The sequence below is a fragment of the Ornithorhynchus anatinus genome, chromosome 10 (assembly GCF_004115215.2).
Source record: "Ornithorhynchus anatinus isolate Pmale09 chromosome 10, mOrnAna1.pri.v4, whole genome shotgun sequence".
In the NCBI taxonomy this organism is placed as follows: Eukaryota; Metazoa; Chordata; class Mammalia; order Monotremata; family Ornithorhynchidae; genus Ornithorhynchus; species Ornithorhynchus anatinus.
In genome coordinates, this window is record NC_041737.1 from 55,092,371 (window position 1) to 55,226,076 (window position 133,706).

The 133,706-nt window shown below is 56.8% G+C and overlaps 4 protein-coding genes across 9 annotated transcripts; 1 reads left to right on the plus strand and 3 right to left on the minus strand.

The window, feature by feature from the left end:
• Window positions 1-2,049: 2,049 nt before the first annotated feature.
• ENDOU (endonuclease, poly(U) specific) lies at window positions 2,050-20,021 on the minus strand. The gene is made up of 10 exons (XM_039913397.1): window positions 19,987-20,021; window positions 11,594-11,722; window positions 10,808-10,924; window positions 9,845-9,976; window positions 9,112-9,292; window positions 8,056-8,255; window positions 7,315-7,428; window positions 4,875-4,981; window positions 3,772-3,914; window positions 2,050-3,218 (listed from the first exon to the last, which is right to left on the minus strand). The coding sequence occupies exons 1-10, from the start codon at window positions 20,006-20,008 to the stop codon at window positions 3,095-3,097; spliced, it is 1,269 nt and encodes a 422-aa protein (XP_039769331.1). The 5' UTR covers window positions 20,009-20,021; the 3' UTR covers window positions 2,050-3,094.
• Window positions 20,022-20,353: 332 nt separating this feature from the next.
• Window positions 20,354-41,826, minus strand: RAPGEF3 (Rap guanine nucleotide exchange factor 3). 2 transcript variants are annotated; one of them, XM_029074241.1, is made up of 28 exons: window positions 41,724-41,826; window positions 41,238-41,453; window positions 37,638-37,691; window positions 37,418-37,515; window positions 36,976-37,097; window positions 36,419-36,614; window positions 35,726-35,810; window positions 35,527-35,587; window positions 34,486-34,562; window positions 33,953-34,099; window positions 33,705-33,817; window positions 31,669-31,757; window positions 31,375-31,453; window positions 31,055-31,205; window positions 30,888-30,970; window positions 30,152-30,191; window positions 29,822-29,903; window positions 29,426-29,572; window positions 28,052-28,149; window positions 27,231-27,356; window positions 26,888-27,069; window positions 26,058-26,148; window positions 24,830-24,880; window positions 23,056-23,143; window positions 22,083-22,147; window positions 21,453-21,507; window positions 20,914-20,985; window positions 20,354-20,776 (listed from the first exon to the last, which is right to left on the minus strand). In XM_029074241.1, exons 1-28 carry the CDS (start codon window positions 41,727-41,729, stop codon window positions 20,658-20,660), a joined length of 2,793 nt encoding a protein of 930 aa, XP_028930074.1. In that variant the 5' UTR covers window positions 41,730-41,826; the 3' UTR covers window positions 20,354-20,657. The 2 variants fall into 2 exon arrangements, with proteins under 2 accessions (XP_028930074.1, XP_039769281.1); XM_039913347.1 differs by lacking the exon at window positions 31,375-31,453 and having other exon boundaries at window positions 31,055-31,212.
• A 13,113-nt stretch (window positions 41,827-54,939) lies between these two features.
• SLC48A1 (solute carrier family 48 member 1) lies at window positions 54,940-63,937 on the plus strand. Its single transcript, XM_029072702.2, has 3 exons — window positions 54,940-55,171; window positions 61,699-61,866; window positions 62,941-63,937. Exons 1-3 carry the CDS (start codon window positions 55,036-55,038, stop codon window positions 63,075-63,077), a joined length of 441 nt encoding a protein of 146 aa, XP_028928535.1. The 5' UTR covers window positions 54,940-55,035; the 3' UTR covers window positions 63,078-63,937.
• A 593-nt stretch (window positions 63,938-64,530) lies between these two features.
• HDAC7 (histone deacetylase 7) lies at window positions 64,531-105,437 on the minus strand. Of its 5 annotated transcripts, none has more exons than XM_039913236.1 (25): window positions 105,349-105,436; window positions 85,692-85,742; window positions 84,308-84,516; window positions 84,010-84,097; window positions 83,546-83,672; window positions 82,331-82,446; window positions 77,312-77,437; window positions 77,103-77,194; window positions 76,422-76,602; window positions 75,982-76,205; window positions 75,334-75,528; window positions 73,928-74,147; window positions 73,283-73,416; window positions 71,857-71,977; window positions 70,746-70,795; window positions 69,078-69,185; window positions 68,903-68,958; window positions 67,920-68,007; window positions 67,301-67,420; window positions 66,848-66,945; window positions 66,402-66,520; window positions 65,860-65,993; window positions 65,657-65,741; window positions 65,419-65,557; window positions 64,531-64,851 (listed from the first exon to the last, which is right to left on the minus strand). In XM_039913236.1, exons 1-25 carry the CDS (start codon window positions 105,365-105,367, stop codon window positions 64,800-64,802), a joined length of 2,952 nt encoding a protein of 983 aa, XP_039769170.1. In that variant the 5' UTR covers window positions 105,368-105,436; the 3' UTR covers window positions 64,531-64,799. The 5 variants fall into 5 exon arrangements, with proteins under 5 accessions (XP_039769170.1, XP_028928527.1, XP_028928529.1 ...); XM_029072694.1 differs by having other exon boundaries at window positions 84,007-84,097; XM_029072696.2 differs by lacking the exon at window positions 105,349-105,436 and adding an exon at window positions 99,242-99,259 and having other exon boundaries at window positions 84,007-84,097.
• Window positions 105,438-133,706: the final 28,269 nt, after the last annotated feature.

Sequence of the window (133,706 nt, forward strand, 5' to 3'; positions counted from 1 at the left end):
CCGGCTGGATTATTGTGTCAGCCTTCTCTCTGATCTCCCTTCCTCCTGTCTCTCCCCACTCCAGTCTATTCTTCATTCCGCTGCCCGGATCATCTTCCTGCAGAAACGCTCTGGGCCTGTCACTCCCCTCCTTAAAAAACCTCCAGTGGTTGCCTATCAACCTCCGCACGAAACTCCTCACTCTGGGCTTCAAGGCTGTCCATCACCTTGCCCCCTCCTGCCTCACCTCCCTTCTCTCTTTCTACTGCCCACCCCTCATCCTCCGCTCCTCTGCCGCTCACCTCCTCACCGTCCCCCGTTCACGCCTATCGCACCGTCGACCTCTGGCCCACCTCCTACCGCTGTTCTGGAATGCCCTCCCTCCTCACCTCAGCCAAACTAACTCTCTTCCCTTCTTCAAAGACCTACTGAAAGCTCACCTCCTCCAAGAGGCCTTCCCAGACTGAGCTACCCCTTTTCTCTCTGCTCCCTCTGCTCCCTCTCTGCTCCCCCTCCACCTTCTGCTCCCTCCCCCCTCTCCCTTCACCTCCCCTCAGCTAAGCCCCCTTTCCCTCTGCTCCTTCCCTCTCCCTTCCCCTCCCCTCAGCACTGTGCTCATTTGTCTGTATTTTTATTATCCTATTAATTTTGTTAATGAGGTGTACATCCCCTTGATTCTGTTTATCGTGATTATGTTGTCTTGTTTTTGTCCGTCTGTCTCCCCCGATTAGACTGTGAGCCCGTCACTGGGCAGGGATTGTCCCTATCTGTTGCCGAATTGTCCATTCCAAGCGCTTAGTACAGTGCTCTGCACATAGTCAGCGCTCAATAAATACTATTGAATGAATGAATGAGTCCTTTCCTCCACAAAGAGGAGCTTGGTGGCTAAATCGCGCCCTCTAGTGGCCAAGGAGGATGGGTGGTGACAGCGGTGTTTGGAGGCATCTAATACATAGGTAGGTGTCGGGCATGGGAGAGGTGGAGGCCGTAGGAGTAGATTTTTCAAAGGAAACCTCATTGTGTAGAAGTAACCATTGTCTGGAATAAGAAGGAGGGTGGCTTATAAGAAGCAGTGTGGCTTAATGGGTAGAGCATGGGTTTAGGAGTCGGGTTCTAATCCCACCACCACTGCTTTTCTACTATCCCTCGAGGCGATTGCCGCTTTGCTCTCGGATGGATAGATGAATTTGCTCGAAGCAATAGCGACCCTCCAGTGGCACCAGTGTCTTGCGGCCAAAAGGATTGATGGACACGTAGATAATAATATTGATTGTGGCATTTGTTAAGTGCTTTCTACCTGCCGGGTACTGTACTAAGCACTGGGATAGATACAAGATAGATAGAGGGACACAGTCCGTGTCCCACATGAGACTCACAGTCTTGATCCCCAATTCAAACATGAAGTAACCGAGGCCCAGAAAAGTGAAGTCCTTGCCCAAGGTCACACAACAGGCAAGCGGCAGATCTGGCATTAGAACCCAGGTCCTTCTGACTCCCAGATCCGTTCTCTATTCACTAGACCATGCTACTTCTCCAGGATAAGGGGGAAGACCTAAGTAGCCAGCCCAGGTGGTCTTTTCTGCAGCTTCCCCTCTCAGGGATGTGACCGTTACCCACTCGGCCCCTTATTTCTACCATATCTTGGAAATAAATCACTGCAGCAGCCAGCAAGCCCCTTCTCTTCCCTCCTTTAAATCCCATCCAGGGCCACCTCCTCCAGGAAGCCTTCCCATATGAACCACCCCAAGTTTCCAGCCCACCAGCACAATCCCCACCCTTGTCCCTCCACATCCGCCTGGCACGACCCAACTTGAAGTTACTTTGTTGCGGCTAGGAGACTCAGGAGGAGTTTGGGAGGAGACATGGTCATAACGAAAATGACCTCAAATACATTCGAATCAGGAAGCTGACTTGGACTCGACCCCAGGGTGCAAGGGGGGTGGTTGTGCCAGCCGGACTTATGTGCCATGTAACTGTGCCCCGGAATCCCAGGGACGTGGACACCCAGACGAGGCATCGGGGAGGGGAGGAGCAGTGGGAGAGTGAACGGAAGAAAGGAGGGCCCAAAGATACACTTTCCCCAAATTATATTTATTGGAGAGTGAAACCCACCTCAGGGTGGGGGAGTTTCAGCCTGGTGAGGGCAGGATCCCGAAAGGCCTCACCCAACTGTTACGTGCTTACTATGTGCCAAGCACTGTTCTAAACTTTGGGGTAGATAAGAGTTAATCAGGTTGGACACAGTCCCTGTCACACATGGGGCTCACAGTCTAAGTGCTTTTCCAGGTCTTAATGCAGTGCTCCTCACACAGTAAGTGCTCAATAAATATGATCGATTGATTAATTGGTTGATTGACCCTCAGCTAGAGAGGCAGCAAGGCCCTTTTCCACAGAGGCACGACCAGGCCCCTTGACCCCTCTGCAGACCAGAGACTGGGGCAGATCTGATCATTTGGTAACTAACCCAGTGCAGGTCACATAGTAGGAGCTTAATAAATACGATACAGAGTGTGAGTTGACTGTGAACAGGGCATGTTCCTATGAACTCTGTTGGATTGTACTTTCCCAAGTGCTAAGTACAGAGCTCTGCACACAGTAAGCCATCAATAAATACGACCGCTTGACTGACAAGATGCCCACCCAGCCCCCGAGTCCCCTCCATGTGCTGGCTCCACCCTCATTTCCCAAAGTCCCGCCCTTTACCCTCCCACCCAATTCCCCCTACCAGTCACTCACTCCAGACCCTCCCTCAGAGTCCCGGCTCAGAAGGGAGAGGCAGAGCCTTTCTGTCTGATTTCCTTTGATCCCAAAGCCTGATTTCTTTTCAGCTCCAGGCTCCTGGGGACAAAGTCTCATTTCTGTGCCAGCAAGGGACAGGCACAGTTCACAATATTAACAATAATTAATAACCCTAATTACAGTTACAGCCACACCTCCTCGTTCCCTCAATCTCCCTCAGGAGATTCCGGGGGAAACTGAAGCCTGGATAGCCACCTCTCCCGAAGAGAGTAGGTTTCCTAGATGGCAGGGGAGAGAGGGGCGAAGGCCCCGTGGGTGAGATCAGAAGTCCAGGGGAGGGAGGAGGAGTCGGAGAGAGGGAGGTGGCGTTTCTTTTCTAATTCCTGTTGGATGATGCCACGTAGGCTGTAGCAATGAACTTCTTGCCATCTCCGTAGGTGGACTTGGTCCAGGAGTAGGTCTGAATGCCCAGGGGATACCCACCCAGGCTCAGCCGGCACCTGCAGGAAGAGGCTCCATTAGAAGGGACCCCTCCATCCCTTCCAACCTCCTGCCTCCGGGAGGCCTGACCTCTCCCTTGGCCTGACCTCCCCCTCAGCCCTCCCAGATGGGCGTCCCTCCTGGGATTGACAGACCAAGCGAGGAGGGACTTGTTAAGGTCACATCTCCTCCGAGAGGCCTTCCCCGTTTGAACCCACTTTTCCCCATCTCGCTCTCCCTTCAGCATATGGATCTGTGACACTTGGACGGTTGATATTCGCCCCACCCCAACCCCACAGCACTTATGTACATCTCTTCAAATTATTATAAATTAATTATGATATTGATATTATTGTCTGTCTCCCCGTCTAGACTGTAATCTCATTATGAGCAGGGAACGTGTCGCTAATTCTGATGTGCTCTCCCCAGCACTTAGTACAGTGCTCTGCTCATAGTAAGTGCTCAGTGCCATTGATGGATTGATACACCAGTACTTAGTACAGGGCTTAGCACACAGTAAGTGCTTGAACAACAGCGTTATTATGATTGTCGATCCCCTGGATGGTCACTTACACTTTCCCGGGTCGGGAGATGAAGCACAGAGAGTAGAGGGCAAATTCAAACTCGGGACTGCTGCCGATGAAAGCTGAACCGACCTCCTTGTAGTAGCCATCCCAGTTGAACTGGAGCCCAAGCACGTCAGGGTAAGACTCCCACTTCAGAGGGAGGGCAGAGGGTTAGGAAAGGATCCAGATCCATCTCGCAGTAATTGGGATTCAGTTTCTTCTAGACCGAAAGCTTCTTTGGGGCAGGGAACAAAGCTACCAATACAACTCATATACTGTTCTCTCCTAAGTGCTTCGTTCAGTGCTCTGAACACAGTAAGCGCTCAATAAATCCATTGATTTGCCAACCTAGTTTACCACTACAAGCCAAGTGCTACGAGGAAGTGCCGATTCTACTCCTATCCCACCTCCCCTCCCCTGCTTTTCCTCCTCCCCACCCCCACCACCAAAACTGCCTGACTGCAGGGGTTTTTCAGCAGCTTTGAAAACTCCTCGGCCAGTTGGAACAGTCACCGTGTTTCTCCACTTATTCCCAGTAGTAGACAACTTCTTCACCCCTCCACTGAGTGTGGAAACCGGTCTGTACACATTCAGCTGTCTCCACAGCCCCAAATGAAAATGTTTTCCAGTGGGAAAATGAAAATACTTGGCTACGTGAAACACTTCTCCCCATCCTCTCCCCTGTCAAAAAGCATATAATTTAGAAGGCACTTCCTTGGCTAAGCCCAGGCAGGTTGGTTGGGTTTGGAAGAATTTTGCCTCTGCAAGTATTGACCTGAGAACAGTATGGCTAGTGAAAGAATTATGGTATTTTTAAAGCACATAGAGTATGGGGCTGGGAGTCAGAAGGACCTGGGCTCTAATCCCGGCTCTGTCACTTGCCTGTTGGTGATCTTGGACAAGTCACTTCACTTCTCTGTGCCTCAGTTACCTCATTTGGAAAATGGGGATTAAGACTGGGAGCCCCATGAGGAACGGGGACTGTGTTCAACCTGATTAGTTTATATCTACCCCATCAGTAAGTAAATGCTTAAATACCATTTAAAAAAAAAACGAAGGGAAGAGTGAGGGAAGGAGGCTGGGGAGGGGACTGGATCAGTGGAGACTCACCGGGCCATCATAATTGTAGCTGTAGTAATTCACCAGCCCCGCCTTCTCCTGCAGGTAGAAGCGGATCCAGTTGTGGAATCCGGACACTTGGCCCTTTTTGACTTCGCCTGTGGGAGTTGAAGAAAGCGGGAGGAGGGTGGGGGGGGCATTAATTAATTCATTCATTCATTTGTATTTATTGAGAATTTACTGCGTGCAGAACACTGGACTAAGCGCTTGGGAAAGTACAGGTGAACTACTTGGTCTCAGCCTGCTTAGGCTTAGACACCTCAGGGCCGGGGAGATGGTGGCTGGTGACCTCCGGAGGTCAACCTATCCAGTCCTCTGTTTCACTCCCCACAGAGGGTCTCCCTAGCCTTCCAGGTCAGAGATCAGGGTCCAACTCTGATTTGGGTTCCCCGACCTCCTGCTCCAAAGAGTTAGATAGTGTAAGAGAAGAGAAGCAGCATGGCCTAGTGGATAGAGCACAGGCCTAAGAGTCAGAAGGACCTGGGTTCTCAACTCGGCTCTGCCACTTGTTCGCTGTGTAACCTTGGGCAAGATATTTCACTGGGCCTCATTTCCCTCATCTATAAAATGGGGAGATTGTGAGACCCCATGTGGGACGGAGACTGTGTCCCACCTGATTTGCTCATTTCTACCCCAGCACTTAGTACAGTACCCCACACATCCTATCCGTTACCAAGACCTGCCGGTTCCACCTCTACAATATCGCCAAGATCCGCCCTTTCCTCTCCACCCAAACGGCTACCTTACTATTACGGGCTCTCGTTATATCCCGGCTAGACTACTGTGTCAGCCTTCTCTCTGACCTCCCTTCCTCCTCTCTCGCCCCGCTCCGGTCTATTCTTCACTCCGCTGCCCGGCTCATCTTCCTGCAGAAACGATCTGGGCATGTCACTCCCCTTCTTAAACAACTCCAGTGGTTGCCTATCGACCTCCGCTCCAAACAAAAACTCCTCACTCTAGGCTTCGAGGCTCTCCATCACCTTGCCCCTTCCTACCTCTCCTCCCTTCTCTCTTTCTACCGCCCACCCCGCACGCTCCGCTCCTCTGCCGCCCACCTCCTCGCCGTCCCTCGGTCTCGCCTATCCCGCCGTCGACCCCTGGGTCACGTCCTCCCGCGGTCCTGGAACACCCTCCCTCCTCACCTCCGCCAAACTGATTCTCTTTCCCTCTTCAAAACCTTACTTAAAAATCACCTCCTCCAAGAGGCCTTCCCAGACTGAGCTCCTCTTCCCCCTCTACTCCCTCTGCCATCCCCCCTTTACCTCTCCGCAGCTAAAGCCTCATTTTCCCCTTTTCCCTCTGCTCCTCCACCTCTCCCTTCCCATCCCCACAGCACTGTACCCGTCCGCTCAACTGTATATATTTTCGTTACCCTATTTATTTTGTTAATGAATTGTACATCGCCTCGATTCTATTTAGTTGCCATTGTTTTTACGAGATGTTCTTCCCCTTGACGCTGTTTAGTGCCATTGTTCTTGTCTGTCCGTCTCCCCCGATTAGACTGTAAGCCCGTCAAACGGCAGGGACTGTCTCTATCTGTTGCCGACTTGTTCATCCCAAGCGCTTAGTACAGTGCTCTGCACATAGTAAGCGCTCAATAAATACTATTGAATGAATGAATGAATGAATACCTGGCACAAAGTAAGCGCCTAACAAATACCACAATTAAATTCTATTAATTAAGTAATGTAGACAACTCAATTCTCTCTGGAAAAGAAGGCAGGGGTGTAGACAGAGCCTGGAGGGGAAAATCAGGGGGAGGGGGTGGGAGAGTTGGCAAGGTGGGGATGATCCTGGAGTCAGATGTGGGGGTGACCCTCCCTGCCCCACATGGTATCGAGGTTCCACAGCACCCCCACGGAGAGGTGGGGCCTGTAGTGGAGGGAGGGGCCAATGGCAGGGAGCGGGGCTACACCCCCCCCCCCCAATGCTCCTCTAATGCCAACCTTCTCACTCTTCCTAGATCTCATCTATCTCACCACCGACCTCTCTCCCACATCCTGCCTCTGGCCTGGAATGCCTTCCCTCCTCATATCCAACAGACAATGACTCTCCCCACCTTCAAAAACCTTATTGAAGGCCATCTTCTCCAAGAGGCCTTCTCGAAGTCCTCCTTTCCTCTTCTCCCAAGCCCTTCTGCGTTGCCTCGACTTGCTCCCTTTATTCATCCTCCCTACCAGCTCCACAGCACTTACGTTCATATCTGTCATTTATTTATTTCTTTTAATGTCTGTCTCCTTCTCTAGATTGTAAGCTCACTGTGGGCAGGGCATGTGTCTGCGATATTGTTCTATTGTCCTCTCACAAGCTCTTAGTCCAGTGCTCTGCATACAGTAAGTGCTCAATAAATATGAATGAATGAATGAATCTGCCCAGGCTGATTCCTGACTGCCATGGCCCACTCCCCCCACCACCAACTCTTCCTCCATACCCGAAAAGACATGCTCAAAGCCACTGGAGTCTCCCTCGGCACTGCTCCGGGAATACAGACCGAACCACATGTTCTTCAGGTCGGCCACAAACTCCTCCTCAGAGCCATAGCGATCTGGGGAAGAGGGGACAGAACACAGACTCGGGGTCAGGGAAGGGGACGAGCACAGTCTGGGTGTTCAGGGGGAAGAGAGGAGCAGTGCCTGGATAGGGTTTGGTAGCAGGATGGGTGTGGGGAAGGGTCAGGATATCTATTCCAGGAGGATCTGGGGTCTCCTCTAAACAGTAAGCTTATTGCAGGGCAGGGATCGTGTCTACCAATTCTGTTATATTTGTATACTGTATTACCAAGTGTTTAGTAAAGTGCTCTGCACACAGTAAGGTTTCAATAAATACCACTGATTGGATCGATCGATCCACATCAGGGCCGCTAGACTGTAAGCTTGTTGTGGGCAGGGAATGTGTCTATTTATTGTCGTGTTGTACTCTCTCAAGTGCTTAGTGCAGTGCTCTGCACAAAGTAAGTAGTCAATAAATACGACTTAATGGATGGGGGGCTCAGGATATCTGTTCCAGCAGGGGCTAGGGTCTCCATGTCAGGGGTCGGGGGGAGGAGGGGCTAGAGTTTCCATCCCAGGCAAAGGATGGGATGGGGCCAGGATCTCCACTCTGGGTAGGGGGCTGCTTCAGAAGTGGGATGAGAGAGAAGTGGCTGGGAGGAGAGGGTGAGGCAGAGTCTGACTCTTGCTGTGCAGGAAGGCGTAGAGCGTCTTCAGGACGGGGGTGTCCATGATGGTCCTGAGGAAGTCGTCCTGCTCAGCCCGCTCCCGGTCAGTGACCTCCTCGCAGTGGCCCGTGGCCCGCTCGTAGTTGTCCAGGAGGCGGATGAAGGCGGCGTAGGTGGGCTTGGAGAACAGCTGCTCGTTCACGTGGCTGTAGAGCCTGGGGGCGGCCAGAAGACCTGGGCTTTGGTCCCGAGATAGGTCAGGGGGTGCCGAGACCCTCGGCTAGGATGGGGCAGAGAAAAGCACGGGGTGGGAGGGATAGGGGCTGATGGGATTCCTGGGGGGAGGGGCACCCCTGGGAATCATGGTTAGGAGAAGCAGCAAGACTTAGTGGACAGAGCAAGGGCCTGGTTGTCAGAAGGACCTGGGTTCTAATCCCGTGTCCACCATTGTCTGCTGTGTGACTTTGGGCAAGTCACTTCCCTTTTCTGGACCTCAATTCTCTCCTCTGTAAAATGAGGACTGAGAGTGTGAACCCCATGTAGGACAGGGACTGTGTCCAACCCGACTGAGTTGTATCTACCCCAGCACTTAGAATAGTGCTTAGCACATATTAAGCGCTTGACAAATATCATAATTTATAACCCTGGCCCCTTCCAAGCTTCCCTGTTTCCCCACACACAACCCCTCCCTATAACCCCAACACATCCCAAGGGTCCCCTTGTGCCCCTTCCAAAGCCCCAGAGTCAGAGTCCCAGTCCCACATGGAATTCATAGTTTAAGTATGGGGGAGAACAGGAAGTGAATCCTCATTTTACAGTTGAGAAAACTGAGGAACAGAGAAGTCAAGTGACTTGCCCAAGATTATACAGCAAGCATCAGGGACAGGATTAGAACCTAGGTCCTCTGACTTCCAGGCCTAGGCTTTTTCCACTGGGCCACGCAGCCAAGGAAAGGGTGAAGGGGCCATGGGAACCCTTGGAATGGATCAGGGTGGCAGGGAGGAAGGGGTGAGTTGGAGTCCCGGGGCCCCTTGGAATGGGTCGGGGGGTGGGTGAAGGGGCAGGGCTCACGGCTCAGGGCAGCGGTCCACTTGGTCATCAGTCTCAGAAGAGGAAACGTGGCTCTGGCTGTTGAGGATGATGTCCTCTTTCTGGGCCCGGTTGATGTCGGCCGCGTAGATCTGCTCCGAGACTGTCAGCAGCTCCGCATCCGTGATGGCATCCCCACGGCCGGAGAAGCCCTCTGGGTGGTCTGGGGACCGAGAGAGACCCTCAGAGGTGCCCGGGGGGCCCTGCCCTCTGCTGGAGGACCGAATGTGTGTGTGTGTATGTGGGTCTGTGTTATGTCTGTGCATGTATGTATCTATGTGTGTGTGTGCGCATGGAGGGGGATATCCATGTAAGTGTTACAGTAATAATAATAATAACTGTGGCATTTGTTAAGCACTTACTATATGCCAGGCACTGTACTAAGTGCTGGAGTGGATACAACTAAATCAGGTTGGACACAGTCCCTGACCCACATGGGGCTCACATTCTTAATCCCCATTTTACAGATGAGGGAACTGAGGTACAGAGAAGTGACTTACCCAAGGCCACACAGCAGGAAAGTAGCAAAGTCGGGATTAGAACCCAGGTCCTTGTGACTCCCAGGTCCATGCTCTACTAGGCTGCACTGCTTCTCAGTGAGTGCTCAGTAAATACTACTGTTGATCTACTGGGGCCCTACGGGGCTGATGAGGGCTTGGTAGGGAGTGGGGTTGAGGGGGGGCAGCTGGCTGCAGGGTGGGGGGGGTGGTCTCACCGTGACACAGGCTCTCATGGTCAGCACAGCAGTTCCCAAAATCAGCGCAGCGATCATTGCAGTGACACGAGTGGTGAGCGTCGAAGGCCTCGTGGCAGCGGCCGCGGCAGGAGTCCGGAGCCGAATACAGACCTGGCCGGGCGGAGGGAGGGAGGGAGGGAGGGAGGGAGGGAGGGAGGGGGTGGTGTCCCCCCCGCCCCAGTTTGTCAAGAGGGGCCCGGTCCTAGTTCAGCCCTCCCCCTGACTCAGTGCCGGCCACTTCAGGGGTCGGATCTCTTCCCCAGTGAACAATGAAAAAGGCTCCCTTTCATCCCTTGCTCCTTCATTCCCAAGGGGGTCAGAGCCCTTCCAGATGGGAAGTCCTTCCTTCTATCTAACCCCTGTCCCACGTACTGCATTGCCCTCCCAAATCCTCTTACTCCAGGGAAGCGAGAGGATTTGTCTCCTATGTTCTCCATCCAGTCAGGCCCCGCCTTTGACTCTGCCCAGGTCCTGCAGGCCAAGGCAGCTTCTCCCTTTTTTTTTTTAAATGGTATCTGTTAAGCACTTACTATGAGCCAGGCACTGTTCTAAGCGGTGGGATAGATACAAGCTAATCAGATTGGGCAGAGTCTATGTCCCACAAGGAGCTCACACTCTTAATCCCCATTTTACAGATGAGGGAACTGAGGCCCAGGGAAATTAAATGACTTGACTGTCATGCAACAGACAAGTGCTGGAGCTGGGACTAGAACCCAGGCCCTTCTGACTTCCAGGCCCCTGCTCTATCCATTAGGCCCCACTGCCTCCCTCCATCCTGTCAGTCCTCTCCCCATCCCCAAGACCCACCAGACCCCCAACCGGGCCCAGCCCAGGGACACAGCAGACGCAGGTACTGCCTCCAAGATGGGTCACCTCCTCTTCCTCCTCCCCCTCCGGCACTGACTCTGGAGCTGCAGGATCCAAATCAAGAGAGTCCCAGACTGGCCTGGCCCAAGGCCCGGGCACGGAGGGGAGGGAGAGGGGCAGACGAGCCAGAAAACTCACCAGCTGATCGTCGGGACCGCGAAGAGGGCTCGTCTGACTCGGGAGTTGCCTGAGCTGGAGGAGGAGAGAGATAAAATAATTATGGCATTTGTTAAGTGCTTACTATGTGCCAGGCACTGTTCTGAGCGCTGGAAGAGAAAGAGAAGAGAGAAGGGGAGAAATGGGCACACGACCTGGGACAGCTCCTGCCGCCCCCCTTCCCAAGCAAGACCCCCCTCCCGTTCCCCTCGATTCCCTCTCCCCCGTGGCCCAACCCGGACTCCCCCTCCTCGCCCTCTGCTCTCTGGTCTGAGTTTTGGGGGCGCAGGGAGACCAAGGGAGGCGAGAGAGGGGTTCACCTTGGAGGGGGCTGGTTGCGGGGGGCGGGCGGCCCGGGGCCGGGGTGAGGGAGGCCGGGTCGGACGGGGACGGACCCCGCTCCCCAAATTTGTTGGGGAGCTGCAGGCCTCCGGCTGGTCCGCCCCGCACCTGCACTGACTCACAGCCACGCCCGGACGCCAATCGCACCCCCTTAAGTCTCAGCCAGATGGGGTGAGGAGGGGGAGATGGGCACCCTGGTTATTGGGAGACCCCCTCCTTCCTCGGTGCAGCACCCCCAAATCCTCCCTCTCCGCCCCCCGTCCGCTCCAGCCTCTTGCCTGGATGCCACCTCGGGGACCCCCAACACCCCATCGCCCAAGCCCCCCGAGCCCAGGGCCCTGGCGGGCAGCAGCCGTGACTCACGGGCACGGGCACAGAGGCGGGCATAGTCCTCGCAGCAGTCTTTGTGCCGGGCACACTGGCGGTTACACTGGCAGGCAGCTTCGGGGTTCAAGGGCTCCCCACAGCGCGACTCACATGACTTCAGGGACCCTGGGGACAGGAACACCGGCTCAGCTCAACAGCCTCGAGACTTGTCTCCAGTCAGGCCCCCTCCCCATAATAACAATAATAATTATGGTTCTTGTTAAGCGCTTACTATATGCCAAGCAACGTTCTAAGTGCTGGGATAGACACAAGTTCATCAGGTTGGACACGGTCCCTGTCCCACACGGGGCTCACACTCTTAATCCCCATTTTACAGATGAAGGAACTGAGGCCCAAAGAAGTCAAGTGACTTGCCCAAGATCACACAGCAGACAACTGGCCCCATTTGTCCAAAAGCCTCCCCCACAGCTTGGGTCCGTGGGACTAGCTCTGCCTAGGCAAGAGGCTGACTGACATACGTGGCAGCCAATCATCCCTTCTAGGGGTGCCCACGAAAGTCCCCCACCTCCCCTGCCACCCGACCCTAATCCGGGCAAACCGAAGGGCCCTAACCGGAGCCATTAACCAATCAGAAGAAAGGGATTCACAGCCTACCAAAGTCAATCAATCAATCGTATTTAATGAGCACTTACTGGATGCAGAGCACTGTACTAAGCACTTGGGAGAGTACAATAACAACAGAGTTGGTAGACACATTCCCTGCCCACAACAGGCTTTCAGTTTAGAAGCTTCCAAAACACTTGTCTGATTTATTTTAATGTCGGTTTCCCCATCAAAACTGAAAACTCCTTGAAAGAAGGAATCGTGTCTACCCACAGTTTTGGCTCATATCCGCCCAAGTGCTTAGTAACGTGCACTTAAATTCTCAATAAATAGCATTGATTAGTTAGATAAACTATTATTGAAGCCCTAATTTATAGTCCATATCCCCGTTTTCCTCTCTCTGCCTATCCGGGAATTATTCAAGTGATTGTCTTCTCCGCTGTAAGCTCTTTGAGGGCAGGGACCATGTTTACTAATCCTGTTGTAATGACAATAATTGTGGTACTGGTAAAGGGCTTACTATGTGTCAAGCACTGTACTAAGCACTGGAGTAAAGGCAAGTTATTAATCAGGTTAGAAATAGTCCCTTTCCCACATAGGGCCCACAGTCTAAGTAGGAGGGAGAAGAAGCACTGGAGTCCCCTTTTACAGATGAGGAAACTGAGGCACAGAGAAGCACGGTGACTTGCCCAGGTTCACACAGCAGGCGAGTGGCGCGGCAGAGATTAGAACCCTCGTCTTCTGCCTCCCACATTAAATTCTTGTCACTAGGCTAAACATCCAGGAGAGGCTTAATAAATATCACTGATTGACTGCCAGGGAAGGGGTGGCACCTGAACTGTCGCCATCAGCCAATCAGAAGACAGAGACAGGGAGGGGTGGCATAATAATAATAATAATGTTGGTATTTGTTAAGCGCTTACTATGTGCCGAGCACTGTTCTAAGCGCTGGGGTAGACACAGGGGAATCAGGTTGTCCCACGTGGGGCTCACAGTCTTAATCCCCATTTTACAGATGAGGTAACTGAGGCACCGAGAAGTTAAGTGACTTGCCCATAGTCACACAGCTGACAAATGGCCGAGCTGGGATTTGAACCCATGACCTCTGACTCCAAAGCCCGTGCTCTTTCCACTGAGCCACACTGCTTCTTGGCATCTTGACATCAGCCTCCACTTGTGTCCTCTCTCGCCCTCCCCTAGCCGCGGGAGGCCTCAGGTAGGGAGATCGAGATGGAGATGTGGGATGGAGCATCTCTTAGCCGAGGACCTAAAAGAAGGTGGTTGGACACGCAAAGTAGCTCCCAGACCTTGGAGTCAGAGGACATGGGTTCTAATTCCGACGCTTGCCCCGTGTCTGTGCGTGACCTTGGGCTCTGGGCCTCAATTACCTCCTCTGTAACATGGGGACTAAGACTCTGAACCCCATGTGGGACAGGAACTGTGTCCAACCTGATTACCTTGTATCAACCCCAGTACTTAGAACCTTGCTTGACACATAGTAAGTGCTTAATAAGTACTACAAATACTATTATTATTACCTCTCCCACCCCTGGGGTGGTGCGGGAAGCTGAGGGGTGAGAACCAAGGGGAGATGGAGGGGCTCCCCCTTTCCTGGGCCTCCCTGGCCCATCCTGGATATTCAAGGAACTTGATCTGACCCTGGGGCATGGGTGACCCTGGCAGGTGGACTGATTCACCCCACAGAAGATAGAGCTGCCAAAGAATGTGACTCTTCACGCCAACTCACCACGCCGGACACCTGAGTCAATTATACATCACCTTGGCACACACAGCCCCGTCGACACACACAGAGATGCTCTCACACACACAATCCTATCATACTCAGCCCCACTAACCCCTTAGAGATGTACACATTCACGCACACAATAATAATAATGATGATGATGGTATTTGTTAAGCACTTACTATGTGTCAAGCACTATTCTAAGCACTGAGGTAGATACAAAATCAGATTGGACACAGTCCCTGTCCCATATGGGACTTACAGTCTTCATCCCCATTTTACAGTTGAGGTAACTGAGGCACAGAGACGTGAAGTGGCTTGTCCAAAGTCCCAAAGCAGACAAGTGGTGGAGTTGGGATTAGAACCCAGGTCCTTTTTACTCCCAGGCCCAAACTCTATCCACAAGGCCATGCTACCTACCATAGTATTATACTCAGCTCATCGAACTCCTCAGAGATGTACATACTCAGAAGGAGCATGGCTTAGTGGAAAGAGCAGTGGCTCGGAAGTCAGAGTCTGTGAGTTCTAATCCCAGCCCCGCCCCTTGTCTTCTGGGTGACCTTGGGCAAGCCACTTCACTTCTCTGGGCCTCAGTTATTGCATCTGTAAAATGGGGGTTAAGACTGTGAGCCCCATGTAGGACAACCTGATTACCTTATATCTACCCCTGCGCTTAGAACAGAGCTTGGCACATAGTAAGCGCTTAACAAATATCATAATAATAATAAATACACATACACACACTCGCACAATCCTATCATACTCAGCACCTCTAACCCCTCAGAGATGTACACTCACACACATACATACACATAAACATAATTCTATCATATTCAGCCCCATTAACTGCTCAGAGATGTACACACTCACATACACACAACCCAATCATACTCATCCCCACTAACCCCTTAGAAATGTACAAACTCCCCCACACGATACAACCCTATCATACTCCGCCCCACTGACATTCACAGAGATGCAACCCCCACACCCCTCCACCTCACCCCCCGACACACACATAGCCTCTCCACAACCTACAGTGGAGGGTGGTACCGCCTCCCCTCTCACCCACCAACCCCTCTACCCCAGATAATTTCTGTCCTAGCAACCGGCCCCATTTCCCACGGCGCTTAATCCACTTGATTTCTTTCGACCCTCGACCGGTCCTACAGATTAGACGGGGAGACACTCAAGGCCCGATGTGGCTCTCCTCCATATCCAGCCTGGGGACCCCAGGGTCAGGGGGAGGGAGGGTCACCAGAATGGCTTCCCCATCACCATCTCTCCACTCTCCCATCTCCCCAGAGACCTCCACACCCATGTGGAACCAGAGTGAGGGGAGGATCTGAGTTTCTGGATGGAAGAAAAGTGAGAAGACACTGCCTCTCCCCCCAGACTCCAGACTCCCTGTTCTCCTCTGTCCCCCACTCCACTCCGTCACCAGAGGGGCAATCCCCCTGCCTTCCCCTCCTCTCTCTTCGCCCCTCACTCACTCACCCGCCCAAGCCAACCCGCAGAACAGACTGGAGAGCAGCAACAGGCCCAGGCTCCTCATGGCACCGGCGTGGACGGTCCCAGAGATGGGGCCGGAGATGACGAAGGCGGAGATGGAGCCAGAGACAGGGACCGGATCAGGGATGAGGACAGAAGTGATGGGACAGGAGGGCAGGGGAGGGACCTGTCGTGCACCCCAAATGAGCCTCGTCCGGCGGCCCGAGCCTCTTTAAAGGAATCGGCGCTGGAGGAGCCGGTGTCTCCGGCTTCTTTCCAGGAAGGATTGGGGCAGGGAGAGCCCCGGTTGAGCCGGCCCGTCGGGGGTGGGGGGGCGGGGTGATGGGGTAATGAATGGGGTGTAGAGGCGGGGGCGGGGTCTGCGGAAGCTTGGACGGCAGGTAAATCCAGAGCCCTTTAGGACCCCACCCTGTCCATTTGCCACTCAGCAGACAGGCAGGAGTTGGGGTGGTGGGGAAGGAAGGGGGCCTGGGGATCTCCGTTTTGGGGGTGATCACCCCACCACCAACTCCACCATCCATCCAACCATGTCCAGGGGTGGTGGGAAGACAAGGATCAATATCAAGGCAGTATGGCCCAATGGAAAGAGCACCACACTGGGAGTCACTCATTCATTCTTTCAGTCGTATTTACTGAGCGTTTACTGTGTGCAGAGCACTGTACTAAACGCTTGGGAGAGTACAGTAGAACAATAAAAGACACAATCCCTGCCCACAGTGAGTTTACTGTCTAGAGGGGGAGACAGATAGTAATATAAATAAATGACGGTTATGGACATAAGTGCTGTGGGGCTGGGAGGGGGGCGATGAGTGAAGGGAGTGAGTCAGGGAGAAGACCTGGGCTCTAATCCGGGCTCCACCACTTGCCTGCTGGTTGACCTTGGGCAAGTCACTTCACTGGGCCTCAGTTTCCTCACTTGTAAAATGTGGATTCAGTGGCTGTTCTCCCTCCCCCTTAGTAAGTGAGCCCCAGGTGGGACAGGGATGTTGTCTTATCTGAGTGTCCTGCATCCAACCCAGTGCTTACTATAGTGCTGGGCACATAGTAAGTGCTTAACAAATACCACCATTAGAGAAGCAGCGTGGCTTAGTGGAAAGAGCACGGGCTTGGGAGTCGGGGAATGTGAGTTCTAATCCAGGCTCCACCAGTTGTCTGCTATGTGACCTCAGACAAGTCACTTAACTTCTCTGTGCCCAAGTTACCTCATCTGTAAAATGGTGATGAAAAGTGTGAGCCCCACGTGGGACAACCTGATTACCCTGAATCCACCCCAGCACTTACAACAGTGCTTGGCATATAGTAAGTGCTTAACAGATACCACAATTATTATTATTATTACCAACACTCAGAGGAAACATGCCACAGAAAAAAAAAAATATATCATAAATTATTTATAGAGCACGGGCCTGGGAGTCAGAAGGTCACACAGCATTCAAGTTGTGGAGTCAGGATTAGAACCCAGATCCTTCTGACTCCGAGGCCCGTGCTCTATTACCGTGGTATTTGTGCTACCTCATCTGTAAAATGGGGATTTAGACTATGAGCCTTATGTGGGACAGGGACTGTGTCCAACCTGATGAACCTGTATCTACCCCACTACTTAGAACAGTGCTTGACACATAGTAAACGCTTAACAAATACCATTAATTATTATTATATTAATGTCTGCTTCCCTCTTTTAACTATAAACTCATCATAGCAGGGAATGTGTCTACCAACTCTGTGGTATTGTACTCTCCCAAGTGCTTAACAAACAGAACACAGTAAGCTCTCAGTAAATATCATTGATGATGATAATGAGAAAAGACCCCCCCGCCCCAGCTCTATGGACCATCCTTCATTTGCCTCACGACTGCACTTGTACTTTCCGAGCGCTTAGTACAGTGCTCTGTGCACAGTAAGCGTTCAATAAATACGATTGAATAAATGCAACGTCCCCTTTTGGGTTGGTCATGGTTCACAATGCCACTCCTTCACACGTGCACACCTACACAGACATGTGGTAGGAGTAATGATTGAGGGAATTCTAATGAAGATGTCCTTTGGTTTGAAGATGACGGTGGTAGGATCCATGCACGTGTGTACACACACACACAACCTTATGGCAGTCTCTGTCCCTCAGCTAGCCTACACTGGGGAAATCCCTCACTGAGACACTTGGAGTCTTGAGGGTAGGGAGTTTGGGGGTGAATGATCTCATCTTTTCTCTTTTTCTGGAAACGATGGTTTACTCCCCTCGGGACCCTTGGGGGTGCTGAGCCAAGGATGATGGGGGGAAGAGGAACAGCCCCAGGAGGTGGAGGAAGAGCCAGTAAGAGAGACTGTAGCGTTGGGGTCGGGGGGGTCTGTGGGATTGGAGGAGGGACTACTCATCTTTTCACCCATGGTGGTCCCTGGGTGAGGGGAGCCCACCCCCAGATCTAGCATAGGGGAAGAAGGAGGGGGTCATAGGTAGACTGGAGGGGCAAAGGGAGATGTTAGGTGGCTAAAGGGGCTGTGTGTTGGGGAAACCCACAGAATCAGGATCCTGAAATGAGTTGGGGGCTTGGGGGCTCTTCCCCAGCCCTGAACCCTCACTTTCCCCTCTAGCAGTGACCTCCCCACCGTGAAGGGCCCCTCACCCAAAATGAGACCCTGCCCACTCGGCCCCACCCAGACACTCCCTCGTGATTCAGGCTGTGTCACATCCCCAGACGCAGCTGAGCAAGGAGTCTCGATGCCCGTGGCTTCCATCTGTCCGTCCGGGCAACTGGAGTTTCTCCCAACTGGCCCGCCCCGCCCCGACCCCTCAGGGGAGGTGGGGAGGGGGCTGGGCTGGGAAGAGAGGTTTCTCCTATACCCTGTACACGTAAGCACACAACTTTTCTTTCTTGAGATAATAATAATGTTGACTGGGGCACAGAGAAGTGAAGTGACTTCACTTCACACAGCTGACAAGTGGCAGAGCTGAGATGAGGAGAGGTTAGAAGTAAAAGTGGTAGAGGCGGGACAGGGAGGCCAGGGAGTTAGGAGGACAGGGAAAGGGAGATGTGGGTGGGTGGGTGGGAGGGATCCTGGGGCACGGTAGGGGTCGGGAGCAGCTGTTCGCTGCGATTCCTCAAGCCAGGGGGATGAAGAGAAGCAACAGGGTTAGAGTCGGGGCCTGGGAGTCAAAAGACCTGTGTTCTGATCCCAGTTCAGCCCCTTGTCTTCTGGTTGACCTTAGGCAAGTCGCTTAACTTCTCTAAGCCTCAGTTACCCCCTCTGTAATATGGGGAATTAAGGTTGAGTCCCATGTGAGACAAGGACTTTGTCCAACCTGATCAGCTTGCATTCATTCATTCATTCAATGGTATTGCATCTACCCCAGCGCTCAGTACAGGCTCTGGCACCTACTAAAACCTAACAAAATACCATTATAAAAAGGGCTACAATAACAACTTTCATGCTACAACTCGGCCACCCGGGGGTGGGAACTGAGGGGGGCCAGTGTGTCTGGGATTGATCTGGTCCAGGGAGACCGCGCCCCTTCGCTTTCTATATGGGCTGGGGAGGGGCTGGCAGTGAACGGCGGCAGGGGGATGGACGAGATTGATATTCTCCCCAACTCCACATCACTTATGTACCTATCTTTAAATTCTATCCATTATTTATTCACATTAATGTCTGTTTCCTCTTCTAGACTGTAAACTCGTTATGGGCCGGGAACGTGTCTGCAGTTTCTGTTGTACTGTACTCTCCCAAGCGTTCAGTATAGTACTGTGTACATACTAAGCGCTTAATAAATACCACTGATTGATCGAGTGGCCTCCGCCTCAACTCTAATTCAGAAGGCGGAATTGGTGTAATGAGAAGAGTGGGCCACAAGAGGGCGGCCGCGCTCCAACCCTTGAGGAGGGAGATTCCCGGAACCTGCGCGTCACCCTCGTGTTTTCGGTATTTGTTAAGCGCTTACTATGTGTCACACACTGTTCTAAGCGCTGGGATAGGTTACAAATAAATAGGTGGACACAGTCCCTGTCCCGCATGGGGCTCACGGTCTAAGTAGGAAGGAGAACAAAAGAAACGAGGCGCAGAAAAGCTAGGTAACTTCCCCAGGTCACACTAGAACCCAGATCCTGTGACTCCCAGGCCATTGCTCTGCCTTCTAGGCCACGCTGCTTCTGCCTGCCAGGATGCCCATGTCGCTCATGACTGGGGCACTGACAGAATTGCCCATGGTGAGCAACGAGAAGAAGAGATGGCTACTGCCAGGGGGTAGGGCCAAGAGGCAGGAATAGGGTGAGTGCCCAATAGCACCAAGTGTGTGGGCAAGGTTGTTCCGGCTTATGCCAGCCAAGAGGGCACCCCAGGGTAGGGTTGCTTTCAGAAAATTATTGACCCAGGAGGTCTGGGCCCTCCCGGTGGGGGTGGGCGGCGGGCAGACACTGGTTGGCACCTACCCACTTGGTCCCCTCTCAGGGCTGTGCCTGGAGAGTTTCTAGTATTCTACCAGTCTCGACTATGCAAGGGAGAGTCAAGCAGAGGCCTACCCGTTCCATTCCTAGCTCGGCCAGTGGCTAGCCAGTGCAATCTACCAGTCCGAACTCACCTGAGCTGGGCAGCAGCGGCATGGGAGGGAGTCGAAGGCGGAGACTCGAGTTTACTGTGTGAAGGCAGCAGTGGTAAATGACTTCCATATTTTTACCAAGAAAACTCTAGGAATACACTATTAAGTGAAGGTGGGGCGTTCTGGGAGAGATGTGTCCATGGCGTCATTATGGGTCGGAGATGACTCGACAGCATGAGACAAGACCCACTTGGTGCTTGCGTCTCTCACATCCCCCTTCAAGGACAGAGCCCAGGTCACTGAACGTCACCTACTTGATGTCACTCGTCCACTTGGTACCCGGACCTTCCGCCCCAAGGAAAGAACCTAGGTCACTGTGCTTGGAAAGAGGAGACCGAAGCCAGAGGTGTCTAGAGAATCCAGTGCCAATCTTTGTACACAAGAAGCCCAGCCCCCCTCCCCGCCCCCCGGCGCCCCTGGACCTCAGTGCCCAGCTGCTTGGTCCCAGGGTCCCGCCAGGCACCGTCATGGCAGTGCGGTCAGTTCCGGCCAGCCGCCCGCTCCGGCCACCCCGAGTCCGCCCCTCCTCTGTCTGGCTCTTCACTCGGGGCCGACGTCCGTGGCCTCCTCCGGGCTGCCCCCGGCTGGGCCCGCTGACCCTCCACACTCGCCCTCCCCTCCCCCAGCTGTACCGCCGTTCCCGGCTGGACGGGTCAGGGCTCCAGCTTCCGAGAGAGGCGGGACAGCTCTCGCTGGTTGTCGATGACCCGCAGGTTCTGCAAGTACGCGGAGGCAGTGGCTGGGCTGTGGGCCCTCGGGGCCAGGTCCGAGCCTAGGGGAGGAAGGAGAAGCGGCTCGGAGGGGTGAAAGAGCAGGATTGATTGATTGATTGACTCAGCCTCTGCCCTCCCGCTCCCTCCAAACCCCGGCCCTTCCCTGCCCCTTGCAGATGGCCCCCAACCCTCTTACACGTGGAGATCCTCATGGCCTTGGCCTCCTCGCGGCAGGGAGAGGGTCGATTCCGAAGGGGCGAGAGGGGCGCTGGGGAAGGGGGGAAGGGAATGATAATAATTATAATAATTGTGGTATTTGTTAGGTGCTTAATTTGTGCCAGGCACTGTACTAAGTGCTGGGGGGGATACAAGTAAACTAGGTTGGACAAAGTCCCTGTCCCACATAGGGCTCACAGCTTTTATTCCCATTTTATAGATGAGGCAACTGAGGCCCAGAGAAGTGAAATGACTTGCCCAAGACCGCACAGCAGACAAGGGCAGAATCAAGATTAGAACCCATGATCTTCTGACTCCTAGGCTCATGCTTTATCCTCTAGGCCACGCTGCTTCTCATAAGGAAGGTCGGTGGTGAGGGGGTCAAGGGAAGCAAGGGGAGAGGGGAACATGGGAAGATCAAGGGAGGCAAATGGGAATCTCGGGACGAGACTGAGGCCTGGTTGGCAGAGGGGGGATCCCTCCCTACCAACCCACGGACCCCCGGAGGACCCGGCTCACCCTGGCTGTGGTTCCGGCAGTGATGCACCATTCGCACGGCTCTAGCCATCATGCGCTGTGGTGGTGGGGAGATGGGGAAAGCCTTGAGGCTCCCTTGGACCTCCCTCCCCCCAGTCCCCAGCACCAGCCCCCATCTCAGCAGCCCCCAGAATCCCCCTTCTCCCCCCAACACCCCCACTGTATCCTCAGCCTAGCACCTGCCTCCCCACCACCATCCAACGCTTAGTATGGTGCCCAGTGCTTAGTACAGTGCCTGGCACACAGTAAGCACCTAACAAATAACCGTAATTATTATGATTATTATCCCTCCAACTCAGCCCTTGCCAGGACCACTGTCCCCAGAATCTCTTTGGCTCCCAGCATCCCGTTCAGACTGGGAGTCAGGGCTTCTCAGCCCCCTCAAAACCCACACCAGTCTCGGCTTCCTTCCCCAAAGTGTTAGCTAAAACCGCTCCCCCCAAGAAGGGGATTGACTAGTGATTATTAGTATCCATCTTCCATTTAGTAAGGATTTGGGGGTCCTGCCACTGTCTCCGGGGTCCAGGCTCTGAGTTCCCCCACTTCCTGAGAGCAGCTAGTCTCCCCCTCCCACGATGAGAGCCCCCGCCATTTCCTCCCCTACACACTCACCATCTTCTCGAAGTTGATGAGATTTTCCACCATGGTGCAGTTCCCGTCATGGATGAAGGTCATGTCTGAGGGAACGGGGGAATCAACTCCGCGAAAAACCCTCAGGGCCCACCCCTCACCTTCCCTCTATACCTTATCAACCCTCAACCCCCAGGCCCCTGCAACCTCCCCAAGTCCCAAGCCCCCAACCCACCCTCCTCGAGGACCGCCCCCCAACCCCGCTCCCTGCCTTCAGGAGGCTGACTGCCCTCCTTCCTCTGCCCAGAGGCAGTGCCAGGGGTTAAAACAGGGGCTAGGCTGGTGGGTTCTGCTGTCCCTCTGGCTTTCCACAACTCTCCCGCTCCATGTTTCGGCCAAGAAGGATGAGCCACTGCTGGCTGGAAGTGAGCTCGGGATTCACCGTAAACAGCTTGACTTCACTATCCTGAGGCATTACTATCCCTGCAGCCACCTGGGCTATGACTCCCCGCAGCCTCTGGGGCAACTGTGACCCTCTCCGAGGTGACGCCAGGGACCTCTCCATTGGTCCCAAGCTCAGGAGTCACCATCTGCCCTTAAACCCGGCAGTTAGGGGTCAGAAATGGAGTGGGCTGGTCACATTTGGCTTAGGATTTCCAGGCCTCGAAAAGCTCTATGCTTGGATCTGTAATTTATCTATTCTATTCAATAGTATTTATTGAGCGCTTACTATGTGCAGAGCACTATACTAAGCACTTGGAACGTACAATTCGGCAACAGATAGAGACAATCCCCGCCCAATAACGGGCTTACAGTCTATTTAACTATTTATTTATATTAATGTCTGTCTCCCCCTCCAGACCGTGAGCTCGTGGTGGGCAGGGAATGCGTCTGTTTGTTGATCTTCTGGACCCTCCCAAGCGCTCGGTACAGTGCTTCGCACACAGTAAGGGCTCAATAAATACGAACGAATGAATGGATGGGGTGTGGTGGCCGTCCAGGGGAGCTACATTACCTTTAAGGAGGAGAGGCATGAAAGGGATGATGGGCGGGGACAGCTTAGCAAGGGCCAATCGGTACACGCGGTGATTCCAGGAGGGATCCTGGAGGTAAGAGTCGCATTAGTCACCCCACCAAAACCCCAAAGGGTGTCACACAATCTCACACAGGTTAACAAAATCACCCACAATATAACACCCCACAGGGTGCAACACAACCGCGTACAAAGCAGTGCGACAGCAAGCCACTGACCAGGCCCCACAAAACCCAACAAATCCAGTGTAACACAGTCTCACACAGCATAACACAGTCTCACACAGGTCTAACACGATCGCCCACGATTTAGCACACAGGGTAACACAACCGCATACACAGCAACGGGACAGCACAGCATACACGAGGCCCCCACAGAATGTAATACAACACAATAGTCAGTGTAACAGCTCATTGCGGGCACGGAGTGTGTCTACCAACTCTGTTGTACGGCCCTCTCCTAGGCGCTTAGTACAGTGCCCTTGGACATAGTAAGCACCTTTGATGATGATGTAACATGCCTCACAAGGGGTAACACCACGTCATGTCACTCAATGGAAATGAAACAAAAAAAGCCACGTATGAACTAAGGGAACCTTGGGAATATACACCAAACAAGGGGGAAGGATGGGAAGGAGACAGGTCAGAGTGGGGAGGTCAGGGTCAGGGCAGGGGTGGACTAGGAAAGAACACAGAGCTTTTGGGTGAGGGATAAATAATAACAATAATAATAATTTGTTAAGTGCTTACTATGTGCCAGGCACGGTAACAAGTCCTGGGGTTGATACAAGCAAATCGGGTTGGACACAGTCCCTGTCCCACATGGTGCTCACAGTCTTAATCCCCATTTTACAGATGAGGAAACTGAGGCCCAGAGAAGTGAAGCGACTGGCCGAAGGTCACCCAGCAGACAAGTGGCAGAACTGGAATTAGAACCCAGGTCCTTCTGACTCCCAGGCCCGGGCTCTATCCACTAAGCCACTTTGTTTCTCATCTATGGAAGGGGCTGGGGGTATAAGCATACAAAAGTTGTGCCTCAGTAATTTATTTACTTCTACTACGATCTGGGTCCCCCTCGAGACTGTAAACTCACTGTGGGCAGGGAATGTGTCTATTGTGGTACTGTACTCTCCCAAGCAATTAGCAAGTGCTCTGCACACAATAAGCACTCAATAAATACAACAGTGAATGAATTTGGTTTAAGCGAGATCTGGGCAGATTCACGGATTACCTGAGGAGAAATTGGGGACATCGAGGGCCAGGGCCAGGCTGTGGAGGGTCTGCCCCTCACCCCTGAGACGGGAAGCAACATGGCATAGTGGATAGAGCCCAGGTCTGGAAGTCAGAAGGTCATGGGTTCTAATCCCTGCTCTTCCCCTTGTCTGGTGTGTGACCTTGGGGAAGTCTCTTTTCTTCTCTGGGCCTCATTTACCTCATCTGTAAAATGGGGGTCAAAACTGTGAGCCCCATGTGGGACAGGGACTGTGTCTAACCCGATTTGCTTATATCCACTCCAGTTCCTAGTACAGTGCCTGGTACATAGTAAGCACTTAAAAATCATAGCTATTATTATTATTATTACGTCTGGAAGGGCAATAAGCATATGGTTCCTTCCAAGCGGAGGCAGGGTCCCGGATGGGATAGCCCGGGGCGGGGAGTGGTCTAAGAGGGAGCTTGTGCCTGTAGGAGAGGGAACAGGGAGGCTGGGGGTGGGGGCTCTGAGGCCGGGGGACCCCGGAGAGGCCGGTATCACTCACCAGTAATTGTTCGAGGCTAGAGTGTAGCTTCCGGATCTTGTGGGGCAACCGCTGGGAGAGAAAAAGATGGAACTGAGGCTTTGAGTCACCATTCTACCCGCCTCTCTGCCCTGTGCTCGCCTCCCTCCTTTGTAACTCTCCCCCTCACCCCTGACCCCTGACCCACCACTATTTGGGACTCCCCCAGCCCCCAATCCACCTGACCTCAGCCCTCCCCACCTTCAAGGCCCTTCTAAAATCCCCTCCTTTTCTCCTCCCCGCCTACCCTGGTTAACTCCCAACACCCCGAGTCAACCCAACAGCTACCTCTAGCAACTACAAATTTATACCCCTCCTCGGCCCTTGTCTGCGTACGTAGAGTACATTCAGTTGTGCATTCACTTCTTCGTTGTGAGTCCACCGTTTGTAAATGTTTTTAGGTCTGCCCCCAGTTAGAGTGTGAGCTCCTTGTGGGCTGGGAACACAACTCATCCTTCTATTGTTCTTGCGCAAGTGCTTAGCGCAGACCAGACCGCTAAACTCTAAGCTCCTTCAGAGCAAGGATCATGCTAGTATCTCTCCCAAGCACTTAGTCCAGTGTTTTGCACAGAGGAGCGGAAATCAATCGTATTTACTGAGCGCTTACTGTGTGCAGAGCACTGGACTGAGTGCTTTGGAGAGTACACTATAACAGAGTTGGTAGACATGTTCCCTGCTCACATCTAGAGGGAGAGAGCACAGGTTTGGGAGTCAGAGGACCTGGGTCCTAATCCCAGCTCTGCCACTTGCCTGCTGTGTGCCCCTGGGCCAGTCACTTCATTTCCCTGTGCCTCAGTTTGCTCACTTGTAAAATGAGGATTCAACACCTCTTCTCCTTTTTCCTTAGACGGTGAGCCCCTTTCATTTAATCATTCAATTGTATTTTATTGAGTGCAAGTTTTCCAATCATAGGACAGGACCGTATCAGACCTGATGATCTTGTTTCTACCCCAGCGCTTAGTCCAGTGCTTGGCACAAAGTAAGCATTTAACAAATGCCACAACTATTATTATTATTAGAGCAAGGGCTCAACCGGGGCTATCGATTCACAACTATTCCTATTATTAGAGCAAGGACTCAACGAATACTACTGATTGACTAGAGTGCACGGCACTCACCATCACCACTAACTGGGCACAGTGGGATCGGGTGAGTAGGGAGACTCTATGTCCATTTTAGGTTGTGCCCCACGGAATCCTGGCGTACCTACCTCCCAGGTGTGGGCGAGACGGCTGACGGCCGAGTTGCTGAGTCCAAACATGACTGCAAAGAAGGAATTCAGATTCCTCTGCTCCTTCAGGCTGGAAGCCAAGGGGTCAGGGAGTCAGTGGGGTGGAGGGGGGATGGGGTGGGCACATGGCATGACCGTGGGCACACAGTGTGTCAGAGGCAGATAAGTGGGCAGAAGCTGGCCTGGTAGGGACTAGTCAGGTAAAAGGATCAAATCCAGAAAAGCGACATGGCCTGGGGGAAAGAGCCCGGGCCTGGGAGTCAGAAGACCTGGGTTCCAATCCTGCCTCTGCCACTTTCCTGATGTGTGACCTTGGTCAAGTCACTTCACTTCGCTATACCTCCATTTCCTCATCAGTCAAATGGGGATTCACTACCTGTCCTCCCTCCTCCTTAGATTGTGTGTCCCATGTGGGATGGAGACTGTATCCAACCTGATTATCTTGACTCTACCCCGGTGTTTAGTAGAGTGCTTGCCGCATAGTGCTTAACAGATAATAATAATAATAGTGGTATTTGCTAAGCACTTACTATGTGCCAGGCACTGTACTAAGCGCTGGGGTGTATATAAACAAATCAGGTTGGTTACCGTGCCTATCCCATATGGGGCTCAGCGTCTCAAGCCCCATTTTACGGATGAGATAACTGAGACCTAGAGAAGTGAAGTGCCTTGCCCAAGGTCACACAGCAGGCAACAATTATTATGACGTGGCAGGAATGGCCAGCATCTGGCCCTGTTCCTTTGTGCCCACGTGCCTTGTGTGTTCTGGGCTCCTTCCCCCGGCCCGGGCACGCTTCACAACCACTCACTGCGCTGCCAGTTTGATGAACCTGCTGAGCAGGCGGGCCCGGGCGGCGGGCGCCGGGCACAGACACAGCTCAGTGACCACCCAGTACTGCAGCTCATTGAAGCGGCGCATGAGCCGCTCTAGATTGGCGGTGGTGATGTCTCGGAGCCGCTGGGGCCCCAGCACGTACAGGATCGGTTCCACCTGGAGAACAGGTGGAAGGAGGACAGGGACGGAGTCTGGTCAGGTCTCACCCACACCTCACCCTCCCTGCCCGCTTGCTTCTCCCGCCCGCCCCCTCCCCAGGCCGCTCTCCTCCCTCCCACCATCCCCTGGCTGCCCCCTCACCTCGGCCCCTTCCCCACCTGGTGGACACAGTGAAAGAGGCCCCAGTCGTATTCGCTGAGCAGGCTGGCCAGGTCCCGGGAGCTCACCGCGTCCAGCAGCTCGGCTGACCCCACGTTAGGGCCCAGCTGGTCTGGGTGGGGGGTCTGCGTCCAGACATGGAATTGGGCTTGGATAGGGACACAGACCCCGACGTGAACAGGGGCCCACACAGACATCGACAGGAGCCCGGGACCTGAACACGGGCCCACACAGACACGGACAGGAACACGGGATCTGCACGTGGACCCACACAGACATGGACAAGAACACAGGACCTGAACACAGGACTACACAGACACCGACAGAAATATGGGACCCGCGCATGGGCCCACACAGACACTGATAAGAACACAGGACCCGAACATGGGCCCACACGGCTTCGGGACCAATCGGCACTTCAATCTGTGACCTTTGGACATTTGGTCTTCATCCCACCCCCCGCCCCACAGCACTTTTATGTACATATCTTTAAATTGTATGTTATAAATTACCTCACATTAATGTCTGTCTCCCTCCCCGCCGACTGTAAACTCATTATAGGCAGGGAACATGTCTGCTAATTCCATTGTATTGTACTCTCCCAAGTGCTCAATACAGTGATATGCACATAGTAAGCGCTCAATAAATACGATCGATTGATTGAGAGACTTAGTCTCTGACTCACAGGCAGACATGGAGAGGCATCCCCATCCCAACAGAGATCCCTGGTGAGACCCTGTTTGGGACTGACCAGCTGAGGCTCAGGTAAGCCCCAGGGTCATCCCCATCCTGCTCTCCAAACCCCCCTGCACCTCCTCACCAGCACAGCAGGCTCCTGAGCGCTGACCAGGAAGAGCCGTTCATTGAGGCCCAGGGAGGAGGCCACTCCCCGGGCATCCGGTGGGAGTTTCACCGCCTCTGTGGACAACAGGAAGATTAAGCCAGAAGATGGGGGCTCGAGGGAAGGGAAATAAGAGGGGCAGGGCTGCTGGGCCTTGGGTTCAGTCCCCACATCCCACCCTGGGGGTAGATTTGGTGCCCTCTCCTACCTCGCCTCTCAACTCTCCTACTCCAACCCAACCCCCACACTTTGCTCTTCTAATGCCGACCTTCTCGATGTACCTCACTCTCATCTGTCTTGCCGCCGATCACTCACACACGTCCTGCCTTTGGCCTGGAACACCCTCCCTCCTCATATTTGACAGACATTCTCCCCCAACTCCTGCCTCTGGACTGGAATGCCCTCCCTCCTCATATCCGACAGACAATTACTCTTCCCCATTTCAATAAGGGACATCAATTCCAAGAATTGAATCGTACTTTCCAAGCGCTTAGTACGGTGCTCTGCACACAGTAAGCGCTCAATAAATACGATTGAGTGGATGAATAAATGAAGAGGCCTTCCCTGACTAAGGCCTCTTTTTCTTTTCTCCCACTCCATTCTGTGTCACCCTGACTTGCTCCCTTTATTCATCCCCCCTCCCAGCCCCACACCACTTCAATCTGTATCTGTCATTTTCTAATCCCAGTTCTGGCACCTTTCTACTATGTGGCCTTGGGCAAGCCACTTTAGTTCTCTCCACCTCAGTTACCGCATCTGAAAATGGGGATGAAGACTGTGAGCCCTGTGCTGGACAGGGACTGTGTTGAACTCAATTTGTTTGTATCTAACCCAGTGATTAATTAGTACAGTGCCTGGCACATAATAAGTGCTTAACAAATACCATAATTATTATTATTTATATTACTAGGTGTCTCCCCATCTAGACTGTAATAATAATAATGACGGCATTTGTTAAGCACTCACTATGTGCCAAGCATTGTTCTAAGCGCTGGAGCACTGTTCTAAGCCGTTGTGGGCAGAGACTGTATGTGTTGTGTTGTACTCTCCCAAGTGATTAGGCCAGTGCTCTGCACACAGTAAGCGCTCCATAAATACTATTGATTGACTGACTGGGTTGTTAGCCTTGGCCACGGCCCCTGACGCAGCCAGAGCAGCGCCGCGGTCCACCACCAGTCCTCTCTGGCCTCCGGGTCCTGGGGTCAGGCCAGGGTTTTGGGGGGTTCAATGGGTGGGAACCTGGGTGGAAGGCAAGGAGGATTGCCTGGAGATGAGGGGGCCTGGCCAGGGTTGGAGAGTCACCCCGGGTTCCCTTTCTTCCCCCGTGCTGACCCAGCACCCGCCCCAGCTCACCCCCAGAGGAGTTGACTTTGACCAGCACCGGGTCCCCGGTCCGACTGTCCACCTGGGCCAGGGCGGCCGTGACTTCCCTCACCGAGGCCGTGACAGGCAGCAGCACCGTCAGCACCTCGTGGTCCGGCCGGCAGACCGCATAGGGCACTGGGGAAGGGAGGAAGGCAGGAGGGAGGTGGGTCTGTGAGGAGGGGGTCTCCAGGAGGAGAGCACTGGGGGCTGGGGATGACCCCTGGGATGAGGGGTGAAGTGGGGGGCAAAGAGCGCTTCCATCCCTTCTCCCCATCAAGACCTGCCACTAAGGCCCTGACCTGGAGACACGGAGATGGAAGCGGAGGGGCAGTTGGAGGTCAAGCCGGGGACGGGGAGAGGGGAAGGGGAAGGGAAGTCACCCACCTCTATCCTGGGCTCGGATGGCTAGGCAGCCGCTGGGGGAAGTTTCGTCCAGGCCTGGGAACCAGATTGACCCAGTCCCAGCCTGCAGGGGAGGTGGACAGGGAGGCTGGGGTCAGGTGGAGGGGTACCTCAACTGGAAATTGGGGGAATCTGGGGGAGGGAGGGGCAGAACCATGGTGGGGAGGGACCTGAGAGCTTGTGGCAGGGGGGCCTGGTTGTAGGGAGGCTGGAGAGGGGGCCCAGCCAAGGGGGTCGAGTACAGTTGGGGAGGGGCCCAACGAAAGATGGCGGCCAAAGTTGGTGATGGACATGGGGGGGCACAGCCGGCACCTTCATCTGTGAGGAGCCATTTCCACCGCCATTCTCCAACCTGCAGAGGAAGTGACCGTAAGCTCACTGTGGGCAGGGGATGAGCCTATCGACTGGGGAAGGGAGGAAGGCGGAAGGGAGGAGGGTCGGGGTCGGAGGGGAATGGGCGTCTCCTGGGGGAGAGCACTGGGGGCTGAGGGCGATACCTGCGATGTGAGGTTGGGGGGAGGGGGAAGTGAAGAGTGCGTCCATCCCCTCTCCCCATCAAGGTCCACCCCCAAGACCCTGGACCGGAGACACAGAGGGGGAGGCAGGGGGGACGGTGAGGGAAGCAGTGTGGCTTAGTGGGTAGAGCCTGGGCCTGGGTTCTAATCCCAGGCCCGCCACTTGTCCGCTGAGTGACCTTGGGCAAGTCACTTCACTTCTCTGAGCCTCAGTTCCCTCATCTGTAAAATGGGAATTAAGACTGTGAGCCCCATGTGTGACAGGGACTGTGTCCAGCCTCCTTAACTTGCACCTACTAGTGCTTAGAATAGTGCTTGGCACATAGCAAGTGCTTAACAAGTACCATACTTATAATAATTATTATTATTATTTTACTCTCTCAAGCACTTAGTATAGTGCTCTGCATACAGTAAGCACTCGATAAATACTACAGATTGATTGGTAGAGAGAGGACACGGCGGGTAAACTTAGAGAGGAAATGGGAGGCACGTGGGGAGGGTACAGGGACGTCTGGGAAGGCAGGTCCACTCACCCCCAGGGCCACCGCTTCTCAGGCCCCTGCTCCCTCAGCAGCTGGCAGAGTCGGGCGTCCCGGCTGACCAGTTCTGACAGTTTCTACAGATGGAGATTCGGTTGTCTAGCTGCCGCCCAGCTCCTAGCCCTCACTGCCCCAACCCCTTAGGCCCCGGTGGCGGTCACCTGCAGGAAGGCCGGGGCGGCGGGGTCAGCGTCCAGCATGGGGCCGTACAAGGCTACCCACTGGCTGACCAGGTGCAGGATCTGCTGCCGCCTGTGGCCCACGTAGAGGCTCCGGTCCGTCTCGCTGCCCGTGGCCGGCTCCGCGTGGAAGGTGGAGGCTGGTCAAGGAGGGCCCGGGTACAAACCGCCCCTTCCTCCCTGACCCCGCTTCCTCCCGATCCCCCCACTCGTCCCCTCTGACACTCCCTCCTCCCCTCCTCCCACCTCGGGCCCCCATCCCGTCCCCCCCCACCCTCCATCAGCCACAGGGCAGAGGATATTGGTGTAGCAGAGCGGCACAGAGCTGGGTGCTGGGCATGAAGATGCCGTGCGTGAGGAGGAAGTCTCCAAGGAAGGTGTCTGCCAGAAGGAGGGGGTGTCCGTTTATGAGTCGGGAAGGGGTCCCCACAGTGGAGGTGGGGGGACACCAGTCCCAGGGCCCCAGACCGACAGTTCCAGCAGTCCCTGGGGCAGGGCTTTGGAGTGGGGACAAAGAGGGGGAGAAGATGGAGAGAAAAGCAGGGAGGATCTCCTGTCTCCCTCTCTGCCTCCCTCCTCACCCTCTCCCTACGCACCTGTGGGGTCATGGACACAGGAGTCCGGACGCACGGCTTCCAGCAGCAGCTCCAGGATTTTCTCTGGGGTCCCGGACATCACTGTATACCTGGGGAGGGTGCACAGGGCGGGCCCTGACTCTTCCTCCTCCTCTTCCTCCGCCTCCTCCCACCTCCCCAGGCCTCCAGCAGGTAGGGGGAAGAGAATGTGAATAAAGAGACAGAGCGGAGGGGTATGGGGAGTGGGCAGACTGGAAGGGAGGGGTGTGGAGAGAGGGGAGTCCTCTCCTCTTTCTCACCCTCATTCTCTGCGGATTCCCCTGGTCTCAGCTCCCACCTCCTCTTTCTCTTCTCCCTCTCCCTTCTGCATCGCCCAGTCTGGCTCCCTTTATTCATCCCTCCCACCCAGCCCCAACAACACCTATGTCCATATCTGTCATTCATTTATCTCTATTAATGTCCGTCTTCCCCTCTAGACTGTAAGCTCATTGTGGGCAGGGAATGTGTTTTTGTTTATTATTGTATTGTACTCTCCCAAGTGCTTAGTACAAGTGCTCCGCACACATCACATTTAATCGCTCATTAAATACGACTGATTGATTGACCTCTGTAAAGACAACTCCCAAATCTTTATCTCCGGTCCCGACCTCCCACCTGCATTACAATCTCAAATCACCTCTTGCCTCTGGGACACCTGAGCCCGGCGGACTCACGGGCACCTCAAACTCATGTCATCCAAAACTGAACCCATCTTCCCTCCTTGACCAACCCCATCCATGGCATTACCGGCCCTGTCCCCCAGACTCTCAATCTTTGATGTCATCTCTGACTCTTCTTTATTTTTTATCTCCCACATTCAATCTGTTTATAAAACCCCCCAGTTTCCCCTCCACAGTTTTTCTCAGTGGGGCCCTGTCCTCTCATCATCTCCCGGCTGAACTTCTGTGGTTTCAGCCTCCTGACTGGGAGGGCGGTGTGGCCTAGTGGAAAGAGCACAGGACTGGGGGTCAGGAAACCAGGGTTCCAGGCTTGGCTCTGCCACATGCCTGCTGTGTGACCTTAGGTAAGTCACCTCACTTCTATGGGCCTCTGTTTCTTCAGCTGCAAAATGGGGATTCAAAACCAATGGATGGTATTTATTGAGCTCTCATAGTGTGCAGAGCACTGTACTAAGCGCTTGGGAGAGTACAGTCCAACAGAGTTGGTAGGTACATTCCCTGTCCACAACAAGCTTACAATCTAAGGGGGAGACAGGCATTAATATCAATAAATCAAGAGCGAAGCAGTGTGGCTTAGTGGATAGAGCCTGCACCTCGGAGTCAAAAGGACCTGGGTTCTAATCCATGCTCCACCACCTGTCTGCTGTGTTTCCTTGGGCAAGTCACTTCACTTCTTGGTGCCTCAGTTATCTCATCAGTAAAATGGGGGTTAAGACTGTGAGCCCCACGTGGGACATGGACTGTTGTCAACCTCATTATCTTGTATCTACTCCGGTGCTTAGTACAGTCCCTGGCACATAGTAAGCGCTTGAAAAACACTATAAAAAATAAAGAGATAACTAAATGATATCCATTTTCCCTCCCCCTTAGACACGAGTCCTGTGGTGGAACAGGGACTGTATCCAACCTGATGATCTTGTATCTACTTAGTACAGTGCTTGGCACATGGTAAGCACTTATCAAATACCATAATTATTCATTATTACAATGCTTGACTCATAGTAAGCACATAACAGTAATAATGATAATACTACTAATAATGGTATTGGTTAAGTGCTTACTAAATGTCAGGCACCGTTCTAAGCACTGGGGTAGATACAAGCTAATCAGGTTTGACACAGTCCCTGTCCCACATGGGACTCCAGTCTTCATCCCCATTTTACAGATGAGGTCACTGAGACCAGAGAGGAACAAAGAACACGGTTATTGCTATTATTATGAGGGGAGAGGGTGGTGAGGGAGTGAGAAGGGAGAGAAGAAAGCAGAAGAGGAAAGGGGCAGTAGAGGGAGTTGGGGGAGGAGAGGGAGGGAAGAAATGGAGCCGCCGTCCACCATTACCGGTTGGGAGTAGGTGGGACAGGGCGCCCACGTCCGGCGCCCTGGGGCTCCCGCTCCAGCACTAGGACCACCTTCCCATGCTCCTCCAGCCGCAGGGTTTTTGCTTCCATATCCTGCCCCACGCCGAGCCCCGGGGTCAGCACGGGAAGGGTCGGTCCCACCCCGGCCCCCTCCTCCTGCCCCCTCCTCCCTACCCGCAGATGAAGCCCCACCGCCACCACCACGAGTCCCCCGCGGTCCCCGGGCACCTTGAGGATGCGGGTGAAGTCCCGCTTGTCCACACGCAGGAAGTGGCAGTTGTCTTCCCGCAGCACGATGGTGGCCGCCCGAGGGGCCTCGTTGACCAGCGCCAGCTGCCCGAAGGCGTCGCCCTCGTGCAAGGTCGTCACCAGGCCCTGTCCCCGCCCACACCCATCAGTGCTTGTCTGTGCCCACCACGGCCCCCAATAGCCCTCACTGTCCATCCCCCCCCCAGCGGCCACCTGTGCCCACCAAGGCCCATCAGTGTCCGTGCCATCCCCTCGGTGGCCAACTGTGCCCACCGCAGCCCGTAAATGACCATCTGTCTGCACCCCTCGTACCCACCGCGGCCCTCCCAGCAGCCACTGAAGCCTGTCAGTGTCCGTCTGTTCTCCCATTGCCCCCAGTGACCCTCTGAACCTTCTATGGCCCATCAGTGCTGCCCCACTCAGTTCGCTCTTCCAGTCTGGCCATTAACCGAGGGAGGGGAAGAGGGTGCGAGGGGGAGGGGGCAAGGCGGGGTCGGGGTGGGGAGGCCCACCTTGCCATGCGTCACCACATTGACCGATCCTTTCCAGATGACGTACCATGATGTGCCCGTGTCTCCCTGGCTGAACACTTAGGGGAGAGAGGGGGGAAGGTGGCATTTTAGCCCCACCCACCCCCAAACCCAGCTCCCATCCCATCTCCCTGCCGTCTCCTCTCCGCACCCCCACACCATACCCGATCCACAGTTTCCTCCCTCTCAACGCTGCAGCGAGGCCTAGTGGGTAGAGCCCCGCCCTGGGAGTCAGAAGGACCTGGGTTCTAATCCCAGATCGTCTGCTATGGGACCTTGGGCAAATCATTTCAATTCTCTGGGTCCCAGCTACCTCATCTGTAAAATGGGGTGACTCGTGAGCCTCATGTGGGGCATGGACTGGGTTCAACCTGGGTGGCGTGTATCTACTCCGGTGCTTAGTACAGTGCCTGGTGTAGTCCTCTAGTCCATAGTCCTCTAGACTGTAAACTCCTTGTGGGCAGGGACTGTGTCTGATTATTGTTGCATTGTACTCTGCCAAACGCTTAGTACAGTGTTCTGCACATAGTAAACAGTAATTACAGTTGAATGAACATAGTAAGTGCTTAACAGTTATAATTTAAAAAAAAACCCAAAATACTGTAGACTCCTCCCACCTGGCCCTCTCCATGGCCAGACTGATCCAGGGGCAGGGAGGGTTGTGTGTGTGTGTGTGTGTTTGTGTGTGTGTGTGTCTGTTTAGGGGAGTAATAATAATGTTGGTATTTGTTAAGCGCTTACTACGTGCAGAGCACAGTTCTAAGCGCTGGAGGAGATACAGGGTAATCAGGTCGTCCCACGTGAGGCTCACAGTTAATCCCCATTTTACAGATGAGGTAACTGAGGCACAGAGAAGTGAAGTGACTTGCCCACAGTCCCACAGCTGACAAGTGGCAGAGCCAGGATTGGAACCCAAGACCTCTGACTCCCAAGCCCGGGCTCTTTCCACTGAGCCATGCTGCTTAGAGCAGATATCCCCATCAAGACCCCAGCCCAGGCTCCCCACCCCCCCAACACACTCACGCACGGTCCCGGCCTTGCGATGCGACTCGAACAGCAGCACGGCGGCCAGTTCCCGCTTTACCTGCAGGGAGCACAGAAGGGTCAGACGAGGGTGGACCAGGTGGGGGACCTGGGGGGGTCCAGGTCCGCAGGCTCGGGGAGGGGCCAGGGGTCGTGGGGCCAGGGCTGGGGGGGCCGCGGGGAGGGGGACGGTGCTGACCGAGTTGGAGAGATGCGCCACGGCCTTGATGTGCAGGAGCTCCTCAAAGATCAGCTCCAGCTCCTCATCTGAGCGCTGCCCGAGGCTGCGGGCACAGGGGCGGTGCTGGGGGGAGGCAGGTGCAATCGGGGGGCGGGGGGGAGCTCACAGGGGCAGCACTGGGGGAGGGGGAGGGTCAGGATGGGGGTCGGCACAGCGGTAGCCTTGGGGGAGAGTCAGGATTAGGGATGATACAGCGGCAGCGGTGGAGGGGATGCAGTCAGTATGGGGGATAATAATGATAATAATGATGGTATTCCTTAAGCGCTTACTATGTGCCAGGCACTGTACTGAGCGCTGGGGTGGATACAAGCAAATCGGGTGGGACATATTTCCTGTCCCATGTGGAGCTCACGGTCTCAATCCCCATTTTACAGATGAGATAGCTGAGCACAGAGAGGAGTGAAGTGACTTGCCCATGGACACAGCAGACAACTGGCAGAACGAGGATGGCACCAGGGTAGCGCAGGGGGGAGGTCAGGATGGAGGATGGCACCAGGGCAGAGCTGGGGGGGGTGGTCAGGATGGGGGTGGTACAGGAGCAACACTGAGGGGTTCGGAGTGGGGGATCACATAGGGGCAGCGCAGGGGGGTCAGGATTGGGGATCACATGGGATTGAGGGGCAGGGGGTCAGGGGTGCGTTGGTGACTCACGGTTTCCTTAACGCCATGGTCAGCAGGGCGTCGGATCCCCGCTGGGACAGCAGGCCCATGGCCTCAGCCAGCTCTTCCGCCTCCCGCTCACCCCCCAGACTGCCCCCTGGGACCTCCCCGGGGAGGCCCCCCAGCTCCGGCCCCGAGAAGCGGTAGAACTGGGCATCCCGGTCCTGAAAGTGCCAGTCGTCTTTCACTGTCGGGGAGGGGATGGAGGGGCAGAAGGAGGAGGAGGGAAATGGGGGTGGGAGGTGGAGGTGAGCAGAGAGGAACTGGGGCCCACCGGGCTCTCCCTGTGCCCACCCCGCTCGCCCGAACCCCCAGAACTAGGAGAAGCAGCATGGCGTAGTGGATAGAACACGGGCTTGGGAGTCAGAAGGTGGCGGGTTCTAATCCCGGCTCCACACTTGCTTGCTGCGTGACCTTGGGCCCTTAGAGCCCGGTACTTCTGACTCCCAGGCCCGGAGGTCAGGCAGGAGCCAAGGGACGGCCTTCCTCCTGGTCACCGGAGGCTCCCCCAGCCCCGCCACGTCCCCCGCCTCCGGCGCCTGGCTCACCGTGGTGAAGCGCCCCTTCGTCCAGCAACACCTGGCAGATGCCCACGGCCTGGCTGCGGGACTGGATGCCGAGTCCGGTGGCCAAGAGCCCGTCTACCAGCTCCCGGCCCGAGCAGCACTGTCTGGGGAGGAGTCGGAGATGATGAGGGGTTGAGGGGAGGCCACTGGGGTGTATGGGGTGTAGACTGTAAGCTCATTGTGGGCAGGGAATGTGTCTATTGTTATACTTTCCTCTCCCAAGTGCTTAGTACAGTGCTCTGCACACAGTAAGCGCTAAATAAATACGATCGGCTGACTGAGCAAGGACCTTGGGTTCACAACCGTCTCCACCCACCTTGACCCCTCCAGGTGCTGTTCATGAGTGGGGAGGGGGTAATCGTGGGGGCGGAGCTACGGTTGGGGATCTGGGGGTCAGAGGCCAAGGCCCCGGGGGAGTACATACCGGTAGAGCCTCAGGTGGTACTTGCGGTCCCGGACGAGGGCCGGGCAGGTGTCCAGCAGATGACTGTAGAGCAGCTTCGCTGCCCGGAGGACAGTGGCCTGGAGGGATGGGGACACATCGGGCTCAGCGGAAACTCGCCCAAGCCAGTGTATCCAACATGCCGGCTCCCCAGAGTCTGTTCCCTCTCGCCTCCCGCCGACAACCCCTCACCGGGTCGCACCTGAGCCAGGCCCGGGCTAGAGTTCAGGGTCTCGTCGGTGTCGTTGAGCGGCGTCTAGAGGGGAAATGGGGTGCTTAATCTCCAATCGGAGCCCCCAAGCCTCCCTGCCGTCCCCCATCTGCATCCCCCAGATCCTTCACCCCACATTGTTCTCCCCCAACCTCGGGGTGCGGACAGGTCAGCTAATACGGTGACGATAGCTGTTCACCGGACTCAGGGACAGACCAGTGTTGCCCTGGGACCCAGCCAGTCTCCCTGCTCCCACGCAGGCACGTACAAGCACACATACACACACACACAAGCTTACATACCCACAGACACAGACCCCCTAATACTAATAGCATTTGTTAAGCACCTACTATGTGTAAGTACTGTACTAAGCGTTGGGGTGGATACAAGCAAATCGGGTTGGACAAAGCCCCTGTCCCACGTGGGGCTCACAGTCTCAATCCCCCTTTTTCAGATGAGGTGACTGAGGCCCAGAGAAGTGAAGTGACTTGCCTAAGGTCACACAGCAGACACGTGGCAGAGTTAGGATGAGAGTCCATGACCTTCTGACCCCCAGACCCGTGCTCTATCCACTTCGCCAGGCTGCTTCTCATGAATGCTTGCCTCCGCGCAGACAACACGCATGCTTACATACACCCAAATGCAAGAATGCTTGAATACCCACAGGCGAATGTGTGCTTTCATACCCTCAGGCACAGACACACGCAGACTCACCTACACACCTCCCTACAGTTACACCCACTCAAAGACATCCCCACTTTTACACACCCGCCCCCGATTCCGGCTCCCTCCCCGGGGCCGGAAAAGCAGGTCTGCAGAGGCAGGGGCAGAGGGGTCAATTGGGGGGATCCAATCAGTGGTATTTATTGAGCACCTGCTGCGTGAAGAGCGCGTACTAAGTGCTTGGGAGAGAACGATACAACAGAGTTGGTAGACGCGTTCCCTGCCCACAGGGAGCTTACGACCTGGAGGGGATCCAGCCCCTCCGTGGGCCCTGGACTCCAGCTCTTTCCTACTCCTTCGCCCACCCCAGCTTCCCCCCTCCCCGTTTTCTGCCCCGACCAGTGAGGGTTACCTGCTACCAGGTAAGGCTGCTAGCCAGGCCCCGCCCAGCCCCTCCCCTTCAAGGTTACAGGGCAGACACCTGCCACCCACAGGAGAAGTTAATGACCGGAAATGTGGGGTGGAGGAATGCCAACTCCGCCCGCACCCCAAACCCGCTACTGGGCCCCAGGGCCCCTCCTCTTCTTCCTCCTCTGAAGTCCCAGACTCCTGCTCCCTCCTGGGCCTAGAGATGCTCCCTCCAAGTTCTGCCCTGCAGGTGCACCCGTCCTAGGAGCTGGCTTTAGCCCTGGGACAAAAGGTCCTGGCTGCCCGGCCCCTGAGGGACTTGGAACTGCTGATCACTCCCTTCCCCTCCCCAACCCTGCCCCCCAAGTCCGGGGTGCTTGCCCACCCACCCCCAGGCCCTTTACCTCTCCTCCCTTCCCTCTCTGCTTTTCCCAAGCTTGTGTGCTGGAGCAGTGTGGAGCGCCACGGAATGACCACTGCCCAGGGGTGACCGGTTGCTCAGAGGAGTTGGGAGGGGGGCAGTGCCCGCCCCTCACCTCTCTGGGTGACCCGGGTCAGAGCCTGGGGGCGGGGGCACCCGAAGTGTCCACCGCACGGGACCCGTCGGACCTGTTTGCCGGGTGCTGAGGAGCCAGGACTGGAGTTGGGGTTGCGGGGGGGAGGGAGATTGGAGGAAGGGGAGGGGCCCAGTCCCCCACTTGACACTCTCCCTGTCTCCAGATGGCCGGTCCCTCCGTAGCCACCAAAGGAGACTCTCCACCTTCCCTCCTCTCCCTCCAATCCTGGTTCTCCCACCTCTGACTTGGACAGGACTTCCTGCTTTCTAACCTCACTCCCTCCTGCTGCCGTTTCGGCCCATTTCCCCCTGGCTCCCTCCAGGGCAGGTGATAGACTCTTCTAGGCCTTAAGAGAGAGGTCTGGGGGGCATCAACTCCCTCCCACTTGGATCCCTTTCTCCCACCTTCCCGAGGGTCTCCACTCTCCCCCTGCCTGAATCTTACGCACTCTGGCAGCACAAGACTTGATAACCGGAGCTCAAGGCTTAGCTACGTTCCCCAAAGCACCACAACACTGAGCACAAGACTGCACACAGCCACTTTCACATGCAACCACTAACCCAGACACCCCGACCTGCTTCCTTTCCCCCCTCCTCCCCAGTTACCCCCACATCCTCCCACCTAATGCGGGGAGGAACGACTGCACCCCCTGAGAGATGAGCCCCCCACCCTTTCTTCTAGTTCTAGTTCCACCCCACCTCCCTGCCCCTCCCCAGCAGCCCCCATTCCCTGAGGAGTTTATTGTCCCAGCCCCTCATCCCCGCCGCCGGGAGGGGCAGGAAACACGGGTTAGTGCAGAATCAGGTTCCAGCCAGTGGCCCCGGCCGGACGCGGAGGTTCTCTCTCCACTGCCTCTTAGGGGCCGTCCCCTCCCCCCCCAAACCCCGCTCCTGCCCCACTCGGCGTGGGGACAGGGAGGGGGGAGCGGTGGTCCCCCATCACTGCCCAGATGACCCCTCTTTAACCCCCCCAGACACTGTGGCTCCCCCATCCCCCCCACCAGGCCCAAAATAGCTCCCTCCACCCCCACCGCCCCTCATCTCCTCTTCCTGCATGGGGGAAGCGAGACGGCAGGCCTGGAGCCAGCTGGACACCCCCCGCACCTCTCTCCCCTGAGATTTCAGGGCCAGGCCGTACCCCACCCCCGACCCCGTGCTCACTCCCTCCCTTCCCTTCTTCAGTCGTCACGGTAACATTCCCCCTCCCCTGCTCTCTCCCCGCGTCCCCCTCCCCACAGACCATCAGCCTGAGGCCTAGGGGCCCTAGGCCGGATGCTTGAGGTCCAGACAGCCCTCGCCCCGTGTCCCCATCCATCTCGGTCTCAGTTTACCCTCCAAGACCCGAGGGGAAGGGGATCCTAGTCGGGGGGCGGGGGCGGGGGGGAATCCTGAAGGGAGGAGGGAAGCTGGAGGAGGCGGGCCGGGGAAGAGGCGACAGGAACTCTGGGCGGGGGCCAAGGCAAGACTAATTGTTGCTATTCCCGAGCCGGCTCGTAAACTCCACCCCTCCTTTCCCCCCATCCCGTCTCGGACGGTCCTTCCGTCTCCCCAGACCGGGCAAACTGCGTGGGACGGGCCGGCCCAGCCCCCTCGGCGGTCGGCTCGGCTGCCCCGTGGGGGGCTGGCTGAGAAACACTGAGTTTCTCAGCACGGGGGGAGACGGCAGCCTCGACGATGCCACTCGCTGCCCTCCCACCCCCGGGCATTTAGCTGGGTCGGGTACGACAAGGGCCCGTTGCCACGGCAACGGTGGCGGGGCCAGCCGGAGCGTGACGGGCTGGGCAGATCCGGGGCGGTCAGCCCCCTCTGCCTCCCCTCCCCGGTGACACCTGTCCCCCACCCCCCGGTCTCCCCAGAATCCCCCCCACTGCGTCCGCCGCGCCCCCTCCCGCGTCCATCCCCCATCCCTCCTCTCCCCCTCCCCACCCCCGTCGCCCCGTGGACGGGAGGGTCGTGGTACCCACCCAGCGCAAGCCCTGGATCCGTCCGGGAGGAGGCCCGCGCTCCGGCTCCAGCTCGTAGGAATGGGTCCGGGGCCGGGGGACCCGGCGGAGCGCCATGGCCAGCAGCGTGCCCGCGGGCACCCCGTCCGGGAGCCCCCCGCGGGCCGGCCGCACCGCCTCCGTCTGCTCCGCGCCCGTCGGACCTGCCGGCCAGCAGCCCTCGCCCGGACGGCCCACCTGGGGCCACCCGGGGAGGGGTCAGGAGGGGGCACCCGGGGCCGGGGGCACAAGGTCGAGGCGGGGGTCCGGACCCGGGCGGGGAGAGGGGACACGGGCCCACCGCCGTCTCCCGGAGAAAGACCTTCGGTCCCGGGGGCCGCCACCTCCGTCCCCTCCCCCGGACAAGCCCGGCCCCCCAACTCCGTGCCCGACCCTCTCGCCTCCCCGGGTGCCAGCCCCCTCACCCCCGCCCCTTCCCGGCCTTGCCCCGGCTCCCCCCCTTCTCACCTTCATGCCCCCGGGCGGGCAGATGACCCCACCGCCCACCCCGGCCTCCCTCGGCGCCGGTGCTTCTGGGGAAAGACCCCGCCCCCAACTCCGTCCGGGGAGGGGGCGAGGGGCAGGGAGAAGGGGGCGGGGGGCGGGGGGTGGCAGGACCCGGACCCGCACCCGGACCCGGGGCGAGAGTGTCCGGCGAGGACCGACTTGGGAGGAAGTCGGGGGCGGAGAGAGGAGGGCAGGGGAGAGGGGGAAGGGGAGAAGAGGGGTCTCCCGGCCGAGGCGGGGGAGCAGGAGGGCACAGCCCGGAGGCGGCCGGTAGCCCTGGCACCTCGGCCCGTGCGGACAGCTGGCACGGGAGGCGGGCGATCCCCCGGCTGGCACCGAGCCCGGCGGACCTGCCCCGGCCCGAAGGAGGGGGGTAAAGGGTCCGCCCACAACAGACGGGGCGGGGCCTGGGGGCAGAAGGAGGCGGGGACTAGCCAAAGGGGGCAGGGACCAGCCAAAGGAGGTGGGACCTGGTCACAAGGGGGTGGGCCCTAGCCAAAGGGGTGCGGGGCCTAGCAGAAGGGGGAGGGTCCCGGGTTGAGTTGAGTGGGGGGGGGTCAGCATCATTCATTCACTCCGCGTGGTTTAGAGGAAAGAGCACGGGCTTGGGAGTCATTCATTCATTCATTCATTCAATCGTATTCATTGAGCGTTTACTATGTGCAGAGCCCTTCACTAAGCGCTTGGAAGGTACAATTCGGCAACAGAGGTCAGAGGTCGTGAGTTCTAATCTCGCCTCCGCCACTTGTCAGCTCGGCGATTTTGGGCAAGTGACTTCATTTCTCTGGGCCTCAGTGACCTCATCTGGAAAACGGGGGTGAAGACCGTGAGCCCCACGTGGGACAACCTGATGACCTTGTATTCAATAGTATTTCAATAGTATTTATTGAGCCCCTACTATGTGCAGAGCACATACAATTCGGCAACAGACCCCCAGCGCTCAGAACAGTGCTTGGCACATAGTAAACGCTTAACAAATACCAACGTTATTATTATCACCCATCCAATCGTATTTATTGAGCGCTTCCTGTGTGCAGAGCACTGTACTAAGCGCTCGGAACGTACAATTCGGCTACAGATAGAGGCGATCCCTGCCTTCCAACGGGCTCCCGGTCTAAAAAGTCCCGGAGTGGGTGGAGGGTCGGGGGTCTTCGTGGGGTGGGGAGGGGTCCCGGTGTTGGGGGGTGGAAGCAGCCACGTGTCCGGGATTAGGAATGCAAACACGGAAGCGGGGCGGGAGGTGGAGAGGGCGGTGAGTCACTGCGGCTCCACCCGGCAGGGAAATCCGGGCTGTTTCCCGACGGGGGAAGGAGCAGGAGCAGGAGCAGGCCCGCCTTGGGGGCTCAGAGGCCAAGGAAAAGGAGCCTCGAGGCGGGGCCTAACCGGACCTCTCCCCCCCACACACACTCCACACTCCCGAGGGGCTCAGAGCTGCCCCAAATCCCCCCCGAGGGCCGAAAGAGGGGGAAAGAGCTGAGATGGCAGCAGGAGGGATGTGGGTTAGACTGCAGCGGAAGGAATCTGGGTTCGCCTGCCACGGGAGGGATAATAATAATGTTGGTATTTGTTAAGCGCTTACTATGTGCCGAGCACTGTTCTAAGCGCTGGGGTAGATAAAGGGTAATCAGGTTGGCCCACTTGAGGCTCACAGTCTTCATCCCCACCGGACAGATGAGGTCACTGAGGCACCGAGAAGTGGCCTTGCCCAAAGTCACACAGCTGAGAGGTGGCGGAGTGGGGATTAGAACCCATGACCTCTGACTCCGAAGCCCATGCTCTTTCCACTGAGCCAGGCTGTGGATTAGACCGCAGCAGGAGAGCATCGGTAATAATGCCAGTCCGTTGTTGGGGAGGAATTGCCTCTTTTTGTTGCTGAATTGTATTTATGCATTCAATCGTATTTACTGAGTACTTAGTGTGTGCACAGCACTGTACTAAGCGTTTGGAATGGACAATTCGGCAACAGATAGAGACAATCCCTGCCCGACAACGGGCTCCCAGTCTAAAAGGGGGAGACAGACAACAGAACAGAACAAAACAAAACAAGTAGTCTGGCGTAAATATCATCAAGATAAATTCCAAGCGCTTAGTAAATGCTCTGCACACAGTAGGTGCTCAATAAATAAGATTGAATAAATAGTAATACTAATGAGGGTATTTTTAAAGCGCTTAATATATGCTAAGCACTTTTCTAAGAGCTAGGGTAGTTACAAGGTAATCAGGTTGTCACACGTGGATCTCAGTCTTAATCTGCATTTTACAGATGAGGAAGCACAGAGCTGACAAGTGGCGGAGCCGGGATTAGAACCCACCACCCCTGACTCCCAAACCCGTGCTCTTGCCACTAAGCCACGCTGCTTCAAGACTGGAGCAAAAGGGATGTGGGTTAGACCGCAGCAGTATCGCATTGAGTTAGGCTGCAGCAGGAGGGTCGTGGGTTAGACTGCAGCAGGTGGGATGTGGGTTAGGCTGCAGCATGAGGGCTGTGATCTCACGTGAACTTTATGCCATCTTTCCAGCACCCAGAAGGTGGGAAGCAGTGGGGACTTGGGAAGGAGGAGGAGAAGAGGATGTGTCTATGGTACAGCCTCCAATCCCGGCCCTATCAGCCTCCTTATTGACCTCCCCGCCTCCTGTCTCTCCCCACTCCAGTCCGTACTTCACTCTGCTGCCCGGATCGTTTTTCTACAAAAACGTTTAGTCCACGTTTCCCCACTCCGCGAAAAAACTCAAGTGCTTTTCCATCCATCTCCGCAGCAGACAAAATCTCCCGCTTGGCTTAAAGCAATCAATCACCTTGCCCCCTCCTTCCTCACCTTGCTATTCTCCTACTGCAACCCAACCCAACCCCTCTGCTTCTCTAGTGCTCACCTTCTCCCGGTGCTCCAGCTCGTCTATCTCGCTGCCGACCCCTGGCCCTCGTCCTCCCTCTGGCCCGGAACGCCCTCCCCGCTCAAATCCGACAGACAATTACTCTCCCCCGACCCCTTCCCCTTCAAAGCCTATTCATTCATTCGATCGTATTTACTGAGCGCTTACTGTATGCAGAGCACTGTTCCAAGCGCTTGGAAAGTACAGTTCAGCAACAGGGACAAAGCCTACCCACAAGGAGCTCACAGTGTAGAAAGGGGGAGACAGGCATTAAAAAAAAAAAGGAAACAGGCATCAATAGCATCAATATAAATAAATAGAATTATAGATATATACACATCATTAATGAAATAAATAGAATAACAAATATGTATATATATATAGAGACAAGTGCTGTGGGGCTTTATTGAAGGTGCATCTCCTCCAAGAAGCCTTCCTTGACCAAACTCCCCTTTCCTCTTCTCCCACTCCCTTCTGCGTCGCCCTGACTTGCTCCCTTTGTTCTTCCCCCCTCCCAGCCCCACAGCACTTATGTCCATATCCGTCATTTATTTATTTCTATTCATGTCTGCCTCCCTGTCTCTAGACTCTAAGCTCTGTTGTGGGCAGGGAATGGATCTGTTTATTGTTCTATTGTCCTCTCCCAAGCGCTTAGTACAGTGCTCCGCCCACAGTAAGAGCTCCATAAATATGATTGAATGAATAACCCCCCAGCCCCCACTGCCTCCCCTGAACTCTCACCCTCACTCTGACGTCACAGAGACCCCCCCCAAGTTTCATCCTGCAGCAGATCTGAGCAGAGGATCCAGGAGTCTGCCCACACCCCCCCCTCCCATTCCCCAGAGGGCGGCTCCTCCCCACAGAGTCAGTCCGTTCCAGCTCAGTGCCCCCTCCCCACCCCATTGCCCTCGGGCCCAGCAGGTGGATGGGGCGGGGGTAGGGAAGAGATGGACTGAGAGCAGGGCTGCCCAGCCAACTCTGCCTGGGCACAGCTCGTTGGAATGGGCACAAAAGGGCCCAAGTCAGGGTAACGGGGAGGGGGAGCAGCAGGGGGATTTGGGGGAGCAGAAAGGACAGGGAAGGGAGGGCTGAGGGGCACAAGCAGAGAGTGGAGAATTGAGGAGGGGCAGGTCCATTGCATTCCTGGGCCGGTGCCAGGGCAGACGTGGTCAGCGGAGCAGAACCCAGGCGGGGAGGAGGCAGGGGTCAGAGCCCTGGAGCCGGCCGGAGGACCAAAGGCCCAGGGACAATGAAGAAGGGGCGGCGTCCTTGAAGGGAGAGGCTGGCGCGGGACGGGGGAGGGGAGAAGGGAAGGAGGGGGAGTGGGTTGAAGAGCCGTCCAAAAGGCTAGCGGGTGGGTAGAGGAGCAGAAGCAGGAGAAGGAGATGCAAGGGGGGAGAGGAAGGGAGCTGGGTTCTTGCGAGAGGAGAAGCTAGGGGCCGGAGTATTGTCGGGGGAGAGGCAGGGGCCTGGGCCTTGGAGGGGGATAGGTAAGGGTTGGGACATTGTGGGGGGAAAGGCAGGGGCCTGGACCTGTTGGTATTGGGCATTTTGGGGGGAGAGGCAGGGTACGGGACCTTGTGGGGGAAAAGGCAGGAGCTGGGGCCTTGAGGGAGGAGAGGCAGGGGCCTGGACCTTGTGGGAGGAGGCAAAGGTCGGGTCATTGTGGGGAAGATCTTCGGGACCTTGTGGGAGATGAGGAGGGGGCAGGGGCATTGTCGGGGGTGGGGGGGGAGAGGCGGGGTCTAAGCCTTGTGTGGGGAGAGGCAGGGACCGGGGTATTGTGGAGGGGAGGGGCAAGTTGTAGGGGCATTGTGGGGTAAGAGGCAGGGGCTGGGAGACATGGGGGAGGGTTAGGGAACCCTAGGAAAAGGAGCAGAGGGCCAAGGGCTGTCCCCTCTAGCTCATTATGGGCAGAGAACATGTCCGCTACTTCTATGGTATCGTCCTCTCCCAAGCACTCGGTTCAGTGTTCTGAAGTCAGTCACTCAGTCAATTGCATTTACTGTGTGCTAAACACTGTAGTAAGCGCTTGGGAGAGTATAATAGAGTGATAGACACATTCCCTGCTCTCAACGAGTTTACGGCACATAACAATCACTCAATAAATACCGGGGGTTGATGGATCGATGCACCATTTCGACATGAAATGAACAAAATGCAATTCATAACTTGGAAATGAACAGCTCGGCTTTGAGCGAGAGGCTGCTGAACTGGAGGGAGATGGGATTAGGGTCACTAGGATTTTGTCCTCTCCAGCCTCGCATTCCCTGTCCCTTCCATCGGGCCTTCTGCCCCGTAACCGCAGCCCAGGCTCCAGGCCTTCCATCATGCTCCTGTCCCCCTCCCCCGGGCCCCCAGGGGCTCATAGTCACTTGGGGAGGGGGGGATGTGCAGGAGAGGTCAGAGGAAGGGTCCAGGGATGAGTCCTCAGATAAGGAACCCAGGGCCTCCGAGTAGGGAGAAGACACGGTGGGGGCATAGCCCCTGTCCCAGCCAAGCCCACTCCCCTGACACCCTTAACAGGAAACGACAAGAGGCCAGAGAGGAAACGCTGCAGTCGGAGACTTCCTGCTACTGTGACTAGCTGGACCCAAGGCCCCCCGATGGCACCACCCCCTCAGTCCCCCCTTAATCCCCCCATGGCAGCCCCCCATCCCCCTTGAAGCTGAAGCCCCCCCAGGACACCTCCCCAGCCCCCTCCTACAGAGAGGTCACAGTCCCAAATTCCAGGTTCTAGGGAAGGGAGAAATGGACAGAGACCTTTTCTGACCTGCATTCGCCTTGACATACGCGAACCTCTCATTTTCTCACACTTACACACAGACTCACACACAGAGATAGATTCACATACACTCAGGCAGCCATAGTCACCTACACAAAGACAGACACTTCACACTTAGAGAGCCACACATATAAAAAAGTCCATCATCACCGACGTACACAGGCGCTTGCACAAACATGTATGAACTCATGCTCGAGGCAAATGAACGCTGGCCAAACCCTCCAAAATTCACCCAATCCCCGCTCTGCCACTTGTCAGCTGTGTGACCGTGGGCAAGTCACTTAGCTTCTCTGTGTCTCAGTTACCTCATCTGTAAAATGGGGATTAAGACTGTGAGCCCCACCTGATTCCCCTGTGTCCACCCCAGCGCTTAGAACAGTGCTCTGCACATAGTAAGCGCTTAACAAATACCAACATTATTATTATTATTATAATGGTAATAATAACTGTAATATTTAAGCACTTAATGTTTGCCAAGCACTGTTCTAAGTGTTAGGGCAGATAAAAGATCAAGTCCCACATGGGGCTCACATTGTAAGTAGGAAAGGAGAACAGGTATTGAATCCTCATTTTACAGATGAGAAAACTGAGGCACAGAAAAATGAAGGGACTTGCCCCAAGTCAGACAGCAGGCAAGTGGCAGAGGTAGAATTAGGACCCAGGTTTTCTGAGTTCCAGGCCCGGGCTCTTTCCACCAGGCAACACTGCTTCTCTCCATAAAATAAAAAGACTTTCATGCACAGGTCCTTACACACAGCCGGATACACAAACAAATCCTGACACATTCACACGCCAACACAGTCACATAAAGCCAGACACAGAGTAGTGGTGATTGTAAGCAGCGTGGCCTAGTCAATAGAGCTCAGGAAGGGGAGTCAGGAGACCTGGGTTCTAATCGAGACTCCTCCACTTGCCCGATGTGTGACCTTGGGCAAATCCCTTCATTTTTCTGTGCCTCAGTTTCCTCATCAGTAAAATGGGGATTAAAGGCTTGGTCTCCCTTCCCTTTAGATCATGAGCCTCATATGGACAGGGACTGTATCTGATCTGATTATTCTGTAACCAGTATTTAGGACCGTGCTGGGCACATAGTAAATTCTTGACAAGTACCACTATTATTATTATTAATGGTTTTAATTTGCTAAGCACCTACTAGATGCCAGGTACTGTACTGTACTGCCGAGTACTGTACTAAGCATTGGAGTAGATACAAGCTAACCAGATTTGACACAGTCCCTGTCCCACATGGGGTTCACAATCTTAATCCCCATTTTACAGATGAAGTAACTGAGGAACAGAGAAGTGAAGTAATAATCACAATAATGATGGTTTTTGTTAAGCACTTATTTTGTGCCAGACCCTGTATTAAGAGCTGGGGTGGAAACTTCTCTGCTGTGTGACCTTGGGCAAGCCACTTAACTTCTCTGTGCCTCAGTTACCTCATCTGTAAAATGGGGATTAAGACTGTCAGCCCTATATGGGACAACCTCATTACCTTGTATCTACCTCAGCGCTTAGAGTAGTGCTTGGCACATAGTAAACACTTAACAAATACCATAATTATAATTATTACGATTTTGATTTTGATGGGATTGATGCCTGTCTACTTGTTTTGTTTCGTTGTCTGTCTCCCCCTTTACACTGTAAGCCTGTGGTTGGGTAGAGATTGTCTCTGTTACCAAATTGTACTTTCCAAGCAGTTAGTACAGTGGTCAGTGAGCGCTCAGTAAATACGCCTGAATGAATGAATGAATTTTTACAAGCTAGTCAGGTTGGACACAGTCCATGTCCCACATGGAGCTTCCAGTCTCACTCCTCATTTTACAGATGAGAAGTGAAGTGAAGTGACTTACCCACGGTCACACAGCAAAGTGGGGGAGCCAGGATTAGAAACCAGAACCTCTGACTCCCAGGTCTGGTCTCTTTCCACTAGGCCATGCTGCTTTTCAGTTGATTTATATACACAAGCAATAAAAATAAGAATTCTGGTATTTGTTAAGCACTTACTATGTGCCAGGCACTGTACTAAGTGCTGAAGTACCGAGGATGAGTTATAAACTCCTCAGTGCAAGGACAACCCTCAGAGGGAAGGAGACCATCACTTAAATTTACTCACCCTGGCCCCATAATACTTATGTAATTATTCTTATACTCTCCTATTTCCCTTATCCTTAATCTATTTTTAATGTCTATCTCTCTCTGCAGACTGTGGACAGGGGTCTTATCTACCAACTGTGCCGTACTGTATGTTCCCACACACTCAATACGGTGCTCTGCCCACAATAAGTGCTCAGTATATATTACTGATGGATTAAATCCCCATTAGCCCACACCTAGTCATTCACAAACATTGAAAAGCAGCTTCAGACATACAGACAAGGACACAGATATCTGTGGATACACATGTAAGTACAGAAATACGGGTAGACTACTGTTCTAGTGCTTTATTCCCTTGCCAGAGTCCCATTCTCCACATAAGCCCATGGTATTGCCGGGGGTGGGACGGGGAGTCCTCTTGCCTTCGAAAACCCCATCCTTTGCTCCTAGTCTACACAGTAGTGGAGAAGCAGCGTGGCCTATTGGTTAGAGCATGGGCTTGGGGGTTGGAAGGATCTAGGTTCTAATCCTGGCTCCACCACTAGTCTTCTATGTGGCCCTGGGCAAGTCACTTAATGTCTTTGTACCTCAGTGACCTCATCTGTAAAATGGGAGTGAAGACTGAGCCCCGTGTGGGACATGGACCGTTTCCAGACTGCATCTACCCCAGTGCTTAGAACAGTGTCTGACCCACAGTAAGTGCTTTAGCAAATACCATTAAAAAAACTCGACTTTTCTGCCTTCTTTTGTCCTACCGCCACACTTCTGCTCACCCAGAAATCCTTTCTTCTGTCTAACCTCCATCCCTCCTGCTTCATCAATCTGTTCTCCATCAGAGAAATGGAGCCAGTGGGCTGGGACCACACTCTGCTTCCCATACTTGAAATTAATGTTAATGTCTGCCTCTCCTGCTAGATTGTAAGCTCCTCGTGAGCAGGGATCATGTATACTTGATCTATGGTACTCTCCCAAGTGCTCAGTACAGTGCTTTGCACACAATAAGTGGTTAATAGATACTATTGATTGTTTGATTGAGTCTGCCCCTCCCGAGGTTCAAGGATTATGACCCCTTCGGAGGCTACTCATTGCTAGGGTGGGTGTCCAGACCTTAAATTGGAAGGACTCCGCCTCTGCCACACCCCAGGTGATTGTGATCTGTGACACCAGGGAGGCAGACAACCCCCCTCCCCTCCACCCCCCGACCACCAAATTCTCTCTGGTCAGAGGGGATAATGGGTTGGGCTAGGTGGTCTGCCAATCCCCCCCTTCTCCCATTTCTGGAGGTTCAGGAAGATTCTTGGGTTGAGGGGTTTTCTGTCAGGGTGAGGAATGGGGCTCTTGCCTAGGGCATTAGGCAGGGGAAGTCTGGGAAGGGAAGGAAAGTGTTTAATAAATACTGTTGATTGATTGAGCCCTGTGATGAGACAGGGACTGTGTCTGATCTGATTGTGCTGTATCTATTCCAGGGCTTGGCACGCAGAAAGCCCTAAGGACAAGGATGAGGAGGAGAAGGAGGAGGAAGAGGGCGGAAGGGGAAGAGGGAGAGGAAGGAAGGAGGAGGAAGAGAAAGGGGGAGGAAGGAGGAGGGAGGAAGGGAAGCAGCGTGGCCTAAGGGGTAGAGTCCGGGCCTGGGAGTCAGAAGGATCTGCATTCTAATTCCACTATGCCACTTGTTCGTTGTGTGACCTCGGGTGAATCAGTTCACTTCTTGGGTCTCTGTTACCTCATCTCTAAAAAGGGGATTAAGACTGTGAGCCCAAGACTGCGACTATGTCCAACCTGATTAGATTGTATCTACCCCAGTGCTGAGTACAGTGCCTGGCACATAATAAGCGCTTAACAAACACCATTGTGATTATTATGGGGGAGAAGAAGAATTCTACCGAGGACGCAATGAGGGGGTCCTAGCCGAGAAGACGCGTCCCCTAGAGAAAAACTACCGTCTGACACCCACACCCACACCCACACCCATACCCGGATGAGCGAAGAAGAAAACAGAGGACGGGAGGAGAAGAGGGAAGGGGAGGAGAAGAGAGGGGAAGAGAGGAGGGGAGGGAAGGGAAGGAGAAGAGAGGAGGGAAAGGGAAGGGAAGGAGAAGAGAGAAGGGAAAGGGGAGGGAAGGAGAAGAGAGGAGGGAAAGGGGAGGGAAGGAGAAGAGAGGAGGGAAAGGGGAGGGAAGGAGAAGAGAGGAGGGAAAGGGGAGCGGAGGAGGGAAGGGAAGGGGAAGAGAGGAGGGAGAGGGAAGGGAAGGGGAAGAGAGGAGGGAAAGGGGAGGGAAGGAGAAGAGAGAAGGGAAAGGGGAGGGAAGGAGAAGAGAGGAGGGAAAGGGGAGGGAAGGAGAAGAGAGGAGGGAAAGGGGAGGGAAGGAGAAGAGAGGAGGGAAAGGGGAGGGAAGGAGAAGAGAGGAGGAAAGGAGAAGAGAGGAGGGAAAGGGGAGCGGAGGAGGGAAGGGAAGGGGAAGAGAGGAGGGAGAGGGAAGGGAAGGGGAAGAGAGGAGGGAAAGGGGAGGGAAGGAGAAGAGAGAAGGGAAAGGGGAGGGAAGGAGAAGAGAGGAGGGAAAGGGGAGGGAAGGAGAAGAGAGGAGGGAAGGAGAAGAGAGGAGGGAAAGGGGAGGGAAGGAGAAGAGAGGAGGAAAGGAGAAGAGAGGAGGGAAAGGGGAGCGGAGGAGGGAAGGGAAGGGGAAGAGAGGAGGGAAAGGGGAGGGAAGGAGAAGAGAGGAGGGAAAGGGGAGGGAAGGAGAAGAGAGGAGGAAAGGAGAAGAGAGGAGGGAAAGGGGAGCGGAGGAGGGAAGGGAAGGGGAAGAGAGGAGGGAGAGGGAAGGGAAGGGGAAGAGAGGAGGGAAAGGGGAGGGAAGGAGAAGAGAGGGGGGAAAGGGGAGGGAAGGAGAAGAGAAGAAGGCAAGAGGAGGGAAGGAGAGGAGAGGAGGGAAAGGGGTGGAAGGAGAGGAAAGGAGGGAAGGGGACAAAAGGAGGGAAGGGAAGGAGAGGAGGGAGGGGACGGGGGGCAAGGAGAAGAGAGGAGGGGAAGGAGAAGAGAGGAGGGAAGGGGAGGAGAGGAGGGAAGGAGAAGGGAGGAGGGAAGGGGAGGGAAGGAGAGGAGAGGAGAAAAGGGGAGGGAAGGAGGGAAAGGAAGGAAAGGGGGGGGAAGGAAAGGAGAGGAGAAGAAGGGAGGGAAGAGAAGGAGAGGAAAAGAGGGAAGGGGAAGAGGGAAGGGAAGTCAAGGAGAGGAGAGGAGGGAAGGGGAGGGAAGGAGAGGAGGGGAGGAGAGGAGAGAAGGGGAAGGGAAGGGAGGGGAGGTGAGGAGAGAAGGGGAGAAGAGGAAGGAAGGGGAGGAGAGGGGGGCGGTCTAGCGAATTGGGTCCCGTTGCTGCTCTTGCGATGAGATGTGGGAGGCAGAGAGTTTTGATCCTCTCTTCCCCATCGCGGGGGTCTCTCTGTGTTGGGGAGTGGGATAGAAGGGAGACTGTAAACTCGTTGTGTGCAGGAAACGTGTCTACCACTCTATTGGACTCTCCCAAGCGCTTAGTATAGTGCTCTGCACACGGTAAGCGCTCAATAAATACCATTGATTGATTAGTCCCACCTCTTAAGCATTTAGATACTGATATTTAAACGCTTACTCTATGCTGGACCCTGTTCTAAGCACTGGGGTGGATACAAGCAAGTCGGGTTGGACAGAGTCCCTGTCCCACGTGGGGCGCACAGTCTCCATCCCCATTTTCCAGATGAGGTGACTGAGGCCCAGAGAAGTGAAGAGACTTGCCCAAGGTCACAGGGCAAACAAGCGGCGGCGGCGGGATTAGAACGCATGACCCTCTGACTGGCAGGCCCGGGCTCTAGCCACTACGGCATGCTGCTTCTCAATATTATTTATTACTCTATTTATTTTGTTAAGGATGTGTATGTATCAATGATTCTATTTATCTTGATGATATGGACGCCAGACTACTTGTTTTGTTTTGTTGACTGCCTCCCCCGTTTAGACTGTGAGCCCGTTGTTGGACAGGGATTGTCTCTATCTGTTGCCGAATTGTACATTCCGAGCGCTTAGTCCAGTGCTCTGCACATAGTGAGCACTCAATAAATACGACTGAATGGATGGATGCACGTGGCTTAGTGGAAAGACCACGGGCTTGGGAGTCAGAGGACGTGGGCTCTAATCTCGCCTCTGCCACTTGTCTGTTGTGTGGCCTTGGGCAAGTTACTTAACTTCTCTGTGCCTCAGGTATCTCATCTGTAAAATGGGGATTAAAAGTGTGAGCCCCACGTGGGACAACCTGATGATCCTGTATCTACCCTAGCGCTTAGAACAGTGCTCAGCGCTTAGAAGAGTGCTTGGCACACAGTAAGTGCTTAACAAATACTACGAATACTACAAATGATTGAATACGATTGAATGATTAATGAATACAATTGAATGGATGAATGAATAAATAAATACGTTTGAATGGGTGAATTAATAAATACGATTGAATGGATTGATGAATGAATAAATACGATTGAATGAATGAAAACAAAAGGATGAATGAATACGATTGAATGAGCGAATGAATAGGATTGAATGAATGAATGAATACGATTGAATGAATGAATGAATGAATACGATTGAATGAATGAATGAACTTAGATACTATGAAATTGAAATTTAGATACTGATATTTGTTAAGCTTACAGTTGAATGAATGGCTGGCTGGCTGACTAAATACGAATGAAAGAATGGATACGATTGATTGAATGAGCGAATAAATAAATACGATTGAATGGATGGATGAATGAGTAAGTACGGTTGAATGAATGATTAGGTACGATTGAATGAATGAATAAATACAGAGGATCGAATGAACGAACGAATAAGTCCTATTGAATGAATGATTAAGTCCGATTGAATGAATGATTGAATACGATTGAATGAATGAATGAATAAATCAAGAGGATTGAACGAACGAATAAGTCCGATTGAATAGATGATTAAGTCCGACTGAATGAATGATTAAATACGATTGAACGAATGAATAAATCAAGAGGATTGGATTGAATGAACGAACGAATAAGTCCGATTGAATAAATGATTAAGTCCGATTGAATGAATGATTAAGTACGATTGAATGAATGAATGAATAAATCAAGAGGACTGAACGAACGAATGAATAAGTACGATTGAGTGAATGATTAAATACGATTGACTGAATGAATAAATAAAGAGGAATGAACGATTGAACGGACGGACGGACGGACGGACGGATGGACGGATGGGTGACTGAAGTCTCCCCTTGGGGGCGGGGGGGGCGGCGGGGGGGGGGCGGTGGGGGGGGTTGGGCGTCGCTGCGGCCTCCGGGCGGGCGGGGGCGCTGCGGGGAGGCGCCGGAGGGGGCGTGTCCCGAGAAGGGGGCGTGTCCCGGGGCCGGGGGGCGTGTCCCTGCGGGCCGCGGGGGGGCGCTCCTCCCGTGGTCGTCGTCGGCTGCCCCGGGCGTTGGGGCTCCGGCCGGCTGGGGCGGGCGTCGGGCGGGGGGGGGGTCGGCCATGGCCCCGTCCCGCCTGAAGCTGGGGCTCCGCGCGGCCTACGCGGGCGCGGGCTGCCTGTCGGGCCTGTCCGCCTTCTTCGTCTGGACCTTCTGCTTCCCGCAGGCCGGGACGGCCGCCGCCGGGGGGCTCGCAGGTGCCGGGAAGGCGGGCGGGGGGCTCCCAGTGCGGCTCCTCCTCCCCAGCCAGTCCTTCACCCCCCTCCCCTCCGCCGTCCCCCACCCCACCCGCGGCCTTCTTTGGCCCCTCATAATACCGCCGCTGTGTGCTCGTGATCGTACTGATGTTGGCGTTTCTTAACGATCGTGTTGGGCTTTGTTAAGCGCCGACTCGGTGCAGAGCGCTCTTCCAGGCGCTGGGGGAGATCCGGGGTCATCAGGTGACCCCACGCGAGCCTCACAGTTAATCCCCATTTGACAGATGAGGTCACTGAGGCCCAGTCCCTGAGACTCGCCCACTGTCAGCCGACAAGGGCGGAGCCGGGATTCGAACCCATGACCTCTGACGCCCAAGCCCGGGCTTTGGCCACGGAGCTGCGCCGCTTAAGCGCTTCCTATGTGCAGGGCGCTGTTCTAAGCGTTGGGGGAGAGCCAGGATGAGGTTGCCCACCCCCCCTCCCCGTGGGGTACCCGGTCTTCATCCCCCTTTGACAGATGAGGGAACTGAGGCACAGAGAAGGGAAGGGACCTGCCCACAGTCACACAGCTGACAAGCGGCGGAGTCGGGATTCGAACCTATGACCTCTGACTCCCAAGCCCGGGCTCTTGCCACTGAGCCAATGGTATTTGTTAATAATAATAATAATGTTGGTATTTGTTAAGCGCTTACTATGCGCGGAGCACTGTTCGAAGCGCTGGGGGAGATACAGGATAATCAGGTCGGCCCACATGGGGCTCATAGTCTTCATCCCCATTTGACAGATGAGGGAACTGAGGCACAGAAAAGGGAAGGGACTTGCCCACAGTCACACAGCTGACAAGTGGTGGATCTGGGATTTGAACCCATGACCTCTGACTCCCAAGCCCGGGCTCTTTCCACTGAGCCAGGCTGCTTCTCTTGTCAGTGTCAGCCTCCCGCCGCCTCCCCAGAGCATCTACACAAAACAGACCCCAGACCCTTTGACAGGTTGGGCAGGGGGTGGGTGAAGAGGGAGCAGGGAGAGAGCTTGTTAATAATAATAATAATTACGGTATGTCTTAAGCACTTACGGTGTGCCAAGCACTCTTCTAAGTGCTGGGGTAGATGCAAAGTCCTCAGGTTGTCCCCCGTGCGACTCATAGTCTCAAGCTCCATTTTACAGAGGAGGTCACCGAGGCAGAGAGAAGTTAAGTGACTTGTCCAAGGTCACACAGCAGACAAGTGGCAAAAGGGGGATTAGAACCCACAACCTCTGACTCCTAAACCCGGGCTCTTGCCACTAGGCCATGCTGCTCCTCCCCTTGTAGGGCTTGTAACTGAGTTTTCATTGCCCCCCCGACCTGGATCCGGGCCAGAGCCCACCTGTCTTGGCTTGGTGATTATGTTCACCTCCCGGTCTCCCCACCTGTTACTTCTCCTCCTTCTCACCTCCATTATTTACTTCTCTAGCCCTTTCCCCTTCCCAGGCCCTGAGGACTGAGGCCTACGGAGTCAGTTTGGGTTTGCTTCCCAAACAGAGTCTTTGGGAAGGTCTCTTGCCTCCGCCCATGTCTCGGCCTTGTTGCCAATTCCCCCGGTCGGGGCAAAATTCTGGGGCAAAAGACCCTGTGAGGGGGTGAAGGAGGGGAGCTTCCTCCTCAGGCCTTCATCAAATCCTTGAATTGGGGGAGTCCTCAGGTTAGGAGAGGCTGGCGGAGCGAGGGGGGGGAGGTTTGAAAAAAGCTGGAGAGGGCACGGAGAAATTTCTGATAGAATAAGAATAATAACTGTGGTATTAAGTGTTTACAATGTGCCAGGCACTCTGGAGAGGGCACGGAGAAATTTCTGATAGAAGAAGAAGAATAACTGTGGTATTAAGTGTTTACAATGTGCCAGGGACTCTACTAAGCGCTGGGGGGTTACAAGCCAATCGGGAGAGCAGCGTGACCTAATGGAAAGAGCCCAGGCCTGGGAGTCAGAGGACCCGGGATCGAATCCCGGCTCTGCCGCTCGTCTGCCGCGTGGCCACGGGCAAGTCCCTTCACTTCTCGGCCTCAGTACCTTCATCTGTAAAATGGGGATTAAATACCTGTTCTACCTTCCCTTTAGACCACGAGCCCCGTATGGGACAGGGACTGCGTCTGATCTGCGTATATTGAATCTACCACAGCGCTTAGTACAGTCTTGGGCACAGAGTAAACGCTTAAATACCACTATTATCATTATTAGGGAAAAGTCATTGCCCAGCACAGGACAGCTCAAAGACAGGAAGAGAAGCCATCTCTGAGTTTATCACCTGAATCCAAGGAAGTCGTGAGGAGATGGAGGAGACCAGATCCTTTGACAGAAATAATAATAATAAGAGTGTTTGTTAAGTGCTTACTCTGTTCCAAGAACCGTGCTAAACGCTCGCCGGGAGATGAGCTAATCATCGTGGCCTAGTGCAAAGAGCGCGGACGTGGGAGTCCGAAGGACCTGGGTTCTAATTCCGGCTCCACCACGTGTCTGCCCTGTGACCTTGGCCAAGCCGTTTAACTTCTCTGTGCCCCAGTTTCCTCATCTGTAAAATGGGGATCGAGACTGCGAGTCCCGTGTGGGACAGGGACTGGGTCCAATCCGATTAGTTTTTATCTAGCCCAGCGCTTAGTACAGCGCTTGGCACATATTAAGCTCCTAACAAATATTAATCGGGTCAGGCGCAGTCCCTGTCACGTTAGACTCATAGTTTAAGTGGCAGGGAGAGGAGGTATTGAGTCCCCATTTTATAGATGAGGAAACTGAGTCACAGGGAAGTGAAGTGACCTGCCCAAGGCCACCTGGGAGGCAGGGGAGGGCGGGGTGGGGAAGGTACTGATCCCTCTCCCTCCTCTGCACAGGTAATGAGCAGTAATAATCATAATGATGACGTGCGTGCCGGGCGCTGGACTGTACACAAGTAAATCGAGTTGGAAAACAGTCCCTGTCCCACGGGAGGCTCACGGTGTCAATCCCCATTTTGCAGATGAGGTAACTGAGGCCCAGAGAAATGAAGTGACTTGCCCGAGGTCACGCAGCGACAAATTGCGGAACTGAGATTAGAGCCTTCTGAGCTCTGTCCCCTAGACCCATTGTTCAAACTCCTTTCCTGGACAAGAGCAGGGTTTTGAGAACCCTGGGGACAGAAAACAATTCGCTTTGAGCTCGAGGATTTTGGGGGTCTGGGGAAGCCCGGGAAAGTGCAGCGTCGTCCGGAGGGAAGGTGTGGGGCTGCCTCGGCCACCACAGAGGGAGTTCATTCCTTCAATCCTATTTATTGAACGCTTCTCTGTGCACTGTACTGACCCTGGGCAGAGTACAATATAACAATAAACAGACCCATTCCCTGCCCATCCTGCATTAGAACGAGAAACGTCACGACCCGGTGGATAGAGTCCGGGCCTGGGAGTCGGAAAAACCCGGGACCTAATCCTGGCTCTGCCGCTTATCTGCTGCGTGACCTTGGGCGAGTCACGTCACTTCTCTGGGCCTCAGTTCCCTCCTCTCTCAAATGGGGATGAAGCCCGTAAACCCCCCGTTGGACACGGACCGCGTCCCACCTGATTAGCTGGTGTCTAGCCCTGCGCTTTCTACGGGGCCCGGCGCGTAGTAAGCGCTTAACGGATACCATAAAAAAAGATAGAACCGGCCAGGCTTCGTGCTCGGTCTCCGGCCGGACGATGGCTGCGGGCGACAGGGAGGCATCGGGCCCTGGGCCGCAGCCCCATGGGTCGGTTCGTGGGCGCTTAGTGTGGGTGCTTAATCTGGGGCCGCACCGGTGCGGCGGGATGGATAATCAGGTCGCTCGCCTTCCCACTCGCGGGCCAGACAGATACAGAGGACGATAAGGGGCGATTAGAAGAGAGAGGCCAACCCAAGATGACAGCGCCGAGATAGGTCAGTAAACAGCCTGGGCCGGGGGAGTCCCAGCTTCCCTCTCCGCCCCCGCCCCGGGTCAGGAGCCTCCGCGGGGTGGCCCGGGTCCTCGAGGATCCTGGCACACCGTGGAGGCCGAGCCGGGCAACGTGGGCAGCCCGTCCCACCTCGGAAGACGCGGGAGAGAGGGGGGCAACCGTCACCTTTGGGTCCTGGGGGGGGGGGTTAGTCAAGCGGAACAGGGCCGACTGCTGACTCGGTTCCTCCCCACGAGGTTCCCCCTTGACTTGGCGGTTTCTAGTGGCTCCTGCTGAGTCAACCCGAGGAGGACCGGTCGTTCCTCTCGGCCCTGACTCGGCGGTTTCTGGTGACTTCTGCTGAGTCACCGCCAAGGCCCGGGGTCTCTCCTTAAGCGCTTACTATGTGCCAGGCACTGGACTAACTGCCGGGGTAGATACGAGCAATAAAGATAAGCCCAGGGTCTCTCTCCTTTTCGTATTTCTTAAGCGCTTCCTATCTGCCAGACACTGGACTAACTGCTGGGGTAGACACAAGTGATAATAATAAGCCCAGGGTTTCTCTTTTTATGGTATTCTTTAAGCGCTTAGTATGTGCCAGGCACGGATTAAGTGCTGGGGTAGATTCAAGTAATAATAAGTCCAGGGTCTCTCTCCTTTTGGTATTTCTTAAGCGCTTCCTAGACTAACTGCTGGGGTAGATACAAGTAATAATAATAAGTCCAGGGTCTCTCTCTTTATGGTATTCCTTAAGCGCTTACTATGTGCCAGGCACTGGATTAAGTGCCGGGGTAGATTCAAGCAATAATGATAAGCCCAGGGTCTCCCTGTTTTTTGGTATTTCTGAAGTGCTTACTGGGTGCCAAACACTGGAGTAACTGCTGGGGTAGATACAAGTAATAATAATAAGCCCAGGGTTTCTCTTTTTATGGTATTCTTTAAGCGCTTAGTATGTGCCAGGCACTGGATTAAGTGCCGGGGTAGATTCAAGCAATAATGAGAAGCCCAGGGTCTCTCTTCTTTTGGTATTCCTTAAGCGTTTACTATGTGCCAAACACTGGACTAACTGCTGGGGTAGATACAAGTAATAATAAGCCCAGGGTCTCTCTTTTTATGGTATTCCTTAAACGTTTACTATGTGCCAGACACTGGACTAACTAGGTTCCAGTAACTACTAAGCACTGAGGCAGGTACAAGTAATACATTCCAAGCGCTTAGTACAGTGCTCTGCGCATAGTAAGCGCTCAGTAAATACTGTTGAATGAATTAATGAAGTAATAATAGTAATTGTGGTATTTGAGCGCTTACTATGCACCGGGGACTGGACTAAGCGCTGGGGTAGAGACAAGTAGTAATAATAGCAATTGTGATAGTTGTTAAGCGTTTACTATGTGCCAGACATTGGACTAAGCACGGGGCGGATACAAGTAATAATGAAAAATAATAATCGTGGTATTTAAGCGCTTACTATGTGCTAGGCACTGGCCCAAGTGCTGGAGTAGTTACAAGTAATAATAATAATTTGGGTATTAGGTGCTTACTATGTACCAGGCATGGTACTAAGCACTAGTGTAGATGCCAGGTAAATCAGGTTGGACACAGTCCATGTCCCACATGGGGCTCACAGTCTTAACCCCCATTTTACAGATGAGGTCATCGAGGCCCAGAGAAGTTAAGTGACTTACCCAAGGCCACACAGCAAACGTAGCGGAGCTGGAATTAGAACCCAGGTCCTTTTGACTTTCAGGCCCGTGCTCTATCCAGTAAGCCACGCTGCTTCTTTCTATATTCGTAACAATAAATAGGCAAATTCCCTGCCCACAAGGAGCTGACAGTTTAATAATAATATTGGTATTTGTAAAGCGCTTCCTATGTGCAGAGCACTGTTCTAAGCGCTGTAGACACAGGCTAATCAGGTGGTCCCACGTGAGGCTCACAGTCAATCCCCATTTTACAGATGAGGTAACTGAGGCATAGAGAAGTGAAGTGACTTGCCCACGGTCACACAGCTGACAAGTGGCAGAGCTGGGATTCGAACCCGTGACCTCTGACTCCCAAGCCCGGGCTCTTTCCACTGAGACATTAATAGAAATCAATAAATGACAGATATGGACATGAGCGGCGTGGGGCTGGGAGGGGGCGATGAATAAAGGGAGCAAGTCGGGGTGACGCAGAATGGAGCGGGAGAAGAGGAAAGGAGGGCGCAGTCAGGGAAGGCCTCTTGGAGGAGGTGGGCCTTCACTAGCACAGAGCCTGGCACATAGTAGATGCTTAGAGAAGCAGCGTGGCTCAGTGGAAAGATCCCGGGCTTGGGAGTCAGAGGTCGTGGGTTCTAATTCCGGCTCCGCCCCTTGTCAGCTGGGTGACTTCGGGCAGGCCGCCTAACTTCTCTGGGCTGTAAAATGGGAATGAAGACGGGGAGCCCCCCGTGGGACAACCCGATCACCTTGTATCTACTCCAGCGCTTAGGACAGTGCTCGGCACATAGTAAGCGCTTAAACAAATACCACAGTTGTTCTTCTTCCTCCAGGACACGGGCACGAGGGGCTCCCGCCCGTCGCGTTCCCGGGTGGGAGGTGTCCAGGGTGGGCTGGGGTTCGGGCTCCCTGGCTGACTCCCCGTCCCCTTTCCGGCCCAGGCGTGCTGGCCCTGTGGACGCTGACCACCCACGTGATGTACGCCCAGGACTACTGGCGCACCTGGTTGCGCGGCCTCCGCTGCTTCCTCCTCGCCGCCGCCATCTTCGCCACCCTCTCCGCCGCCGCCTTCTGCACCTTCCTCGTGCTGGCCATCACCCGGCACCAGGGTGAGGCGGGGCCTGCCCCCGGGGGGGTAGAACGTGTCGGGGGTCACCGGGCCGCCCGGCGGGGCCCTCCGGGCTGCCTAGTATTCACTCGTTCGGTCAGTCGTATCTCTTGAGGGCTTACTGCGTGCAGAGGACTGTACTAAGCGCTTGGGAGAGTCATCTATTTGTAATTTATATTATATAGCTGTAATTTATCTATATTAATCTCCGTCGTCCCCCTAGACCGTTGGCTCGGGAAGGGCAGGGAGTGTGTTTATCGTTCCATTGTAATAATGTTGGTATTTGTTAAGCGCTTACTATGTGCAGAGCACTGTTCTAAGCGCTGGGGGGAGATACAGGGTCATCAGGTCGGTCCACGTGAGGCTCACGGTTAATCCCCATTTTACAGATGAGGTAACTGAGGCACAGAGAAGTGAAGCGGCTCGCCCACGGTCACACGGCTGACAAGTGGCAGAGCCGGGAGTCGAACCCCTGACTCCGAAGCCCAGGCTCTTTCCACTGAGCCACGCCGCTTGTACTCTCCCAAGCGTTTAGTACGGTGCTCGATAAATACAATTGAAGTTCATTCAAGAGTATTTATTGAGCGCTTACCAGGTGCAGAGCGCTGTACGAAGCGCTTGGAATGGACAGTTCGGCAACAGATAGAGACAGTCCCTGCCCAGCGACGGGCTCGCAGCCGAATCGCGGGAGACGGACAAGAACAACGCAATCACGATAGATAGAATCAAGGGGATGGACGCCTCATTAACAAAATAAATAAGGGAGTAAATATATATATATATATATATATATATAAAATATATATAAATAGGGAAGTAAAAATCTAGACAAATGAGCACGGTGCGGAGGGGAAGGGAGAGGGGGAGGAGCAGAGGGAAAGGGGGCTTAGCTGAGGGGAGGTGAAGGGGGGAAAGGGGAGGGAGCAGAGGGGAAAGGGAAGTCCGGGAAGGCCTCTTGGAGGAGGTGAGCTCTCAGAAGTGCAGTAGAACAATAAACAGAGTATGCCGTGGCCCGCTTTCCCCCCCGTCCAGACTCTCCCCGGCCGCTGACCCCCTTCTTCCTCCCCTGGCACAGCACTGACGGACCCCGTCAGCTACTACCTCTCGGCCGTGTGGAGCTTCATCGCGCTCAAGTGGGCCTGCCTGCTCGGCCTGTACTCCCACCGCTACCGCGCGGACTTCGCCGACCTCAGCATCCTCAGCGACTTCTGACCCCGCCCGCCCTTCGACCTCCGGGTCGGCCCGAGGAGGAGACCCAGCCGAGAGGGCCGGCCCCGGGCGGGGAGCCGGTGCGGGCCTCCCCCCGACCGGCCCGGGAGGGAAGACCCGCCGCGAACCCCGAGGCTGCCCTCGGCCCCGACGGAGCCGGAGCCGTTTTGAACTCTTTTCGTACGGATCTATTTTCATAGCACAAGACGCGGGACCTTTTTAACGGCCGAGGCCGGAGGGGCCCGGCTGGGGTGGGCCGGGCGGCCGAGTCTGGATATCCCTCAGTCTTTCGCACCCACGCGTCCGCGCAGCCGAGCTTCACGGAGGGAGGTGAAGGACTCTTGCCGACGTCCCCGGGAGAGAGTCGAAGAAACCTTGGGTGGGCCCCACCCCGGTCACAGGGTTCGTGCTCCCCCAAGCCCACCGGTATTCACGTATTCACGCACGCGTAACACACCCACGCACTCACACACGGTATACTCACACCCGCCCGACTCGCTCTCTCCCAGATCCCCTTCCCACAATGTCCGGCGGCCCGTACCTCCGCCAAGCCGCCTTTTTATTTCCCCCGGGGCCCGGTGGCTCCGCCGCACCTCGGGGTCGGGCCTCGCCGGGTGCCGGCCGTTTTCGCTCTGCTCAACTACTGTCTTGAAACGCCGCTGGGTCCGCCCTCCCCGTCTCCCCCTCTCCCCTTCCGGCCCCGCCTCGGCCGCAGCTGTGGCCGGGAGGGGGATACCGCCCCTCTTTGACCTTGACATCCTTTTTGGGTTGGGGGGCTGGTGGGAGCCGCGACTTCGCTGGGGTGACCGCCGCCTCCTACCCAAGAAAAGCGGGTGGTCTGCTTTCCCACCCCCCCCCCCCCCCCCCCCCCCCCGCCCCCAGTCCGTTCCTTCTCTCTCCTCAGCGCCCAGACGCGTACCCCGGCCGGGAGCGGGGAAGGGGATGAGGACGGCCTGGCCTCTGGCACGTGGAACGGTGACGGCAGAAGGGAAGACGGTGGAGTCTCGGGGTGGGCCTCGGGTCTTTCAGACGAGCCGGGTGCTGGACCCCGGCAGAAGATTGGGGTACGGCTCAAGCTGGGCTGGGGCGCAGCGGGGCCCGGGGCCGAAAGGAGGGTGGGGGGGTCGGGGGAGGCTCCTAATTTAACAGCAAGGAGGGAGTGGAGCCCGAGGAGGACCCGTCTCCCTCCCCGCTCGTCCATCCCGCCGCCCAGAGCGGAGACCGTGATGGGATCCCATAGCACTTAACTGTCCCCCATCACGGAGCCCAGGAAGGAGGGATGGGGAATAGTGTCTACACCTGCACCCGTTGGGCCTGGGGCCTTTTGCAGGGGAAGAGGGGGCGCTCAGCTGGCCTCCTCTTCTCCCCTCGGGGGTCTGTGAGAGAGACAGGCAAAGCCCAGGCCTTCCAGTCACCCACGGGCCCCTGCCCGCAGACCCACCGATGCTCTACGCTGTTTTAAAAGCAAATAAACATTTATTGTTCCGATTTTGTGGTTTTTTTCCTTTTTTTTTTTAAACAAAAACTAATGCCACCCACACAGGGTGGGGTCTGGGTACACAATCTCTCCCTCTCTCTCTCTCTCACACACACTCTCACAAACATACAGACACACAGAAATATTTCTGGCCTTGAGACTTCCTCTCTGCTCCCGTGAGTCGTGCCCCCCCCGGGGCTTCGAGGGGGAGTCGGGTGGGAGTGCTGGGAGGGGGCTGTCCTGAGCTGTCACAGATTCATTGGCTCTTCCTCCTCCTCCTCCACCAGCTGCTCGGATGGCCTAAGAAGGCAGGAGGGTGCAGGGGAGAGGGAGAGATGAATGTTGGGGGTCTGCGGGGGGAAGACCGGGATGGGTAGGGAACGGGGGGGTGAGAGTGGGAGAGATTGGGAGGGGTTCTTTTTTTTAACGGTACTTAGTCTTTTAGACCGCGAGCCCGTCGTTGGGCAGGGGCTGTCGGCTGCCGAATTGTCCATTCCAAGCGCTTAGTACAGTGCTCTGCACACAGTAAGCGCTCAATAAAGAAAATGGAATTGAATGAGTGAATGGGCACTTACTATGGGCCAAGCACCGTCTGAGCGCCGGAGCAGATACGAGGTAATCTGGCTGGACGTAGTCCCCGTCCCCCTCGGGCCGCACCCTCAATCCCCATTTTACGGCCGAGGGAGCCGAGGCCGGAGAAGTGAAGAGACTTGCCCGAGGTCGCCCAGCCGACACGTGGCGGAGATGGGATCGGAACCCAGGTCCTTCTGACTCCCGGGCCTATCCACGAAGCCACAGGTGGGGGCCGGGGGGCGGGGTGGTGGGGGGAAGCTGGGTTGGTGTCAGGCGGGGAGGCAGGGTCGGTACCTCTTTTCGGCCAGCACGGCCACCGAGAGCGAAGCCAACGCCGTCACGGCCTCCACCTCCTCCGAGTCAGTGCCGGGGGGCTCCGGGTCCCAGGGGTCGGGCCAGGATGACAGCTGCTTCATCGACCCCCAGTATTTACCTGGGAAGAGCAGGGGAGTGAAGCGGGGATTGCCGCCCACCCGCCCGCCTTCTGACCGCGGCCCCCGGCCCCCGGCCCAGCCCTCCTCCCCCTCCTTACTGTGCACGCGGATGACGGCCTGCAGGGCGTGGGTGGCGTTGGCGTTGGGCGTCTGTCTCCAGGTCTCTTCGGAGACAGGGTCCACCTGCCGGAGGAGGCCCGTCACCGGGGCTGCGGGAGGCCCCCCGAACCTCTGCCCCCGGGGCACTCCCCGATGCACGTCTGGCCAGTCGATCCCCGCGTCCCCGCCTAAGAACGCTCACCGTGCTGCCCAGCAAGGCGGCTACGCAGGCCTCAGAGGCGTCGCAGATGGCCGTCAAATCGTGCCCCCCTTCGAGGGCCAGCACCACGGCCCCCCCGGCCAGGCTCATCAATTGCTGCGTCATGTACCCAAAACCTGGAGGAGGAGGAGGAGGAGGAAGAGAGGGGGAGGAGGGGATTCGCTGGGCTGGAGGGGGCCCGAGGGTCCAGACCCTCCCTCCTGGAGCCCCTCTGCCCTTCGCTCCGCTGTCCTTCAGCAAATTCCCCCCTCCCCCTGCCACCGGTCCAATCTGCCCAGCCATCTAAGAATGGCAATGCTGGTCATGAGGGCCCTAGAGGAGCAGGTCCAGGCTGGGCTGGCTGGCAGTGCCAGGACCTGGAACATCACGAGCTTCCTTCCCCGGGCGCCCGGCCATGCCCCGGGGCCGGGGCCAGCCCGATTCCCAGGCTGTGCTCGTTCGCTGCTCGGGGTCAAGCCAGGCCAGTTCCACCCCTGTCTTCCCGGGGCAGTTTCCTCCCACGCCGGGCCCGGCCCCTCCCTCACACTTGGCAGAGACGCAGTAGCCGCCCAGGGGTGGGGGGTGGCCGTCCGCGGCGTCGAACCCGGCGGAGACGAGGACCAGGTCCGGTGAGAACTCCCGGGCGATGGGCATGACGACCGTCCTGTAGGGAGATGGCCGCTCGCTGTCTGCCAGGAGGGGAAGGGTGGGGGCGGAGGGGAGGGCAAGGACTCTATGCACCGGCAGGGAGAAGGAAACGGGGCTCGGTGCCCTGGTCGCTTAGCAACGGTCCCAGAGCTATAGAGGCAGCTCCTAGAGGGCTCCAGGGTACGGGGACACAAGTGGGGGGTCGGGGGGGGGATGGAAGAGGAAAGAGGAGGGGTGGGGATGGAGGACAGGAAGGGAGGGAGAGGCCTCCAGCTCGGAGCCGGTAGGGGGGACGACCCGGCTGGCCCGGGCCCCCTCCTCACCGGTCGCCCCGGGCACTGACCTGAAAGCCGCCAGGTATTCTGGATCCCCCATGGGCGGGTCGAGGCCTCCGGCCCAGGCCACGTTGACGGTGAAGCCCTCGCCGCTGCCGGCCCCCACCTGCCTCGCCGGCCCAGGCAGGAGTGGGAGGAAGCGAGGAGAGAGGCCGGGGGAGAACACGAGGGACGGAGGCAGGGGGAGGGAGAGGGAAGGTGAGGGTGGGGAAACGGGGAGAGGACGCCATGAGGCAACTACACTCCAGAACGATGCTCCCCTTCCACCTCCCCTCTCCCCCGGCACTGCAGTTCCATCAGGCAGGCTTGCCCGAGCCCCCGGGACCGAGGGGAGCGGGGTGGGTGGGCTCCCGGGCTGCGGGGAGGAGGCGGTGGAGGGGAGGAAAGCACTGGGGGTCTGGGGAGAAGGACCTGGGACGGGGGAGATGGGACAGGTAGGGGCTGAAAGCGCCCACGCCCACCTCATCGACAGCCCCGCTGCCGGGGAAGAAGTTGCCGTTGTCATGGCGATGCAGGGAGATGTAGAGCACTCTGGGGTCCTGGTAGAAGGCTTGCTGGGTACCATTGCCGTGGTGAACATCCTGGGCGCAGGGAGATGGGCCCGTGACCACGGCGGAGAGGCCGCGGGCCGGGAGGGTGGGAGCCCGAGCCGGGGGGGACGGGATGGTGGGGGGAAGCCTGGCCGGGGAGGTGGGAGAGCTGGGGGAATTGGGGAAGGGGGGGGTCTCACAGAGCCCTGAGCAGATCGTGGTCCTCTCTGACCTGTTTTTACCTTTGCAAAATGGGGAAAGGACCCTCCCTCAGCCCTACCACCCTGCTCCTCCCTCCATGCCAGCTATGAACCCTGAAGCCCCTGCGTCAAACCCCAGGATTCAGGGGCTCCAGAGATGAGTGTGACCAGCTCGGGGCGCGCCGGGGGCGGAGGGAGGAGAGGGAGGAGGAGGAGGACCCCCAGGTCGGTCCCCTGTCTGGACAGCCCCAGGGGCCTGGCCAAGATGGGACCCTCCGGAAGTCCTGCAGCAGGCGGACAGGGACGGGACAGGGAGGAGGAAAGCAACGTCCTCGGCCTCAGCCGCCCACCCAGTCCACGATGAGGATCTTGCCAACTTTCCCCTTCTGCTGCAGCTGCCGAGCCGCGATGGCCACCGAGTTGAAGAAGCAAAATCCCCTGCGAGGAAGAGAGAGTCCTTCATTTCCCGTCTCACGTCGACTCCCGCTCCTCTCGCCCCTCGCTCACCTACCCAGACTCCTCCGCATCCTCATAACAATAATAATAATGGTACTTGTTGAGCAGTTACTACGAGCCAAGCGCTGTTCTGAGTGCTGGGGTACATACAAGTTAATCAGGTTGAGCACAGTACCTGTCCCCTTGTGGGCTCACACTCGATCCCCTTTGTACAGATGAGGTAATTGAGGCCCAGAGAAGGGCAGTGACGGGCCCAAGGCCACGGAGCAGACACGTGACAGAGCCGGGATTAAAAGCCAGGTCCTTCTGACTTCCAGGTCCGTGCCCTATCCGCTAAACCACGCTGCTTCTCCTCATCCTCTAGCGGGTACAGAGAGTTTGGTGGGGAGGGGGGCGGCCGTAGGGAAGAGGCGCACCGGGTGGGCGGAAAGTAGAAGTCTTAGTAGGTATAGGATTTATTAAGTGAACGCTCAAACTGCACTAAGCACTGGTTGGGGACGAGAGGAGGAGGAAAGAAGGAGTCCCTGGATTTTACCCTGGAGGAAGCCGCGTGGCCTAGTGGAAAGAACCCGGGCCTGGGAGTCAGGGGGACCTGGATTCCAATGCCGACTCTGCCACTTGTCTGCTGTGTGCCCTTAGGCAAGTCACTTCACTTCTCTGGGCCTCCGTTTCCTCAACTGTAAAATGGGGATTCAATACCCGTTCTCCCTCCTACTGAGTCTGTGAGCCCCATGTAGGACGGGGCCTCCGTCCAACCTCGTTCCCGTGGATCTAACCCAACAATGAGCACGGTGCTTGACGCCTAGCGGGCGCTTAATATATAGAAAAGTCAACTGATTAACGATCCCGCCCCCCAGCCCCCGGAGGGGATACTTACATGGCCGTGGAGAGGTCTGCGTGATGACCTGGGGGGCGGACCACCGCGAAGCCGTTCTGGGGACAGGGAGGGAAGCCCCGGGGTCACCGGGACGCCCAGGGCCCGGGCTGCTCCCTCAGTCCACCGCTCCTCGCCGCCACGCCACTCCCGCCAACCGCACCCGCCCGACCCCTACCTTCAGCTCCCTGGCGGCCACCTTGAAGGCGAGGTCGGTGACGCTGCCGGCGGCCCAGCGGGCGGCGTTAGACGAGTGCATCTCGTTCCAGATGGTGTCTGTATCCACCTGCAGGGCCACGGCCCCCGCCCTCATCAGTGTCACCCCATCACCCCGACCTGGCTCGGGAGCCCCCCCAGCCCGGATGGGCCCGAGTCAGCTGGGTCCAGATCTGAGCTTTCCCCCCACCCCGCCTGCCCGGCCCCACCCCACCCAACGCTGCCCTCCTCAGAGCCGCTAAACCCCCAGGGGCGACCGCTTCGAGAGCCCCCGGGGCCGGGAGCTGAGGCCGGCGCCAGAAAGACTGAGCTCGGGGGGGCACCCCCCGCGGACGAGGAGCCGCGCGGGCGGCTCCGGGCCCTGAGGTCGGGTCGGGGAGCCGGGCCCGGCCACTGGGGAGCCCCCAGTTTCCAGTGAGGCTCTCTCACGTCAGCTGGCGACTCGGGTCCGTGGCTTCGCCCTCACCCCAGCTCCTCTCCGTCCTAGGAGGGCGGGGACGGGGGAGCGGCAGAGGGAAGGTGGGGAGGACTTAGGGCGGGAGCTACGTTTACCTGGGCTGGACTCGGGGTTGGGGGGTTTGTGTTTTAAGCCACCACCGGCGGACTCTGCTCAGCCCCTCAGAGCCGGGGGGTGGGGGTGGGCCCTCCACGCCAGCGTCTTCTGCCCGGAGCCCCCACCGGGCTGCGGCTCTGCTCCCGGCAGAGGACCCGGGAGGGCCCGGGGGGGCGGGGCCCGGGGGCGGGGGTGACGGTGGGGAGGTGAGAGAGCGAGGCGAGGAGAGCAGAAATGAGTTGTGAGAAGCTGGAGAGAGAGAAAGACAGAGACAGAGCTAGAGACAGAGGGAGGGAAAGAGAAACAGAAGCAAACAACAGTCGGAAACTCAGGAAGTCGGTGAGCAGGAGGCAGGGAGCAAGCCAGGGGGGCGACCCCTTCCTTCTCCCCGGACCACCTGCGGCCCGCCCGGGGCGACCTGTCCCGTCCCCACGGCTCGGCTCCTCCCTCGGGCCGCCGCTGGCCGGTGGACACCCGCAGCAGCCAAGGGCGAGCCCTTTCCTAGCTCCCTGATGGATCCGGGCCTGGGGCAGGGGAAGGAGAGGAAGACGGGTGGTCCCGCGTGGCAGTGCCTCGGCGATGCCAACTGGGGGCAAGAGCCCACCCAGACCTACCGGGGGGCCTGGGAAGTCCTGCAGCGGAACCTCCCCGAAGACCGACGGCTAGAACCCCGTGCGATCCGGCAGGTGCGGGGGGTGGGGAAGGAAGGGGGAAGGAGAGGACGGGGAGAGATGCCACGTGGCCTAGTGGATAGAGCACGGGCCTGGGAGTCAGAAGGACCTGGGTTCTCATCCCGGCTCTGCCACTTGGGTGACCGTGGGCAAGTCACTTCACTTCTCTGGGCGTCAGTTCCCTGATCTGGAAAATGAGGATTAAGACTGGGGGGCCCCGTGGGGGACAGGGACTGCGTCCAACCTGATTAGCTTGTACCTACCCCAGATCTTAGTACAGCGCCTGGCACATAGTGAGCACTTAAATACCATAAAAAGGGGGTGGGGGGAGAAGAGGGGACACGCCTCCCCCCCAGATCCGGGCAACAGGAGGCAGTCGGTCACCTGGACGCACCCAGGCACTTACCCCAACCCCGCCGCAGGGCAGCATCACGAACATTCTCTGGGACAGGATCCCTGTGGAGAAAAGAGAAGGAAACCGTGGGATGGGGGAGGGGGGAGGGAGCGGGACCAGCGCGACAGGTAGGAGACTGGGCCAAAGCAATGGGTGGGAGAGACGTTGAGGGGCAGAGACTGTGGCATGAGGCACGAAGAAGCTGGGAAGATCAGCCAGTTTCAGTTAGGGTGTGGATGAACTCAAGAGACAATAATAATAATAATAATATTGGTATTTGTTAAGCGCTTACTCTGTGCAGAGCACTGTTCTAAGCGCTGGGGGAGATACAGGGTAATCAGGTCGCCCCCCGTGAGGCTCGCAGTTAATCCCCATTTTACAGATGAGGTAACTGAGGCCCAGAGAAGTGAAGCGACTCGCCCACAGTCACACAGCTGACAAGTGGCAGAGCCGGGAGTCGAACCCATGACCTCTGACTCCGAAGCCCAGGCTCTTTCCACTGAGCCACGCTGCTTTGATGATGATAATAACAACAATAAATGGTACTTGTTAAGTGTTTACTATGTGCCCAGCTCTGTACTAAGCGCTGGGGTAGATCCAAACTAATCAGGTTGGACGCAGCCCCTGGTCCCCATGGGCCTCCTACTCTTCATCCCCATTTTACAGATGAGGTCACTGAGGCCCAGAGAAGTGAAGTGACTTGCCCATGGTCACCCAGCAGTCACGTGGCAGAGCCGGGATTAGAACCCAGGTCCTCCTGACTCCCTAAGTCACCCCTCTTCCCTCCAAGCTACCACATGGAGTGTGAAGGATGGAGCGAGGGCTAGAGGATGGGGAGGGAGGAAGGATAGGTAATCAAGAGGGCAGTCATCACTCAGTTCATTCAATCGTATTTATTGAGCGCTTACTGTGTGCAGAGCACCGTTCTAAGCGCTTCCTCCCAGCATCCCGTTGCCCCTGGCAGCGGTAGAATTCCCAAGCTGGGTGAGATTTTATTCCCAGCCGCACGGCAGCGGAAGTATCGGATGGGGGTCCTGGTGGGCTGTGAGCGATGCAGAGAAAGCTGGGGGGACGGGGTGGGGACCAGGGCGGAAGAAGAGGTGGAGGAGGGGATGAGAAGTACCTGCAAGCTTCCCGTTGTCCAGCTTGAGCCGGGTGAGCGGGTTGGTGCCATAAAGCAGCACGTGACGCTCGGCGTGGACAGACTGCAGCTCCTCCAGCGAGGCCTTCCGGCCCCGGAGACACTGCGGGGAAGGCGGAAGGCAGACACCGAGGCGGACCGTCAGTCGGTCGGTCGGTCATATTTATCGAGCGCTTACTATGTGCAGAGCGCTGGACTAAGCCCTTGGGAGACAACACGGACACTTTCCCTGCCCACCACGAGCTTGGAATGGAGAGAGGAGCGAGGCAGGAGAAAAGGGGGAAGGAAGGAAAAGGGGGAGATCAAGGAAGACCCTTTTCGCCCCGGCCTGAGGAGCCCTTGGCTAAATGGGGCTGGTCTGCATATAATAACCGGGGTATCTTGTCAAGTGCTTACTATGGGCCAAGCCCTGTTCTAAGCGCTGGGGGAGACACAAGCTAATCAGGTTGGACACAGTCCCTGTCCCAAATGGGGCTCATAGTCATAATCCCCTTTTTACCAATGAGGTAACTGAGGCACAGAGAAGTGAAGTGACTTGCCCAAGGCCACACAGTAGACAGGTGGCGGAGGGCGGGCAGTCCTCCGAGGAATCGCCCCGGCCCCCACGGCCTCCCCAGCCGGCCCCTCCCCACCCTCTAGACTGTAAGCTCACTGTGGAAAGGAAATGTGCCTGTTTAAGGTATTGCCCTCTCCCAGGCGCTTAGTCCAGCGGTCTGCACGTACTAAGCGCTCAATAAATACAATTGACTGACTGACCCTCATTGCCCATTTGCCTCAGCAGCCTGTAAATAATAATAATTCTTATACCAACAACAACCACAATAATTGTGGCTTTTGTCAAACGCTTACTACGTGCCAAGCATTGTTCTAAGCGCTGAGGTAGAGACAAGACATTCAGGTGGGACACGGTCCCCGTCCTACGCGGGGCTCATAGTCTAAGACGGAGAACAGGTAATGAACCGCTATTTTGCAGACGAGGCCACTGAGACCCAGAGGAGTGAAATCCCTCTAAACCGTGAGTTCGTTGTGGGCGGGGAATGTGTCTCCCAACTCTGTTATATTAGACTCTCCCAAGCGCTTAGTACAGTGCTCTGCACGAAGTAAGCACTCAAATACGATTGACTGATCGATTGAAGTGACTTGCCCCAGCTCACACAGTAGGCAGGTGTCGATGCCGGGATTAGAATCCAGGTCTTCTGACTTCCAGGCCCGGGCTCTTCCCATTAGGCCACACTGCTTCTCTTCCGATCCACCCGCCCTCACCGGCCAAGGAACCCCCGATTAAAGGCCGACCTAGCGGCCGGAAAGCTGCCGCGTCCCGGCCCCGGCCCCCTGCCCACCCCCGGCCTCGCCCTCTCCTGCTGCTCCAGCCCGAACGGGGACCCCAGCCCGGCCCCCACCCCCTCACCTCGCACTGGCTGCGCAGGCCCCGCTCCTGCAGCCGGGACCAGATGCTCTGGATGCGGCCGGCGTGCTCGGGGTGGTTGCTGTTGTCTCCGCAGGAGCACTGGTGCTTGAGCATCACTGAGTCATACACCAGCCCTGAAAAGGAAGGGGAGGAGGAAGAAGAGGAGGAGGAGGCGTCAATAATAATCATAACAGCATTTAAGTGTTCAACTACGTGCCAGGCATTGTACTAAGCGCTGGGGTGGATACAAGCAGATCAGGTTGGACACGGTCCCGGTCCCCCGTGGGGCTCACAGTCTCCCTCCCCATTTTGCAGAGGAGGTAACTGAGACCTAGAGAAGTGAGGTGACTTGCCCAACGCCACACAACAGATTAGTGCCCGTGACCTTCCGACTCCCAGGCCCGGGCTCCACGCATTAAGCCACGCCGCTTCTCTAGTACACCAACGGTCTTTAGCTCCAGAGCCCCTGCCCTCCCCATGACGACAGCGCCTCACAACCCCCTCCACGCCGACATCCCGCTGTCTCCCCTCCGCGCGGTCTCCCCTCGTCCCACCCCCCGGCTAACAGGCACCCACCCACACGCATTCACTCATTTTCTCCCTCTCCCCCTTCCTCCCTCCGGCCCTAACCCATGTGAATTTCACCAGTGGTGAAGGCTGTGGTCCTAGCAGGGGTCTCGGGCCCAGGAAGCCCCCCAGACTTGCTGGAAGCTTCGGTGGAGGGAAGCGAGGCGGGCGCAGCCGGAGAGGACTGGGCGCGGGTCAGAGGCCGGTGCCCGCCCTGGGCGAAAGACAGCAGCAGGGTGTTGCCCGGGGCCACCCGAGGTGGGTGACCGGATACCCGCTGCGGCTCCCTCAGGAAGACCTAAAGAAGGGGAAACTGGTCAGAGTCAGGGATCCTATCTCCACCCCCGGCCCCTGCTCCTCCTGACTCGTCTGTTTTGCCTCTTTCCCCACCCCTAGGTCCCCGTTCCCCTCTCTCTCCATTGTATTTATTGAGCACTTATCGTGTGCAAAGCACTGTACTAAGTGCTTGGGAGAATACAATATAAGAGACTCATTCCTGCCCACGACTAGCTTACAGTCAAGAGGCCTTTTGACCTAATCTCTCTCCCTCTTTTTCCCTCACACACACACAGAGACACACACACTTTTTAAAAATGGCATCTGCTAAGTGCTTTCTATACGCCAGGCACTGATCTAAGCACTGAGGTAGATGCAAGATAATCAGGTGGGACCCAATCCACGGCCCACATAAGGTTCACAGTCTCAATTCCCATTTTACAGATGATCTGCTCCACCTCCTCTCCCCGTGGCCCCGACACCCTCTCTCCGCTCTACCCCTTCCTCACCCCACAGCACTTGTATATATACATATTTATCATTCTATTTATTTTATTAACGATGTTTACAGATCTATAATTCTATCTATTCATACTGATGCTATTGATGCCTGTCTACTTGTTTTGTTATGTTATCTTTCTCCCCTCTTCAAGACTGTGAGCCCGTTAGGTAGGGATTGTCTCTATTTGTTGCCGAATTGTGCTTTCCAAGCGCTTAGTACAGCGCTCTGCACACGGTAAGCACTCAATAAATACGACTGAATGAACGAATGACGCTCTGACCCCTCTCCAAGCATTTAGTACAGTGCTCTGTCCAGAGTAAGCACTCAATAAATATCACAGATCGACTCGGTGATTAACGTAAGCTCCCCCTCAGCTTGTGGACAGCGAACGCGTCTCCCAACTCAGTTGTAACGTACTCTCCCAAGCGCTTAGGACGATGCTCTGCACACATTAAGCGCTCGATAAATAGGACTGATTGACCGAGCCGCTCCCCCTGAAGCCAGAGTATTCACGTGCATCCTGAGGCCACTGTAAATCCCAGTTCAAAAGCCCACTCCCATTCTAGCGTCTGCCTGGCCCTGATGCCGGAGGCCGCCCCACCCAAAGGTCTCCGAACAAATCGGGTTTCTCCTCTTCCCCCGGGCCGTGGGATGGGTGTGCGAACGCAGCTGGCCCCCCATTCACTGCCCTCGGAGCCCTCGGTACCTGCTGCTGCTGCTGGGGATTGAGTCCGAGGTGCCGCAAGGGCTCCGAGGGACCTTCGGGCTCCAGCCGGCCCAGGACCAGCTCCCTGCGCTCGGGGTCCCGGGCCCCGAATCGTCCGTCCCCTCCATCCGCCTCCAGGTCCTCGGCGGAGGGGATCTGCTGCAGTCGTGGTTTCTCGCTAGGCTTCGCCGGCCACTGGGCGGGATGAAATGGGGAGGGAGCGTGAGGGCCACTACGGGAGGCAGCCAGACCCATCTTCACAGCTCTGAGCTCTGTCTCATTCATTCCATGGTATTTATTGAGAGCTCACTGCGGGCAGAGCACTGTACTAAGCACTTGGGAGAGAACAGTTCAACAAACAGACGTATTCCCTGCCCACGACGGGCTTACGGTCTACGGGGGACGGACATCAGTATAAATAAATGAATGACAGATGTGAACATAAGTGCTGTGGGGCTGGGGGTCGGGGGGAAGAACAAAGGGAGCGAGACAGGGCAACGTAGAAGGGAGTGGGAGAAGAAGAAGCGGGGAGGGCTTAGGCGGGGAAGGCCTCTTGGAAGAGATGTGCCTTCAACACAACGATCCCACCCCTTCTCCTTGCCCCGGTCCCCGCGCCGGTCTCTCCCCCGGGCACCTCCTGGCCCTCACCTTGCCCAGGGGTGAGTGCTGCTTGAGCCGTTCCAGGTTGCGAGGCTGCTGGGAGCCCAGCAGTAGTTGCTGCTGCTGCTGCTGCTGCTGCCGAGCGGCGGAGCTGGGGGGCAGCGGCTCGGAGCGCGTCCGGCCCAGGGGCCGGTGAGGGCCCGGCCACGGGAGCCGTTCGGCCGAGAGGAGCGAGTGGGCAAAGTGGAAGGGCACGGGCCCCAGGCCGGGCACTGCGGAGGACGGGTGAACGGTCAGGGAGGACGCAGGGGGGCAAGGCGGCAGAGGCCAGGGAGTGGGTGAGTGCAGGGGATCCAAGACGGACTAGGGCCCCCTCCCAGGGGATATCCCACCCGATCGAGTCCTCAACGGGGGCCGGGGGGAGGTCGGGCCTGGGGAACCCTCGGCCCCAGCCCGGCCCCTTCCCCGGCCCAGGAAGCTCCACTTACCAGCTAGCAGTGGGGCGTGCGAGGCTGAAGGCTCCAGGATGAGGACAGGCTGCAGGCGGGAAGGCAGAGCACCGCTAGCCTCCGGCTCGAGGCCTTGGGACAGGAAGAGGGAGGCATGGGAGGCCCCCAGCACCGGCACTCGGGGCCCCACGGCAGGGAGAGTTCTGCGGTCACCATCCACCTGCCCGAGAGGCCGAGGGTGAGTTGGGGGGAGAGAGAAGGGAAGGGCGAAGCGGGGTAAGAAAGGGGAGGAGGAGCAGGAGGTGGAGCCGGAAGGGTGAGGTGGCGGTGAGCCGTCAGCGGGGAGAGGGGAGCGGGCGGCGAAGAGATGGATGAGAGGTCCGTGAAGAAGCCGTTAAGGGACCTGAAGGCCCGGGGCCTACCCTCCCGGGGAAGCCGGTGTCCGGACCCTCGCCCCGGCAGTGCCAGGCAGACCCGGACATCGGGCCCGAGCCGCAGAGGGGAGTCGTTTGTTCCCCAGAGATCTTCCGGTAACCTCCCCACCATCAGCGCCCAGATGAGCCGGGAGCCACCCTGAAAAGAACCTGAAGCCGGGGGTCCCTCTCAGTCGCTGCCGTTCAACTCCACGGGCCGGGCGGGAGGAGGGGACCTCAGCTCCCTGCCCGGGCACCAGGGCCACCGGGACATCCCAGACCGTCGGGGGCCCGGGGGTCCCCTCACCTCATGCCCCGGGGCGGGGCAGGGTCCGTGCTCGCTGTCATTGGGGGAACTGCATCCGGACACCGGCGTGCTGCTGCTGCTAGGGGACGAATCTGTGGGTGGAAGGGGAGGGAAGCGGCTTTGGACCGGGCAGGGGTCCGTCCGCCCGCTCGCCTCACTCTTGCCCCGCGGGGTCCCCGCTCCCCACTGAGCCTGCCGGGCGGACTCACCCCCGAGGGGCTCGGTCGGGCGGCGCCGCAAGCTGGGTGGGGCGCTCTCCTTGCGCTGTAGCGGGTTCTTCCTCCGCTCTAGAGCCTTCTTGGGCTTGTAGCGCAGCTTCAGGATGGGCTCCGACACTGCCGGGAGACCACTCGTTAACACTTGTCTCTCCTCGCCCCCCTCGGGGCACCTCCTCACCGCCTCGGCCTCCTCCTCGGTGCCCTTTCCTCCCCATTCTTCTCCCTCCTCCGTGCCACTGCTATTCCTTCGTCTTCTTTCTCAGTGCTCCTCCTTCTCCCTTTTTCCTCCTCAGTACCCCTCCTCCTCCTCCTCAGTGCCCACCTCCCTCTTCTTTCTCCTCAGTTTCCTCCCTCGTCTTCCTCATCGGTACCCCCTTCCTCCTCCACAGTGCCCAACTCCTTGCTCCTCTCCCCCATCTTCTTCATCAGTGTCCCTCTTCCCCTCTCTTCCTCCTCCAAGCTGCCCATCTCCCCCTTCTTCCTCCTCCACGCTGCCCATCTCTCCCTTCTTCCTCCTCCAAGGTGCCCACCTCTCCCTTCTTTTGGGCAAGTCACTTGACTTCTCGGGGCCTCGGTTACCTCATCTGTAAAATGGGGATGAAGACTGTGAGCCTCATGTGGGACAATCTGATTATCCTGTATCTACCCCAGCGCTTAGAACGGTGCTTGATACATAGTAAGCGCTTAACAAATACCAACATTATTATTCCTCCCCCAAGTGCCCATCTCACCCTTCCTTCCTCCTCCACGGTGCCCATCTCCCCCTTCTTAGAGAAGCAGCGTGGCTCAGTGGAAAGACCCCGGGCTTGGGAGTCAGAGGTCATGGGTTCAAATTCTGGCTCTGCCACTTGTCAGCTGTGTGACTGTGGGCAAGTCATTTAACTTCTCTGGGCCTCAGTTACCTCATCTGTCAAGTGGGGATGAGGACTGTGAGCCTCACGTGGGACAACCTGATGATCCTGTATCTCCCCCAGCGCTTAGAACAGTGCTCTGCACCTAGTAAGCGCTTAACAAATACCAACATTATTACTCTTCCTCCTCCATGGTGCCCATCTCTCCCTTCTTCCTCCTATACGGTGCCCATCTCTCCCTTCTTCCTCCCTATATGGTGCCCACCTCCCCTTTCTTCCTCCTATACAATGCCCACCTCCCCCTTCTTCCTCCCTATACGGTGCCCACCTCACCCTTCTTCCTCCTATACGGTGCCCATCTCTCCCTTCTTCCTCCCTATACGGTGCCCATCTCTCCCTTCTTCCTCCCTATACGGTGCCCATCTCCCCCTTCTTCCTCCTATATGATGCCCATCTCCCCCTTCTTCCTCCCTATACAATGCCCACCTCTCCCTCCTATACGATGACCACCTCCCCTTCTTCCTCCCTATACGGTGCCCACCTCCCCCTTCCTCCTCCTATACGATGCCCATCTCCCGCTTCTTCCTCCTAAACGCTGTCCACCTCTCCCCGTTTGGTCCCCGCCCGTCCGTCCGTCCGTCCGTCCGTCCGTCCCTCCCTGGGGGGCCGGCGAGCGGAGGGTGGGGCGTCTCACCGGGGCGTCCCCGCGGGGCGGGGCGGGGCGGCTGGCGCTGGGGCAGCCAAAGCCACCCGACGGGGAGCTGCTGCCCCCTGGCGGCGTCCCCGCGGCCCGCCATCCCGGGGGCGCGGGGCCCGGGAGGAGGGGGGCGGCGGCCCCGGCCCCTGCCCCTGCCCCTGCCCCTGCCCCGGAAGGCCGCCGCCCGCTCCTTTGCTTTTTGGTTTTTGTTATTTTTTAAAAAAAAGCACCCCCGACCCGGGGTGGGGGGAGGGGCGGGGGCGCCCGCGCCCTGTGACGTCACCCATCGCCGGGCCACTTCTCCTGGCGCGCGCGGGCGCCCCCTAGGGGCTCTCCGAGGCGCCCCCAACGGCTTCCCGCCCGACGCGCATGCGCGCTGGGGGGGGGGGGACGACGGACGGGATCCATCGGCAAGCCACCCCCATGGTCATTCATTCATTTATTCATGCATGCATTCATTCATTCATTCAACAGTAGTAATAATGTTGGTATTTGGTAAGCGCTTCCTCTGTGCCAAGCACTGTTCTAAGCGCTGGGGGAGATCCAGGGTCATCGGGTTGTCCCATGCGGGGCTCACAGTCTTCGTCCCCATTTTCCAGATGAGGTGACTGAGGCACGGAGAAGTGAAGGGACTTGCCCCAAGTCACCCAGCTGACAAGCGGCGGAGCCGGGATTCGAACCCGTGACCTCTGACTCCTAAGCCCGGGCTCTTTCCACTGAGCCACGCTGCTTCTCTATTTAGCGCCTTAGCTCGGTATTTATTGAGCGCTTCCTAGGTGCAGAGCACTGTACTGAGCGCTTGGAATGGACAATTCGGCAACAGAGAGAGACCATCCCTGCCCGTCGACGGGCTTACGGTCGACTTATTCACAGGCAGGCCCGTCTAACTCCTTTGGATGCGCACTCATCCGTCATTCCATTTATTCCCCCGGACCGATGCCCGTTTCCTCGTCTAGGCCGTAAGCCCGTTGGTGGGCAGGGACTGCCTCTCCTCGCTGCTGAACTGTACCTTCCCGGCGCTTAGTGGCGTGGCTCGGTGGAAAGAGCCCGGGCTTGGGGGTCAGAGGTCACAGGTTCGAATCCCGGCTCTGCCACTCGGCAGCCGTGGGACTGTGGGCAAGTCATTTCTCTGGGCCTCAGTTCCCTCATCTGTCAAATGGGGATGAACTGTGAGCCTCACATGGGACAACCTGATGACCCTGGATCTACCCCGGCGCTTAGAACAGTGCTCGGCACATAGGAAGCACTTAACAAATACCAACATTATTATTGTTATTAGTAAGGTGCTCTGCCCACAGGAAGCGCTCAGTAAATGAAATGAAAGGTGGGTATTGGGCTGAGCACTGTTCTGAGCGCTGGGGGAGATACAGGGTCATCAGGTTGTCCCACGGAGGGCTCCCGGTCTTCATCCCCATTTGACAGAAGAGATAATAATAATAATGATGTTGGTATTTGTTAAGTGCTTACTATGTGCAGGGCACTGTTCTAAGCGCTCGGGGAGATACAGAGTCATCAGGTTGTCCCACGTGAGGCTCACAGTTAATCCCCATTTGACAGACGAGATAACTGAGGCGCAGAGAAGTTAAGTGACCTGCCCAAGGTCACACAGCTGACAAGCGGGAGTCCGGGCTTGGGAGTCAGAGGTCGTGGGTTCTAATCCCGGCTCCGCCACTTATCAGCCGTGTGACTTTGGGCAAGTCACTTCGCTTCTCTGGGCCTCAGTTACCGCATCTGGAAAATGGGGATTGAGTCTGTGAGCCCCATGTGGGTCAACCTGATTGCCTTGTATCTACCCCAGCGCTTAGAATAGTGCTTGGCACACAGTAAGCGCTTAAATACCATAATTATTACTGTTATGAATGAATGAATGACTGGGAGGGGGAGGAGGGAGAAAGGGGAGAAGGAGGGAAAGAGGGAGGGAATGGGGGGGAGGAGAGAAAGAAACTGGGGAGAGAAGGAAGGAGTGGGGAGGGAGGGAAAATGAGAGAGGGGAGGAAAAGGAGAGGGGGGAGAGAGACAGGGAGAGGGTAGAAAGTGGGGGGGAGGAAGGGTAAAGGAAGGGAATAATAATAATTGTACTATTTGTTAAGTGCTTACTATGTGCCAGGCACTGTGCTAAGCGTTGGCAGGTTGGATACAGTCCCTGTCCCACATCGGGCTCACGGTCTTAATCCCCATTTTACAGATGAAGGTAACTTGCCCAAGGCCACACAGCAGACAGGTGGAGGACCTGGAATTAGAACCCAGGTCCGCCTACGACTCCCAAGCCCGGGTTCTACCCGCTAGGCAACACTGCTTCTTATGTGCAGAGCTGTACTAAGCGTTTCTTCTACAGTGGGAGATGCCCCTGGCACGGGCATGAGCAGCATTAGCAAGCCCCACTGTTCCTCAATTATATTTACTGAGCGCTTACTGTGTGCAGAGCACCGTACTAAGCGCGCGTAACTCATCTCCCACTCCCTTCTGACTCGCTCTCTTTGCTCTTCCCCCCTCACCTCGCCTCACAGCACTTACTGCGTATATCCCCCGCTCTAGACTGTGAGCTTCTTGTGGGCCGGGATTGTCACTCTTCATTGTACTTTCCCAAGCGCTTAGTAGAGTGCTCTGCACACAGCAAGCGCTTAATAAATATGACTGAATGAACGCATTCCATTTTATTATTTATGTATCTAGACTCAAAGCTCATCGAGGGCAAGGAGAGCGTCTACCGGCCCGACTGGTATTTTTCATCTGTAAAATGAGGATTAAGACTGTGAGCCCCACGTGGGATACCTGATTACTTTGTACCTACCCCAGCGCTTAGAACAGCGCTTGGCACAAAGTAAGTGCTGAACAAATACCATAGTAATAATTACTATTATTATGGTACTCTCCCAAGCACTCTGGACAGTGTTCTACACACAAGAAGTGCTCAATAAATACAATTGACTGCTCCGCAGAGTAAGCACTCAATAAATTCCATTTACTGATTAACCGATTGCATTTATTCCATTTTTTGTACAGTTTAGTAAAGTGCTCATTGATCAATTTAATAATAATAATAATAATTATGGTATTTGTTGCCCGCTAGGTACTAAGCCCTGAGGTAGATACAAGATAATCGGGTCAGACACCCAGCCCCTGTTGGATTCCTCTGCCTGGGAACATTTACCCCCGTTAGAGTGTAAAGTCCTCGGGCTTCCTGAGCGCTCAATACAGTGCACTGCCTGAAACAGGCGCTCAGTAAATCCCGTCACTATGCCTGGCCGAGGCAGAACAGGGGGCGTACGGACCACTGGTCCGAACCTATAGGGTCATGACCGCTGAGGGCTTGGCGATGTTTGAAGCAAACATTTAAGCCCCCCCCTTTTTTTTTTAAAGAAGTAAAAAGAGATCAGATGGGGATCTCGTTGCCTGTTCCGCCATTCCCCGCCTCTCCCCGCTCTCCAGATCCCGGGATTCCACCCACTCGGCCCAGCTCACCTGTTTTGCGTAGAGGGAAGTGCTCCGGGGGGTCGCTGGGGAGACTGGGAACAGGAGGCAGGATTCCACTTAGCATGGAGGGGGAGCCTCCTTCGGATTCCAGGGCCTCCAGGGTTCTGGGGAGAGGGAGAAATAAGAGGTGACTTCACGGGTCCTGGAACACCTCCCCTTTTCCTCTTCCCCCGCAGGTCCAGCTGCCCAGAGCGCTCTGGGTATGAGGGCGTCAACGATCATCATCATCATAATAACGTTGGTATTTATTAAGCGCTTACTATGTGCAGAGCACTGTTCTAAGCGCTGGGGGAGATGCAGGGTCATCAGGGTGTCCCCCGTGAGGCTCCCGGTCTTCATCCCCTTTTGACGGATGAGGGAACTGAGGCCCAGAGAAGTGAGGTGACTTGCCCACGGTCACACAGCTAAGTGGCAGAGGCGGGATTCGAACCCGTGAATGGCACGTGTAAAGCGCTTACTACGCACTAAGCGCTGGGGTAGATGCGGTGCCGTCAGAGGAGACCCAGTCTCCGTCCCACATGGGGCTCAGAGTCTGAGGGGGAGGGAGAACAGGTATTCTGTTGAATCGGATCCCCATTTTACAGAGGAGGAGACTGAGGCACCGAGAAGGGAAGTGAACTGCCCAAGGTCACACAGCAGCCGAGTGGCAGAGATCAGAAAATAGCCACCGTAATAACTGTGGTATTTGTTAAGCGCTTACTATGTGCCGGGCACCGTGCTGAGCGCCGGGGTGGGTACGGGCAAATCGGGTCGGACGCAGTCCCCGTCCCCCGGGGGGCTCCCGGTCTCAATCCCCATTTTCCGGATGAGGTCACCGAGGCCCAGAGGAGCGAAGCGACCGGCCCAAGGTCCCGCAGCAAAGTGGCGGAGTCGGGATTAGAACCCAGGACCTCTGACTCCCAGGCCCACGCTGCTTCCCAAGGGAACCCAGCGTGAGCCCTAGGTGGGACAGGGACGGCGTCCCACCCGTTTGACTAATTTGGATCTCCCCCAGCGCTCAGAACAGCGCTCGGCACGTAGTAAGCGCTTAACAAGTACCGTCGTTATTATTATCCCCCCGACTCTCAGGCCCACAGTTCCGGGTGGGAGGGAAGGGAAAGACTGCAGCCATGAGGTCTCGAAGGCAGCGCTGGAGCTCCCGGCCTAGAGGGGCGGGAGGGCCGGGGGTCCGGGGGTCCGGGGGAGGGAATCTCAGGGGCTCACCGGTAGGGGATACCGGGGCCGGGGACGCCGGGGCCATTGGCGTGGCCGGTTCTCTCCAGGGCCGCCTGCTTCTTCTTCAGGATGACCTCGGCCAGTTTCTGCTTCACGGCGACGCTGGCGACGGCGCCTGGGGACGGGCGGGGAGGGGGACAGGCTGGGGATAGAAAAGTTAGCCAGCACCCCCCGGGCCCCCGGCCCCCGAGCGGCCTGACCCCGGCCAGCCGCCCCGGCCCCGGGCACCCCTCCAGGACAGTCTGGAGCGCGATCCCCTCCCCTCCTCCTGCTCCTCCTCCTCCTCTCAGAGATTGCCGGACACACCTGGGCGGACAGACGAGCAGAAAGACAGGCGGAGGCTGACAGACCGATGGACACAGACACAGACGGGGACATCCAGACACAGACAGGCCGGGGGGAGGCCGGAGGGACACGAGAGGCGGGCGGCCGGGGCCCGGGCTCCTTACTACGTTTACTCTTGTCCTTGTGGAGGAGGTGGCACAACTCCTGCTCCTGCTGGCCAGCCGGCACCTCCGGCCCAGGGGTCTCCAGGGAGAGCTGGAGGGGGAGGGGGCCGGAGACGGGTCAAGCTGAGGGCCGGGCCCGGGATGGCGGGGAGGGCCGGGGCCCGGGGAAAGCCACAAGAGGGGAAGGAGCCGAGGGGGCGGAACGGGGGGCGGAACGGGGGGCGGCTGGGTGAGGACCACGACCCGAGGGACCCAGTGACCGGGGGGGGGGGGGCCCGAGGGGGCCCGGCCGGGCTCGTACCCGTATGTGCTCCGGCCGGCGAGGCTGCAGACTGGCGAGGAAGAGCTGGTGGTGCAGGCGCTGGGTGTGCTGCAGGGCCAGCAGGGCCGGCTCCGGGGTGGAGGGCTCCACGGCGGGGGGCTCCGCGGGCGGCGGGGGCCGCTGCCCCACGCGCAGGTCCATGGGCGCGGCCTGGGGCCCCGGCGGGGTGCCACGGAGGGTCTCGTAGGCTGGGGGCACAGAACGGCAAGGGGATTCATCAGACACGGGCCCCCCGCCACCACCACCGCCTCTCGGGGAGGCTCCGCTCTCCCTACTAAACTCCGACCCACTAAACTCTGGAGGGGGGAATCCCGGACTAGCCTGGGTGCCCAGCTGGGCCCGGACCATCCCCGAGTCACCACTCTCCGCAGTCTTTCCTCCTCCTTTCCCTCCTTCCTCCTCCTCTCCCCAGGAGCCCCTGCTCCCCCCTCCCTCCTGCCCTCCTCCGAAGACAGAGGCGGCCGGCCGGGGGCCCTGACTGCCGCCGGCCGGGGCGGGGGCCGCCCTGACCGCCGGCCTTCCCTTCTCCTCACCTCCGGCCGGCGCCTCCCACCTGCCACCGGTAACGGCCCGATGGGGGCCAGGCCACTGCGGGCCCCGGGCAGATTCCTCCGCTCCCTCGGGCCCCGGTTGGTTCGGCGCCCGCCGCCGCCCTCCCTTCCGGCTGGCCCGAGGCCCTCCGGGGGCCCAGCGGCCTCTTCCCCAAGCGCTCCGGCCGGCGTCGGTCCTTCCCTGCCGCCCGGCCTCTTCGCAGGTCCGGGCGAGGTGCCAGGGGTGTGGGCACAAGTGACTGTTGGTGACCGGCTGAGAGGGAGGCCCCGCCTGGGACGCCTCGCCCCAGGAGCGGGAGGGCCCCGGAGGCGGCCAGGCCCCGGGCGAGCGTCTGGGCCGGGGGAGAGGGGCAGGGCTCCCGGCTCGTCCCCTTCTCTGTCCCCCACCGGGTTCTCGGCCCTCACGTCCACCCGCATCGGGCCTTCTCTCCCCGCCGGCCCCGGCACCACTCTGGTGGCGTGAGGAAGGAAGGGCGGCAGAGAGAGAGCGCCGGACACAGGACGGGGGTACGGCCGACCCCTCCGGAACCAGCACATGGGGCTGCTTCTTCCCAGAGGATCTCAAAGTACCTCCCGACCCCGCTCAACCCGGAGTCCATCCGCCCGATGGCTGCTGAGATACGTCGGGGAGCCCACATCTCCTGGAGTCCCCCCGGCTCCCCTCGCCTCGACGATATCCCCGAACTCCAGCCCCCCCAACGCTAACGGGCCTTCCCAAATCCACTTCCCGCTGCTCTGCCCCCCCCTCACATGATGCACCTCTTCCCCGTCCCCCGGCCAGGGCCTTCCCCTCTCCCGGTCCCGGCTCTTACCTGGGCCAGGGGGGCCGTGGCGCCGGGTGCCCAGGCTCACCTCACTCCCATCTGTGAAGAGAACAGGGTGAGCGGAGACGAGGACAATAATAACAATAACGTCGGCATTTGTTAAGCGCTAACTATGTGCAGAGCACTGTTCTAAGCGCTGGGGGAAATACAGGGAAATCGGGTTGTCCCTCGTGAGGCTCACAGTCTTCACCCCCATTTTACAGGTGAGGGAACTGAGGCCCAGAGAAGTGAAGAGACTTGCCCACAGTCCCACAGCTGACAAGTGGCAGAGCCGGAATTCGAACCCATCACCTCTGACTCCCAAGCCTGTGCTCTTTCCCCGAGCCACGCTGCTTCTTGCATTTAGGCGCCGATTTCTCTCCGTTCTCGGCACCCGGGTACGTACCCACACGTCAGTGATTCACGGCCATCAGCTCTAATATTCCTACGTCGGTCTCCGCTCCCCCGTGAGCTCCCTGAGGACGGGGACTGTGTCCAACCTCCTTACATCGGCCCCAGTGCTCAGACCAGTGCTTGGCACAGGGAAGGCACTTAACAAATGCCCCAGTTAAGCAGTCCATCAATCGAGAGCATTTAGTGAGCATTTACCGTGTGCAGAGCACTGTACTAAACACTCGGGGAGGTACGATACAAATGGTAGACACAATCCCTCATCTCTAAGAAAGGGGATGAGACACCTCCTCTTCCTCCTCTTCCTTCATGCGGTCATTCGGTCGTATTTTTTGAGCGCTCACTGTGTGCAGGGCACTGCACGAAGCACTTGGGAGAGTACAATAAACAGTGACACTCCCTGAGTCCTACGTGGGGCGGGAACTTTTTAATTTTGTTTAAATCCTACTTGTTACGCTCTTCCTAAGTGCCAAGCACTGACCTGAGTGTTGGGGGCAGATAATAACAATTGTGGTGTTCGTTAAGATACTCGGGTGGAACACAGTCTCTGCCCCACATGAGGCTCCCAGTTTAAGTAGGAGGGAATTGGATTTAATCCCCATTTTACAAGTGAGGAAACCGAGGCACAGAGAAGCGAGGCGACTCACCCAAGGTCGCACGGCAGACGAGGAGGAGCCGGACCGTGGGTCTGCTCCGACTGTTCTATTTTCTACCCCAGCGCATAGCACGACGCCCGGCACGCACTAAACTCCTAACGCACACCGCGACGATTATTATTATCATCACAATAATAATGTTGGTATTTGTTAAGCACTTACTATGTGCAGAGCGCCGTTCTAAGCGCTGGGGGAGATACGAGGTAATCGGGTTGTCGCATGTGAGGCTGACAGGCTTAATCCCCATTTTACAGATGAGGTAACTGAGGCACAGAGAAGTTAAGTGACTTATCATAGCAGGCGCTTAAAAATACCATCGTCATTACTATCATTATCACTATTATTATCGCCCAGTCACATGAACAGGCAAGTGGCGGAGCTGGGTCTTCTGGCCTTTTTCACCGGGCTGCTTAATAATCATTTTAGCGATCGAATTCTGTGCCATGAAAATGCTATATAAAACGCTCTTCGGCCAAAATAATCTGCTTTTATCCAAATCCAAAGGGGAAGGGACTCCAAAGCCTCCACAGGATCAATTGGGGGTATTTATTGAGCACCTCCCGTGCGCAGAGAACTGAGAAGCAGCGTGGCCTGGTGGGAAGAGCACGGGCCTGGCACTCAGCGGACCCGTGTTCTAATCCCGGGCTCTGCCACTCGTCTGCCGCGTGACCTCGGCCGAGTCGCTTCACCTCCCTGGGCCTCAGTTCCCTCATCTGGAAAATGGGGATTGAGAGCGTGGGCCCCACGCGGGACAGGGATCGCGGTCAACCCCATTACCTCGTATCTATCCCCCGCGCTTAGTACGGTGGCTGGCGCAGCGTAAGCCCTTGACGAACCCCCAAAACCAACACCACGGTAACTGCGCTAAGCGCTTGGAAGAGGACAAGACCACGCCATCTGAGAAATCAGTGCTGACTCAGGAAACGGATCTCGGCGGCCAGAAGGCTGACTATTCTTTTAACTCACTGCCTCCGTGGGCAGCGGAAAAGGCTCCCGGGAATGGCCAGGAAGGGGACGGGGAAAAAAAAACCCAAACCGGAAGCCAAAGCTTTGCCTTATCTCGGAACAGGGCGTCCTCCTTCAACGTGGGGGTTGGTGTTCTTGAAAAACCGCCCATTATGTTAGAGTCGCTGTGGCCCAGGGAGTCGCATCCATCAAGTAATGGTATCTACTGAGCGCTAACTGTCTGCAGAGCACAGTACTAAGTGGTGGGGGGCGTCCAATACGTCAGAATTCGCAGACGCGCTCTCTGCCTACAAGGACCGTGTCCAAGCCGATTTACCCCAGCGCTCAGAACGGTGCTTGACACGTAGTAAGCGTTCGACAAGTAATACTAATCAGCAAGGCCCAGTGGATAGCGCATGGGCCTGGGAGCCAGAAGGGCCTGGGTTCTGGTTCTGCCACTTGCCCGCTGTGGGACCTTGGGTAAGTCACTTCACTCCCCCGGGGCCTCATCTGTAAAATTGGGATTACGACTGTGGGCCCCATCATGGACTGGGTCCAACCTTTCATTCATTCAGTAGTATTTATTGAGCGCTTACTATGTGCAGAGCACTGTACTGAGTGCTTGGAATGAACGAGTCGGCAACCTGATTATCTTGTATCTACCCCAGCGCTTGGAATGAACAAGTCGGCAACCTGATTATCTTCTATCTACCCCAGCGCTTAGAACAGTGCCTGGTACATAGTAAGCAGCGTGGCTCGGGGGAAAGATCCCGGGCTTGGGAGTCAGAGGTCATGGGTTCGAATCCCGGCTCTGCCACTTGGCAGCTGTGTGACTGTGGGCGAGTCACTTCACTTCTCTGGGCCTCTGTGACCTCATCTGTAAAATGGAGATTCACTGTGAGCCTCACGTGGGACAACCTGATGACCCTGTATCTACCCCAGCGCTCTGCACAGAGTAAGCGCTTAACGAATACCAACATTAATTAAGTGCTTAACAAATACCATAAAAAAAGTTTACAAGTCTAGGGGGGAGTCGGAGTTCTAATCCCGCCTCCCTCGCTTGCCTGCTGGGCAAAGGCGGGTTAGTCACTCTGCTTCGCTATGCCTCGGTTTCCTCAGCTGTAAAATGGGGATTTCATACCCGTTCGCTCTCCCCCTTTGGCTGTGAGGCGCAGGTATGTCCGATCTGATTGCTTTGTGTCTACCCCAGCGCCCGGTAGAGCGCCTGGCGCATAGTGAGCGCTTACCGATTATTAAAACAGTGTTATAGCAACCAATGGTTCGTTTATCCCTTCATCCACTGTGTGCAAAGCACTGTACTAAGCGCTTGGAAGGGACAATGGCAACTAATGGGTTAGTTAAGTCACTTCAAAGATAACGCCCTGCCTGGCACTTATTGACGTAAATTCTTCCATCGCTGTTACGTCCTCCACTGGTAGAACGTTCTACCTCCTCGATCGATCGATCATATTTCTTGAGCGCTTACTATGCGCAGAGCACTGTGCTAAGCACTCAGGAGAGTACCATATAACAGAGTTGGTAGACACGTTCCCCGCTTAGAGCCCCACCTCACTTGGCTCCTCTACCGCCAACCTACTCACCGTCTTTCGATCTCGTCGCCAACCTCTCGCCCCCGTCCTGCCTCTGGCCGGGAACGCTCTCCCTACTCTCCCTCTAAGTATTTGTTAAGCTCTTACTATGTGCCAAGCACTGTTCTAAGCTCCTGGTTCTCGTTAGATCAGAATAATATCATAAATTAGAGAAGCGGCATGGCCTAGTGGATGCAGTTCAGGCCTGGGAGTCACCCAGAACTGGGGTTTGACTCCTGGCTCCGCCATTTGTCCGCTGGGTGACCCTGGGCAAGTCACTTCACCTCCCTCTGCCTCAGTTATCTCATCTGGAAAACGGAGAAGAAAATGGGGAGCCCCGTGTGGGACCTGGACTGTGATAAATCCTGCAACTATCTCTGAGCTTGGTAGAGTGCCTAGCACATAGTAGGCGCTTAATAAATACTCCTGGGAAAAAATATGTAGATTAATGTTTGTCTCCCCCTCTAGACTGTAAGCTTGTTGTGGGCAGGTATTGTGTCTACCAACTCTGTTCTACTATACTCTCCCAAGTGCTTAGTACAGTGTTCTGAACCCAACGAGCGCTCATTAAATAGTACCGACTGATTGATAGATATCAGAACAGACTCGCGCTGTGGGAAGAACGTTCCTTAATTTTTCCACCACGTCAATCAATCGATCCATGGTATTTTTTGAGCACTTACGGTGTGCAGACCCCTGTGCGAAGCACTTGGGAGAGATAGGGAATGAGTCTGGGAGACAGAAGGCCCTGGGTTCTAATTCCGCTCTGCCACATGTCTGCTGGGTGACCTCGGGCAGGTCGCTTCACTTCTCCGGGCCTCGGTTACCTCATCTGTAAAATGGGGATGCGTGTGAGCCCCATGTGGGACAGGGACTGAGTCCAATGTCGGTGTCTCGCATCTAACCCAACGCTTAGAACAGTGCTTGGCACATGATAAGCGCTTCACAAGTACCATAATTATTATTAGTAGGGTGGGTAGACACAGTCCCTGCCCATGACAGTCTAGAAGAGGACTTACATAACTCTAGTGTTGGGCACAGAGTAAGCGCTTAACAAATACCATAGTGATAATTATGATAACTAGCTGAAATCGGATTCAGCTGAAAACTAACTGAATTTGATTTTTTTATTAGGCTAACGACGAGGGGCCCAGGGTCATAGGGAAACACGGCCCCCATCCACCCTCCCCTCTGCGTCAACTACACCCTAATTAATTAGTAATCGTGTATTTGTTAAGCCCTTACTATGTGCCAGCCACTGTACTAAGCGCCGGGTTAGATACAAGCTAATCAGGTGGGACAAAGTCCCGGTCCCACGTGGGGCTCACGGTCTTCATCCCTATTTTCCAGATGAGGGAACTGAGGCCCAGGGAAGTGAAGTGACCTGCCCACGGCCACCCAGCAGACAAGTGGCAGAGCCGGGATTAGAACTCATGACCTCCTGACTCCCAGGACCGTGCTCTATCCACGAGGCCACGCTGCTCTTCTAGGATAATCTCCCCAGCACCAGAGCACTTGGATAAATAGCCTTTCAACGTCTGTCTTCCCCTCACTGGCTGACAGCACCTTGCGGGCAGTGATCTTGTCTACAAACTATTTCTTGTGGTACTTTCCCAAGTGATTAGTTACAGTCCTCTGCACAAGGCAAGCGTTCAATAAATACCACTCATTAACTGATCGGATGATGTAATGAAAAGGCGTTAATAATAACGGTATTTGTTACTCTGAGCCAAGTGGTGAGCTAAGCCACAGTCCCACCTGAGGTTCACAGTTTAAGGGGAGAACGGGTAATAATAATAATAATAACTGTGGTGTCTGGTAGGCGCTTACTATACGCTAGGCGCTGGGGCAGATACAAGGTGATCAGGCCGGACACAGTCCCTATCCCACATGGGGCTCGCAATCCTAACCCCCACTTTACAGATAGGAGGACTGAGGCGCGGAGAAGTGAAGTGACTTACGCAGGGTCCCACGGCAGACGTGGTGGAGCCAGGATTAGAACCCAGATCCTCCTGACTCCCGGGCCCCATTTAACAGATGAGGAAACGGGCCCAGGAAAGTGAAGTGACTTGTCCCGGGCAGGTGACAGAGCCGGGATTAGAAGCCAGGTCTCTTGACAGCCAGTCCCGCATTTTTTTAAGGTATTGGTTAAGCGCTTAATATGCGCCAAGCAGTCAGTTGTATTTATTGACTGATTACTGTGTGCAGAGAATATAGAGTATACTCTATATAGAGTATGCAGAGTATATATTATAGCAGCACTATAATAAGCACTTAGGAGAGTACGATACAACAATCTGTTCATTCCTTGCTTTCAGCCCTGTAGCACATGTGTAATTTATGTATTTCTATTAATGTTTGTCTCCCCCTCCGGACTGTAAATTCACTGAGGGCAGGGAATGGGTCTGTTTATTGTTATACTGTACTCTCCCGAGTGCTTATTACAGTGCTTTACACACAGTAAGTGCTCAAGAGATACAACTGAAGGGATGAATGAATGAACGGTGGGGAGCTCACAGAAAACTGGCTACCGGAGGAAGTCATGCAGCGGGGAAAACAAGGCAAGTTCAAAGGAGGCTTGGACTAATTCAGGGATGAGCTCCCCAAAGCGGGTTCCCGGAGGGAAAGTCGAAACCCTGAACATCAGCCGGGACATGGAAGAGGACAGATATTGTTATTATTATTATATTTGTTGAGAGCTTACTATGTGCCAGACACTGGCCTAAGTGCTGGGTAGATCGACGATAATCGGATGGGACACAGCCCACGTCCCACAGGGGGTTTCACAGTCCTCATTCCCATTTCACAGATGAAGTAATCGAGGCCCGGAAAAGTGAAGTGGCTCGCCCAAGGTCACCGGGGCAGACAAGTGGCAGAGCCAGGATTAGAACCGAGATCCTTCTGACTCCCAGGCCTGTGCTCTAGCCACTAGGCCTCGCTGATTATTATTATATTTGTAAAACGTTCACTATCTGTCAGTTACTGTTCTAAGCGCTGGGGCGGATACGAGCTAGTCCCCGTCCCACATGGAGCTCACAGTCCGTAAAGGAGGGAGACCAAGCACCGAATCCCCATTTTGCTGATGAGGAAACCGAGGCACAGAGCAGTTAACTGCCTCGCCCAAGGTCACGCAGCAGACGAGTGACTGGGGCAGTGCTTGGCATAGAGTAAGCGCTTCGCAAATACCACAGTTATTATTAGGAATCCTGTAAATAGCTATCTAACGCGGTTAGGGCGGTTACCACAGCAACCACCTGCTGGTCTGAGCCGCTAACAGCCTAACACCGGCCACTTTTAGTCAGTCAGTCAATCGTATTTATTGAGCTCTTCCTGTGCGCAGAGCACTGTACAAAGCGATTGGGCGAGTACAACCGAACAGTAGAACAGACCCAGTCCCCGCTCACAACGAACTTACAGTCCAGAGGGGGAGAGAGGTATTAATAGAAGCGAATGAACCGCAGATACGGACGCAAGCGCCGAGGGGCCGGGAGGGGGGATGAATAAAGGGAGCGAGTGAGGGCGACGCAGAAGGGAGTGGGAGAAAGAGGAAAGGAGGGCGCAGTCGGGGAAGGCCTCTTGGAGGAGGTGGGCCTGCGATAAGGCTCCGAAGAGGGGCAGAGTGGGGGTCCGTTGGCTATGAAGGGGGGGGGGGCGTTCCAGGCCCAGAGGCAGGACGCGGGCGGGAGGTGGGTGATGAGTTCGACGAGATCGAGGTACAGTGAGAGGAGCCAAGTGAGGGGCCTGGGTTGTAAATGGATTCTGCACATCAAATTCGTGAGCGCCCTGCTCAATGCGCTGCACGCTTTCGTTACGCGCCTACTCTGTGCCAGGCACCGTTCTAAGCACCGGGGTACATACGAGATCATCAGGTTGGACACAGTCCCCGTTTCCCATGGGGCTCACGGGCTTCGTCCCCATTTTGCAGATGAGGGAACCGAGACACAGAGAAGCTAAGTGACTTGCCCGAGGTCATACGGCGGACAAGTGGTGGGGCCAGGATTAGAACCCATGACCTTCCGACTCCCGGGTCCGGGTTCTATGCACTAGTTCACTCTGTTTCTCACCCTGTCCTACCAATTCACCTGTGGGACCTACTGCCCCAGGGGGAATATGACGGGCAGGGACAAGAGAATGCAAGGACATTATGCAAACCACTAGCACCGCAATCAATTTCTTCTTGCCGGTTCTTGGCTTTTCCTTCAAAGTGAGACTCCCTCCTGCCCAGGGGGCATGCGTTCTTTTTTCAGTGGTATTTACTGAGCGCTTACTGTGTGCAGAGCACTGTGCTAGGTGCTTGGAAGAGTGCACTCCAGCAATAAACAGACACATGCCCTGCCCTCAACGAACTTACAGTCCAGAGGAGAAAGACAGAGCATCGGTCCATCCCTCTGGACGTCAGCGAGGCCCTGTGGAAAGAGCGCGAGCCTGGGAGGCAGGGGACCTGGGTTTTCATCCCGGCTCTGACACTAGCCTGCTGGGTGACCTTGGGCAGGTCACTTCGCTTCTCCGCGCCTCTGTTTTCTAATCTGTAAAATGGGGATCCTACTCCCTCCTACTTAGACCTGAGCCCCACGTGGGACGGGGACTCTGTCCACCTCCATTATCTTGTCTCTATTACAGTGTTGGACACAGAACAAGCACTTACCAAATACCTTAATTATCGATCGAATTTACTGAGCGCTTACTGTGTGCAGAGCACTGTATTAAGTGCTTGGAAAAGTACAATTTCCATTATTATTCTACTTATTGGCCCTCCGTCCCCCAGAGCAATAGCCTCCAACCTGTCCCCCTCTCTCCCCAGCCCAAGCCATTGTGTTGTGTGACCTGGAGCAAGTCGCTTCACTTCTCTGGGCCTCAGTTACCTCACCTGTAAATTGGATGTAAAAATGTGTAAAATGGGGATGAAGACCGTGAGCCCCATGTGCGTCCAACCTGATTGGCTACCCCAATGCTCAGAAGAGTGCTTGGCATTCAGTAAGCACTTAACAAATACCATAATTAGTATTATAATTCTTCTTCCTTCTGCCCCAAATGGCCCAGCCCCGCTCCTCTTCCGGGACCCAAATTCCTTCCCTTCTCCCATCCCTCCCTAAGACCCACCACCTCCGGGACACACTGTTCGATTGCTCCGACGGGAATTGCGTGCGTCCGATTATTCCGACAACCCTCCCGACGACTGGCAATTTTCATCTTGGGTCTGTGCTCGGAAGCAGCGTGGCTCAGTGGCAAGAGCACGGGCTTTGGAGTCAGAGGTCATGGGTTCGAATCCCCGCTCGGCCACTTGTCAGCTGAGTGACTGTGGGCGAGTCACTTCACTTCTCTGTGCCTCAGTTACCTCATCTGTAAAATGGGGACTAAGACTGTGAGCCCCACGTGGGACAACCTGATTCCCCTGTGTCTACCCCAGCGCTTAGAACAGTGCTCTGCACATAGTAAGCGCTTAGCAAATACCAACATTATTATTATTATTATGACTGTGGAATATTCTCTGCCGGCCCTCCGGCTTCGTGTCTATTACGACTTGGGTCGCCATCCTGCCTCTCCCATTAGATTTTCAGCCTCTCAGGGGAAAGGCTTTGGAGTCAGGGCTCATGAGTTCGAATCCCAGCTCTGCCACTTGTCGGCTGTGTGACTGTGGGCAAGTCACTTAACTTCTCTGTGCCTCAGTTCCCTCATCTGTAAAATGGGGATTAAGACTGTGAGCCCCACGTGGGACAACCTGATTCCCCTATGTCTACCCCAGCGCTTAGAACAGCGCTCGGCACGTAGTAAGCGCTTAACAAATACCAACATTATTAAAGTCTCCCTCTTTCTCTTTTATATTTTTAAATGGCATTTGTTGTCAGTAGACACTCGCTGCCTTCAAGGAGCTTGCAATCTAACAGGGAGACAGATGTTAAAAGAATTTTCGGTTAGGAGGAAAAGAGAATGTGGATACGGATGTGAGGAAACGACTAATAGGATAGGTGCCAAATTGCTAACGGTGGTTTTGAGTACTAGACGGTAAGCTCACTTGTGGGCAGGGAATGTGTCTCCCAACTCTGCCAGTACCGCTTAGTACAGTGCTCTGCACACGGTAAGCACTCAATAAATACCACTGATCACGATAGGAAGAGAAGCAGCATGGCCTAGTGGATCGAGCACGGGCCTGGGAGTCAGAAGGACCTGGGTTCTAATACCGGCTCCACCACCTGTTTGCTCTGTGACCTTGGGCAAGTCACCTCACTTCTCTGGGCCTCAGTTCCCTCATCTATAAAATGGGGATTAAGACCATGAACCTCACGTGGGACCGGGACGGTGTCCCACCTGATTAGACTGCATCTACCCCAGCGCTTAGAATAGTGCTTGACGCATAGTGTTTAACAGATTCATTCATTCGATAGTATTTATTGAGCGCTTAACCATTATTATTATTATTATTATTATTTTAAGTGAATGGCTGGCACAGAGTGTTGGACTGGTAGGGGAGGGGAGGTAAAGTGAAATTGATTGGGAAAAACCTCCCAAAGGACACCTCAGAGGCAACTATCCTGCCCCCCTACTCACTGAAACCAAGGCCCGTTTTTGCTGTGTATTTTTTATTTTTGGGGGGGTAAATTCTCCCACCACCCAGAATGGCCACAGAGAAACTGCCTGAGCCTAGGGGGTGGTCGACCGCAGATCCAGAACCTCCAAACACATCGTTCTTTCCCCCGTCTCAAGGCTCTCAAACACCACGAGGGAAGTTTTGCCTAATGTCTAATGAAGGCGCTCAGTAAAGAGGATCGTGTGACAGCTGAGGGGGCTGGGCCTGAGGGGGCTGGGCCTGAGGGCGCGGCGGGCCTGGCCACTGGGGGGCGCTCCCCCTTCCTCTCCCCCTCCCCCCTCCGCCCCCGCGCTGGCGAACTGAAACCGCCGCGGCTATTTTTAACCCCCGGCGCCTGCGCAGTTCCGCCCGCTGGTTTCCGAATCGGGGCGGCCGCGCGCGGGCGCGCGCAACCGCGCATGCGCACCACCCCTCCCGCGCGCGCACCGTCCGCGCGCACCCGGGCCGGGACGTGCTGGGCGGGGGGCGGGCCGACAGGGGGCGCGCTGACGGACGGGGGGCGGGGAGGGAATAGTCATTCATCCATCCATCCATCCATCCATCCATTCATTCGTTCATCCATCCATCCATCCGTTCGTTCATTCAATGGTATTTATTGAGCGCTTACTCTGGACTAAGCGCTTGGAAAGAGAAGCAGCGTGGCTCAGTGGAAAGAGGCCGGGCTTGGCAGTCAGAGGTCATGGGTTCGAATCCCGGCTCTGCCGCTTGGCAGCTGGGTGACCGTGGGCAAGTCACTTCACTTCTCTGGGCCTCAGTTCCCTCATCTGTCAAATGGGGATTAACTGTGAGCCTCACGTGGGGACCAACCTGATGCCCCTGGATCTCCCCAGCGCTTAGAACAGTGCTCTGCACATAGTAAGCGCTTAACAAATACCAACATTATTGGGAAGCAGCGGGGCTCCAGTGGAAAGAGCCCGGGCTTGGGAGTACGAGGTCATGGGTTCGAATCCCGGCTCTGCCACTTGTCAGCTGTGTGACTGCGGGCAAGTGACTTAACTTCTCTGTGCCTCAGTGACCTCACCTGTAAAATGGGGATGAAGACTGTGCGCCTCACATGGGACAACGTGATTCCCCTGTATCTCCCCCAGCGCTTAGAACAGCGCTCTGCACGTAGTAAGTGCTTAACAAATACCAACATTATAAAGGGGGAGGCGGACGGCAGGGCCAAACAGAACAAAACAAAAACAAGACCACATCAGCAAGAGAAATAGAATCGAGGGGATGTACACCTCATTAACAAAATAAGGAGGGTAATAAATAATATATACAAATGAGCAGTGCTGAGGGAAGGGGAAGGAGCAGAGGGTGGGGGGAGGGAAAAGTCAGGGAAGCAGCGTGGCTCAGTGGAAAGAGCCGGGTTTGGGAGTCAGAGGTCATGGGTTCGAATCCCTGCCCTGCCACTCGTCAGCTGTGTGACTGTGGGCGAGTCACTTCGCTTCTCTGGGCCTCAGTGACCTCATCTGTAAAACGGGGATGAAGACTGTCAGAACAACCTGATGACCCTGTATCTACCCCCGCTTAGAACAGTGCCCTGCACACAGCAAGCGCTTAACGAATACCAACATTATCATTATTACTTGTTAGGCGCTTACTATGTGCCGAGCACTGTTCTAAGCGCTGGGGGGGGATACAAGGTGATCAGGTTGTCCCCCGTGGGGCTCCCGGTCTTCAACCCCGTTTTCGAGATGAGGTCACTGAGGCCTAGAGAAGTGAAGCGCCTTGCCCAAGGTCACACGGCTGACTAGCGACGGAGCGGGGATTAGAACCCAGGACCTCATCGTTCATTGAATAGTGTTTATTGAATGCCTCCGACTGCCCAGGCCGCGCTCTTTCCACCGAGCGACGCCGCGAACACGGGGGATGTGGGGGGTCACGCTGACGGGTGCCAGGGAGGGGGGCGGGGTCGGGGCGGGGCCCCCAGCGGGTGGAGAAAAGGCAAACAAAACCAGGACGTGGTGGGCGCCGACTTCCCCCGCCTCCGCCGGCCCCCAAGCGGGACCGGGCGCCGTGGGAGCCCGGCGGGGGCCCCCCCCGACCTCTGACCCCTGACCCCCAAACGGCTCCCGACTGGCCCGGGGGCACCGGGGGGGCGCCGACCACCTCCGCCCCCCTCCCCAGCATCAGACGCAGAAAGATGGGGGGACGGACGGGGTCCCCTCCTGGCTCGACACCTGCCCCTTTACCGCCGCAGGGGTCATTACGCCATCCCCTGCCTCTCCCACGGCCGGGCCCTTCTCTCAGCTCCGTCTGCCGGAGCCTCCGCCCCGGGGTTGGGGAGGGGGTGTGTATGTGTTGGGGGGGGGGGGTCTCCAGTGCCCCCCCCAGCCCGGCCCCTGGCGGATTCCGCCCTCCCGTCCTGAGCCTCGTGGGAAGGGGCGCGGGCCGGGGGGCCGGGGGGCCGGGGCCTTCCTGTAGCTCGGACGCCCGGGTCCCTCCGGGAAGGTCGCCACGGAGACCGAGTAAATATTGAGGCCGCACGAGGCTCCGACCGGGGGGGGGTCATCGCCGAGCGGCTTCCTGGCGGGCCGCTGCCTCGGCAGGGCCCCCACCCCGACCGGCTCTCCTGGGCCGGACGACGGGGACCGACCCCCCACTCACACACACACGCACACACCCACTTTCCCTCCCCCAGACAGGAGCGGGGGCGAGGGGGGTCCCTGGCCGAGCCCCCCGCCCGCCTGCCCGCCTGCCCGCCCCACAGGAAATCGCCGCTTCCTGCCCCATCGAGCTCCGATCGAAAACAAACAACCCCGTGGCGGCGACGGCGGCACCAGCACCGGCGGGCCCGGCTCCCCTCGCCCCTCGCGCCCCCTGCCCGACGCCCGACCGGGCCCCGGGCCCCCCCCCGGGGCTGCCCAGAGGAGACGGCGGACCGAAGGGGGGTGAAAGGCCTGGGACGGGCCGTCCCTCATCTTTCCACCTGGGCCGCGTCCAGCCGCCCAGCAAGCCCCTGACTACTCACCCCCGAGCGTCTCCTCCAGTTCCTCTGCCCTGGCCCTGCCCCTTGCCCGGGCGCCGGGGGTGCCCTCCACGGCTGCAGCGCCCCCTGGCACCCCCACCGGCCCCCGGCTACCTCCGGCCGCCTCCGGCCGGCACTCGGGCCCCGGCCCGGGCCTCCCCCGCACATGTGTTTCTCGTTCCCGCCGTGACCCCCGGGCCTCTGCTCGGCGGCCCCACCCTGCCCCTCCTCGGGGCTGGCGGCGACCGGGGCCCGGGCCCGGGGCCAGGACAACTGACCGTCCGTACCCCGCCCCGCGTCGTCCCCTCCTCGCCCCGGCCTCTCCATCCCGGCCGGGCCGTCGGCGGGCCCGGCCCGATGCGGTCGGGAAGTTCTTCCCCGAGTCTAACCTCGGTCCGGGCCGCTGCACTTACCTCCTGGTCCGGCCCGGGACACCGAGTCGGTTTAGAGTGCCCGGAGGCGAGGTGACCCAGTGGGGCTCTCCGCGGTCTCCCTTTAACAGCGGGGGAAACCGAGGCGTCCTGGGGCCCGGGAACGGCAGGGGCGGCCAAGTGACCGTCTGACCCCCTTTCGGGCTCTCCCTTGTGTGCACACACCGCCCCACCCAAACACACGACAGATGGGCACCCACACAATCACGGGCTCGCACACACACGGGCTGGGAGGAGCCACGATGGATGCGGAGGGAACCTAAGCAGACAAGAGGAGAGCAGGACCAGAGAGGGGGGAAGAGGGAAAACTAGGAGAGGGGCGGTCGGGGGTCGCGGCCTCGCGGGGGCAAAGACACGGGGACCCGATCCGCCGACCTGCCGTCCTCCCTAAAAGTTGCCTGGGTCACTGGGGTCGGAGGGGGGCAAGCCGTAGGGCGAGGCTAACGGATCACTACTTACGGTCTGAGCGCCTACCCCGTGCAGAGCACTGTACCAAACACTCAGGAGATGCGGTAGAAATGGATAAATAATTATAATCACGAGGGGACTTAAGGGCTTACTAGGTGCCAGGCACTGTACTAAGCACTGGGGTGGATACAAGCAAATGAGGTCGGACCCGGTCCCTGTCCCACGTGGGGCTCGCCGTCTCAATCCCCATTTTACAGATGAGTTAACTGAGGCCCAGAGAAGCGACTTGCCCAGGGTCACACAGTATTCAACCCGCCCTCAAGGGGAGACAGAGTGGGGGGAGATAGACGCGAAAGTAAAGATCGGAGGAGGGAAAGGAATACGATTTGGGAGAGCTTCCCAGGTTCTACTCGGCTGTCTCACCCACACGCTCCGGGGGGCCGGCAGGGGAACGGGGGTGCTCCACCTCGGAGGTGGCTGCATCCCGAGAATCCTAGGTCTGGAATGGGAAAAGGCGCCCTGGCCAAAGCAGTCCCGGCAGGAGGCAGCTGGCCCGCCAGCTTCCCCGAGAGATTTAGGGTCCTGTCCTCCCTCCCATCAGAACCTCCTCTAGGTTTGGGGGCTGGTTTTTATTTTTTTATGGTATTTGTTAAGCACTTACTACGCGCCAGGTACATACTAAGCGCTGGGTCGATACAAGGTAATCAGGCCGGACACAGTCCCTGTCCCACATTTTACCACTGAGGACCGGAGAAGTGAAATGACTCGCCCTATTGCTATTGTTTTTGTCTGTCTCCCCGGATTAGACGTAAGCCCGTCCAAGGGCAGGGACTGTCTCTACCCGTTACCCGGATCTGTCCATCCAAGCGCTTAGTCCAGTGCTCGGCACATAGTGAGCGCTCAATAAGTACTACTGAATGAATGAACGAACACAGCGGACAAGCGGCGGAACTGGGATTAGAACCCAAGTCCTTCCGATTCCCGGGCCTGTGCTCTAGGCCACGCCGGTTCTAAACATTGTGAGATCACGATGGGCAAGGAACATGTCTACAGTTCGGTTCTATTGCCCTCTCCCAAACGCAGAGCACAGTGCTCTGAGCATGGTAAGTGCTCAATAAATACCACTGATTGACTGCAGGGAGTGGACGGGCCCATCAGGCAATTCTCCTCTGACCCTGCTGACAGGTTTCCCCCGCGTCGCCGGCCCCGCTGGACACCCATCTCCCTCCACTTCCCCAGCTGATTCTCACCACCCCTCACCCCACAACCCCGGGAACAAAACGAGAGCCCACAGTTTAGGCCTGGGGGGCGTCAACAGGGAGCAACCTGATCCCCGAGACCCCCCGGGATGTTGGGGGATTCTTTTTCGGTATGGTCGACGTTAAGCACGCTTACTATGTGCCCGACACTGTACTAAGCGCTGGGGTAGACAGAAGCTCATCAGGTTGAGCACAGTCCATGTCCCACATGGGACCTCACATTGTACAGATGAGGTAACTGAAATACAGAGAAGCTAAGTGACTCGCCCATGGTCACCCAGCAGACAAGTGGCAGAGTCAGGACTGACTGTTAATGAGATAATAATAATTATCATTATCGTGGTATTTGTTAAGCGCTTTACTCTGCGCCGTACGAAGCGCTGGGGTGGATACGAGCAAATCAGGTGGGACGCAGTCCCATGAAGGGCTCATAGTCTCAATCCCCATTTTCCAGATGAGGGAACTGAGGCTCAGGGAAGTGAAGCGACTTCACAGAGCAGATAAGCGACAGAGCCGGGATTAGAACCCAGGTCCTTCTGACTTCCAGGCCCGTACTCCACCTCCTAGGCCACGTCTCTTCTCATGCTTTCTCTCTCCCCGCTCTTCCCCTCCCTCCAGCGTGTCAGCTCGGCGGGTGGGCCAGGTGTGGCCTAGTGGAGAGAACCCGGGCCTGGGAGTCAGAAGAACCAGGGTTCTCCTCCCGCCTCTGTCACTCATCTGCTGTGTGACCTCGGGCAAGTCGCTTCGCTTTTCCGGGCCTCGGTTCCCTCATCTGGAAACTGGGGATTGAGACCGTGAGCCCCACGTGGGACAGGGACCGTGTCCAACCTGATTAGATTGTAGATTGTATCCACTCCAGTGCTTAGAACAGTGCCCAGCACACAGTAAGCGCTGAAGAAAGATTATTATTATTATGAGGTCAAAAGGACCACAGACAGGCAGGAGGAACAGTACCTAGCTAGGTCTGTCCGCCCTAAGCACTTGGGCTACTCACCCCACCTCCCCGGGTCCCACCGCATCTATATACCACCCCTACACTACGCCGCTTCCCGCTTCTGTAATTTAACTTCAATCTCCCGGGAGCATAAATAAGCTCCTTGAGAGCAGGGATGGTGCCTACCAACTCTACTGTTTCATCCCCTCCCCGGCGCACTGCTCTGCACACAGTCGGCGCCCATCGACTGCTTGACCAGGGCTAGGGTCCGGCAGAGACAGGCATTTTGCACAAAATAGGTGCTCGTGGAAGGGCGACGACAGAAACCTCAGGAGCAGAGAGGAGATAAAGGGGGTGAGGGAGAGGGAGGGGGCTGTCCACACAAACAACTCGCGGGGTTTCCGTGGTCTGGAAAGTGAAATAAATAGAATCCGAGTCTCCTCCCCATCCACCCCCGGAGCTTAAGAGGAAACAATTAGCCAGAGTTCCCTCCACTCACCCCACCGGGCCCTTGTTGTCCAGTTTGCCTCCCTCACCTCGGCGTTCCAGACCCTAATCCCAGCCAACTGGTCCCCCCCCCCCGCCCCCTCCATCCCCCACCGACTGACCCAGCTCCGGACTCCGTCCCATTGTCCCTGCTCACGGCCTCTTCCTCTCCCCCCACCCCGCTTCCAGCAGCCGGTCAGGCCCAGCCCCCTCCGCCCTGGCCCGGGTCCCTTCGGCAGCCCCCGGCCCACCCCCGTCTGCCGGTCAAACCCGCTCCCGCTCAGACTCTGTCTCCGGGCCTCCGCCCGGGGCCCGTCCTATGACCCGGGCCGGGGAAGGGCAAAGGGACCCATTCAAGATCTGGGGGGGGGGGAGGTGTGGGGCACATTTATTTCGGAGATCTCATTGGACTGTGGGGGGTCGGTAGGAGCGGGGAGCTTAGTCCAGTATACGATGGACTGACTGTGAGGCTGCAGCGGGAGGCACGGGTGGGTTGCGGGAGAGCGCAGAGGGGGGACAGGGAAGGGGCAGGAGGGGGGTCAGGCGGCTCCCCCGGCCTGTCGCCTCTAGACTGTAAGCTCACCGTGGGCAGGGAATGTGTCTGTTGATTGTTATATTGTCCTCTCCCAAGCGCTTAGTAGAGTGCGCTGCACACAGTAAGCCCTCAGTAAATACGACTGACCAAGTCACGAAGGCCACAACAAGGGGCCTGGAAACAGAGGGATGGACAGAATGACCTCTGGAAAGGGGAATCAATTTTCTCACCTGTCTCCCCCCTCTCTATATTGTAAGCTCCTCGTGGGCAGGGATCACGGCTACCGGCTCTGTCGTAGGGTGCTTTCCCAAGTGCTCAGCACGCGGTTCCACACAGGGTAAGCGCTCAATAAACACCACTGATGGGTTGGTTGGGACAGGCCTCGTTCCAACCTGACCGAGCGTCTTCCCTCTCTCCGTCCCCCAGAAACGACAATTCCCCCCACCCGCCCTGCGCTGTCTTCCCAGTCACACGCTAGCCTCCCCCCTGGACCCCCGCGCCCTCCCGCTTCCCCTCCTTCCCCCTCGTGCCCCAGATTGGCTCGGCCTGCAGATGGTGGCCCCGGAGTCACACGGGTTGTCCTCCTCCCTCCGTCCCCCAGGCCCCAAGCGCCGAACACCCCAAAGGAAATCGGCCGGGCAGATAGACACCCCCACCGCCCCCTTCCCACCCCCCTCTGCTCACACTCTTCTCCTCCCCCTAATACCAATAACAACTGTGGTACGTGTTAAGCGCTAACTACGTGCCAGGCACTGTACTAAGCGCCAGGGTAGAGATCGAGCCAATCCGGTCGGAGACTGTCCCTGTCCCACGCGGGGTTCGATCCCCATTTTACAGGCGAGGAAACCGAGGCACAGAGAAGGGGAGCGGAGCCGTCTTCCCGAGGTCCCCCACGGGGCTCGATCCCTATTTTACAGGTGAGGAAACCGAGGCACAGAGAAGCGAAGCGATTCTCCCGAGGTCCCAACCGGGGCTCGATCCCCATTTTACAGGTGAGGAAACCGAGGCGCGGAGAAGGGAAGCGGAGCGGTTCCCCCGAGGTCCCACACGGGGCTCGATCCCTATTTTAAGGGCGAGGCAACCGAGGCACAGAGAAGCGAAGCGATTCTCCCTGGGTCCCACGCGGGGCTCGATCCCCATTTTACAGGTGAGGCAACCGAGGCGCCGAGAAGGGAAGCGGAGCGATTCTCCCGGGTTCCCACCCGGGGCTCGATCCCCATTGTACAGACGAGGAAACTGAGGCACGGAGAAAGGAAGTGAAGTGATTTGGCCGAGGTCAGAAGGCGGCGGCCAAGGGAAGGAGCGGGGATCGGAAGCCAGGTCCTCGGCCTCCCCGGCCCGGGCTCTGCCCACTTAGGCCGCGCTGCCCCTAGGTCGGACCCTGCCATCCATCGGTCGCTACGTGGGGTTGGGGGGCGGTGGGTTGGGGGGGGGATCAGGACGCGGGCCCTGGACAGTGGGGAGAAGGGGCCCCGGACATAAGGGGAGGGGGCGTCTCCGGGCCCTTCCCCTTGGCAAGTGATTTCCTGGCACACCGAGAACCCGGGCCTCGCCTTCGGCCTCCGGCGGTGCCCCTGGCTTCGGAGGCCTGCTCTGCCTTTGCCCCCCCGCCCCCGGGACCTGCCCCTCCCAGCCCCCTCCGGGCCCTTGTTCGTCCGCCCCCCCGGAGTCCCCGGGGGTCTGTGGGTGTGGGCTGGGCGGCGGGGGTCCCGGGGGTCCCGGGTCCGGCCCCCATCCTCTTCCTGCTCATCCTCGCTCCGTGGGCCCCCCCCCCCCCCGGCTCCTCCGGCCTCTCCGGCCCAGAGCGGGCGGCCTCCCGGGCCCGGACAGGCCCGGCCCCGCCCCGCCCCGCCCCATCCTGTCCCGGCTCCCCCGGGACCCCCCGGGACCCCCGGCCTTTTCCTAGGAGCTCCAGCGGGACTTGGGGAACAGCCCCCGGGGGGAGAGGGCTGGGCCTGCGCCCCCCGCCCCAGCCCGGGGCTCGCAGGGCCTGCTCCCCGGAGACACCCGCCCCCCCCCAGGCACAGACACACACACACACACACACACACACACACACCCTCCGCCCCGCCCCCCGGCCTCGCGGTGTCCCCCCACCCCCCGCCACCCAAAGCCCCCTGGCCCCCCGGCGCGGGGCTCCAAACCCGGGCTGACCTCTGCCGGGTCACACCTGCTGCCGACCCCCCAAAACACAGACACACACACCCATCCTCCCTCTCCCCTCCGCCGGCGGCCCGTGTCCGGGGGGAAGGGTCGTGCGGGGGATTGGGCCCCTTCCTTCCTTCCCTCGCCCCCGGCCCCGGGCGCCCCGGCCCTGGGGGTGTGTGGGGAGGGGTCAGAGGGGTCGTGGGGTGGGATGGGGGGCGGCCCCATCCTCTTCCCGGAGCTCCCGGCCGGTCCCCCCCGGCTCCCCGGCCCAAGGCAGAAGGGGGGTCCGGGCCTGGCCGGGGGCGTCCAGGACACTCACCGAGGCTGGGTCTGTGCATCCAGGGGTCGGCGGGGGGTCAGCGCGGGGGGCGCATGGCAAGGGCCCGGGCCGCGGGGGTCCGTGGGTGGGGGGTCCCGGAGCCTGGGCGAGGAGCCGCAGCGCAGCCCCACGGAGAGGAAGGGGGCGGGCCGGGGGGCGGGGGCCGGGCCGGGCCGGGGGGCGGGCCCAATGACAATGGGGGGAAACGGGGGATGGGAGCGGGCGCCGGCCTCCCCCCCCCCCGGGACCCCGGCCGACCCCCCGCACGCACCTCGCACCTCACACACACCTCACACCTCCGGCCAAGCCCACGGCCCGTTAGGAGGGCGCACAGTCGCACGGAGCTACACGCTCCGGCCCACGTCCTCGGCTGCACGGTCACAGACCCCCCCCACACACACACACCCCCCCGCCCCGGCGCCGAAACCCAGTGACAAAAATCTCAGAGACACATACACACCCGCATGCATACAGAGACGCACACACAAGACCTCCTCCCCCCAGGACACACAAGGATGCAGACAACCCCCCCCACACACGTGGACACGCAAGAGGACACCAACAGAAGCCCACACAACACGGACACACACACAAGGATGCAGTCAGACCCCCCCCCCCCCATACGGGCACACACACATACACACACACAAGGATGCTGTCTGACCCCCTCCCCCCACATGGACACACAAGAGGATACCAACCGACGCCCACACAACATGGACACGCACGGGGATGCAAACACCCCCCAACACACACATGGACACACGAGGATACAAACAGACTCCCACACAACACACACACACACAGGGAGTCGTTCAATAGTATTTATTGAGCGCTTACTATGTGCAGAGCACTGGACCAAGCGCTTGGAATGGACGATTCGGCAACAGATAGAGACAATCCCTGCCCAATGACGGGATGCAGTCAGACACCCCCTCCACACACACGTGGACACACGAGGGAATACAAACAGATACCCACACAACATGGACACACACAGGGATGCACTCAGATAACCCCCCCTACACACGCATGGACATACAAGAGAATACAGTCGCCCGCACAACATGGACACACACACGTGAGCTCGATGTGGGCAGGGAACGTGATTGATGTTATATGGTCCTCTCCCAAGCGCTTAGTACCGTCCTTTGCACCCGTCAAGCGCCCGATAAATACGATCAATAATGATAGGCCCGCACAACACAGACACGTCCGCACAACACAGACAGGCAGAGGCGGACCCACGGACACAACTTTGCGGGCCAAAAGTCTGCAGAGGTGATTTGCCACTGTGGCCCTCTCTCCAGCCCCCACCGACCTGCCTCCGGCTCTCCCCTCCCCGACCCCATCTGCCCCCGGGGGGGGAGGTGTCCATCTGGCCTCCTCGAAAGATGGAGGGCTTCAGGATGGAGATTTCGAAAGCTCGAAACGTGAAGAAGAATCTCCGAAGGGGTTTACCCACCCACCCCGCCCCCCCAGCTCCCCACTCACCCCCTCCAGTCTCCCAGGCCCTATGAGTCAAACTTCAGCAATGTATGACAACAAAGTTCCCTGTGTGGTATGTGTGCAGCCGGCTCGGAGGGCCGGGGAGCGGGGGAGAGTCCGGCAGAGACGGGCAGAGATAGGGGGAGAATTAGAGACGCGGAGAGAGACAGAGGGAGAGAGAGAGACACACACACACACAGATGGAGGAAGGCCCGGAGGGCCATCCCATTATCCTGGCCTGAGTGGCGAAGCTGTTTTCGTTCACTCAGTCGTATTTATCCAGCGCTTACTTGTGCAGAGCGCTTGGGAGAGGGTCCTGAGGACCCCCAGACTCGGCCGCCTGGGGCCGTCGGCCTGGAGGCGCGGCGTGGCCTAGTGGCTAGAGACCCGGCCCGGGAGTCCCGGTCCCGGCTCCGCCACTCGTCCGCTGTGTGAGCCCGGGCGAGTCGCTTCACTTCTCTGGGCCTCGGTTCCCTCATTGGGAAAATGGGGATTAAGACCGTGAGCCCTACATGGAGCAGGGGCTACGTCCAATCTGATCAGTTGTGACCTCCCCAGCTCTTAGTACGGTGCCTGGCACCGAGTAAGCGCTTAACAACTATGATAAAAAAATTTAAAAAGTGTGGCTGCTTCCGGATTGGCATGTGGTGACCGCTTGGAGCCTCGCCCTCTGTCCCCCTGCCCCTTTCCCACCCTCCTTGTCCCAAGAAAGATCAGAGGAAGCCCTCCTACTCCCAAACTTGGTCTCCTCCTTCCGTCCCTGCTCCCAAAGGGGAAACTGAGGTACGGGCGGTTGACCACCTGCCATCTCCTGCCCCAGGGTCGGGGAGGAAGGTGACCCACTGTATCCTGGACGTAGGACGTTTCCCTGGGCAGAGAGCAGGGCGGAACAGCTCCAGGCCCAACGTGGACCGGACTTCGGGGACGGTGACAGACTCGACGAGAAGCAGGGCGGCCTAGTGGATGGAGCCCAGGCCTGGGAGTCAGAAGGACCCGGGTTCCGATCCCGGCTCCGTCAGTCGTCTGCTGTGGGACCTTGGCCGAGTCGCTTCACTTCTCCGGGCCTCGGTTCCCTCGTCGGGAAAATGGGGATTAAGACTGAGAGCCCAGTGTGGGACAGGGTCTGCGTCCAACCTGATTAGCTTGGATCAATCCCAGGGCTCAGTACGGTTGCTGGCTCATAGAAAGCGCTTAACAAATTCCATAAAATAAAGGGGGTGAAGACTGACAGGCAGACAGAGACCCATCTAGCCCAGCATTTAGTACAGTGCCTGGCGCATAGTAAGCGCTTAACCAATGCCATAAATAAGTGGGGGTGGGGGACGGAGGGGCAGAGACACGCATAAAATCCCAAAGGCGGACAGACGCCAGACGGTACACACGGTCCCAGGAGATCCACGGGCAGATCCGCGCTCAGATGGACTCGTGGACAACCGGACATCAGTTTCACCTCCACAGACGGACACGCGCCCTCTCCGCGGGGCTTCGCAGTCACGGATCCTCACGGCGCGGAAAAGGGCCCGCTTCCCGCCACCCGTACACACGCAGCACGACCCCGGAGACACACGCTTTCGGACGGACACGGACGCCCTCGTACCCAGATGGACTCGCGGGGAGGAGGGATGGGGGCTGTGAGGGTGGGGGGGGGTGGGGTTGAAGGATAAGGGGCATTTCTGGGGGCGGAGGGGGCGAGGGCCAAGATGGCCCACGTCCAGTGGGAGCCTGGTGTCTGCCCTCGGGCACCATAGATGGCTGAAGCTGCTGAGCAGGGGCTGGGGCTTGGAGGGGAGGGGGAGGGAGGCGCAGCTATAAATAGCTCAGGGGGCGGGGGGGGGATTGGGGGGCAGGCCCAGGGTGACCCCCCTCCTCCTCCCCCCACCCTGCTTCAGTGTCCAAGACCAAAGTTTCAGCAAAACAGGAAGAGGCGGCGGCATTGGCTGGGAAAGCTGGAGTGGGGTGGGGGGATAGTCCTCCCCTCCTCCTCCTCCCCCCAAACCTCCCTCCCTCCCCTTTCCCCGGCTCCTCCTCCCCCTCTCCCCCCCAAACGCCGCAGCCGGGGGTGGGGGGGCAAGGCCTCCCTGGGATTGGATTTAAAAGGAAGCAGGGTCTCTCCCGGCCCATGAGCCAAAGAGAGGGGTGTAGGGGCCAGTGAGAAGCAGCAAGGCATCGCGGATAGAACCTGGGCCTAAGAGTCGGACGGTCGTGGGTTCTAATCCCGCCTCCGCCACTTGTCTGCCGTGTGGCCTTGGGCAAGCCACTTCACTTCTCTGTGCCTCGGTTACCGCATCTGTAAAACTGGGGACTAAGACTCTGAGCCCCATATGGGACAACCTGGTTATCTTGTGTCTACCCCAGCGCTTAGAACAGTGCTTGACAAAACACATAATAATAATGTTGGTATTTGTTAAGCGCTTACTATGTGCCAAGCACTGAAAATACAACAGCATTATTATTATTATTATTTTCTGGGCCTCAGCGACCTCATCTGTAAGATGGAAATTGAGACTGTGAGCCCCACGTGGGACAGGGATTGTTTTCAACCCCATTTTCCTGTGTCTGCCCCAGTGCTTCCTACACTGTCTGCCACATAGTAAGCACTTAACAAATACCACAGTTATTATTATTAGTGGACTGGATTTACTGCTTTGTTTTCTCCTCCCAAGCACTTAGTCCTGTGTTCTGCATACAGTAAGCGCTCCGTAAATCTGATTCATTGATCGACAGGCTCCTTCCCTACTGAGGGACTGTGTCCAAACCGATTTGCTCAGTACAGTGCCTGGCGCATAGTAAGCACTTAACAAATACCCCAATTATCAATAGTAGCAGACTGGATTTATTGTTGTGTTTTCCTCTCCCAGTCTTAGTACAATGCTCTGCGCTCAGTAAGCGCTCAATAAATATGATTGATTACTACTCACTTTGCCCCAGGCACTGTACTAAGCGCCGGGGTTAGGTAGAAGCCAATCAGGTTGGACACAGACCCGGGCTGTGAACTCGGATTTAGAACCCAGGACCTCTGACTCCCAGGCGCGTGCTCTTTCCACTAGGCCACACTGCACGGCATCCTGAGCCGGGCCTGGGAGTCAGGAGGACCTGGGTTCTCACCCCGGCTCTGCCACTTGTCTCCTCGGTGACCTTGGGCAAGTCATTTCCTTTCTCTGTGCCTCAGTTCCCTCATCTGTAAAATGGGGATTAAGACTGTGAGCCCACGTGGTAACCTGATTACCTTGCATCTCCCCCAGTGCTTAGAAAAGTGCTGGGCACATAGTAAGCGCTTAACAAATACCGTTATTATTAATAATCCCGGCTCTTTCGACCGCTTACAGATTGACCTAGAGCAAGTCACAACTTCCCTGTGCCTCAGTTCTCCTGTTCTCTCACTTATTAAGACTGTGAGCCCCATGGGGGACAGGGACTGGGTCCAACCTAATTAAACTCTATCTACCCCAGCGCTTAGAGCAGCGTTTGACAGAGAGTAAGTGCTTAACAAATTCAAAACAAATTTAAAAATCAGGTTCTGTGGAAAAACAAGTATAAATTGGCATGTACAAAAGTGTAACAGGTTGGTGAGAGGGCATAAGTGCAGGAGAGGTTCACAAGTATTGAGGTGGTGGCTGAGAGGGGAAGAAAAGTTAATCAGGGAAGGCCTCCTGGAGGAGGTGGAATTTTAGGAGGGCTTTAAAGATTGGGGGGGGGGGGAGCTACGATTTGGCAGATTTGAAGGAGGAGGGAGTTTCAGGCAGAGGCACAGTTACGAGCAAAGGAACAGAGATGGAAGAGGTGAGCAATGTGTCTATTTTTAGAGTCTACTCTCTCAAGCGCTTAGTACAGTGCTCTGCTTGCAGTAGGCGCTCACGAATACGATGAAACAAATGAATAATAATGTTGGTATTTATTAAGCGCTTTTACTATGTGCAGAGCACTGTTCTAAGTGCTGGGGTAGATACAGGGTCATCAGGTCGTCCCCCGTGAGGCTCACAGTTAATCCCCATTTTACAGATGAGGTAACTGAGGCCCAGAGAAGTGAAGTGACTTGCTTACAGTCACACAGCTGCCAAGTGGCAGAGCCGGGAGTCGAACCCATGACCTCTGACTCCGAAGCCCGGGCTCTTTCCACTGAGCCACGCTGCTTCCCCATGAATAAATGAACAAGGCCAGGCGAGAGGGGGAGGTTGGGAGGAAGAGAAGCGCGAGCTGGGGTCGTGGCGAGCAGGGAACATATCCCCCAACTCTGTTGTAGTATCAGTCGAGTCAGTCGTATCTATCGAGCGCTTAGTGTGTGTGGAGGACTATACTAAGCGCTTGGGAGAATACAATGCGACAATAAACAGACGCATTCCCTGTCTGCAGTCTAACTTAGAGTCTTGTACTCTCCCAAGCGCTTAGTACAGTGCTCTGCACACACTAGGTGCTCAATAAATACGATTGATGATGATGATGATGGGGTGAGGTGGGCTAAACGAGCTGATGGGGAGGGGGAGTGAGCTGGTGGGATATCTTAGAACCACTTGTCAGGAGTGGTAACCTTTGCAAGCGAAGCAATCAGACTCCTTCAACAGGTCTCCTAATCAATCAATCAATCAATCAGTGGTCTTTATTGCCACATCCTCTGGCCCAGCTCCCTGATGGTACCAGCCCGAGAGGAGGATTGGAGTTCCCCCCCTGCGATATCTCCCCTCAACTCCTCATCCCCCCCTCCAGCTAATAATTAAGAATTCATTCATTATGGTATCTATTAAGCACTTGCTACGTGCCAAGCACTCTTCTAAGCGCTGGGATAGACAGAGCAATCAGGTTGGACCGAGTCCCTGTCCCATATGGGGCTCCCACTCTTAATCCCCGTTTTCCAGATGAGATGACTGACGCCCCGGGAAGTGAAAGGACCCGCCTTAGATCACCAGAATAGATGAGTGTTGGAGCCGGGGTTAGTCCCGACTCCCAGGCCCGGGCTCTAGCCACTAGGTCTCACTGCCAGAGGCTCCACCAGCCCCCACGGACAGAAGGGGAAACTGAGGCCCTAGCAAGAGGACAGAGAGAAGGAGAGGGCGAAGAAGGGGCGCTCAGGCCCGCTGCTGCCAGGTCCTTCTCCCCCTCCTCTCCCTCAACCCCCCTCCCCTTCTTCAAGCCCCCTTCCCCTCCTGACTCTGAGCCACTGGTGAAACCACATTTCCTGCGTTAGCAGGTGTTCAGGTGCCTCCCCTCCCCCCAGAACGCAGTCCTCGTCGTCGTCCCCCCCCCCCCCCCCCGCAACACGCACAAACCACCCCCACCCCCCCTTCGCCCCTCTGTCGGGGAGATCAAACCTGCGGCAGAACCAACAGACCTGGTGCACAGGATCTGAGGAAGGTAGAGAGGCCGAGACAGAAAGAAGGTGAGAGATATTTGCAGAGCACCAGAGACATGGGAAGATGGGAGACAGACAGATGAAGCAGGGGAGGAGGAGAAGTGGGGGCTGCAGCTGAGGGGTTAATAACCCAAATTCATCCGCTCATTCACTCAGTCGTATTTATTGAACGCTTACTGTGTGCAGAACACTGTATTAAGCGCTTGGGAGAGGACGGCGCAACAATAAACAGACACATTCCCTGCCCACGAAGAGCTTACAGTCTAGACCGGGGCGGGGAGAGAGATGGCAATACAAGTAAATAAATGAGAGATACGGACATAAGCGGTGTGGGGCTGGGAGGGGGGAAGGACAAAGGGAGCCAGTCAGGGTGACGTAGAAGGGAGTGGGAGAAGAGGAAAGGGGGTGCTTAATCAGGGAAGGCCTCCTGGAGGAGATGGGCCTTCAATAAGGCTTTGAAGGCGGGGACAGTAACCATCTGTATAACCGACAGGTCCAAGGAGCTGATCCTGCCGAGATCCAGGGGTCGCAGGAGGAGGCTGGAGAGATGGCGGGGAGGATGGGGAGAAGTAGCGTGGCCTAGTGGATACAGCACGAGCCTGGGAGCGTGAGGACCTGGGTTCTAATCCCGCTCCGCTGCCTGCCTGGTGTGTGACCTCGGGCAAGTCGTCGAGAAGCAGCGTGGGCCGGATAGTTAGAGCCGGGGCCTGGGCGTCGGAAGGACGTGGATTCTCATCCCAGCTCCTCCGTGTGTCTGTTTTGTGACCTTGGGCAAGTCACTTCACTTCTCTGTGCCTCAGTTCCCTCATCTGAAAAGCGGGGATGAAGACCGTGAGCCCCATGTCGGGGCACGGACTGGGTCCAGCCCGATGACCTCGGATCTACGCTGCTTAGAACGGTGTCTGCCACATACAGACACCATAATTATTATCGATTCGTCAGCAGGAAGGACTTCCGGGAAGCAAATCGATCAATCAGTCACATTTATTGACTGTGTGCAGAGCAGTGGTCACAGCACCGGGGACGGTGCAATATAACAATAAACAGATATATTCCTTGCCCACAATGAGCTTACAGGGTAGAGGGAGAGATAGGTACTAATAAAATAAATTATGGATGTAGACATAAATGCTGTGTGGTGGGAGGGTGGGGGGAGGGTAGGAGAATGAGAACAGGGGATGGGGGAAGGAGGTGGAGCTTAATACAGTGCCTGACACATAGTAAGCCCTTAACAAATACCATAAGGAAAAAAAGGTGGAGTCTGGGTCATCTCCTCGCTAGAGAAACTCTTCTGATGCCAATCTTCTCTTTTTTACGGCATCTGTTAAGCACTTACTACGTGCCAGGCACTCTTCTAAGCGCTGGGGTAGATGCGAGCTAATCAGGTGGGACACGGTCCACGTCCCACGGGGGGGGTCCCAGTCTTAGTTCCCATTTTACAGATGGGGTCACCGAGGCACAGAGAACCGAAGTGATTTATTTGCCCAAGTCACACAGCGGACACGTGGCGGAGCTGGAATTAGAAGTCGGGTCCTTCGGATTCCCGGGTTCTCGGGCCCGTGCTCTATCGACCAGGCCACGCCGCTTCTCTTCGTGGAGGCGGGGCGATGGCTGGGGCGACCCTCTGAGGGAGTGGGATGGAAACCAAGTCCTGGATGCTGTAGGGCAGCAGTACGGCCGAGTGGATAGAGCCCCGGCCTGAATCCCCCGAGTTGGGGGGAAGGTCTGGGGTCTGAGCTGGCCATCTTTTCTGGGAGCTCGGCCTGGCGTGGACAGTACGGGAGAAGGCTCTTGTCTCCTGGGGGTCCTGCCTGCCTGGAGGCGGTGGGGAGGGGGAAAGTGTACCTCTCCTGGAGATGCCTGTGTTGTCCACGGAGAGACCCCAGCCCCTCCTTATAGGCAGGGAACATGTATGCTAATTCTGTTCTATCATACTCTCCCAACCACTTAGTGCAGTGCTTTCCACCTACTAAAGCACTCAGGGACACGGACTGAGTCCAACCTGATTTGCTTGTATCCGCCGCAGGGCTTAGTACGGTGCCTGACACATAGTGAGTGCTTAACGAACACCATATTTATTATTATAATGATTAATAACGATAACTGAGGAACCGTAAATTCCTCGCACCCGCCCCCACAGTCTGGATGCCCCTGCAATCCCCCCACCCTGAGGCCTGATTCCCCCCACCCACCGAGCTGTCTGCTCAAGGCCGGGGGGATGGGGGTATCAAGGGGCGGGACCCCTGCCCTCCCCGGCCACCTGCTCCTAGACCAGTGGGCGGGCGGGCAGCATTTATTGTCCGACTGTCCTCTCCTAAGTGCTTAGTCCAGTGCTCTGCACACAGTGAGCACTCAATAAATAGGACTGAGTTGGGAGATGCTTGGGGCGTTGGGGGGGGCACTCGAGAGCTGCCCCCTGGGCTTGGGGGTTCGCCTCCCGCCCCTCCACTGGGGGCTCGGGGAGCACCGCCCAGGGATGAGGCCTCCGGAGGGACCGCAGAGAGATGCAGACAGGCTGGAGGGGGCGGGGGGAAGGGGAGAGGGCCGGGTGTCAGCAGAGGGTTGGGGGGCAGGAGGAGGGTGCAGTAGGGAGTGGGGGTGCTGGGTGGATTGGGGAATGATTGAGGTGGGGGGGCAGGGTGGGGGCCCGGGGGCTGGGTGAGATTTGGTTCGGAGGGAGGGGAGGAGGCTGGGTGAGGGGGGATCGGGGGGGCAGGCGAGATATGGTTTGGAGGGAGGGGAGGGGGCGGTGTGAGCGGGGGATCAGGGGGCAGGGGAAGCCGGGCAGGTGTGAGGGAAGCAGGAGGTTGGGGGAGGCCCGGGGGGGCTGGCTGGGTGAGATCTGGTGGTGAGGATGGGGAGGGGGCTGTGTGAGGGTGGGAACCTGGGGGGGAGGGGTTGGGGGGAGGCCCGGGGGTCTGGCTGGGTGAGATCTGGTGGTGAGGATGGGGAGGGGGCTGTGTGAGGGTGGGGACCAGAGGGGTGGGGGGAGAGGCCAGGGTGCGGGGGAAGTGGGAGGTGGGGAGGGGCTGGGGGAGGTGGGCCCCCGGGGGCGGTGTGAGGAAGGCAGCGGTAGGGGCCGGGGCCGGGGCGGGGGGCCGGGGCTGGGGGCCGAGGGGCGTGAAGGGGGGAGCAGGAGGTGAGGCGACAGACAGACAGACAGCAGTGCTGTGGTCTCCGCACACTATCTGATTCGAGGGGCAGATGTGCAGTCCCCCGGCCCCCGGGGGGTGCGGGCCCAAAGGGGCCGAGGGGGGCGGGGGGCAGGAAGGAGTCACCCAGGACACGCACAAACACACACAGGCCTACAGAGAGGCAGAGGGACACGCACAGGCACACAAACGCACGCTCGCTCTCTCTAAATGTGGACTCCGTAGAGAGGGGACAACTCTCCGCCCAAGCAGGGCCTGGTGTTGACCGCCCCTTTCCTGCCGCCCCTGATGGGGAGGGGGGCTCTCTCCTCACTTAGACGGCCGCGAGGAGAGCCGCGTGTCCTGAGGTGGTGACGGGCGGGAACGTGTCCGTTGCCTGTCATATTGGACTTTCCCAGGCGCTCAGTACAGCGCTCTGCACGCAGTAAGAGCTCAATCAGTGCGACTGAATGAACGGTTTAGGACACACACACTCTAAATCCGGAGTCTGTAGAGGGGGGAAATGAATAGTATATGAACAAACACACCCATGCGCGCACACACTTTCATTCATCCAATCCTATTTATTGAGCACTTACTGTGTGCAAAGCCCTAAGCATTTGGGAGAGTGCAACAGAACAACAGAACAGACGCTTTCCCTGCCCACAACCAGCTTCTAGTCTAGAGGGACACACACACCGTCTCTCTGGGGCAGAGAGACGGGGCAGAAGACTTCAGTCAAACAACCAATCGTCGATCGTATTTATTGAGGGCTCACTATGTGCGGACCGCTGTACTAAGCGCTTAGGAGAGTGCAGTGGAACCACGGAACTGACACGTTCATTGCCCCTAAGAGTCTAGACGGGGGAGACGGACAAGTGCTTGGCACACAGTAGGCGCTTAACCCATACCACCATTATTAATAGAAATAAATAAATGACAGACGCTCTCTCTCTCTAAATGTGGAATAAATAAATGACAGATATGAGCTCAGGTGCCGTGGGGCTGGGAGCGGGGGATGAATAAAGGGAGCAAGTCTCGAGTGTGAGCTCACCGTGGGCAGGGAATGTGTCTGTTTATTGTGATATTGTCTCAAGAGCTTAGTCACTTGTCGGCTGTGTGACTGTGGGCAAGTCACTTAACTTCTCTGTGCCTCAGTTCCCTCATCTGTAAAATGGGGATTAAGACTGTGAGCCCCACGTGGGACAACCTGCTTCCCCTATGTCTACCCAGCGCTTAGAACAGTGCTCGGCACATAGTAAGCGCTTAACAAATACCAACATTATTAGTAGAGTGCTCCGCACACAGTCGAGCGCTCCATAAATACGATCGGATGAGAGATTGAACGACGCAGAAGGGCGGTCGGTCTGTGGCTCAGTCAGAAGTTTGATTCCGACTGACGGTTGTGAGCCGACTGTGAGCCCGTCACTGGGCAGGGATTGTCTCTGTTGCCGAATTGTCCATTCCAAGCGCTCAGCGCGGTGCTCTGCACATGGGAAGCGCTCAGTAAATACTACCGAATGAATGAGTGTCCTTGGGCAGGGGCGAGCCCGGGGCAAAGCGATCCCCCGGCAAGACGATTCTGTCCGCCGGGTGGATAGTGGCCGGGGAAGCGGACACACACACGCACAAGGGAGACCAGTCATTCCATAGTACTTATGGAGGGCCTACTGTGTGCGGATCACTGTACTAAGCGCCTGGGAGAGGACACTAGAACTACAGAGGGACACATTCCCTGCCCACAACGATTTATAGGCTGGAGGGCAACCCAGGAGCTGCTGCGGGCATCCCCCGCCCCCCATCAGGGGGAAAGGGTTGGGGTCCCTCACTGGGGGCTAGGGCTGAGGGGAATCCAGGCGTGGTGAAGGCAGAAGACCTTTCTGGGTCACGGATGAGGGGTGGGTTGCCTCACTGCAGATGGGTATGTGTCCATGCGCGCGCGTGTGGCTGTCACGTTGAGAAAGCTTCCCCACAAGGTGTGACTTCGCAAGTCGGCGGCCTTCCGCCCGGCCTGCCGGCTCCCGCTGCGGAGGGCTTGCCCCGTGGCTTTCGGTGGTTGCCCCGGGGGGCCCCACCGGCAGGTCCGGGTGGGGTGGGGAGCTGGAGTCATTTTTGCTGTGAGAGACTCCCCTGCTCATTATGATGATGATGGCACTTGTTAAACGCTGTGTGCCAAGCACCGTTCTAAGCGCCGGAGCAGGTACAAGTTAATCAGGCTGGACACGGTCCCTGTCCCGCGTGGGGCTCGCGGTCTTAATCCCCTTTGGACAGAGGAGGGAACTGAGGCTCGAAGAAGTGAAGCGACCTGCCCAGGGTGACAGAGCAGACAAGTGGCGGGGCTGGGATTAGAACCCAGGTCCTGCCGACTCCCAGGCCCGGGTTCTACCCACTCTGATCCGCTGCTCCCAGTCCCCTAATCCGGGAAACTCCTGAAGCCCGGAGGATTTTTCCCTGGTGACCCAGGCCTGGACACTTCCGTAATAATAACGATAATATGGTGTTTCGTAAGTGATTTTTATATGCAAAGCACTGCGGCGGATACACCGAAACCAGGTCAGACCCAGTCCCTGTCCCACAAGGGGCTCAAGTCTAGGGAAGCAGCGGGGCTCAGTGGAAAGAGCCCGGGCTTGGGAGTCCGAGGTCATGGGTTCAAATCCCGGCTCAGCCACTGTCAGCTGTGTGACTTTGGGCGAGTCACTTAACCTCTCTGTGCCTCAGTTACCTCATCTGTCAAATTGGGATTAACTGTGAGCCTCACGTGGGACAACCTGACGACCCTGTATCTACCCCAGCCCTTAGAACAGTGCTCTGCACATAGTAAGCGCTTAACAAATACCAACGTCCCATTATTATTATTACAAATGCCAGCAATAGGTCATGGGTTCGAATCGCGGCTCCATCGCTTGCCAGCTGTGTGAGTTTGGGCAAGTCACTTCACTCCTCTGGGCCTCAGTTCCCTCCTCTGTAAAATGGGGATAAAGACTGTGAGCCCCATGTGGGACAACCTGATCACCTTGTATCCTCCCCAGCGCTTAGAACGGTGCTTTGCATTGTAAGCGCTTAACAAATGCCATCATCATTATTATTATTATTATTAAAAGGGAGAGAGACTCCCCATTTTACAGAGGAGGAAACCAAGTCACAGAAAAGCAAAGTGACTTGCCTTATGGCCAACTGAGCTCTCTTGTCCCCCGCCCCTTTCTGTGTTGTCTACGTATTAGGATCTGAACATCTTAGGCACTTGATATTCACCCGACCCCCAGCTGCACAGGACTCAGTCAATCAATCATACTTATTGCGCGCTTAGTATGTGCAGACCACTGTACTAAGCGCTTGGGAGAATACGATATAACCAAGTTGGTAGACACGTTCCCGGCCCACAGTGAACCGACAGGTCCTTTCAATTCTCCTAATTTATTTCCAAGTCTGGCTCCCCCTCAAGACCGCAAAAACCCCGTGAGCAGAGATCATATCTACCAACCGTACGGCGTCGTCCTCTCCCAAGCGCTCAGTACAGTGCTCTGCACGCAGTAAGCTCTCAATACATACCATTGATTCAGTGGTCACTGTAGGCCAAGCTCTGGGCCAAATGCTTGGGCAAGACAACTGGTGGATAGATGCTACTCCTCAAGGAGTTTAAAATCTAGCAGTCGGAGGCAGTGTGATATAATGGGGAGACCCCGGGCCTTGAAATCAAGAGGACCCGGGTTCTAATCCCGGCCCCGCCGCTCGTCCGCTGCGTGATCTCGGGCAAGTCGCTACACTTCTCCGGGTCTCAGTTCCCTCATCCGGACGATGGGGATTAAGACCCTGAGGCCCACGTGGGAAGGGGATTGTGTCCAACCTGATTAGCTTCTACCTACCTCAGCGGTTAGTACAGTGCCCGGCACCTTCAAAGCCTCATTGAAGGCCCATCTCCTCTAAGAGGCTTTCCCTGACTAAGCCCTCATTTCCTCTTCTCCCACTCCCTTCTGCGTCGCCCTGACTTGCTCCCTTGATTCACTCCTCCACCCCCAGTCCCACGGCACTTACGTCCACATCCGTCATTTATTTATTTCTATTCACGTCTGCCTCCTCCTCTAGCCTGTCGGTTCCTCGTGGGCCGGGTATGTGTCCGCTATATCGATACACTGCACTCTTCCAAGCCCTTAGTACCGTGCTCTGCGCACAGTCAACACTCAATAAATACGATTTATCGATCGCTGGATAGTAAGTACCATTTTTTTTTTTAAAAAAAGAATTATTTCCAGACAGGAGGAAGGAGGAATAATCCACGGATGTGTTCGATGAGTTAGCAATGGGGTATGTGAGATATGTGAGTAACCGGCCTCCCACAGGCCCCGCTGCAAAGCTGACCTCCCTCCCTCCCTCCCGATGCCCCCGCGGCCTCCCCCCACACCGTCTTGTCCGTTCTCCTCGGCAGCCCCTGCCCCTGCCTCAGGAACACCCCGTGTTTTCTCAGCTGCTCCCCTGTCTCTCTGGGGGCTGATGGCCAGGGGTGTGGGGAGGGGAAGAGAAGGAAAAGGAGGGGACGGGGATGGGGAAGAGGGGGAAGGAGAAGGGGGGAAGCGGGAGGGAGGAAGGAAAAGGAAGGGAAAAGAGGGGAAGGGGAGGGGGAAAGGGGACAGTTTGAGGAGCGGAAGGAAGAAGAGGGGAGGAAAGGGGAAAGGAAGGGAAGGGAGAGACGGAGAGGGGAAGGGGAAGGGGAGAGGAAGGAATGGGAGGAGAGGGGAAGGGAGAGGGGAAGGGGAGGGGGAAAGAAGGGAAGGGGAAGGGAGGAGAAGGAAGAGGAGGGAAGAGAGGGGAAGGAAGGGGAGGAGAGGGGAAGGGAAGGGAGAGGCCCTGGATTCTAATCCACACCCCGACACTTGTCTTCTGGGTGACCTTGGGCGACTCACTTCACCGCTCTGCGCCTCAGTTCCCTCATCTGTAAAGTGGGGCTGAAGACTGCGAGCCCCCGGTGGGACGGGGACCGTGTCCGATCTGATTAGCTTGTATCCACCCCGACGTCCGGCACGGAGTAAGCGCTTAACAAAGACTACAGTTATTATTATTGACTGCTTACTGTGTGCGGAGCACCGTACTAAGCGCGTGGGAGAGGACAAGGGAACGGACACATGCCCTGCCCATGACGACCTTACAGTCTGGAGGGCTCCCGGACCCTGCCCTTTCTTAAAGCGAGGGATTTCCTGGGGTCCCAAGCCCTTCGCAGGCCAGGACCGAGCCCCTCCACCACAGGCGCCCACCCCGCGGAGGTGCCCCCGGGGGGCTAGCTGGCTGTCAGGGGAGCTCGCCCCCACGGCTCTCAGCCTTACTTCATCCAGATCTCCGACAGTTTCCAATCGGGGCTTTTCAGGCCCAAAAGGGTGGCTTCCTTACCCGGCGTGCCCCTTCCCAATCCTCCTCCCCTTCCTCTAAAAACCCCGGCCCTCGAGCTCAAGGTGCTAAATAGGCACCGTCACTCTCCGTATGCTGAGAAAATGGGGTGGGCAGCACCCCCAGGGACTGGGTTGGGGTCGGGGGAGCAGGAGCGGAGGCTGGGAGCCGGGGGTGCAGGGGTCGGGGTTAAAAGCTGGAGTTGCAGTGCCCGGGGGCAGAGGCTGGCGGGAGCGATGCGGGCCCCGAATCGGAGCAGTTGGGAGACAGTTGGCGTCTCTAATCTTGGTCAGGGGTGGGGGGGCTTGGACTCGGGAGATAAAGCAAAGGGGGAGAAGGTGGAGTCAGAGCTCGAACGTCTCCTCCAGACTCCCCCGTTACGAGGGGGTTTAGGTGGAGCGGGGGTGCGGGGGAGGGCTGGGTCAGAGCCGGCGGCTTGGGGGGCAACACAGGTCGGACGGGGGGGGCGGGGGGTCCTGGGGAAGGGCATAAGCAACCCCGGGAGGGGAGGGGGGCAGCGGGGTGGGAAGTCACGTCTTCCCCATCAGAAACCTTCAGGGGCCCGCTGCGCCCGCCCCCCATCCCCAGCGGCAGCTCCCCTTCTTCCTGAAAACACAACTCCCGGGTGGGGTCTCTATCTGGGAGGAAGCCGGGGTCTAACCCCTCTCCCCGCTATCAGTCCCAGTCTGCCCCTCTTCACTGGGGGTGGGGGAGTTTAGCCTCCTCCCTCCCAATAATAATGGTATTTTTTAAGCGCCTACTTTGTGTCAAGCACCGTTCTAAGATACAAGCTGATCGAGTTGGACAGAGTCCCCGTCCCACCCGGGGCTCACGGTCTCAATCCCCGTTTTACAGAAGAGGTAAGTGAGGCCCAGAGGAAGGGAAGTGACTTGTTCAAGGTCACAGAGCAGACGAGTGGATTAGAACCCAGGTCCTTCAGACTCCCAGGCCCGGGCTCCATCCACTAGCCCACTCCCGACCCTGAACCGGGACCCCAAGAGGTCGAGGTGGGGGTGAGGAGGGAGGGGATCTCCGTAGCTCGGCCGGTCCTTGCCCTGACCCCCTCTTTCCGGCGGGTTCCAGGACTCCCAACCCCACTCGCCTCACCGACAATTAGCTCCCATCGCTCAGGACTGGGGGACGGAGTGGCCGAATTTCTGGGTGACCTTGGGCCTCGGTTCCCTCCTCTGTAAAAATGGGGATTAAGACCGGGAGCCCCCTGTGAGACGTGGACTGGGTCCAAACCGATCAGCTCAAGCGCTCAATAAGTACCAGAAGCGGAGAAGCAGCGTGGCTCAGTGGAAAGAGCCCGGACTGAGGAGTCAGAGGTCATGGGTTCGAATCCCAGCTCCGCCACCTGTCAGCTGGGTGACTCTGGGCGGGTCACTTCACTTCTCTGGGCCTCAGTTCCCTCATCTGTAAAATGGGGATGAAGACCGGGAGCTCCTCGTGGGACCACCTGATGACCCTGGATCTCCCCCAGTGCTTAGAACAGTGCTCTGCACATAGGAAGCACTGAACAAATACCAACATTATTATTACTATTAACTTCTCTGTGCCTCAGTTCCCTCATCTGTAAAATAATGGTGGTATTTGTTAAGCGCTTACTATGTGCAGAGCACTGTTCTAAGTACTGGGGTAGATCCAGGGTCAACAGGTTGTCCCACGTGAGGCTGACCGTTAATCCCCATTTTACAGATGAGGGAACTGAGGCCCAGAGAAGTGAAGTGACTTGCCCACAGTCACGCAGCTGATAAGGGGCAGAGCCGGCAGTCGAACTCATGACCTCTGACTCCGAAGCCCAGGCTCTTTTCCACTGAGCCACGCCTAAAATGGGGATTGAAGACTGGGAGCCCCTCGTGGGACCACCTGATGACCCCGGATCTCCCCCAGCGCTTAGATCAGTGCTCTGCACATAGGAAGCACTGAACAAATACCAACATTACTATTACAATGAACTTCTCTGTGCCTCAGTTCCCTCATCTGTAAAATGGGGATGAAGACTGGGAGCCCCTCGTGGGACCACCTGATGCCCCTGGATCTCTCCCAGCGCTTAGAACAGTGCTCTGCACAGAGTAAGCGCTTCACAAATCCCGACATTATTATAGCAAGCGCTCAACAAATACCCTAACAAAATGCCCTGTAGGGGGCGCGAAGGGGCTTTTTGGGGTTTTTTTTGGAAGAAGCTGCCCCCTGGCGGCCACTCCTTCCCTCTGCACCCCGGGCCCGGAAGCGGCGAAGGGGATCATGGGAAGGGGGAAGCCCAAACGCCCGTTCCCATGGCAACGCGGGCGGCCCGCCTGACCGCGGAGCCCGGGAGCCCCCTGCTGGCCGGGGGCGGCCCTGCAGCCGGAGCCCGCCCGACCGCGGAGCCCGGGAGCCCCCTGCTGGCCGGGGGCGGCCCTGCAGCCGGAGCCCGCCCCTGTCACTCAATTCTAACGGGGAGATTTGGTAAGCGCTTCCCACGTGCCAAGCACTGTGCTAAGCGCTGAGGGGACACACGGTGATCAGGTTGCCCCCACGTGGGGCTCGCAGTTTTAATCCCCGGCTTACCGATGAGGGAACTGAGGCACGGAGAAGCGGAGGGGCTTGCATTCGTCCAAGCGTATTTATCGAGCGCTTACTGTGTGCAGAGCGCTGTACTAAACGCTTGGAATGGACAATTCGGCCACAGAGAGAGGCGACCCCTACCCAGTGACGGGCTCGACCGGGGCAGGCGGACGGCAGAGCAAAACAGAACACAACAAAAACAAATAATAATAGTGTTGGTATTTGTTAAGCGCTTACTAGGTGCCGAGCACTGTTCTAAGCGCTGGGGGAGACACAGGGGAATCAGCTTGTCCCACGTGGGGCTCACAGTCTCAATCTCCATTTTACAGATGAGGTAACTGAGGCACCGAGAAGTGAAGTGACTTGCCCACAGTCCCCCAGCTGACAAGTGGCCGAGCCGGGGTTCGAATCCATGACCTCTGACTCCAAAGCCCGGGCTCTTTCCACTGAGCCACGCTGCTTCTCTAGACAACGTTATCAAGAGAAATAGAATCAAGGGGATGTACATCTCATTAGCAAAATACAGAGGGTAATAAATACTATATACAAATAATAATGTTGGTATTTGTTAAGCGCTTACTATGTGCAGAGCACTGTTCTAAGCGCTGGTGCAGATACAGGGTCATCAGGTTGTCCCACGTGAGGCTCACAGTTAATCCCCATTTGATAGATGAGGTCACTGAGGCACAGAGAAGTTAATAATAATATTGGTATTTGTTAAGCACTTACTATGTGCAGAGCACTGTTCTAAGCGGTGGGGGAGATACAGGGTCATCAGGTTGTCCCATGTGAGGCTCACAGTTAACTCCCATTTGACAGATGAGGTCACTGAGGCACAGAGAAGTTAATAATAATAATAATGTTGGTATTTATTAAGCACTATGTGCAGAGCACTGTTCTAAGCGCTGGGGTAGATACAGGGTCATCAGGCTGTCCCACGTGAGGTTCACAGTTCATTCCCATTTGACAGATGAGGTCACTGAGGTACAGAGAAGTGAAGCGACTTGCCCAGAGTCACACAGCTGACAAGCGGCAGATCGGAGATTCGAACCCATGACCTCTGACTCCCAAGCCCGGGCTCTTTCCACTGAGCCACGCTGCTTCTCGTCTATCTCACCCCCGACCTCTCACCCAGGTCCTGCCTCTGGCCCGAAAGACCCTCCTCTTCCTATCTAATTCCTTTATCCACTTTCGAAGCCTTATTAAGGGCACATCTCCTCCAAAAGCCTTCCCTAAATCCTCCATTCTTCTTCTCCCAATCCCTTCCGCAACCCCCCTGCCAGCCCCACAGTACTTACATCCCCATCTGTAATTTTACTTATTTATAATGTCTCCCTCACCCTCTAGGCTGTCAACTCCGGGCAGGGAATCTATCTGTTATATTCATCCAAGAGTTTAGTATAGTGCTCTGCACACAGTAAGCACTCAATAAATACAGTTGGTTGACTGCCTGGGAAAGATGGGGCCAAAATCTGGGCTGCACTGGGATGAGGGTAGAAAAGAGAGTCTGGAAATAATACTGGCAGCCGCATCCCGCAATGCCTGACCGCAAAAGTTCAAAAAATAGCATTAATTTATTGATCACTCCCCTTTCTTGGGGAAGGGCCTCCCTGAGACATCACAAAGACCGCTGCCCTTTCTTCATGCCCAGCGTGGCTCAGTGCAAAGAGCCTGGGCTTCGGAGTCAGAGGTCATGAGTTCGACTCCCGGCTCTGCCACTTAGCTGTGTGACTGTGGGCAAGTCACTTCACTTCTCTGTGCCTCAGTTACCTCATCTGTAAAATGGGGATTAACTGTGAGCCTCACGTGGGATGACCTGATGATCCTGTATCTCCCCCAGGGCTTAGAACAGTGCTCTGCACACAGTAAGCACTTAACAAATACCAACATTATTATTCATTTAATTGATTCTATTTATTTGCTACTGCTTTAATGAGATGTTCATCCCCTTGATTCTATTTATTGCTATCGTTTTTGTCTGTCCCCCCCGTTTAGCCCATCAGAGGGCAGGGACTGCCTCTATCTGTTACCCATTTGTCCATTCCAAGCACTTAGTACAGTGCTCTGCACCTAGTAAGTGCTCAATAAATACTATTGAATGAATAATCATATTTATTGAGCGCTTTTCCAAGCTCCCTCTTCCTTCTGCGCCACCTATGCACTTGGATCTCTGACCTTCGGGCATTTAATAGATAAGTTTATTCATAAATTTAATAATTTGAGAGCCCTACTCTCATCCCCACAGCACCTACTTGTTTTGCTGTCTCTCCCGTTTAGACTGTGAGCCCGTCACTGGGCAGGGATTGTCACTATCTGTTGCCCAACTGTCCATTCCAAGCGCTTAGCACAGTGCTCTGCACATAGTAAGCGCTCAATACATACTATTCATTCATTCAATAGTATTTATTGAGCGCTTACTATGCGCAGAGCACTGTACTAAGCGTTTGGAATGAACAAGTCGGCAACAGATAGAGACACATCTATAAATTATTATAATTATGTCTTTGGAGTAACATTTCTCCCCCTTTAGGCTGCAAGCTCGTTTGTGCAGGGGACGTGACGGCCACCTCTGTTGCATTGGGGCTTCCCGAGCGCTTAGTACAGTGCTCTCCTCCTGGCGTTCATTAAATACCATTGAATGGAGATGAATGAAGAGGAATCTGGTCCTGCTTTGCGCCCGAGCGGGAAGGAGAAGCCTCCTCCAGGATGGAGGCCTGAGATCCCCTCGCACCTCCTCTCGTTTGCAGACGCGAATACCTCCAGCGTCCTAGAGAGGACCCGAAGTGCCTCCGGCCCCTCCAGCCAGCCAATCAGCACCGCACTTCCGGTAGGTCAGGGACGCCCCACTTCCGGCAGGTCGGGGAGGTGACGCTTCCGGTGACCTATTTCCCCCCCCCTCCCCGCACCGCCTCCGGTGCGGGGGAAAAAAAATCAGTCTAGTCCACGAAGAGAGGCTATACAAGACGCCCTAAAGCCCTCTTCTCCTCGCTCTTCACAATTCGGGCGTTAACCCCGGGACCGGAAATGAAGCTGGCGGATTCAGTTCCGGTTCAAGCCGCCCGATGCCCCCCCTCAGGGCACTTCCGGCACACACCCTCCCTTCCACTTCCGCCCGGAGGGGGGTGTGCACGCGCAGGGAACGCGCGCATGCGCAGTTTGAACTGTGGGGGGGGGGCCCTTGCCCGCTCTTTGCTTCGCAGGGCAGTGTGGCCTCAAGGCAGGAGGCTCTGGGTTCTAATCCTGCCTTCGCTGGGACAGTGTCCAACCCCATCGCCTTGTAATGATGAGGAAACTGAGGCACAGAGAAGTGAAGTGACTTGCCCTTAGTAGAGTGTTCTGCACACAGTAAATACGACTTAACGAATGCATCTGATCTCTGTGCCAGAAGGAGATAGAGGGGCTGGGGGAGCCCACCGAGGCAAGAAAAGCAGAGATGGGGGGCTCTGCCTGGAGGCAGAGCAGTAGGGAGCATCATCAGCTTGATGATGATTGATATTCTCCCCACGGCACTTATATCAATAACCATCATTTATTTCTTTTATTTTCTGCCTCCCTCTCTAGACCGTCAGCTCCTTGGGGCCAGGGAACGTGCCTGCCAACTCTGCTGCGCTGTACTATCCCCAGTGCTTAGTACCCAGCTCTGCAGTCAGGCAATCGTATTTATTGAGCGCTTACTGTGTGCAGAGCGCTGGACTAAACGCTTGGGAGAGGACGATCCGACAATAAACGGACAGGTTCCCTGCCCACAGGCACAGAGGGTCTCCGAGCTCCCGCCGGGGCGAGCCGGGCTGCAGTGGGGGAGAGCAGGAGGGCCGGGGGCGGCCGGCCGCCTTCCCGCTTCAAAGGCGCGACGTTTCCCGTCTTCACCTCGTGCCCCTCCTCACCCCGTACTGGCTTCTCCCTTCGCCCAGTTGACTCGCTCCTCAGGCCCTTTGAACCCAGATCCGCTCACCCTTCCCTCTCCCCAACCCCCCTCTTCACCCTGCCCATTCCGAGGGCAAAGTCCAGCCCCCCAACCGTTTCCACGGCTCCTTCACCCCCCGGCAGGAGAGACTAATAATCATGGTATCATTTAAGCGCTTACTATGTGCCCGGCACCCTACTCGGCGCCGGGGGAATCCAAGCAAATCGGGTCCCTGTCCCACACGGGGCTCGACGGTCTTAATCTCCATTTTCCAGAGGAGGTACCTGAGGCCCAGAGACGTGAAGTGACTTGCCCGAGGTCAGACAAGTGGCAGAGCTGGCATTAGAACCCAGGACCTTCTGACTCCCAGGCCCGGGGTCCGTCCACTAAGTCATGTAGCCGCCCCCCCGACTCCCTCCACACAGGTGGGCAGCTTAAAGTGTCATTCTCATCATTAGGATTGTCGGCAGGCGGCCGATGGTATTTATTGAGCACTTACTTCGTGCAGAGCACTGTGCTAAGCGCTTGGGAGAGTAAAATACAACAATCAGTCTAGGGGGAGGTGGGATCCAAGGACAGAGAGGGTCTGAGGGACCCAGATTTTGGGGTGGGGGAGGGAAGTTTAGCTTCTCGCTGTACCTCGATCTCATCGACCTCACCACTGACCTCTCGCCCCCGTCCCCTGCCTCTGGCCTGGAATCCCTCCCTCCTTATATTCATTCATTCAATATTATTTATTGAGCACTTACTGTGTGCAGAGCACTGTGCCGAGCACTTGGCAGAATACAACAATAAAAAGACACATTCCCTACCCCCAAGGAGCTATTGTCCTCTCCCAAGTGCTTAGTTCAGTGTTCTGCACCTAGTAAGCGCTCAATAAATACTATTGAATGAATAATTTTTATTATATTTTATATTATATTATAGTAAGCGCTCAATAAATACGACTGACCAGATGGCTGACATTCCCTGCCCACGGCGAGCTTACGGTTGTCAGCATCGTTATTGGAAAGGGACCTTCACCCGGGGTGGGGTATCCTAGTATTAATTAATTAATGTTGGTATTTGTTACGCGCTTTTACTATGTGCAGAGCACTGTTCTAAGCGCTGGGGGAGATACAGAGTCATCAGGTGGTCTCACGTGAGGCTCACAGTTAATCCCCATTTGACAGATGAGGGAACTGAGGCACAGAGGCGTGAAGCGACTTGCCCACAGTCACACAGCTGACAAGTGGCAGAGCCGGGATTCGAACCAGGCACCCCCTGCACTCCAGGCTGGGGCTTTAACCCCAGGCTGCCCCTCCCTCCTGCCCGGCTGCCGGCTTGGAGTTGTAAAAGTGGAATGGGGGAACATCCGGGGCAAAGGACAAGAGGGTGGATGAATTTTCCTGGGCATCTGGGCAAGGGCAGGCAGTTGGCATAGGGCCCACAGGGAATAGGGCAGCCATCAGCCCCTCACCCGCCTCTCCGACCCCACCGATTCCGGCCGAGCCCGTTGGACAGGGATCGTGTCCAACCCAATTAACTTCTATCTACCCCAGAGCTTAGAACAGTGCTTGGCACATGCAAGTGCTTGACAAGCACCATAATCCCGGGCTTGGGAGTCAGAGGTCATGGATTCGAATCCCGGCTCTGCCCCTTGTCAGCTGCGTGACTGTGGGCAAGTCACTTACCTTCTCTGGGCCTCAGTTCCCTCATCTGCCAAACGGGATTAAGACTGTGAGCCTCGTGTAGGACAACCTGATGACCCTGCATCTACCCCAGTGCTTAGAACAGTGCTCTGCACAGAGTAAGCGCTTAACAAATACCAACATCATTCCTATTTATTTTGTTAATGAGGTGTCCATCCCCTTGATTCTATTTATCGTGATTATGTTGTCTTGTTTTTGTCCCTCCGTCTCCCCCGATTAGACTGTGAGCCCGTCATTGGGCAGGGACTGTCTCTATCTGTTGCCCAACTGTCCATTCCAAGCGCTTTTCCAGTGCTCTGCACATAGTAAGCGCTCAATAAATACTATTGAATGAATGAATTATTTTTTAGAGAAGCAGCGTGGCTCAGTGGAAAGAGCCCGGGCTTGGGAGTCAGAGGTCATGGGTTCAAATCCTGGCTCTGCCACTTGTCAGCTGTGGACAAGTCACTTCACTTCTCTGTGCCTCAGTGACCTCATCTGTCAAATGCCCCTGTATCTCCCCCAGCGCTTAGAACAGTGCTCTGCACCTAGTAAGCGCTTAACAAATACCAACATTATTATTATTACCAGTGCAGACGCAGCCCTCCCAGCCCAGCCCCACCAGCCCAGCTCCGGCGGCTTCCGTTCGGCCGCTGAAGGAAAACAGGGCGGGACCCGGCCTCGGCCGGCTCCGCGTTGACCTTGGTCCTCCGGAGACCCTCCGGCGGGAATGCGGGGGGCGGGAAGAGAGTGGGGAGCAGAGGCTGGGACCTCCCAGCCGCCCCCAGCGGGCCTGGGGCCCGAACCCAGGGCACCTCCAACCCCACGGACCACCGACAGCTCCCCCGATCGAGGGGTCCGGCAGGGTGGAACGGGGCCTCGGCCCCCTCCGTGGGCCCAAATCTGCCCAGCCATCCCCCTGCCTCCGCTCCCCTCCCATCCCATGCACTGCCGCAGCCCAAAGGTCGGGTCCGGAGCCTCGGGATTCCCACCCGGTGCCCACCGACCCGGATCTGTCCGGACTCCTCCGCGTCGGGCTATCTCGGCCCGCGTTTTCCGGAGATTTGAAGGCCACGGCCGGTCACGGGGGTGAGGGGCGGGGGGCTTTGGCCTGCAGCGGGAAGGGATGGGGTGGGGGGAAATGAAGCGGGCCGGAGCTACCTTCACACCCCGCTCAGCCCGCCCTGGGGCGGCCCCCACGACTAAACCCGTCAGAGGGCAGGGACTGTCTCTATCTGTTGCCGATTTGTCCATTCCAAGCGCTTAGGACAGTGTTCTGCACATAGTAAGCGCTCAATAAATACTATCGAATGAATGAACTGCCCTGACCCCTGGTGACCCCCTCAATGGGGAGCAGCTCGAGGTGGGGGCGGGAGGGGGCAGGCAGAGCGCCGAGGCCGGGGCTGGAAGACCCCGCGGGCCGGGCCCAACTTAAGGGAAGGTGACTCCCGCTCCCTGCCGCGAGAAGCAGCGTGGCCTAGTGGAAAGAGCACGGGCTTGGCAGTCTGGGGTCGTGGGTTCAAATCCCGGCTCCGCTCCTTGTGACCGTGTGACTTAACTTCTCTGTGCCTCAGTTACCTCATCTGCAAAAGGGGGATGAAGACCGTGAGCCCCACGTGGGACAACTTGATGACCCTGTATCTCCCCCAGGGCTTAGAACAGTGCTCTGCACAGAGTAAGCGCTTAACAAATACCAACATTAGAGAGGAGGGGAGGAGGGTCCCCTCTCCGCAGCCCCTCCACCTCCCGGGCCCGGCTGTGCCCCCTGCACCCAGCGTGACCTCGTTGACCCCGCAGCTCGCCCCCCCCCGTTAATCTGGGGCCCGTTTCCCCCATCACCCCTCCAAGGGGCTCTAATTCAGGGGGCGATTAGCAACACCGTTTCTCTGGAAAATAAAAATGACGGAGGCTGCCCGGTACCTCCGGGTTCATCGGGGCCGGGGGGGCGAGACACTCCTGCACCACCCGCCCCGCGAGAGGGTTCTCGGGTCGGTCCGAGATTGGGGTCCAAAGTCACCCCTCCCTCCCTGCCCAGACCCTGGAGGGACGGGGGGGGGGGGGCGAGGTCCAGAGGAAACGGCAATCTGCTGCCAGCCCCCTTCCCGTCCCCCCTCCCCACCGGTACCGCGTAATTTCCGAGCATTTATGGGAGCTGCGGGGGCGGCGGGGGATGGAAGAGGAACAGCGGAGCACTTTGGGTTGGAGAATTGTGTTTCAGCAAAACGGGAGGGCGGAAGACAGGGCCAAGAGGCGCCGACGGGACCGGAGCAGGCCAGGAGCAGGAGCTGGGGCAGAAAGAGGGGGCAGGAGCGGTGATGGGGGTGGGGGACGTTTCTCCCCTCCTCTAAGCACAGTAAAAGGAGAAAGAGCTGCAGCAAGAGGGGTCGTGGTTAGACCGGGAAGCAGCGTGGCACACTGGAAAGAGCCCGGGCTTTGGAGCCAGAGGTCATGGGTTCGAAACCCGGCTCTGCCACTTGTCAGCTGGGTGACTTTGGGCAAGTCACTTCACTTCGCGGTGCCTCAGTGACCTCATCGGTAAAATGGGGATGAAGACTGGGAGCCCCACGTGGGACAACCTGATCCCCCTGGGTCTACCCCAGCGCTTAGAACGGTGCTCGGCACCTAGTAGGCGCTTAACAAATACCAACATCACTGCAGGGAAAAATCATCCCTTCGTTCAGTCGGATTTATTGAGGGCAGAGCGACAGCTGTGGGGAGGGTCGGGCCCTGGCTGAGCCTCCTGGGGAACGTCCACGCCGTGACCGGGTCCCTCAGTCGTGTCCGGTCCGATGCCGGATTCCGCTGCCCGGGTCCCGGGCTCCGGCCCAATAGCAGCGTGGCGCAGTGGAAAGAGCCCGGGCTTTGGAGTCAGGGCTCATGAGTTCGAATCCCAGCTCTGCCACTTGTCAGCTGTGTGACTGTGGGCGAGTCACTTCACTTCTCTGTGCCTCAGTTCCCTCATCTGTAAAATGGGGATTAAGACTGTGAGCCCCACGTGGGACAACCTGATTCCCCTGTGTTTACCCCAGCGCTTAGAACAGTGCTCTGCACATAGTAAGCGCTTAACAAATACCAACATTATTATTATTATTACTATTATTACTACTAATAATTGTGACATTTGTTAAGCGCTTACCGTGATCCAGGCACTGTATTAAACGCTGGGGTATGGCCCGGTGACAAAAATCACTCCCTTCCGCGTCACCCTGACTTGCTCCCTTTGCTTTTCTCCCCCTCCTTGCCCCTCGGCACTTATGTGTAGCTCCCATCTTATTTATTTCTGCTGACCTACTGATGTCTCAAATCCGCCAAACGGGCCCACTCCCCCCCTTCGAAGCCCTACCGAAAGCTCACCTCCTCCAGGAGGCCTGGTTCGAATCCCGACTCTGCCCCTTGTCAGCTGGGTGACTGTGGGCGAGTCACTTCACTTCTCTGGGCCTCAGTTCCCTCATCTGTAAAATGGGGATGAAGACTGGGAACCTCACGTGGGACCACCTCATTCCCCTGTATCTCCCCCAGCGCTTAGAGCAGTGCTCTGCACCTAGTAAGCGCTTAACAAATACCAACATTATTTGCACGGGTGCCTGTCTCCCCTCCCAGCAGACTGGGAGCTCGCTGGGGGCAGGGATTTGTCTCTCTTTATTGCACTTTCCCCAGCGCTCAGTGCAGCGCTCAGCACAGAGTGGGCGCTCACCGTTTTCAGCTGGGAGAAGTGACTTACCCAAGGTCACCCAGCAGGCAGGCAGGGCGCAGGCGCGGGAGGAGGGCCGTGCGCAAAGGGGGCGCGGCGCGAGGGGTCACGCGGGCGCGGCCAGGAGAGGTAGGCGGGGCCTGGACGTCACGTGGGCACGGGGGCGGGGCCAGGATGGGTGCGGATTTGACGTCACGTGACGTGGGCGGGACCGTTGGAAGTGGGCGGGGCCGACGAAAGGGACGGGGCAGATCTGGACCAATGGGGGGGGAGGTGGGCGTGGTCTGAGCCCTGAGTGGGCGGGGCCCTGGCGCGTCTCGACCAATGGGGAGCGGGGGCGTGGCTACGCCTCGGAGTGGGCGGGGCTCGCGGCCCCTCCTGGAGAAGTGAGGGCCAATGGGGGGAACAAGGCGGGGCTGAAAGCAGCGTGGCTTGGTGCAAAGAGGCCGGGCTTGGGAGGCGGAGGTCGTGGGTTCTAATCCCGCCTCCTCCACTCAGCGGCTGCGTGACTGTGGGGAAGGCGCTTCACTTCTCTCAGTCCCCCCCCCTCTGTCAAATGGACTCAGAGGTCATGGGTGCGAATCCCCGTCCTGCCACTTGTCGGCTGTGTGACCGTGGGCAGGTCACTTCACTTCTCTGGGCCTCAGTGACCGCATCTGTAAAATGGGGATTAACTGTGAGCCTCACGTGGAGCAACCTGATGACCCTGTATCTCCCCCAGCGCTTAGAACAGTGCTCTGCACATAGTAAGCGCTTAATAAATACCAACATTATTAAGACGGGGAGCCCCACGTGGGGCAACCTGATGACCCCGTATCTCCCCCAGCGCTTAGAACAGTGCTCGGCACATAGTAACTCTCTCTTCCCCTCTTCAAAGCCCTCCTGAGAGCTCCCCTCCTCCAGGAGGCCTTCCCAGACGGAGCCCCCCCTTTCATAAGAATAACGTTGGTACTTGTTAAGCGCTTACTATGTGCCGAGCACTGTTCTAAGCGCTGGGGGAGGTACAGGGTCATCGGGTGGTCCCCCGTGAGGCTCCCAGTCTTCACCCCCATTTGACAGATGAGGTCACTGAGGCCCGGAGAAGTGAAGTGACTTGCCCACAGTCCCACAGCTGACACGTGGCGGAGTGGGATTCGAACCCATGATCTCCGACTCCCAAGCCCGGGCTCTCGCCACTGAGCCACGCCGCTTAAGCGCTTGTATC

Bases quoted from the DNA above. Each gene is read 5' to 3' on its own strand.
- ENDOU (XM_039913397.1), bottom strand. From the start codon at position 20,008: ATGCCGCTGCTGCCCAGCTCAG. The intron at 8,256-9,111 runs GTGAGCCCTGCC...GGCCGCCCCCAG, and splicing joins GTGGACCGCTGCCCTGAGCC to GCTCTACAGCCACGTGAACG. The intron at 3,915-4,874 runs GTGAGTCTCCAC...CTCCCTCTGAAG, and splicing joins GCTACAATTATGATGGCCCG to TGGGAGTCTTACCCTGACGT.
- SLC48A1 (XM_029072702.2), top strand. From the start codon at position 55,036: ATGGCCCCGTCCCGCCTGAAGCTGGGGCTCCGCGCGGCCTACGCGGGC. The intron at 55,172-61,698 runs GTGCCGGGAAGG...TTTCCGGCCCAG, and splicing joins CGCCGCCGGGGGGCTCGCAG to GCGTGCTGGCCCTGTGGACG. The intron at 61,867-62,940 runs GTGAGGCGGGGC...CCCCTGGCACAG, and splicing joins GGCCATCACCCGGCACCAGG to CACTGACGGACCCCGTCAGC.
- HDAC7 (XM_029072694.1), bottom strand. The intron at 83,673-84,006 runs GTAAGGAGCCCG...GCCCGTCCCCAG, and splicing joins CAAGGACAAGAGTAAACGTA to GCGCCGTCGCCAGCGTCGCC. The intron at 69,186-70,745 runs GTAAGTGCCTGG...GTGGCCCTGCAG, and splicing joins TGCCCTGCGGCGGGGTTGGG to GTGGATACAGACACCATCTG.
- RAPGEF3 (XM_029074241.1), bottom strand. The intron at 37,692-41,237 runs GTGGGTACCACG...TTTCCCCTCTAG, and splicing joins GGATCCAGGGCTTGCGCTGG to ACGCCGCTCAACGACACCGA. The intron at 35,811-36,418 runs GTGAGTCACCAA...CTGTGCCCGCAG, and splicing joins ACCATGGCGTTAAGGAAACC to CCTCGGGCAGCGCTCAGATG.